The 121896-nt window shown below is 44.8% G+C and overlaps 3 protein-coding genes across 10 annotated transcripts in view; all 3 read left to right on the top strand.

Moving 5' to 3' along the window:
* Positions 1–542: 542 nt before the first annotated feature.
* si:zfos-588f8.1 lies at positions 543–83534 on the top strand. 8 transcript variants are annotated; one of them, XM_063013462.1, is made up of 42 exons: positions 543–599; positions 26047–26943; positions 37474–37568; positions 41347–41409; positions 41677–41776; positions 43206–43306; positions 43861–43990; positions 44093–44182; positions 44960–45076; positions 45298–45432; positions 46912–47033; positions 47539–47680; positions 48901–49096; positions 49402–49477; positions 50788–50880; positions 52316–52429; positions 54101–54140; positions 54346–54462; positions 55292–55372; positions 57007–57117; positions 58337–58456; positions 58600–58749; positions 58833–58990; positions 59431–60408; positions 63148–63211; positions 65575–65693; positions 67754–67857; positions 67954–68129; positions 68237–68344; positions 69523–69693; positions 70486–70527; positions 70619–70730; positions 70849–70922; positions 71700–71892; positions 72232–72360; positions 72530–72635; positions 74140–74271; positions 74373–74496; positions 75599–75646; positions 77650–77765; positions 77841–77968; positions 79884–83534. In XM_063013462.1, exons 2-42 carry the CDS (start codon positions 26107–26109, stop codon positions 80204–80206), a joined length of 6435 nt encoding a protein of 2144 aa, XP_062869532.1. In that variant the 5' UTR covers positions 543–599; positions 26047–26106; the 3' UTR covers positions 80207–83534. The 8 variants fall into 8 exon arrangements, with proteins under 8 accessions (XP_062869532.1, XP_062869525.1, XP_062869526.1 ...); XM_063013455.1 differs by lacking the exon at positions 52316–52429 and adding an exon at positions 78058–78119 and having other exon boundaries at positions 79884–79965; XM_063013456.1 differs by lacking the exon at positions 52316–52429 and adding an exon at positions 78058–78119 and having other exon boundaries at positions 79888–79944.
* Positions 83535–86209: 2675 nt separating this feature from the next.
* use1 (unconventional SNARE in the ER 1 homolog (S. cerevisiae)) lies at positions 86210–91752 on the top strand. Its single transcript, XM_063012979.1, has 8 exons — positions 86210–86311; positions 88233–88282; positions 88395–88473; positions 88573–88725; positions 89486–89501; positions 89628–89658; positions 89778–89946; positions 91291–91752. Exons 1-8 carry the CDS (start codon positions 86210–86212, stop codon positions 91471–91473), a joined length of 783 nt encoding a protein of 260 aa, XP_062869049.1. The 3' UTR covers positions 91474–91752.
* Positions 91753–98876: 7124 nt separating this feature from the next.
* Positions 98877–121896, top strand: part of insrb (insulin receptor b) — a 73782-nt gene continuing 50762 nt past the window's right edge. The window contains exons 1-2 of the mRNA XM_063012874.1: positions 98877–99903; positions 116344–116892. Of these exons, the coding sequence (XP_062868944.1) occupies positions 99825–99903; positions 116344–116892 (628 nt within the window). The 5' untranslated portion in view covers positions 98877–99824. The remainder of the gene's footprint in view (positions 99904–116343; positions 116893–121896) is intronic.

The following is a 121896-nucleotide window of genomic DNA, read 5'->3' as shown; positions in this document are numbered from 1 at the left end:
TCTCCCTCCTCGCGGGGTCGCGCGTCGTGCGTGTAAGCATACTGGTGCTCGTTCTCGTGCTCGTTCTCGTGCTCGCGCCCGCGCCCGCGCCCGCGCCCGCGCCCTGTTGGTTTCAGCCAACCCCGATCCTCGCTTGGAGCGCGAGACTGGAACGGTTCATCATCTGGGCTCGAGCAGCCCGAGGAAGTGCGCGCGACCCCGGGGACAGAGCGAGTATAAAAGCGGTGATTAACGGCTGATCGGTTCATTCTGAGGTAGATCGAGTTAAAGCAAAGTTCTCGTACTGTATACATTATTTCATAGTGAAGTAAAATCTTTGACGTGTTTCTGACGTTCGTGCAGGTTTTATTGTGGACTTTAGGATGAATGTTGAAGTGAGGGACGCTAGCCGACTTGGTTAGCCTCTCTGCTAATGTTAGTTTTATTGTTTTGGCTCGTTAGCATTAAAGCTAAACAAACTTCAGCTGGAAACTGAAGTGGATGTGAAACTAAAGTCGGTTTCGGACTAAAACTGTATTAATCGTCGATATTTGGAATATATCGTGTCTGTTTCTGCTCATGAGACGCTTATCGATTCGACAAGGAGCTTTAAAAACAAGGTAGGTAAACAAATTAATCCTGTTTATAACTTTCTATTCACTTGTTCGACTTTACCAGATTTGCTAGATTTGCAGAATTTAGTAAATTACTGAAATTTTTAATTGGTTTAGTTTAGTTTGTATTTGCAGCTTTTGTCTTGTGGGTTGTAACCTGCAGCCGAGCAGTTAGCTGTTGACTAGCCACTAGCTTCCATTTCTTGAATAAAAAAAGAATTCTAGTCACTAATAAACCGTCACTTTTTAGAAATTATTTTAAAACAGTGAATTGGAAACACAATAATGCACAGAATGTTTGGGTGATATGACAAAATATCGCGATGTGACACATTTTCACGATATATCATGATACATTTGGGCTTGGGTGCTGCCAAGAAGCAGGAGAGCAACGATATAAAACAATATCGTCCTTGAAATATCGCAATACTATTTTTTTGCAACCTACACGATATGTATCGCGTATAACATGCATACGACGAAGTTGTAATTGACTGGCATGTATTTATTTCCATTGCCTGTGTCTGTGCTCCGGTTGGGTCATTCTTTTGTGGATGTGGAGCTATGCTTTGGGTCACTATTGTGCTGAGAGTACAATTTCTCTAAAGTCTTGAGGTTTTGTGCCAACACTGACTGAGTTTTGGAACTGTTCGTAATTCCTTTCACCTTGATTAAAGTCCCAGTTCCAGCTGAAGAAAAGCAGATCCAATGCATAATGCTCCCACCACCACGCTTCACCATATTATAAAATAATATCGTCCTTGAAATATCGCAATACTTGATTTTTTGCAACCTACACGATATGTATCGCGTGTAACATGCATACGATGAGGTTTTAATTGACTGGCATGTATTTATTTCCATTGTTACTACTGTATAATAGTACACTAGGGACAGACAGTGATCACAAGGTTGCATGTTCAAGCCCTACCACTGCCAGGCTGTCACTGTTGTAACCCTCAATTGCTTGGACAATATACTGTCACAGTACTGTAAGACACTTTAAATAAAAGCGTCTGCTGAATGACAAAAATGTGTAATAAAAACAGACACAATACCCCCAAAAGTATTTGGACACCTGACCGTGAGCTTGTCGGATGTTCCGTTTCAAAAACAAATGCAGTTAAAACAGAATGACCATCTCACAAGACTTTAAAGTATGTCTGTGGTCATTTGTACCCAGCACTGATTTTGCTCAAAAAACGCCTCAGTTGAAGTTCCAGTTCATTCCAAAGCTGTTGAGTGAAGCTGAGGTCAGGGTGTTGTTTAAACCGAGCTTTTCTTCATGTCTTTAGACAGCTTGCCTTGTGTTGGAATAGGAAAGGGTCTTCCCTAAACTGTTGCCGTGAATTTGAAAGCATTCATGGTGTACTGATCTGATTTGTATTAAAGGTGTAATTGTGGTGCCTTTAAATTAGTTTGGTTCCTTTTGTTTAAGTGGATTATTAGTGTCATGTGAGTTAAAGCCTCAAACATTCACAACATAAAACATGTCGGTTGATTGGACCATATACCAGTAGGGCATTTTGTGTATCCAGTACCAGTATTTGGGATCTAATTCACAGTATATAATCACATTCACATTCAGTCTTTTATACTTTTGACAATTTATTAAGGTATTTTTTTATTATATCCAGTTTAACTAAACGATGCATCATAGGTACATGAGTCCTGAAGATCTGGGTTCAATTTGCACCCCCTCTCTCTGTCCCGTCAAGTCATTTTATTTATCATGTGCACAGAATGTCTGAGATGTTTGTACAAGGGTTACAAATTTTGCATCAGATTCTTTTAAACAATGACCGACCAGCGATAGTTCGTAATTCATCTACAAGCATATAGTTTCTCATCAAACTGTAAACACACTGGTTTCATATCAGCACAGCTAACAAAAAAAAGCAGGCTGCATAATCAAGGTGGCAATGATATAGAACAGCAAGATGAACATAAACACCATGAGCAGAACCAGTTCAGCGTCAGAATGTACTGTAGTTTGTTTTGTCTCCTGGACTTTCCCCTGTTCTCTCAAATTAGTCATTTTCAATTCTCAAATAATTGTGAATCCGACAATTGCACAACCCCCGATCTAATGAAGAATCACACTCCATCTGAAACGTGTTCAAACTGTGGCCGCTTGTTATCACCTGCTGGTGTTGAGTTCCCACACAGAGCTGTATCCCCCATGTGACTGTCCCACCCCTCCACTCGATGATCGCATATCACAGCGATAGTATGTAGAGACCCTATACAACCTTCCCTCCCTTAAACTTGGCCAACTGTGTCAGCAGGTTGGTGGCTCTGCTGAGATGTGAACTCGCGAGCTGGAACACTTCGCAGCGCTGTGCTAGTGTCTTCATCTGTACTCTAATGACAGCGAAGCGATCTTGTTACTTTGACTACGTTTGCACGAATGTGCGTGATCAGGCGAAACAGTCATTGTGAGATTGTCACGTTGGTGCTGTGCGACCACATTCACGTTGTTGGTGTGATGATAACAATATTAGCCACCTCTGTTCACCTTTGTTTGATGTAAATTCACCCAGTACTTCAGTGCTTCCAGCTTCATGGTTCTCTACTCTACAGAACCCTCGTTAATGTTCTTTCACCGGCGGTTTCAGCTTGAGGATTTGTTCATGAGAAGACACGATGGTTTCAGGAGTGTAAGAAGTTTATAAATAGGTGCTGTGCGTGAGAATAACGCTGCCGTAGAGACGACTTTCACCATCTGACTGTCGTGTGGCACTGAACTCTCCTGCGTTCTCGCTTTTCTCGCTTCTCGTAGTTCTGTTCCAGGGCCAACTGCCTTCCATCTTTGCTGTTCCATTTCTGAGTAGCGACTGAGCTACGGAAAAAGAGAATCACCAAAGAGGGAAAAAAGGAGAAGAAGGAAACGAGAGAAAATATGAAGGCACGTCAGATGTGGTTAACGTTTATTTATAACGTTTATATTCGCGCTTCAGTTCATGCATTTAAAATATGTGTGAAGTTAAATGCATTGACGAGATTTAATAGGAGAACTTGATGAAAAATGCTGATGTAAACAGTGTATTTAAATCGTATTTGGGTTTAATTAAATCTCCTGTATGTTCCTGCAACTAAGCATGTGTGGAAACAGAACCAGAAATGAAACTGCACCACAAACGGATTACTAAGTACTAAACTGAATTCATGCCTGGGAATGGAACGGTTCTAGCAATCTTACCGCATCAGATTTATTTCTAGATTTTCAACCAAGAAAGTCTGTAGGTAGCGAGCGGTCAGTGGCAAGATGGGACGAACTCAACACGTTAATCAAATACAGAAACACCTCGCCTTACGTCTTTAATTCCTTACAAGACTTCCTTACAATAAACCCTTTGGGCGGCACGGAGGCTCGGTGGGTAGCGCTGTCGCCTCACAGCAAGAAGGTCCAGGGTTCGATCCCCAGGTGGGGCGGTCCGGGTCCTTTCTGTGTGGAGTTTGCATGTTCTCCCCGTGTCCGCGTGGGTTTCCTCCGGGTGCTCCGGTTTCCTCCCACGGTCCAGAGACATGCAAGTGAGGTAAAATGGAGATACTAAATTGTCCATGACCGTGTTCGATTTAAAACTTGTGAACTGATGAACCTCGTGTAATGCGCTACCGTTCCTGTCATGAATGTAACCAGAGTGTGAAACATGACGTTAAAATCCTAATCACAATAATAATAAATAAAATACCCTTTAATAAATGAGCTAGACAATGTGTAAACCATTATAAGTAACCCCATAACAAAGCTTGTACAATAAGTTGTTAATTTTAATTTAATAAATTAATTTGTTAGTGTTAATGTTACTTTTTACCTGGTGGGTGACGTAGACAAACATTAGTCACAAATTCAACACAAACGAGACACTATGAATAACACCTACACAAACGCAAGACTGAATAAACCACAATGAACCAGTACGCTAGATACGCTAGCGCTGGTATATCTGTACTAGGATTTCAGTGGGTGTTTCAGAGCTCTTCCTAAGAACATTTAGGACAACATGGTCAACATGAACAGTTCAGCATCAGGCATTGTGTAATGAAGATGTGCAGTACAGTACACTGACAGACTTTAAGATTTAAAAAGAAAATAGAAAAGGTATATTATATATAAACAGAATAAAATAAACGATATAGCAGCGACATGAACAGTACTGCATCAGAGTGTGCAATGAATGTGTACAGTACGGTACACTGACAGACTTCAAGTAGAAAGATTGTGCAATAAAGATTGTATACAGTAGGTAAGGTGCATATGTGCATTAACTGTATAAGGGAAGAATGTGGGGAAACACGTGTGAAAGACCATGTGCATCTATTAAAACGGAGGGATGTGGGAGTAGTCCTTGTTTAGTAAGCTGATTGCCTGGGGAAAGAAGCTGTGGAGGTGGCGGTTGGTTCTTGGTCTCCGCTGAGATGAGAACCTCTGAAAAAATGCCCTTGCCTGCCCTCTTCCTCATCCTAGGCAAATGTACCTGATTTGGCACAGTTCTCCTTATTTTATCTGGGTTTGGGACGGACACAGCTGCAAGTTCGCCTTCCAGTGGGTGCCGACAGCATCACTGAGATTCGAACCCTGGATCTTTGCCATAGTGAGCCCGAACAGCGAAATAACGAATGTTTTGGTTCATTGTAGAAGCTGCTTTAAATGCTGTTCCTTCATCTGAGCAAAATTTGATCTGTATCTAAATCTAGATGGTAAAAATGTAGTAATTATGTAAGACATATTTAGTACCATACTACTAATATTATGGAATAAAGTGTTTTCCTCATGATGCAAGATGGCAATGAGACGAAGCAGTGAGAGGAAATGTGGCTAATTCACTGTGATGAATTTAGCTGTAACCAGTATAGAAATATGCTGTTGATGGAGTGGAATGTATGAGCGTATTTGGATTGTCGGACTTGTTATACGAGCCAAATTCCTTAAACAAACGAGGCATCATAGGACCGTCGCTGTTAAGCATTAATAAATAAAAGTAAAAGTATAATATATTACATTTTTAAATCACGTTCTCTGCTACCCAGGCTGTAGGATTCACTTCATGACTAAATAATAAAATTAAAGCAATGTTTCATGTGGGGCAAAAATCTGTGTCATGAGATAAAAATAAATAAATAAATAAATAAATATAAATATTAGTTCTTCTTCAGACTGTACTGAACAATAATGAACTCAAACTATTATTATTATTATTATTATTATTATTTTGCTAGTTATAACTTTCAGTTAAATTTGTGTGTTTGTATGATTTGAGTAAATCATTTTAAAGTATATTTAAAGTAGAGGATATTTAAAGTATCCTCCAGGCCACCCGAGAGGAGGACGGGGCTCCCTGCTGAGTCTGGTTCCTCTCAAGGTTCTTCCCGTAATTTTAAAAGAGTTTTTCCTTGCCACTGTCGCCCTCGGCTGGCTCAATACGGGTTTTTGGTCTGTTGGTCCTGGATTCTGTAAAGCTGCTTTGAGACAATGTGCATTGTAAAAAGCGCGACTTGACTCAAAACTGTTTTAACTTTGGGTTTAGTCCTAAAAATTACAACTTGTGGTTCTTGGGTGGTGCAGTGGTGTAAAGCACTGATTTCCACCAGTGCTGACTCTTGACCAGCCGGGCGCCCACACAGACAATAATTGGCTTCCCTGAGGGAGGGAGGGAGGGAGGGAGGGACGTAGGGATTCCTCATAACTGCTGCAATTCCGACCCCATATGTACCCACCCTGTGCAGGAGAAAAGAAGCGGTTGGCACTCTTCTGTCAGGAGTGAATGGAGGTCTGCAGCAGTAGATGTGAAATACGATCAGGGAATTGGATATGACTAGATTGGGATGAATTCTAAAAAGTCTCCAGATGTTGCCGAGCTTTTAAACTGTGCAAAACGTCATTTTAAACTCGAGGACCTTTGGTGGTGGTGAGCAGCCCGATGCAGCCCGACACCGTCGCTGCAGGGCGTGTCCCTTTATAGGGAGGAAAAGAAGCTTTCAATTCTGCATCTCACAAGCGACTCGGCTGTGTTGTGTGGCCTCGGGTGACGCACAGAAAGTGCAGCAGAAATGCACGGGAACTGAGTGGAAACACTAAGTCTGGGAAGTTCTCGTGCAGCATGGCATTACCCAGCTATGGTGGCATCTCTGTTCTGCCGAAGCCAAGTTTATAAAACCATGATTACAGCGTAGGGAAGAAAGTGGGACGGTTTGTTTCCAGACGCTGCGCCGGTGCTCGCTGCTCACTGCTTTTATTTCTTACCTTATTCTCAGCTCGTGGAATCTGTTAGTCATGGTGCACATATGAGGCCACAAGGATTAACATTTCTGTCAAAAGAAATACAGAGGAACCTCGATTTAACCGGCTAAAAGGGCGGAGCACTGGTCTGTAAAATGCGATTGTCCGAAACAGCCAGATATCCTTTATTTGTCATATATACATATACAGATGTACAGTACAATGAAATTCTTTCTTTGCATATCCCAGCTTGTTTGGAAGCTGGGGTGAGAGCGCAGGGTCAGCCATCGTACGGCGCCCCTGGAGCAGACAGGGTTAAGGGCCTCGCTCAAGGACCCAACAGTGGCTGCATAGCAGAGCCTGGATTTGAACCACCAATCTTCCGGTTGATAGGACAGAGCTGTACACACTAGGCTACCACTGTCCCTAGAGGGTCCGAAGATATACAAAAACGCAGCACTAAGGTCCACAAAAGTGTTAAACATGCACATATGATCAACAGTAAAATAAACGATGTAAACAGATAGGTAAAAATGTCATGTAAAACCTGTGCACTGCACTACTGGAGAGAAATGTTGTTTACCTTGTCCTGCAGTGATCGTATCAGGGGGGTTTAGAGTATCTATCACTCCTTCGAAGCCATAACTAAGCGCGAGAACAAAGCGAGCCTCCCTGCAAAACAAAGCCAATCACTCGTGTAAACAGAGACACGGACAATTACTGAACTACTGGTCTTTGTCCGTTAAATCGAGGTTCCTCCTTTATTTTGGTAAAGAATTTTTAAATGTTTCAGCTACGTTTGGTGTCCGATGTTTTTTCTTCTTCTCTTTTTAGCTGCACTAGAGATAAAACACAAATACTACTATTACTTTTACTACTAATAATAATAATAACAACTGTTTATTTATTAAGCATCTTTCATCCAGCAGCAGTTCAAAGTGCTTTTACAGGATTTTATAGATACAACAAAAATTAAGAGGCAAGAATTAAATAAAAAGAAAAGCTCTATTAAAAATAAATGTGTTAATAAATGAATGAATAAGAACATTGTAAATTTCTTTTCATTTCTTTCTTTCTATTTTATTTCTGCATTTTCTCCCAATTTAACGTAGTCAGTTTGTCTTCCGCTGCTGTTGGATTCCTGTTCAGGGTCGTTACACAGCGTTTGAAGACCCCACCCACATAGTCCGGTCATCCCGCCCTAGCAGAAACGTATCTTCTGCAGGCACTGCCAATTATGCTCACTAGATGGCACCAAGTTTCGAACCTAGGAGTTCAGAACCTCGGTGTTGGTGTGCTAGCGGAATATCCTGCTGTGCCACGTGGGTGCCTAATCATGCCCTCATCATAAAAAAAAGATCATTTTTATCTGGGCTTGGGACCAGCACTGAGAGCGCACTGACAAGTGCACCTCCCGGAACCTAGGCTGTTTCAACCACCTCCTCGGCCAATAATGCCTGACCGGACCGCGGCACCGCCGAGTGATAGCTCAGTGGTTAAGGTACCCTGACCCTCAGAAGGTTGTCGGTTCAAACCCCACCACTGCCAGGTTTCCACTGTTGGCACTGAGCAAGGCCCTTAACCTTCAACTGCACAAAATCTAAAAAGTCCAACGTCCAAACTGGTGCTGTTTAGACGTTTAACTTAGAACCTGTAACGTTGCTGGAACCACAGACGGGCTCAGAACGTCTCGCTCTGCCTGTTTTTGCTTATTTATGTCATGACGTGGCAGACTGGAAAGTCACTACGGACGTCTCCAGGCTCCGAGACCAAAAAACGCTCACTGGGTTTGGATCCAAGCAAGTGTGTTTGGCCTGCAGCAAAAGTTGAGTGGCAGAATTTCAAACACCAATAAGTTCCCCCACTTTCCTTACTGCCAAAAAGCCTCATCGGTCTGATACTTTATTATTTCATTTATTTGTGTCAGAGCGAAGTTCTTCTCAGATCGTCTCACCTTTACAGGGACCCGGCATGCTAACAACGTCCAGGCAGCAGGAAACAGCGTGAATATGAGCTCATGTGCAGTGCAGGCCAGCTCACCTTCCTGTCTTAATCACCGTAACGAATCATCTGAGACTTTATATACGGGCTGCGCTGCTGGATTGCTAATTCGGACCGTGATTCATGCCGAATATTCGGTTTCAGGCTGCAGAGCGGACCGTGCGCCGACCTTCGTAAACATTCTGTCACTCCTGGTTGTTTAATGATCCTGAGTCAGTGGGGAACTGATTCTGCCTCTGAGCTCATACAGGAAGTGGCCTGATCTGTGCGTGTAAACATGACTTGTTGAGGGAATGACTTAAGTGCTTTAGACCTTGTTTGACGGGCCCTTCATCTTCAACACTCAAATTACAGTCGTCCATGTGAGCATTTTTGGCAGCGGGATGCTTTTAATAAATAATAAAGCATCTAAATGAGCCGTTTTGATGTTGCACACTGTAGCATTTCAGCTTATAGACCCGTGACTGGACTGTAATTCCAGAGCTTTTTTAATTCTAATAATAATAATAATACATCACATTTATATAGCGCTTTTCAGCAACCCAAAGATGCTTACAAAGAACAATTAGTAATACAAGGAACAATAAACGACAAACAATCAGTAAAGCAATTATACAAAAAGTTAAAAGTGACAACAGATAAACAGACTTACAGAGTACAGTTGGTAATACAGGGAACAAGTAAACAATGGCAGACAGGAATACAATAATACGAAAAGTCAAAACAAAAAGGCAAAACAAGTCAACTAATAAGGTCAAGTCAACTTTATCTATATAGCGCTTTTTACAATAGACATTGTCTCAAAGCAACTTTACAGAATCCAGGACCAACAGATACAGCATCGTCGTCACGGCAGTCTCAACTTCATTCCTTAACCTCGGGTAAACAGGTTTCCATCAGAATGCCCTCGGGGTAAAACAACAGAGAATGTAGTTAATAATGTACAATGCTAGTTGAGTAAAACAGTTTTACAGAGAGTTTTAGACTCCGGCAGCCCTAAATATTACAGCATAACTAAAAGGGAGAGCGAGCAGGTAACAAGGTCATGAAGGCTTTCACAGGACATCAGCGCCCACCTCTCCTACCCAAACCGGAGTGATCAGACAAGAGAAGCAGAACGACAGCAACCCAACATCCCTGATCACCACAAGTTTCTATCACCAAGAACCCCCAAGCTCTGCGCCTTTGTCTATACTAATCAAAAGCCTGAGAAAATAAATATGTTTTCAGTCTAGACTTAAACATTGAGACGTGTCTGAATCCCGAACAGAGGCAGGAAGATTATTCCAGAGTTGTGGAGCTTTGTAAGAAAACGCTCTTCCACCAGCTGTAGTCTTTTTAATTCTAGGAACTATAAGTAACCCTGCATCTTGTGAGCGAAGTGGACGCGCTGGGCTGTAGTGATTAATAAGTTCACTCAGATACTGTGGTACAGACCATGTAGCGCTTTATAGGTTAGTAAAAGTATTCTGTAATCAATGCGGAATTTAACTGGCAGCCAGTGTAGAGATGATAGAACAGGACTGATATGATCAAATGTTCTAGTTCTAGTTAGCACTCGAGCTGCTGCACTTTGAACTAACTAGAGTTTGTGTATGGATCTACCAGATCAAATAAGGGAAAATGAAACCTGCAGCCCGACTTAAGTCACCCAGAATCCTGATTGTAGTAGTTTATTTTGAGGAAGGTCGGACTCTGTCAGGTTATCCGTGCGCTCGTGTGCGGTTCTGCACCGGTTGTGGTTTAGAGATGACGCGCAAGCTCAGTCGAAGTTCTTTCTCGTGCAAACATCGGGCCGATCCCTCCTTAAATAAAGTAAATATGCTCCTGGTCTCTGAGACTTTCTAAGACTCTGTTGTGTGCTCTTAATGGTGTGTTGTCACACACATTCTTCTTGTTGTAAATATTTATTACAAGTTGGTGTGATCGAATCATCTGTAAAGTACGCTAGCTCACTGCTGCTGAGATCAGGGGATCCAGGATTCAAATCTCGGTGGCTCTATTGACCGGTTGGGCATCTGAGCAACACGATGATCCAAAGCATTCCCCCTCCAGTCTAGTCAAATCCAATTACCTGATTGAATTTTACCAGTACTGCTTCAGACATCCACTCCTGACCTAACTCATGCCCCTCCGTGTGCAGTTACCGACCGCTTCTTTTCACCTGCACCAGGTGGGTTCAGTTGGAGATCCGTATCGCGCACCGATCTCCATTATCCCCCGTCTCTGTACAAGCCGTCTCTCCCTGTGGCTCTCCCTTCATTGGATGAGCCAATCATGTCTGTGTAGGAGCCCGGCTGGTTGTTAGTCCGTGTTTCCACTGACTAACAACCAGTCGCTCTGGATAATGCCGAAAATGTAAATGAAAATGTTTCCTTCATGCTGTCTGTTAAAATTGACACTTCCTACAGCCGTAGCTTGATTAAAGAGCGAGAACTGAGTAAAGCTTTGGACTGCTGTTTTGTGTACGTGCACAGGCTAGGTGTACAAATAGATCAGAAGGCTCCGAGTTTAAATCGGCAGCAGAACGTTCAGCTCTCAGGTTGTTGTGCTCCGTTTCTAGATGAAATTCTGCTTTAATTGTGATTTGGTTTGGATAAAAGTGGCTGCTTAGAAGAACGTAGAAGAAATGGAAAAGTCGTAACTCATCCCAGCTGCAGATCTTCATCTTGTCGATCTGCTTTCCAAACCCGGCTCAACGTTTTCAGCACGAGAGGCCGACAGAGTGAAAATGAGGAAGCGTGAAGCCACAGTCGCTGACGTGGGTATCGGAACTGTCAGCGTCGGTGCGCGGTCAGAGAAACGGCTTCGGTATGAAGAGAAGACGAGACCTGTAGTCTGGATACTCTCTGCCTTCGCGAGACCTGTTGAGACAGAGCGTTTCTCCCTCAGAGCCCCTTGTACAAACAAGTCGTGCGTGTTGCATCGACCAAGTAAAAAACCTGTAAAACGAGTTTTCCTGAGAATAAATGAATAGAAAAAAATCCCTCCTGAGGAACTGCATTTTCCACTTCTGTTTCTGAGTCTGCCATTTCGGTGCGCGCGTCCAGGCTGAGTTCATACTGGCAGATGTAAGTCAAAAAGGCGAGGCTCCGTACGTATGCTCCGGTTTATTTTTAAGGTCTTTTTAATGTCCATGTTTCTGGCTGGTAAGTGTACGTGTAATGTGCCGTAATGTTAAGTCGTCTGCACAGAACCAAGCTTGTTGTTCCTGCTGGAGTAGAGAAAGACAATTCTGAACGGTCTGTCTGAAAACCTAGTGAGCTGCCTTGCTACCCAAGCAGAGAGGATTTTAATAAGACATTGAACTCATATGGCAGATTATTTAGACGCTCTGTCTTCTCAGGTAGAGAAGTATGATGTAAAATGCACTTATGTAGAGAGATCGCGAGGTTTTCGGACAGACCCAGAGTTTCCATACAGCTGAAAGCAAATGATTTGTCATATGATTCATTTCATAAACACTGTTAGCAATGGGTGTGGCAGAAAACACTGATCTCAGTTGTTAGTATGGGTGTCCATGTACTTTTGGCCATGTAGTGTAAACCAGGGTTGTGAGTCTTGGGTGGGTCGCGAGCCAAAAAATGGATTGAAGAGAAAAATAATAATAATTAAGTAAACACGCCCCCATGTGGAGGCTTTACATTACATTTTGTAAACCACAGTGCGACCAGATTGTAACTATTTTCACTAATGAAGTATATTTTGTTCTGTGATTTGGTTTGATGCATCGTTTGTGCTGCCTGGGTCGCGGTAAAAATCATGAACAAATTGTGGGTCGCTTACTTAATTTCACAAAGGAAAACTGGTTCCTGCGTCCAGTCAGACGACCTGTTTACTTCATGCAATAGTGTTTGTGATGTGGAACCTCTTGTGTAGCCAAACACCAAACCAAAAACACATTTTTTTTTTTTTTATAATCGTACGTTGAATTTTCTCCAAAGCGTATTTTGTTGCGATCGGACGAGCTTATATTCAGCTGACCGTAATATTGTGTGTAATTCTAAACGTATGTGCAGCTTGTAGTGATTCGATGAAACCGAAACCGGCCGTGAGATCTGAGCGAGGTTTAATCAGTCGGATGTTCTTCTAGCACGGCCTGCTGAGGCCTGTTTCAGCGCTGGATGCTGGTGAGGAAACCTGAGAATATTAAATATTCTGTTTCCATGCATTGGATCTAAGAAGGCGAAACTGGGATGATGTTCTGTGCGTCTTGCTTGATTGATTGCACTGTGCGGCCAATAGCGAATACTCATTGCATGGTCTGTGATTGTCTACTTCTGCTCCATGCAGAACATCCACATGTGTGACACCCTTCCTGTGTGAAGCCTCTACATAGTCGTAACTCTGGAGGAACATACTACACTACCAAGTGCTCCTTGACCAGACTATTGGAGTCACTGTTACAGCGGTACTAAATTGTCTCCTCATCCACCTGACACTCCCATTCGTGTCTGCACATCTCCCAGTCCATGCTGGTCCATGCTGGTGACCGGTAACTGGGCTAGCATAAAAAAAACTGCTGCACCATGTGAGCTCTTACAGTTTCTTGATTAAAAGCTTTTGGTTGTGTATAAAGCTGGTTGCTGTGCTGGTATGAAGCTGGTCAATATCTGTGTATCTGTCCATAAAACAGTCCGGTATCGGGCAATGAAGTCTGACCATGTCGGACCATGAATCCAGACGATGAAGCCGACCGTGTTGGACCATGAATCCAGACCATGAAGCTGACCGGTGTTGGACCATGAATCTAGACCATTAAGCTGACTGTGTTGGACCATGAATCCAGACCATGAAGCTGACCGGTGTTGGACCATGAATCCAGACCATGAAGCTGACTGTGTTGGACCATGAATCCAGACCATGAAGCTGACCGGTGTTGGACCATGAATCCAGACCATGAAGCTGACTGTGTTGGACCATGAATCCAGACCATGAAGCTGAACGGTGTTGGACCATGAATCCAGACCATGAAGCTGACCGGTGTTGGACCATGAATCCAGATGATGAAGCCGACCATGTCGGACCAAGAATCCAGACCATGAAGCTGACTGTGTTGGACCATGAATCCAGACCATGAAGCTGACCGGTGTTGGACCATGAATCCAGACCATTAAGCTGACTGTGTTGGACCATGAAGCTGACCGGTGTTGGACCATGAATCCAGACCATGAAGCTGACCGGTGTTGGACCATGAATCTAGACCATTAACCGGTGTCAGATTCATGATGCCGACCGATGCCGATGCGGCATCGTATAAAAAGTTTTATGTTCAAACTGTGACATCACTTATAATAACCACGCTAATGCCATCATCTTTATTATTTATGATTAGCATGTTTAGTTAGCGCTTGTAATGACCTGTTTGCTACAGACTGTATAAAATCTTTATTCTGATGTTTGTTCATCTTTCTGATCTACATCACTGCTGCGTTCAGTATGGTTCTCTGTTTATTAATCAGTAAAACATTGAGATGAAACTGTGACGTTGTCGGCTTGTTGGTTATTGATGAATTCCAGATTCTGAATAGAAATCTGGTCCACGTTTAATCACAAGCGTCAGTGTCTGTGCTATAAAATATGGACGGGATTTACAAGCATTTACTGATTTATTGTTTCGTTGTCAGCAGACAATAAAACCGCAGAAGCGACTTTTTAGTTGATAGGAATAATAAACTTATTTTACATCCTTGTTATAAATCTTTGCTTTTAATGAAGCCTTCAGGCACTTGATTGACCGTTGGGGGTAGAGTTAGGGTGATGAGGGGTACTTGTCCTCTTTGACTCTCTGTGGGTTGAAAGTCTTTGAGTAGATAAACTGGACCACATGTTTCACAGCAGGAAGTCTCGGTACTGTTACTCTTCAGCCTGACGCCGAAATGACCAGAAGTGTTTTATTGAGCTCGGCCAAGACCGGTGTCGAATTCTCACCGGCTCGAGGGGCGGCCGGACACGCCGCTTATTCATCCAGACCTCTGTGCTCTGGTTCCCTTCACTTTCTCCGAGTTTAAAAAAGCACAGATGAATAAAATAGCAGGATTAAAAATGAGGTTTCAGGTTTTTATTGTAACCTTGTGCACAAATGATCAGGTTTTTTGTTCAGTCAAATCCGACGGGCTAGAGAAGAATCGTTCATGTGTTCACTTCGACTTGACTTGAAAGTGTGACAGCGAATTCAAACAAGATGAAAAAAATCTTGTTGCTTGTGTGCCCGTAATTATTAACACGTGTTTGTAGACCAGCCATGCTCATGCAGCGGCTCTGCAGACGTAGCCTGTTTAGATCTGGTCTTATTTCCCTCGGAAAGCTTTGCAGGCTGGAAATAAAAACTGGAGACTTCACTTTGCATTCCAAACAAGCTAAAATCTCTTATGCGTGCGTCTGTACTTAGTACATAGTACGGAAGACGTGCAGATCGTTATAGATTTTCACGCCGACTGGTTCTCTCCCCTTTTCTGACCCTCCCGTCTGCTAAAAGACTTAAATCTGGGGGATCTTTAAACAAAAGCTCTGGTTCTTTTCCACCCACACATTCCTACTCGGAGACTTTTTCATTCAGAACAGCTCCGGCTGCATCTGGCGTCCATAACGACTGGACGGCCCAGTTACCTCAGGACCGTTTTTTTCCCTCTTCTTTTGTTCCTCTGGGACGACGTGCCAGGAGCACAACAAACCACACACACACACACACACAAACATTTCTAGTCTCCGGGAGTGAGGTGCCCAGACCCTGTCTAGGGTTTTTAGTCCGTTTTCACCTCCTTCTGGATGTAGAAGGTACAAATTCTGATTTCTTTATTGATTTCTTGAATTATAAAGATGAACCACACTGGGTTTTCATTCGCCGTTTTGCAAACTCGTTTGTTTTTATGAAAAAGCTGCAAAAAAAAGGACTGAATCAGTGACCACAATATTTCAACACATGCAAGTTAGTCAGAATTTGCTAGACGCTCACATCACTTAATTTTTACACTGTCTATTTAGTCTTTTTTTTAAAAAATTTTTCACATTGTTGAACTTGAACATTATGTACATATACAATATCCAAACACTGTAATCAATTCTTAGTTTACGCCCATTTATACAGCCGTGAATAATAAATAAAAGAAAGTAAATACACGTATACGAACCCCCAACTAGGCCGCTCAGGTGGCTCAGCGGTAAAAACACACGCTGGAACCAGAGCTGGATCTCGAATACATCGTATTGAATCTTGGCTTTGCTTGCTGGCTAAGGATGAGCGGCCACACGAACAACGATTGGCCTGTTGTTCAAATAGGGGCGGGACTAAGCCGGATGGGGTCTCTCTCTCATATGACTAATGCAATTACGACCTCTGCTGGCTGATTGATGGCGCCTGCACAGAGATGAGAAAAGAGCGCTGTCAGGGTGTGTGTCTCCGTACATGACGCTGAGCTGCACTGCACTCGTCAAAGCGTAGGCGATAAGATGCATACGGCTGCTGCACACGTGTCGGAGCGGGCGTGGGTTAGCTTCGTTCTCCTCGATCAGAGCGGGGGTTGGGATTGGTGGAGAGGAAGCGTGATGCGATCGGGTAATTGGACGCGCTAAAAGGGAGAAAATGCATAAAGAAAATATTTAAAAAAACAAAAAAAACCCAACTTAAATCTTTGTAATACAAACTTCTCCAGTGTCTCAGTATAATAATTGGTGATCAGAGGATAAATAAAAAAATCCTAGCCACTCTTTATTATTTTTTAAAGAATATTTTTGAAATTCAATTACCAGTATAGTCCAGAAAACATTCCATATCTTTAGCCCAGTACGTTAAATATTCCATTGGCAAAAAATGCCTGTATGCCAGTTGGAGAGTGTTGGGCTGTCTATTTAGTCTTAATAGATCATCTTTTTTGTTTATTGATAAATTTAAACATCAAATATTTGGATTTTTTTTTTTAAATTATTTTTATTGATGCATTTTCTCCCTTTTTAGCGCGTCCGATTGCCCGATCGCATCACGCTTCGTCTCCACCAATGCCGATCCCCGCTCTGATCGAGGAGAACGAAGCTAACCCACGCCCCCTCCGACACGTGTGCAGCAGCCGTATGCATCCTATCACCTACACTTTGACGAGTGCGGTGCAGCTCAGCGTTGTGTACGGAGAGACGCACCCTGAGAGTACTCTTTTCTCATCTCTGTGCAGGCGCCACCAATCAGCCAGCAGAGGTCGTGATTGCACCAGTCATGAGAGAGAGACCCCATCCGGCTTAGTCCCGCCCATATCTGAACAACAGGCCAATCGTTGTTCATGTGGAGAGTCGATACGATGTATTCGAGATCCAGCTCTGGTGTGCTAGTGTGCGTCTTTACTGCTGCGCCACCAGAACGGCCATATGCAGATGTGTTTTTTACCCAATTTTGCACCCAATCCTGTCATTTCAAACTGAGTTTATCTCTCTCGTCACTAAATTGAAATACATTTCTGAGTTGTAGGGGTTCAGATACTGAGAGCTCCTGCAAACTGCAGCACAAGAACTGAATCACCAGTAGCTCTGCTTTCTTAATGAAACGGTTTTGGTGGCTCACTGCTCAGTCTGGTTTCTTTTGTCTGGACTTGACCGCAAATAATGAATCGTCCTTCACCGCTGACTTACCGTCATTACAAACAGCAACTTTAATCTTCACAAGGTGGTACATCAAGTTTTACTTGAGATCTTCTACATGTACATTTCTTCCAGTTCTTTTACGCCAGAGGTTCATGACGTTCGTGTCCTCTTATTTCAGCACGTCTTTCCTCTGATCGTGGTTCTGCTTGAATTTTGACCAGGACCAGGTCAGCTCGTGATGAAGCGAAATGACGACGGTGTTTTTCTGGTTCCAGCTTTTTACTTTAATTGTATTTTTGTGGTTTTGGTGTTTTGGTCATGACCTAAAAATGAGGACTTGATTTACTTTTACAGGACAAAGTTCACTTTTCTGTTTCTTTCAAATGGAAATGTAACCGTGAGTAGAAGAAGCATCGTCGAACATTTTAGGAGCCACAAGAACCAGAGTTGTGCATTGATATGATTTAAACTGAACCGTCCTGGATTAAAATGATCTTTCCTGAACCTTTCAGACCCCGACTTGGCCTGCTTTACCAATTTAGTCATCAGAAAGAAATGACCGTCTTCTCAGGGCTTTCCAGTGTAACCTAATTTGGGACTGTATGATGCTGCCAAGTATTTTGAGTTCACTGTTATTTCTTAATCTGGGAAAGTGCTTACATCCTCAAATCTGTAGCTGAAACCAAGTTACAGGGTGGGCCATTTATATGGATACACCTAAATAAAATGGGAATGGTTGGTGATATTAACTTCCTGTTTGTGGCACATTAGTATATGGGAGGGGGAGAACTTTTCAAGATGGGTGGTGTAAATAACCCATGAAAGAACAAAGTCACGTTAAAACCAAGCACACCATTGTTTTTCTTGTGAAATTCTCAATAAGTTTGATGTGTCACATGACCCTCTTCCCATTGAAAAAACTAAAGTTGGATCCAAAATGGCCGACTTCAAAATGGCCGCCATAGTCACCACCCATCTTGAAAAGTTTTCCCCTCCCATATACTAATGTGCCACAAACAGGGGAAGTTAATATCACCAACCATTCCCATTTTATTTAGGTGTATCCATATAAATTGCCCACCCTGTATAATGAACTGGAACATCAACTGAGGCTTTCGGTGCCCTGCTATACAAGTGCTGTCATCTTTTGACTGAATGTGCACAGATTTTAATAGTATGATCACATTAAGGTCACTAATGCCGTGATAGCTGTGCAGAGTAGCTTTAAAGCGCCAGTAGCTTCATCACATAATAAAAACAAAAACATAGCCTACAACTACATTTTATAGCTGGTGATCTGTGGTCACCCCTCCTAATTACAGGGTTCAGATGTATTACACACACCCAGTGCTAACTGGTATATAAAGTCACTTTTTACGGCAACTTCGTCCGTAGTTTTGGGACGGCTGAGTGTCTGCGTGCAAAGTAAGGTTCATAAAGGCGTGGTCTGCTGAGTGTAGTGTGGACAGAGCCCTGACCTCACCCATTACAGAACACCTTGGGGGGGATCGGGATGTCTTCTCGTCAAACAACAGCGCTGACCACAGAAACTCTCTTCTGACAGAACGGGCACAAATTTCCAAGGATGCATCTCAAAAACTAAAGCTAATGAGCTTTTGATCTGGTGCAGATTCTGGGCAGCTTCATATTCATGGTTTTGAAAGCTCATGGGGAACTGTACAGCCTGTCCCCAACTGGTCAGAGGTAGCTCGGTGGTTAAGCTCTAGTACTAGTAATCAGAAGGTCGCTGTTGCCACTGTTGGGCCCTTGAGCAAGGCCCTTAACCCTCAATTTGGATAAAAGCGTCTGCTGAATGCTAAAAATGTTTTTTCCAGTTTTCCGCCAAATCTAGTCGGATCCAATTCCCTGATTGTATTTCGATGCCTCTACTGATGTTGACCTCCACTCCTGACCAAGGAGGGTCGTGACTAACTTACGCCCCCTCGGACACGTTCAGTAGCCGACCACTTCTTTTCACCTGCACCAGGAGGGTTCATATAGAGATCCGTATCATGCACGGAGTGTCTCTCACTGATCTCTGTTATCCCCCGTCCACCATCCATTACATTTATCAGTTATTCATTTTATGTATAATAGAAGAACTACTCAGTTTTTCTGTTTGCTTTTGTTTTGTACTGTTAATTATTTGTTGTATTATGCTACTGGGGCTTTAATTAATTTCCTTCTGGATCAATGAAGTATCTATCCATCCATCCATCCATCCATCCATCCATCAGTCATAACTGCAGCACTCCTGTATTCGGATCAGCCAATCATTGTCTGTGTGGGCCACCCGAGCGCCCAGAATATAGAGTTTTCAACAAGACGTGGCACTCAAGCCCAACACGGACTTGATTTCTCTAACCGAACAAAAAAACAAACCTGAAAAACAGGAAATGAGGTGATCAGACAACAAACAAAACATTTCCATCTCCTAATTCTAACAGCTTATAAAAACCAGACGATTATAATTAGATTAAATTAATATTGAGCTGAATGAAATGAAGTTCAGCCTGTTGGTCCGACCCTCCACAACAGTCCCAGTTTCTCACGTGGCCCCTTAGGACAGAATAACTTCCCACCCTCGTCTGAGTCAGAACTACTAAAGGATGACCTGCGTTTGTTCATCTCGCTGTAGCAGCGGCGGTGATATTTTCATCGTTCACACCCACGTACAGAAACACAGAGCAGTTCCTTACAAACGGGTCACAATTACCTCACTGCCGCTGCAGTGAAAAGCTTTTTTAAGATTGTGGCTTTCATGTAGGACCTCGTGTGTGTGTGTGTGTGTTTTTTATGTGGCCTGAATTTAAACCTCGCAGAGGAGCGTTCAGATGAACTGGTTGTATTCCTTTCGTTTTAAGTTCGATTGTTTAAAAGAAATCTGCTTAGTCGTCTTGATTTTTAACCAAAAATAACAAAAATGATCAATTAATAATTCAGTATTGTAATAGCATTTGTTTTTGAAACGGGGCGTCCAACAAGCTCAACAGGCTTACGCTCAGGTGTCCAGATACCATGGCCATATAGTGTATTTATTGTTTGTCAACAAAACATGAAAGTTTATCAGGATGAAGATGACTGACGGGCTTTTTGTTCTGCTTATTTAATGCCGTGATAGCTGTGCAGTTCGTAACCTGCCTGTAGCTTCATCACATTATGGGGGAAAAAAGAAACGTGGTGCTAGCACACCAGCGCCGAGAGTCGGCTGGGCGCCATCTAGCAGGCATAATCGGCAGTGCCTGCAGCAGACACGGTTCTGCTAGGGCGGGATGGCCGGACTTTGTCGATTGGGTCTTTAAATGCTGTGTAAGGACCCTGACTGGCAGATAGAGGCGCCTGTGCAGGGTGCATGGGTGAAAAAGCGTTCTGCTAAGGGCTGCGCGCGGGTCGGAGGAGGCGTGAGCGGCAATATACCCTCCTCACCTGCAATCAGGGATCCACCAGCAGCGGAACACAAATATCTTGAGATCATTGACAAGCTCCTCCCGTGTAATTCTGGACTGACCTCACCTTTCTCAGAATCATTCTTACCCCACCAGGTGAGATCTTGCATGGAGCTCCAGAGTGAGGGTGATTGACTGTGATCTTGTATTTCTTCCATTTTCGAATGATCGCACCAACAGTGGTCTCTTTCTCACCAAGCTTCTTGCTGATGGTCTTGTAGCCCATTCCAGCCTTGTGCAGGTCTACAATCTTGTCCCTGACGTCCTTTGAAAGCTCTTTGGTCTTGCCCATGGTGGTGGAGAGATTTGAACGGAAGAAACTGATTCTGTGACAGGAGTCTTTTATACAGGGACAGGACTAATTTGTGCGCCTCATGGGCACATAACCGGTATGTGGGGGTCAGAATTCTTGCTGGTTGGTAGGGGATCAAATACTTATTTCCCTTAATTAAATACAAATTAATTTATAACTTTTATTTAATGTTTTTTTTCTGGATTTTTTGTTGATATTCTGTCTCTCTCTGTTAAAATAAACCTTCCATAAAATTTATACTGTTCAAGTCTTTGTAAGGGGATCAAATACTTATTTCCCCCACTGTATATATACTGTATATATATAGAGAAAACATAACGTTTTATTCCACGTTTTTTCAAGGTGATGGTTAGACGTTATTGATGTTTAAAAGAAATCTGTTTAGTCATATTCATCCCTAATAATTAATATCATGTAATAATTCAGTGTTCTATCGGTGTTGTGTTAAACGTCTGCTGTGATGCTGTAAAATCAGGACTCTGTACAACACCAGCTTTCTCTACATGCCGAGAGAGAGACGTGCAGTTCCTTTATCAATCTGAATATCCACAGTTAGCATTTCACCCGAATGCGTCGTGCACAACGGCTTTTCGTTGGTAATTGGTGAATCATTAACGTCCCCGGTGAAGTCGGTTCTTTCCTGATCTGCCTGTCAGATTAAAGCATGGTCAGAACTCACAGGATGAAAAATGAATTGAAAGCTGTGTGGTGTAAGTTAGAAGGGATCTGAGGCAGCCTCCTTATTTTATCTTTTTTTTCTATTTATTCATGCATTTTTTTTCCCATTTTCCTCCCTATTTATTTATTTATTTATTTATTTTAATAGTTTATTTAACAGGGACCAAACAAATAAACATAGTTACATAAAATGCACCAGATGTATTGTATAAAAGGCTTCTAGCATAAGCTAATTTGCAGCCCCAGTCCCTGGTTAGGCTTTTATAACTAAATAGTACAAAATGTAAATACATAAAATACATAAAACAACGTACTGATTTAAAAAAATAGTATTTTAATAGTAATTTAGCATAGTCAATCTAGTCTTCCGCTGCTGGGGGTCCCTGATTGCATTCAAGGATGGTATATTTGCTGCTCATCTCTGCTGATCTGCTAATCAGGGTCCTTACACAGCGGTCATCCGGTCATCCCGCCCTAGCAGAAACGTGTCTGCTGCAGGCACTGCCAATTATGCCCGCTAGATGCCACCCAGCCGACCGGTGGCAACGTCGAGTTTCGAACCGAGAGTTCAGAATCTCGGCACTGGTGTGCTAGCATTTTATCCTTATTTTATCTGGGCTTGGGACCTGCACTGAGAGTGCACTGACGCTCTGCAGGACTTTCCGAAAAGATGATCGTTTAGGATCAGCCTGCGGTAGCGATCGTTGATTTAGTACAACAATAAAATGAGTTTAGTCTGAAGGTTAGTAGTTCGGTTTGTTCCCGGTTTACAATGCAGAATAATCGGACCAAGGTTCTGTCATCACGTCCTGCTTTTTCCAGTGCTAACGCTAACGTCACCGCACGTTCAACCCTGCTGTTTTGACATCTGAGCTCTCGTCAGGCAGTGATGGATACGGTTGCTATGCTGTCGCGGCCCCGATGACTAAACAGCTTTCTGTTTTCATTTAGTGTATTTATAGAAATGCATCGGGCTGCTGGTGAGCGTAGGAGACCTGATTCACAGAAACATGTCGTCTGCAGCTGCATGACCGCTGCTTCGTGCATCGTCGTGCACCCACATGATCGTATATCGAATAATCGGACTGCATGTAGCTCGTTACAGCTCGATTCAGGGTCAGACTTTAACTTCGTTCAGTAAAGCGGTGGTTTCTGAACGCTCCGGCTCTGTGGAAGGGATCAGGACGGTAGTGAAGGTCCTGAGCTGCTCACTCAGCAGTACACAGAGGAAATAATGAGCAGTTGGGCTCTGGATGCTTTGTGGTGAAGCTAGAATGCCTGAAATCCCAGCTGAACATCTTTTGATCAGAACAGCAGCTGAATTAGAGGAGACGCTCAGTTCTCGTGTTGTCGATGGGATTTCTTTCATGTGGTTTCGTGGCACTTGGTTCAAAGGGTTTAAACAATGCTTTTAAGAGAAATCCTTGAATCTTTGGTTGTATAGTTGCTAAGCATTAGTGGTCTTTCCGTTCAAGTTAGATTCTGAGCAGAGAGAGTTCAGCCCTGATTTGCTGTTGGCCCATTTATTCATCAGTTGAGTTGTGATCATATTGTGTACAAAGTGTGTTTAGAATCTCAGACCTCTGCGATGCCTGTGTGCTCTAGTTTGAATGACAGATGTGCTATCGACCAGCTGGGAACCCACACAGACATAATTGGCTGTGTCTCAGGGAAGGAAATGTCAACCGTATTCCTCATTGCTGCTGGGTTCACAGAGAGATCAGTATGCATAAGGAGAGTCACACACTTCTCTCCATTGGTCACCATCGACCAGCCAGGAATGAGGAACCCGTTCAGCCTGCCCTCCCCCAAACGTATCTGATCATGTCTGTGTAGGTGCCCAGCCGGATGATAGCAGAGCTGTGATCCAAACTCGAGAGTTTGTTTCCGTTGTCTGGCATGATTAGATGGATGGACGGACAGACGGACGGACAGATAGACGGATGGACAGATAGATAGATAGATAGATAGACGGATGGACGGACGGACGGACGGATGTATAGATAGATGGACGGACGGATAGATAGATAGACAGACAGACAGACTGATAGATAGACGGACGGACAGACGGATAGATAGATAGGTAGATAGATAGATGGACGGACGGACGGACGGACAGACGGATAGACAGACGGACGGACAGCTGTATGGATGGACGGACGGACGGATAGATAGATGGATAGACAGATAGACAGATAGACAGACAGATGGATGGATGGATGTATAGATAGACAGACAGATAGACAGATAGATAGATAGACGGACGGATAGATAGATAGACAGATAGACAGACTGATAGATAGACGGACGGACAGACGGATAGATAGATAGATAGATAGATAGATGGATGGACGGACGGACGGACGGACGGACGGACTGAGATAGACGGACAGACAGATAGACAGATAGATAGATAGACAGACAGACTGATAGATAGATAGACGGACAGATACAGTGCCTTGCAAAAGTATTCAGCCCCCTTGAACTTTTCAACCTTTTGCCACATTTCAGGCTTCAAACATAACGATATGAAATTGTAATTTTTTGTGAAGAATCAACAACAAGTGGGACACAATCGTGAAGTGGAACGAAATTTATTGGATATTTTAAACTTTTTTTAGAAATAAAAAACTGAAAAGTGGGGCGTGCAATATTATTCAGCCCCCTTGCGTTAATACTTTGTAGCGCCACCTTTTGCTGCGATTACAGCTGCAAGTCGCTTGGGGTATGTCTCTATCAGTTTTGCACATCGAGAGACAGAAATTTTTGCCCATTCTTCCTTGCAAAACAGCTCGAGCTCAGTGAGGTTGGATGGAGAGCGTTTGTGAACAGCAGTTTTCAGCTCTTTCCACAGATTCTCGATGGGATTCAGGTCTGGACTTTGACTTGGCCATTCTAACACCTGGATAAGTTTATTTGTGAACCATTCCATTGTAGATTTTGCTTTATGTTTTGGATCATTGTCTTGTTGGAAGATAAATCTCCGTCCCAGTCTCAGGTCTTTTGCAGACTGCAACAGGTTTTCTTCCAGAATGGTCCTGTATTTGGCTCCATCCATCTTCCCATCAATTTTAACCATCTTCCCTGTCCCTGCTGAAGAAAAGCAGGCCCAAACCATGATGCTGCCACCACCATGTTTGACAGTGGGGATGGTGTGTTCAGGGTGATGAGCTGTGTTGCTTTTACGCCAAACATAACGTTTTGCATTGTGGCCAAAAAGTTCGATTTTGGTTTCATCTGACCAGAGCACCTTCTTCCACATGTTTGGTGTGTCTCCCAGGTGACTTTTTATAGATATCTTTGAGAAATGGCTTTCTTCTTGCCACTCTTCCATAAAGGCCAGATTTGTGCAGTGTACGACTGATTGTGTCCTATGGACAGATTCTCCCACCTCAGCTGTAGATCTCTGCAGTTCATTCAGAGTGATCATGGGCCTCTTGGCTGCATCTCTGATCAGTCTTCTCCTTGTTTGAGCTGAAAGTTTAGAGGGACGGCCGGGTCTTGGTAGATTTGCAGTGGTCTGATACTCCTTCCATTTCAATATGATCGCTTGCACAGTGCTCCTTGAGATGTTTAAAGCTTGGGAAATCTTTTTGTATCCAAATCCGGCTTTAAACTTCTCCACAACAGTATCTCGGACCTGCCTGGTGTGTTCCTTGGTCTTCATGATGCTCTCTGCGCTTTAAACAGAACTCTGAGACTGTCACAGAGCAGGTGCATTTATACGGAGACTTGATTACACACAGGTGGATTCTATTTATCACCATCAGTCATTTAGGTCAACATTGGATCATTCAGAGATCCTCACTGAACTTCTGGAGTGAGTTTGCTGCACTGAAAGTAAAGGGGCTGAATAATATTGCACGCCCCACTTTTTAGTTTTTTATTTCTAAAAAAAGTTTAAAATATCCAATAAATTTCGTTCTACTTCACGATTGTGTCCCACTTGTTGTTGATTCTTCACAAAAAATTACAATTTCATATCGTTATGTTTGAAGCCTGAAATGTGGCAAAAGGTTGAAAAGTTCAAGGGGGCTGAATACTTTTGCAAGGCACTGTAGATAGATAGACGGACGGACGGACTGATAGATAGACGGACAGACAGATACAGATAGATAGATAGACAGACAGACTGATAGATAGATAGACGGACAGATAGATAGATTATCATGTGTGTGTGACCTGATATAAACTCCACCTTCTTATTGTTTGTCTCCTGTTCAGGTGCTAGATGGTGAGCGTGGCGGCCGCGCGTAATGCTGAGACGACCGGCGCGGAGTCAGAATGAGTGTCACAGATGGCGAAGGCACAGCTAGCCAAGATGGTCGGGCCTACGTTCTCCAAATCTACCCTCGCCTGTCCCGCAAGACCGCTCCGTGTTGCACGCTCAGGGTCCGCAAGGAGGCCACGGCGGCCGCCGTCGTTCAGGACGCGGCCGCCACCCTGGGCCTCGGCGCCGCCGAGCGCTACGTGTTGGCCGAGGTGAAGGAGAGCGGCGGGGAGGAATGGGTCCTGGAGGCCACGGACCTGCCGGTGCACAGGGTTCTGCTGTGGCCCCGGAGAGCTCAGGAGGAGCACGCGCAGAGCGAGGGGTTCTACTTCCTCCTCCAGGAGCGCAACTGCGACGGAACCATACGGTACACGAACCTTCCCGCCGCCCGCAATGAGCGGGACGTTCAGCATCTGGTGGCCAGGGGTTTCCTCCCTCCTCGGCACGAGGACTTCGACGACCTGTGCAACCTCCCCTTCCTCGACGAGGACTCCATCCTGGCCAACCTGCGCTCCCGCTTCCAGAAGAAGAAGATCTACACGTACGCCGGCAGCATCCTCGTCGCCATCAACCCCTTCAAGTTCCTGCCCATCTACAACCCCAAGTACGTCAAGATGTACGAGAACCACCAGCTGGGCAAACTGGAGCCGCACATCTTCGCCATCGCGGACGTCTCGTACTACACCATGCTGCGCAAGAGGATCAACCAGTGCATCGTCATCTCTGGAGAGAGCGGCTCCGGCAAAACGCAGAGCACCAACTTCCTGATCCACTGCCTGACCGCTCTGAGTCAAAAAGGATACGCCAGTGGGGTGGAGAGGACCATACTGGGAGCGGGGCCTGTTCTGGAGGTAAGGCTATTTTTATTTTACTGAATGCACGTGGCACAGTGTCTAGGGTGGGTGACTTAGAATTGGTGTTAAAACATCTTGTATGGCCTGTTGGGTTCACCGTATTGCCAAAAGTATTTGGACGCCTGACCATGACCTTGTCTGACGCCCCATTTCGAAGGCTAACTGTGTAGAAACAGACTGACCTCTGTGTGATCTGTGTAGCTAGAACAACAGCCGCTCTAGTGAGAAGGCTTCTCACGATATTTTGGAGTATGTCTGTGGGAATTTGTGCCCATTCTGTCGAAAGATGACAGCCTTTGTATGGCTGGGTGGGCGCTGACCTTTCGAAGCTGTTGAGTGGTGCTGAGGTCAGGGCTCTATTGGTGTTTATATTTTGTGTTGCACCGAGCCTCACTGAGAGGCTCCCAGACAATCATCTCATGACATGGAAAATGCCACTTAATGTGCAGACACTGAGCGGCCAAAAGTATCTGGACACTCGACAGTTAGCTTGTCGGACGTCCAATATAAAAAACAAACGGAATGAAGAGCGTTGAAGAACTTGAGAGCTTGAGAGTTTGTTTTTGATGTTTGGTAAGATGGATGGATAGATAGATGGATAGACGGACGGACGGACGGACGGACGGACGGACGGACGGACAGACAGACAGATGGATGGATAGACGGATAGGTAGATAGATAGACGGATGGATGGATAGACAGACGGACGGATGGATGGATAGACAGACGGACGGATGGATGGATAGACAGACGGACGGATGGATGGATAGATAGACGGACGGATGGATAGATAGACGGACGGATGGATAGATAGATAGACAGACAGACAGACATGGATGGATGGATGGATGGATGGATGGATAGACTGATGATTGGATAGATAGACAGACGGATAGACGGATGGATGGATAGATAGACAGACAGATGGATGGACGGATGGATGGATGGACGGACGGACGGACGGATGGATGGATGGATAGATAGACAGATGGATGGATGGATAGACGGATGGATAGATAGATAGACAGACGGATAGACAGATGGATGGATGGATGGATAGATAGACAGACAGACAGATAGACGGACGGATAGATGGATTGATTGATAGGTTGACAGACAGACAGATACTTCTATGAACAACAGAAGCTTCTCACAAGACTTTGAAGTGCGTCTGTGGGAATCTGTGCCCATTCAGTGAAAAGAGCGCTGATACTGGTGCAGTTTCTTGGTTTTTAAACTGAGCTCGCTTTGTGCACAGGGGTGCAGTCATGCTGGAACAGGAAAGGTACCTCCCTAAACTGTTGCTGCAAAGTTGGAAGCGTATTATTTCCTTTATGTGATTGATTTAATACTCCAGTTAGCAACCGTTATTGCTGAAAAGCATCAACTCAAGAATCTGAAAGGGTGTCCCAATACTTTTGTCCGTATACTGTACAGTTCATGTGCACTATCAGTCGCTGTGACGGAATAAACGAAGCGCTTTTTTTTGTTGTTGTTTATTTCACAATAAACCGCGGAGCATGACTTCCTTTTTAGAACGTTCATGTGAAAGAGGAGGCCGGTCATGAGATCTCATCAGAATCTTCATCTCTCTGTAGCTCAGGCAGAACCAGAAGTGATCAACCCCCCCCCCGCGCCCCCCGTCAGCACGGCCGGCGTCTCTCAGCGTCTCGGCCCTGAGTTCGTTTTTACTTCCCTGTCGCTTGTGGTCAGAGGCTCATAAAACTGTTCAGATCTACAGAGAAGCTAAATAGCAGCCACAACAGCTGCTAACAGGTGTAATAATTCAGTTATACATATATATATATAGATCTGGCATAACATTATGACCACCTCCTTGTTTCTGCACTCACTGTCTATTTTATCAGCTCCACTTACCATATAGAAGCACTTTGTAGTTCTACAATTACTGACTGTAGTCCACTCACTGTCCACTCTATTAGACACTCCTACCTGGTCGGTCCACCTTGTAGATGTAAAGTCAGAGACGATCGCTCATCTATTGCTGCTGTTTGAGTCGCTCATCTTCTAGACCTTCATCGGCGGTCACAGGACGCTGCCCACGGGGCGCTGTCGGCTGGATGTTTTTGGTTGGTGGACTATTCTCAGTCCAGCGGTGACAGTGAGGGGTTTAAAAACTCCAGCAGCGCTGCTGTGTCTGATCCACTCATACCAGCACAACACACACTAACACACCACCACCATGTCAGTGTCACTGCAGTGCTGAGAATCATCCACCACCTAAATAATACCTGCTCTGTGGTGGTCCTGTGGGGGTCCTGACCATTGAAGAACAGCATGAAAGGGGGTAACAAAGCATGCAGAGAAACAGATGGACTACAGTCAGTAATTGTAGAACTACAAAGTGCTTCTATATGGTGAGTGGAGCTGATAAAATGGACAGTGAGTGTAGACACAAGAAGATGGTCATAATCTTATGCCTGATCGGTGTATGTATGTATATATATATATGAACAGTTCTGGAATGAACCAGAACATCAGCCAACATCAGTGACCAACCCTACAAATGCTCTTTTGACTTCTGTTGTTCTAGCTGAATACGTCTCACGGAGCACGCTCTATTTCAATACCTTTTGTTCTCGATATAGGACGCACGACAAGCTCATGGTCGAGTGTCCAGATACTTTTGACCACACAGTGTCTGCACATTAAGCGACGTTTTCCACGTCATCAGAAGATAAACGTCTGGTTTAGATACGTCTTGTATATTCAGGACGTGATGACAGAGTAAAAGCTCGGTTTGATTCCTGCTGAATTGCACCAGATGAGACGCTGACCGCTCGTGTATGGCGTGTAAACGCTTAAACCAGCGAGTGTTTGGACTCATGATAGGGTGGCGGAGCTGGATTTTGGAAAACGGAGCGGGTTAAAGATCTAATCTTCGGCAGACGATGGAAATATTTAGGAAGGTGAAGCCGCCGGTCCCTGTTTTCAGATTCCGAGTGAACGTACACATCATTAAAATCAAATCAGAGGAAAGATCGCTGTTTAGGGAAAACTCCTGAACGTGGAGACGACTGAGGGGCTAACATGGTAGCAGGACAGATCAGTGCTAGCTCAGCGGTCAGGGTGCTGGACTAGTGATCAGAAGGTTGCTTGTTTGATTCCCACTATCGTCAAAATGCCACCCTTAAAATGTACACCGACCAGGTATAACATTCTGAGCACTGAGAGGTGAAGTGAATAACACTGATTATCTCTTCATCATGGCAAATGTTAGTAGGTGGGATATATTAGGCATATTATATATTATATATTATATTAAATATATATGATTCTCAAAGTTGATGTTAGAAGCAGGAAAAATGATCAAGCGTGAGGACCTGAGCCAGTTTGACGAGGGCCAAACTGTGATGGCTAGACGACCGGGTCAGAGCGTCTCCAAAACTGCAGCTCTTGTGGGGTGTGTCCCGGTCTGCAGTGGTCAGTGTCTATCAAAAGCGCTCGGGAAACCGGCGACAGGGTCATGGGCGCCCAAGACTCGGTGATGCCCGTGTGGTCCGATCCAACGGACGAGCTATCAGAATGCTGGTTCTGATAGAAAGGTGTCAGAATACACGGCGCATCACAGTGCATCCAACACAATATTAGGAAGGTGGTCATAATGTTATGCCTGTTCAGTGTATGTTAGGGACTCTTTAGAGTAAACAAGGTCTTAAAAGCCAAATAAACAAACAAACAAACAAATGCTCGTCTTCTCTGTAGTGCTTTTGTTTAATAGTTTGCAGTATAATCGTTAGTGTGGCCGCACTTTATTTTACCTCATTTTATCGAACGCTTTATCCTGGTCAGGGACGCTGTGGGTCCGGTTTCACACGAGGCAGGAAAATCCTTCACGGGCTTCGGCCACCGTACCCCTCAGACACAGCCACAGCCAATCATGTCCGTGTAGATGCCTGAAAATGACTTAAGATCTCAGTTCTGATCAGTTTGGAACACACACACACACACACACACACACACACACACACACACACACACACTAATCTACTGATCCCAAAACTCGTTACACCACTTGGTAGTCACATGGTCGCATGAAAATGGAAATTCTTTAATACCGCACACTGAAGTCGTGTTCACTATGCAGGACGCCTCAGGGCTCGGTGATATTTTTAATTATCTGCAGATTTTCCCTTCAATTTCTCTCCCGATCTAGTCATATCCAATTCCCTGATCGTATTTTATACCTTATACACTCCTGACCGAGGAGAGCTCCCACCCACACATACGGATACATACGGAGATGTCACGCTCCAAGCTCTATTATCCCCCGTCTCCGTGCAGCACCATCGATCGGCCAGCAGAGGGCGTAATCGCAACAGTTATGGGGAATCCCCTCCGGCCCGAACTTGCACGGACTAGCCAGTCGTGTCTGTGTAGGCTCTCAGTATGGTATTTTAACCAGAGCCTGTGGGTGCTGTACCAAGTCTAGTCCTCAATGACCTTCTGTACTAATCGAGCCTTACGGATAAGAACCTTGTGGCGTCTGGCTGAGGTTCAAAGCAAACTTTTGGTAAAGGTCAAATCTCGGCAGGTTTTTTCCCCCTGGAGTGACGTCCCGGCTTAATCAGATCAGGTTTCGTGTGTTCACGTGTGCTCATGAGTGGAAAGGTGACGTATTTCGAATTGCTGAACGTTCTCATTAATAATACGTAGTCGCTTGCAGGTTCCCGTCTCTTATGCCAAGTTCACACTGCACGACTTCCCGAGTGGTCGGGTCACACTACACGACTGATCGGCGATACGGGGTCACACAACTACACCATCTATCACCGACTGGAATCGCAGGCGAGCTTCTCTGCTCTCCCAAACTACGTTCTGTCACGAAAACAAACGCGAGAAGTGACGAGGGGTTTAATGACACCGCGTCCAAAAATGCACGTCAGCAAGCAGCGAGCGATCAAAGTTTGTGCGCTGATGTGCAGCGTAAAATCAAGGAGAAAAAATAAATGAATCTGAGTGGATTTGGCAACACGACCAGCATGGATTGTTCTATAGTGAGTTGGAGGTTAATAAATATATTTAGCAATGCAGCGTGGGTGTTATGTTTTGTAGAGAACGATATTTTATATATATATACTGTATGAACCTGGTGTGTTTGCTGATGTATTCTGATATAAACTATATTACGCCCCTGTCCCGCCTGTTTACACTCCTCCCCTGCGTTTCCCTTCACCCCGTATCTTGCGTTCTCATTGGCTGTTCGACACCGCACTCACTGCCAGTCGGGCAACTCGGATCCAGATATCCGACAAGCCAGAAATCTCGCTTCGGTTGCCGAGCGCTCGGGTCGAGTTGTTGAGTAGTTCACACACGGCGATCGAGAGCCGAGATTCGATCGCCGAGCGAACGCCGAGTTGCTCCCGAGCCGGCAGATCTAGCGCCGACCAGTCGCCGAGCGAAAATGGTGGAGTGAACCAGGCATAAGCGAACTCGGTCACTGTACAGTTTACTACTGCAACTACCGGGACTTTCTCCAAGTCGAGGAAAAGTAAAATCAAATCCCAGTGAGGTGCACAGACTGGTCAGACAGGTTCTCGTTTATTCTGAGATCTCCTTCGCTCTGCTTTTATTCCGGTCTCTGTCTAACACAACCGTCTGGTCAGGAGAACAGAAGCAGAAGCAACAATGGCTTCCAAATCTCCTCAAAATATACATCTGGTTTCCTCATCCTGCCCCCACACAGAGGCCTGAGGAGAAACCATTCACACTGGCCTGAAAACCCCCATATATTAATAACTGTGATTGAACGTTGCTGAGTTTTGGGGTTTGCGGTGTTGGCCAGACTAACAGTTCAGGCTCTCATCAGGAAGCAGAACTTTTTTTTCTGTGGAGCAGGAAGTGGTCGCCGCTACATCACTCCCTATTGGACTAAAGGCATATTGTTCCTCAGGAAGTACCCACAATTAGGGGCTATTTTTCTCTGACCATTGTGATCTCAGTGCTGGGTTCTACTATATTTTGCCAGCGTGACCACGTGGGCCGATACGCAAACCGTACGCATCACAGGGGGTCCATTGTTTTTGTCACCCCGGGCAGTTTGGGACACGGGGGCGGCGTAGCTGTGGTTCGACTCGTGTTGGTGGTTTTCCATTTCCGGCAGTTCCAAATTCCACGATCCCTCTCTGTTCCCTTAAAATAAAATGACCTTTTTAATGAGCTGCATCATAAACACCTAAACATACAGTATATATTCAGCCATAACATTATAACCACCTCCTTGTTTCTACACTCACTGTCCATTTTATCGGCTCCACTTACCATATAGAAGCACTTTATAGTTTTACAATTACTGACTGTAGTCCATCTGTTTCTCTACATGCTTTCATGCTGTTCTTCAATGGTCAGGACCCGAACAGGACCACCACAGAGCCGGTATTATTTAGGTGGTGGATGATTCTCAGCACTGCAGTGACACTGACATGGTGGTGGTGTGTTAGTGTGTGTTGTGCTGGTATGAGTGGATCAGACACAGCAGTGCTGCTGGAGTTTTTAAACACCTCACCGTCACTGCTGGACTGAGAATCATCCACCAACCAAAAATATCCAGCCAACAGCACCCCGTGGGCACTGATGAAGGTCTAGAAGATGAGCGACTCAAACAGCAGCAATAGATGAGCGATCGTCTCTGACTTTACATCTACAAGGTGGACCGACTAGGTAGGAGTGTCTAATAGAGTGGACACAGTATTTAAAAACTCCAGCAGCGCTGCTGTGTCTGATCCAGTCATACCAGCACAACACACACTAACACCACCTAAATAATACCTTCAATAAGTCCAGTCAATCGTATATGATGAGCGGTCGCGTTGCCTCCTGTCGCCGAAAATCACCAGCGCTGATTGACAGTGAATGACATTCTGAGACGTCTCCACAAGAGCGCATCGCCGTTTTACTGCCATGGCATTTGCTTGCCATTGGTAAATCCATGTTGACCAAAGGTCAGCTCTAGTTCAGAAGTCGATTTTGGGGGATAAGAGTTGAACAGGCGCTGCCGGTGTGAACGTACCATTACGTTGCTTCACCGTCAGTGTTGATGACTGGCGACGCTGATCTGTAGCGTGGTTTATATGGCGATGACGTCCCACGGTCTGTTTAAGAGCAGCGGAGATGAGACGGTGATGTGTGGTTGGACCGGATCTGCTCTGAGACTGCAGATAAAAGAGCTGTAGATCAGATCATGTGGTTTCCTCATCATCTCTGTGAAGGAGTCGCTCACTCGTCTCTGTCTAGAACGAGAGCTTCGTTACTGCGTCACGCTGCTCTTATGCGGACCGTCCTCGTCTTCACTACAGCCAAAAGTATTTGGACACCCGACTTTGAGCTTGTCAATTGTCCTTAAAACGGAGCGACCTCCGTGTGATCTTTTCGGTTAGAACAGCCGCCGCACTTCTGAGAAAACTTCTCACACGTCTGTGGGAATTTGTGCTCATCCAGTCAAAAGACGGCAGCGCTTGTTTGGCTGGGAAATGTAGTGAGTGATTCGAATGCAGTGAAACTCTAGGCACGAGGCAGGAGTCCATCACGGTGCTTCAGCCACCCCCACCTCAGACACAGCCACCCGTGTCTGTGATATCACAGCTGAGATCCGAACCCAGATCGCAGAGGTTGTGGGTGGGTTAGTGTGTACACCACAGAGTACGTGGTAGAATTTTTGGGATGATTTGAGTCATATCAGTTTATGAAAAGCAGATCATTATGACTTTTGGACTGTAGTTTATTTAAAAGCCGTGAATTGAACGTTTGGGGTAGGAGGGGTAGGAGGGGGGGGGGGGGGGGCAAATCTACCGGAATTTGGGGTAAAAGGGGCATTTTAAAATGTTCCTGCCATGTTAAGAAGTGATTGGTACCCTGACTGATCCTAACATTACACAAATCTGTAATCACAGGGGCAGTTGTAGCCTAGCGGTCAAGGTACTGGACTAGTAATCAGAAGGACGCTGGTTTAAGCCCCACCCCATAGAGTCAGGTTGCTCCTGTTGGGCCCTTGAGCAAGGCCCTTAACCCTCAATTGCTGTCACTAATTGCTGTACTCTAAGTCGCTTTGGATAAAGGCGTCTGCTAAATGCTGAACATATAAATGTGAAATGGGGGGGCTTTTTGAGCATATCTGAATATTGGGTGTGACCCCCCCCACCCCCCTCCATTCCCCACCCCCCTTTCCAATATATATTGTGATTACGGCCTCGGGTTGTCGGTACGTGGAATCTCAATGAGCTGGGGGACCCCCACCCCCCGAATCGTCGGCTCACAGTGCCAGCGCCGGTCACAATACCGATCCTATTTGGGATGCGCCCAGTTTGCTTCGCCCTTTTCGGATTTTGTTGCCTGTGCTTGGGAAACAGTGGCCGCCATTCAGGCCTTTAATCTCCTTGGCAGAGGTTGGGATTCGCTTAGGGAGGTCAGAGTGCCAGAGGCTCATTAATCACGTACTGGCTCGGTGTGCACACACACACACACACACACACACACACAAGTGAGGCCTCCTGAGCCCCCCCCTTCCCCCCGGTGTACTCCCGGTCCTCCAATCAGCTGCAGTCTTGAATACTTTTGGAGAATGGGGCAGTTTGGTTCGACCCAACATGTGGCGATCAGCCTGATGCTGATCTCACTTCTGTTGTTCGTCTGATTGTGACGAGCTATTTTCAGGCATCTGCACGAACCTCAGATGAAACTTTGATATGCACCAGTTTAAAAACCACACAGCTTCTGCTTTAGTGATGCCAGTTCTAATGGGGAGCAGTTAAATGCAGATTCGCTTTATCGTACTTTGTAGGTTAACCATAAAATAATTGCCGTCTGCATGACCATTTTATCAGCTCCACTTACCATATAGAAGCACTTTGTAGTTCTACAATTACTGACTGTAGTCCATCTGTTTCTCTGCATGCTTTGTTACCCCCTTTCACCCTGTTCTTCAATGGTCAGGACCCCCACAGGACCCCCACAGAGCAGGTATTATTTAGGTGGTGGATCATTCTCAGCACTGCAGTGACACTGACATGGTGGTGGTGTGTTAGTGTGTGTTGTGCTGGTATGAGCGGAGTTTCCAAACACCTCACGGTCACTGCTGGACTGAGAATAGTCCTCCAGCCGACAGCGCCCCGTGGGCAGCGTCCTGTGACCGCTGATGAAGGTCTAGAAGATGAGCGACTCAAACTGCAGCAATAGATGAGCGATCGTCTCTGACTTTACATCTACAAGGTGGACCAACTAGGTAGGAGTGTCTAATAGAGTGGACAGTGAGTGGACACAATATTTAAAAACTCCAGCAGCGCTGCTGTGTCTGATCCACTCATACCAGCACCATGTCAGTGTCACTGCAGTGCTGAGAATGATCCACCACCTAAATAATACCTGCTCTGTGGTGGTCCTGTGGGGGTCCTGACCATTGAAGAACAGGGTGAGAGCAAGTTAAAAAAGTATGTAGGACTACAGTCAGTAATTGTAGAACTGCAAAGTGCTTCTATATGGTAAGTGGAGCTGATAAAATGAAACAAGGAGGTGGTTTTAATGTTATGGCTGATCAGTGTACATAAGCAGACAGAAAATGATGATGGATTACAGGTTTTTAGCTTTTGGTTATTTATACTGGATGTGGATTATCGAACACACACTGAACCGGTTGCTTAATAAACAAGCCATCGCTACACGCTAGGTACACACACTATAACTAGGGAGTATTTACTCATCTGTATTTGATGATTAAATAATATCTGTTGGTTTAGATCTCAGCCGCGTGCCTGGGGATGGATCGCTGCAATTGCGGCCTCTGCTGGCTGGTCGAGTCGCTGCGAGACGGTGAATAATAGAGAGCAGTGCGTGACTCTCCGTACACGATACTGACCCCTGTGTGAATCCACCTCGTTCAGGTGAAAGGAAGTGTCAGAGACGCGTGTTAGGAGTCGGGAGGAGATAAAGCCAGGGGAACTGGGTATGACTAGATTGGGAGAAAGGGGGGAAACGCAGATGTAGAATAATTAAAGTAGTTAACATGCAGTATATCTGATATAGTCTAATAATAGGGCAGGTGTAGCCTAGCGGTTAAGGTACTGGACTAGTAATCAGAAGGTCGCTGGTTCAAGCCCCATCACTGCCAGGTTGCCACTGTTGGGCCCTTGAGCAAGGCCCTTAACCCTGAGTATACTGTCACAGTACTGTACGTCGCTTTGGATAAAGGCGTCTGCTAAATGCCAAAAATGTAAATGTGACATGAAGCCTGATTTATTACACTAATCAAGGACACCAACCTGGCAGATGTGGGGCTTGAACCAGCAACCTTCTGATTATTAGTCCACTATTTAAACAGCTAAGCTACCTCTGCCCTAAGATTCAGTTGTCTATGAGGGGAAAACGAGGTTTATGCTTCTTCTACGTAATAAATATATATTTTTAGAAGCTTGTAGGTGCTTGACGGTGATCGTGAGTTGCTCAGCGTCTACACAGTTCAGTTTACAGTCAGTAATGGTAATCATGTCTTTCTAACACACATTTCTCTTCCTTCAGGCCTTCGGGAACGCGAAGACAGCCCACAACAACAATTCCAGTCGCTTCGGGAAGTTCATCCAGGTGAACTACCTGGAGAGCGGAGTGGTTCGAGGGTGAGTGTGTCCTCGCTAACAGCTCGTCCACTTAGAACTTATAATCAAACGGCATCCAGACCTTACTTAGCACTAACGCGTCCGTCCGAAAAGCGGCATTATGGGACAAAAAGTCCTCCGACGCGTCTGTGCGGTTGTTATTCTCGTCACATTAAAATCATGTGTCATTTCCTCCCTGAACCCTGAGAGATTGTGCATGACTAGAAATAAGGAACAAACGGAGACGTGCTCGGTGCTGATAGTTCCTCCTGATCTGCACCAGCTCTGCTCTTCTGGTGCTTTTGTTTACTTCATAACTCTTCAGTTCTAAACTGGCACCACACAAAGTGTCTTTGTCTAATGTGATGCTGGGCGCATAATATACCACTTAACGCAGCATTTAAGCCCTGATACGCGGCTTTTATGCTTTTAGTTTTGTATGAAATTTGTACTGGAATGATCTGCAGCGTCGTCACCTAGAGCAGTGGTCATCAATAGGGCTGCAACTAACGATTATTTTCTCGATTAGTCGACTAGTCAACGATTATTTGTCATACCCTCCATCTCTGCCTTAGCATAACAAAACTCTGTTATGTTATTTAAGTTCCAATATCAAATTAAAATAATGACCCATGAAACATGAATATGAAACTTAAGCTTGATTGTGTATTAATGTTTCAAATATATTTAATTAAACTATCACAATAAAAATCATTCAATGAAATAAGAAAGCTTTGGACGGCATTATAAGCTATTATGTTTCACTCTGGAAATCAAAAACATTTATAACATGTGGTTGAGAAACGTGTGAATGCTGTCTGTGAAGATCTCAGCCATCTGAGGGGAGCATGAACCTCTTCTCATCACATCCACACTCCATTGCTTAGTGCTATTAATAGAAAGAGCAAAAGAGAAAGCTGTATTAATTATCACAAACTGAAGGCTGTGCATCATAGTTTATTACAAATAGTGTACCGGCTATGCCAGCTAAACCATAACAGGTTAAATATCTTAACTGAATTATCTGCTGAGCTAACTAGCTATCATTAAGTGGATGAGGCTTTATTATTTAGAATGAATGCTCTCATTAACGAGAGCAAAAATATGGAAGACGAGACGGTAACGTTAGGCTATAATGTTAAGTTATATAACGTCACTCATATAAATGACTGATTAACTATTGCGTTAAATACCTGAAAAATAGCGAACTCTTAGATAGTTTTCCGACAAGTACTCTAGCATTAACAAACATTAACTACGTTGGTTAAAGCACAAAGCGGTGTAATAACTTACATGTCCGGAATAACGCCGGTCATCACGGCTGCAGGGTGTTGCTGGTGTGAAACCACGACTCTGCTCTGTAGCGTCGGCATCCAGCTCGTTTCTTTGGGTTATTTTGGCTGAAATACTTTAGAAAGTTTCGGTCTCTCTATCTTCGCCTCTCTGTCTTCATAAACTCCCCGCCGCGCCATGGAAGCGACGCTGCGCCACCTGCAGTGCCTTTAGTGCGTTGCAATAATAACGACGCGTCGACAATGAGATTCCACGTCGACGAATTTTTATAGTCGACGTTATCGATTATGTCGACTAATCGTTGCAGCCCTAGTCCCCAACCACCGGGGCTATTTATTACACATAAAGAATGAATAATTAGAGATCGCTAGAAAAGCAGTTTTCACTGCTTCTGTTTTGGGTGTTATTGATTGATTGATTGATTGATTACTTTATTAATCCCCGAAGGGAAATTGCGGCGTTGCAGCAGCAATTTACAATTATCACAAACATCACACAACAACATAACTATGTAGTACAGGAGAGAATAAAAACAGGTATTACAGTAATGTAATACAAGTAAGATATGAAAATCTACAAAATGTATAAAAAATATAAGACATCTAACAGGACAAAACCTAAAAGGGGGGGGGGGGGGGGGGGTTAGACTGAAAGGTGCAGTTGTAGACATTGTGTGCAGTTAAGACCATGTGCAAATTGCAAGTCGAGTAGTACCAAGGTTGTTGTCTTATGTGGGTACTATAGGTTCTGCGTCCTCCTCTTACACCAGTGAGAGTTGCCCCAGCTGTGGGCAGAAATGACTTCCTGTGGCGCTCCTTGTTGCAGCGAAGTTGGCGGAACCTTCCACTAAGAGCACTTTGCTGTTTAATCAGCAGGTCGTGCTTATTGTCTTATTGTCACCCCTAGGTTGGAGCAGTGTCTCGTTGCAGCTCATTTGACATCGTTTGTGAGCAATATTATTAAATCCTCCCTTCCTCGTCCGGTCTGTGAAATTATACCTTGTATGAAACCGGTCCGTGGTGCAAAAAAGGCTGGGAAACGCTGATCTAGAGACGTGAGACCCAGCAGAACAATAAATGAAGCAGAAGAACATGAAACTTTATTATTTTGTTAATCTAAGGGTGAATTAAATCATATTAAACGATTAAAGTGACCCCAGGATTAGGAAACGTAGGATTGCTCTGTGTGTTTCCTACAGTTTAGTGTTTTTGCGAAGCAGCGCTTCACTTCTGAGTAATGTGACAGTATCTTGTCTGAGGAATTGAGCTTTAAGGGCCCAACAGTGGAAATCTGGCTGTGGTGGGGCTTGAACCAGAGATTTTTCAATTACTAGTCCAGTACCTTAACCTCTAGGCTACAACTGCCCTCATATGAACAATCCATCTCATTGGCGGTGCTTTGACTTTTGATCTTGCCATGAGAATGACCAATGTGTAAACATGGCGTTAAACAACAAATAAACAAACATTGGCGGTGCTTTGAAAAGGTCAGCAGCAAACTAGGGTTGAGTGCAGCGGCGAGCTGTAAAAACTGAGCATTAAAGCAGCGAATCTGCTTTTTTGTTTTTTGGAAGTTAGGCTCACAAAGCCAAATTGATTTACAACCATCAAACCAGCGTTCCCAGTCCCGTTCATTCCAGTGGTTTCTGTTCTGCGTCTGTACGCCTGCTTTATTTTTCGATATCTGCACCAGAGTCAGACGGATATCGGATCCAGTTCAGACGCGCAGCAGGCCGCCTCCACCGAGAACCGATCGGGTCACGCGGGGTGCAGCTCGGCTTTTGTCCCGCTGCCGAGTCTTTGTCAGAAAGTCGCCCTCTGACAACAATGTGCGCAGCTGGCGCGGTGTGCGGTGCACGTGCGCAGTGCCGCGCGACACCGAGAGCGGCGAGCGGGGACGCACAATGAGCCCCCATAACAAAGCTGGCGGCTCGAGAGGACGCGCCGCTCCGAGAGGATGCTTTCACGCACTCCATTGTTCGCCGGCTGAATGCGGCCCCATGCAGTCACGCCCGCTCTATTGATGAGTGCTCAGTAAGTCCGTGTCTGCTGCCTTTGTTCCGTCTCGAGACTGTTTAGCTTTAGATACTCTGTGTGTTTTGTTTTGTGACGAGCCGCGCTGGTCACTTAGACACGCTCCGTTCCTCGGAGAATAGGACTCGAAGTTGCTTTAACGTCCCGTCACGTTTGTTTACTGCTCAGAGTAAACGTTTTTATTATTATTATTATTATTATTTGTGTTCTTGGAAATATACTCAGCTCATTTTTAGATCTAAGGGTTAAAATAGCGTAGCCACGTGCGCCTTGGTGGCATCACTTCACCTTGAGGGGCTTTGTTTGGGTCGCTGTATTGTTTGGACCATCTGCCTCAGCTGTGCCATTGACCAAAAGCCTTAAACTTTATATTCGACTACTGACATCCAGACAGCCTGTCCAGTAATGATCGATCATTAATTCATTCATTCTGTGTGTTTGTGTGTGTTTTTCTTTTCTGTTTGCGTTTGTAGGGCGGTTGTTGAGAAATACCTGCTGGAGAAATCCCGCCTGGTGTCCAGAGAGGAGAATGAAAGGTAAATAAATAAGAAAACGGTGATCTTTGTGTATTTATTTGATATATCTAGGATATATTGTATTCTAGCTGTTTTCCATCCGCTCCTACGGCAGGCTGTTGTGTTAGTGATAACAGCTAATTATAGAATATGAAGGCTTTTCCCGCCTGGGCGAGGCCTCGCCGCTTATCACTATTAGTGTGGAACAAATTCCTCCTAACGCTCGTGTGCGGTTTATGCAGAAATCATTTAGATCATGAAAGAGCTTTTATCTCCTCTCGTACACAGGAACTATCACGTGTTTTATTACCTGCTAGTCGGGGCATCCGAGGAGGAACGCAAGCAGTTCAAGCTCCTGCAGCCCGAAAACTACAACTACCTCAAGCAGGTGAGCACCGTCACTAAGGTTTATTGTAAAAATTTATTACATTAATTAAATGTATTCAGTCACAGAGAAATTGTTGTTACCATGGTGTAATGTTAAAGCACGTCCTGATTAAAATGTTAAATTCATCCCTTGATTTTGAACACGACACTTTCAGAACTTGCAGGGTTTTTTTAAGGAGCATCTACTTGAATGTCCCTGCTACAGACACGAAGCCGTTAATAAATAAGTACATTAAGAAAAATGGCAAATTGAGTGGGACACCCAGACAACAAACTACACAAGATACATCCAAATATTTTTATGCATTTTCTCCCCATTTTCCTCCCGATTTAGCGACTCAATTTCGTCCTCCGCTGCTGAGGGATACCCGATTGCATCCGAGGAGAGCACGTCGCTGTACACGCCTCTTCCGACACGTGTGCAGCCCTCCTCTTCTCGCATCTCTTCCGCCAATCAGGGTCCTTACACAGCGTATGAGGACCCACCCACCCAAACATAGTCTGATACGGTGGCCAGTTAATATCTGCTGCAGGCACCGCCAATTATGCCCGCTAGATGGCACCCAGCCGACCGGTGGCAACACCGAGTTTCGAACCGGGGAGTTCAGAACCTCGGTGCTGGCGTGCAAGCGGAATATCCCGTCGCGCCGCCTGGGCGCCGATGATGCATCCAGATATTAGGAATACGCCAAGAACGCTTCGAGGAAGATGAGTGGACCAAGTTATACACACGAGAAATCACACACCAGTACTTAATAAAAGGAGACAAACCCCCCCCCCCCAACATCACAGTTAAGCACATTCTGATCGAACGCCCCAAATACACCAGAGAGAAACAACAGCTACACATACCTGTACCTGTTAAAGAAACCCTCAACCGAGAAAACACAGGAGCGATCCTAAACTTCCTGGCAGGAACAAAACTAGAAACAAGAAAAATGCCGCTCAGGTGGCGCGGCGGTAAAAACACGCGCTGTACACCAGAGCTGAGATCTCGAATACATCGTATCGAATCTCGGCTCTGTCTGCCGGCTGAGGCTGAGCGGCCACATGAACAGCGATTGGCCTGTTGTTCAGATAGGGGCGGGATTAAGCCAGACGGGGATTCTCTCTCAGACTAGTGCGATTACGACCTCTGCCGGCTGGTTGGTGGCGCCTGCACGGAGATGGGAAAGGAGTGCGGTAGAGGGTGTGGCTCTCCGTACACAGCGCTGTACCGCACTGCACTGCACTCGTCAAGTGTAGGTGATAAGATGTTCGATTGCTGTGCACGTGTCGGAGGGGGCGTGGTGCGAAAAATGACTTCAACAGGACACAGATCGCGCCATAAATAACACTCGAATGAATAAATAACTCTACTTGAATGTATAGAGAATAGCTAAATGCGTATTATTAATGCACGTTTATATTTATTCCCTTTTCTCCTGTAGCAAAACTTTACCATAGAGGATGCGGAGGACCTCCGGCACGACTTCGAGCGGCTGCAGCAGGCCATGGAGATGGTCGGCTTCCTGTCGGCCACCAAAAAGCAGTGAGTCCAGCTCGTCACAATTCGTCCTTCTTATCGACTGCTTCATAGTTTTTCTGGTTTCCCCCCCCTTTTATCTTTTAGTCATAACCAATTCCCGGTTGTAAATCCATTGCTGGTTGCACCACACACTCCCTCCGACACATCTGCATTTACATTTTCAGCATTTAGCAGACGCTTTTATCCAAAGTGACTTACAGTACTGTGACAGTATACTGTCTAACCAATTATGGGTTAAGGGCCTCGCTCAAGGGCCCAACAACCTAGCCGAGGTGGGGCTTGAACAAGTGACCTTTTGAGTACTAGTCCAGTACCTTAATTAACCTCTAAGCTACAACTGCCCTATCTCGGTTTCCAGACTGAGCACTCCCCGATCCCTAGTGCCCAGCCCAGTCCCTGGAAATTGCATATCGCAGCAGGACCGTCCCTCCCTCAGACACGGCCGATTGTGTTTTTGTGGGCGTTCAGCCAGGTCTGTGGCTCCGAAGAGCGCCTCTGAGCTCGAGTGATGTTCATATTTAATAACCGGGTAATAAGGGGTTTCCTGGATCTTGCAGGATTTTCTCAGTGCTGTCAGCCATCCTGTACCTGGGCAACGTGACCTACAGCCCGAAAGCCACGGGCAGGGACGAGGGGCTGGACGTCGGTCCTCCCGAGGTCCTCGCTAACCTCTCGGAGCTGCTCAAGGTAACGGGCTTTTCATTTTGAATAAACAACGTGTAGTGAGTTAAAGCTAAGACCATCATTTACAGAATTCTGATTCACTGATGTGGTTTGATGCTTTCACAGGTCAAAGAGGAGCTTCTAGTCGAGGCGCTGACCAAGAGGAAAACGGTTACGGTCAATGACAAGCTGATCCTGCCCTACAGCCACAGCGAGGTACAGAAACACTATGTGGCCACCTGATCGTGAGCTTGTCAGACGTATATTAAAATAAGAGTGACCTCAGGTAGTGTGATCTTTAGGTAGACCAACAGCCGCTCTTCTGAGAAGCTTTTCACGAGACTTAAGTGTGCCCGTTCAGATGACCGTATGGTCAAGAAAGCCTCTGTCGATGGTCAGGAGTCTGTACAGGACACTGGAGTTCCATGTTTTTAAACCAAGCTTTTCTTCATGTCTTTAAATTATAGAGCTGTCTTTGTGCACAGGAGCACAGTCATGCTGGAGCATGACTGGCAAGGGCCTTCCCTAAACTGTTGCTGCGAAGTTGTGTCAATGAAGCATATCACTTCCTGTATATATATGTGGTTTATTACACCTGTTAGCGTTTTATCCATATAGTGTAGCTTATTTTGTGGGTAGCACTGTGAGGCACAGCAAGAAGGTCCCGGGTTCTCCCCGTGTCTGTGTGGGTTTCCTCCGGGTGCTCCGGTTTCCTCCCACAGTCTAAAAACATGCAGCCAGGCTAATCGGAGACACTGAATTGTCCTATAGGTACCCGGCCGCTAGGATGCGTAAACCAGTGCGTTGTGGTGCCGGTCCCAAGCCCGGATGAATAGGGAGGGTCGTGTCAGGAAGGGCGTCCGGCGTGAAAACTGTGCCGCTTATTTTGTGGTGCTAATAACCCAGAGCCGTTGGACGTTTTGGATCTGTCTGTTTCTAAACGTTTAAATAAGAATTAACACAGACTGACTGTTTTTTTTCCCTCTGCGACAGGCGATCACGGCGCGGGACTCCATGGCCAAGTCTCTGTATAGCGCCTTGTTTGACTGGATCGTCCTGCGCATTAACCACGCGCTGCTCAATAAGAAGGACATGGAGGAATCTGTTCCGGTAAGAAACCCATCCTAATTATAGTGAACTGGAAAAACCAAACTCTCTTGATGTTGCTCTTAAAGGTCAGACACAGCGGTCACACTGGCAGTCACACCAATATACAGTGAACACGAGTTGGCTTTCGTGTCCCAGCTGCCTTTGATACGCTGTGATACGTTAAAGCCACCAACCACAAACCGCAGATCTTCATTCCTTGTCTTGTTCCTTTTCCCTTCCAGTGTTTGTCTATAGGAGTTCTGGACATCTTTGGCTTTGAGGACTTCGAGACCAACAGCTTCGAGCAGTTCTGCATCAACTACGCTAACGAGCAGCTGCAGTATTACTTTAACCAGCACATCTTCAAACTGGAGCAGGTCAGTCCGCTCATCATCCCAGCTCCCATTACACTACACCAAACTACAGCGGGGTTCTTCATGCCCATGCCATCATCAACTTTGAGGATGAAATGTTCACTTGCTGCCTAATATATCCCACCCACTAGTGCTGGGCGATTTTCACGATTAATTCGGTTAATTCGCATGAACGTTTTCACCCGATGTTAGAAATGTGACAATCGCGATTGCGATTGTTTACATACTTTATCTTTTAATTAAAATACCAACAACGAGGCAGAAACTGAGCAGACGCTCGCGGAATATAAATCAGGGAAAGTTTAATATCAAAAGGGCAAAAACGGTGTACAAAATCAGGTAGAGTCCAAAACCAGAGGATAAACTAAAACAGTAAACAGAAAACAACTAGGATTAGATTCAGGAATAAGGAGCGCAAACACCATCGGCAAAATGAGACACATAAACAGAGTTCTAATAAGATTCACTGAATCAAACACAGCCGAACTGAATCAAAACTCCGGAGCCGATGAGCGCGATCAGGATTGACTGACCGGGGACACGTGCTAGTCACGTGACGGTCCGTGGGAGCATGGGAATTGTAGTCTATATTGTTAGAAGCAGAACTTAAGACCTCCATCCACCCCCCAGAGTGATTACTTGATGCCCCCGCCCCCCATCCGCTTAGATACTGATACAGACTCACTTCACTTCACAGGCTCGTGTTCCTTTTAAGAAACCTGTAAAGAACTTTTTGTAGTTTTGCACTTTTCCTAATGAAAGGCGGTTCTGCTGCACAATATTTAAAGTAAGGATTGTGTGTGAGCTATTCATATAAAGGATATAGCTAATTAAGATTTCTATTTTGTTTTAATTATTGTTATATCGTTATGGTTATAAAGTTTGAGTCTCTTGAAATGATAATTATAGGTGGTGCTGTTACTATTTTTCACTTCTGCAGTCTTTTAAATTAAAATGCAAATAAATAAAAAAAAGAAAGAAATTTGAGTCTTTCTTCAATTGCATTATACAAAACCAAAAAAATCGAAATCGCAATCGATAATCGGTAATAATATTAAAATAATCAAGTTTGTTGTTGTTTTTTTTTGGCAAAATCGCCCAGCCCTACCACCCACTAACAGGTGCTGTGATGATGGTTTAAGTTTATTATTATTGTCTGTTTTTTTTGTATTTGCACTTCAGGTAGATGCTAACTGCATTTCATTGCCTTGTACCTGAACTGCGCAATGACAATAAAGTTCTGTCTGTCTGTCTGTCTATCTATCTGTCTATCTATCTATCTAATCTGTCTGTCTGTCTATCTGTCTATCTATCTATCTATCTATCTATCTATCTATCTATCTATCTGTCTATCTATCTATCTATCTATCTATCTATCTGTCTATCTATCTATCTATCTATCTATCTGTCTATCTATCTATCTATCTATCTATCTATCTATCTCGGTGTCGTGATTGTGCCCGCTGTGCTCTGTGTGTGCAGGAGGAGTACCAGGCGGAGGGCATAACGTGGCACAACATCGACTACACTGATAACGTGGGCTGCATCCACCTCATCAGTAAGAAACCCACAGGACTCCTGTACTTACTGGACGAGGAAAGCAAGTAAGACCGCAGGAACCGAACACACTCATTACGGGCCGACACCTCTCTCGCTTTGCCCTCGCACGCTCGTGCACTAAATGGACAAAAGTGTTAGGACGGCTGTCCACATTCCAGAAGCACAGGCACTGTGGAGTGTGTGAGGTCAGGCAGAGAAGACCCAAAAGTGTTGAGTCCTTTAGACACTACTAATTAAAGCAGTCCTAATAAAGATCGTTTTGTGCTCAGGAGGGCTTCCCTGAACCGTTGACACAATAATAAAAGCATATCATTTCCCTTATATCATTTTATACACTTGTCAGCAACGGATGTGTCAGGAAAAACTAAATTCAATCATTAGGAACGGTGTCCACATACTTTTGACCATATAGTGTACTATTATCTCTTTAATACTGATCGTTTTCAGACCTCCTCTCGTCAGTCCACCCTGGTCTTTCCGTGCACCCTGTTTACCAGGAATGTCTGACGTTATTGTTTCATCGGTTTGTGTTTTGTGTCCTGTGTTTAGCTTCCCTCATGCTACAGATAGCACTTTGCTGGCCAAATTTAAACAGCAGCATGAGAGAAACCACTACTTTGTGCCCACGCCTGTGATGGAGCCGGCCTTCGTCATCCGCCACTTCGCTGGGAAGGTCAAGTACCAGGTTAAGGTAACCAAGTCTAACTTACTGACTACTGGGCAAAGAAACTAATGAGGTGATGATTGTAGCCAGGGTCTCGTGTCTATACTAAATGTAACCTGCGGTACAGTATAAAGTATAACGTCTGAGACCATACTGGTGCAGAATGTGTATCAGGTTAGTACCTGGGATTCATTTCTAAATGTCTTAAACACTTAGTGAGTCGTTCTGCGAGTGCTAGAGTAATTTATTTCCCTTGTCACCACTATTTTTCTTCCTCATTATTTAAAAAACTGTATATAATTTAAAAAAATAAACTCTCTTTTTATGGACACTGGTGCAAAAAGGTGCGATACAGCTCTTAGAATTCACTGCTCAAACTCGATCCTTATCACAATGTCGTGTCCAGCGAGCAAACCTCTGTGTATTAGCTGTTGATATGAATGCACTGTATAATAAAATAAACGTGTATTATTGTTTCCTTCATTTTATTATTGTAAGTCTGGGTACGTTTGGTAAAATTCCAAGCAAAAACAAACAAAAAAGGAAAACTAAATGATACATTTGGCTTAATTTTGCACATGGTGGTATTTTTCAGCCGTGTCTAAAGGAAATGATTTTCTTACATAATTGTAGAGGATGTGGTGTGTGTGTGTGAGATTGTTTTTATATAGAACATCATTGCTCTCCGTACTGATCCACGCACCTGACGCTGGTGTAAAAAAATTGGACAGAGCCTTTACACATGTCCAAAAACATGGGGAACTCGGGTGGCATAGTGGTAAAACATGCTAACCCACCAGTGCTGGGATGTCCAGCTAATGAATTGACTAACTGATGAACATTATCAGTGTGTACAAACTAACAAATGCCATCACTTTATCCTGGGATCTCAAGCTCTCAAGTTACAGTATTGGCTCTGCTATTAGCTTGCCGGGCACCTACACGGACAAGCTATTGGCTTGGTTGGGTGGGTTCCTCATCACTGGTCAAAAACAACCTCTACTGACCATTTAAGGTGGCCCTCGTCGATCTGGGGATCTGGACAGCTGGGATGAGAAAGATGAATGCATATATGTATATAACACAATCTTATGTGCATCCCTTATTTGCCCATGGGGTGGTTATATAGGCACAGAGGTCACCACTCTGCATGAGGGGATGAGGGGACAAAATGCTTAAAACCAGTTGAAAAATGTAATGGTGCTGTGATGTAACCGGTTAACCTCAGTACGTTTGACCCCTGACAGGACTTCCGGGAGAAGAACACGGACCACATGCGGCCGGACATCGTGGCCCTACTGCGCAGCAGCGATCGAGCCTACGTGCGCCAGCTGATCGGCATGGACCCGGTCGCCATGTTCCGCTGGGGCATCCTGCGAGCCGCCATCCGCGCCCTCGCCGCCTTCAACGAGGCCGGACGCCGCTGGGCCGCCAAGAGCGCCGGTAAGTCACGGGAGAGTTTAGCTCTGAAGATTAGCGCGGGAATTCTCTAGGTTTATTCTTAGACCCTCGGCACGTGAGAGCGCCGCGCCGTGACGCAGACGCTTTGTTTTTAAAGTCTGAATGTAAGGCGATTATGCAGGCCGAGCGGAGAACGGCGGAAAAGGGAACAGAAAGAGCTTTTTGTTTCAGTCTGCGAGGAATTCGGCAGGTCTGGTCTTGAGCCGATTCGATCCGAATCAACTGTGTTTGTGTCTCTGTGCATGTGGTATACATTTGTGTGTGTGTGTGTGTGTGTGTGTGCGCAGGTGTGGTTAGACCAGTCTCTAGAGTTCCACTCGGAGAGCTGCAGAGGTCCAACACGCCCATCGAGAGGATGTACCGGTAGGTTTTAAGCTCAAACCGCCTTTGGCTAGAGGGGAAGTGTTGTGAGGAACTTGAGCTCTTCCTGTACTTTGCTTTTTGTGTATGGTGGTCATGTGACCCAGCTCTTTTTTCCCAGAGGCGCACAACAGAGCTACATGTCTGCACATGTTTTTCCCGCTGTAGTTCACACTTTTTGGTTTTCCGCTTACTTTATACATGTACGGCTGCGAGAAGAAGTCTGTGAACCCTTTGGAATGACCTGTAGGTTCTTAGAATTACTGGACTGATTTTTATCCAAGTCCCAAAACTGCCAGTACTGTGGATCACAATTGTCAATAAAACATATCCTGACAGAGTGCCAAGCCATCGAAGATACTAGAGATACAAATATATATGAAAGACCTCTTCGAACGCAATAACCCACAAAAAATCCTGAATTTCTTGAATTACCTAAAGATTAAAAGCCAAATATAGTACTTTAACTTTTACTTAGCTTGAACTTGGTTTTGAACCACCTCTAATGCCATGTACATAGCCTAACTGAGCTGGAATGGCAATAAACACAAACAAACAAAATCCAAGTCCCAGTAAACATAAGCTGCAGTACTTAAAGCATCAGGTGTTCCTGTTTACCTGCTGAGGTTCAAGGCACCTAGCTGAGAAGGTTCCACATTCCTTCTGAAAGTGCTCGAGTACAAGGCCACCGAATGCGCCACCCCACCGGCATGTCCGGACACTTTTATAGTCTATTTCACGATGACGTCTTTCTTTGCTTAAGGGTCCGTTTTGCTCTGCGTTGATAAAAGTGAGTGAACTTGGGTCGGCTGCTGCAAAAACACAGACACAAAAAATGTACATTAATAAATTCTAAAAAGTGGTTCATAAAGTTATTTTTCTCCAGCTGTATATGATTAAAGTTCTATTGTGTTAAATGACTACAGTAGTGTTTTAATAGATCGTTTAAATGCCCCCCTGTGTGCCTGTTCTGATGGTGCCAGCAGCTGACCTGTTTGCTCATTGTGTTTAAATTTGGGAAGTATAATAGGTCACAGATCAGCTTGTTCTGGGCACCAGGGAAGAGTTTATTTCCTACTCGGGCAGAAGATTGTAACTGCAGCTCTAAAGAAAGTGAATCACTATATGGCCAAAAGTATTTGGACACAAGAAAGCACCTTCACTCTAAACTGATTGATTGATTGACTCAAATGTGTCCCAATACTTTTGTCCATACAGCGTATCAAGGCTGTTTTATTCCACGAGCAGGTTCTGCTTCTGCTTCAGTAGGCCAGTGTGAGTGATTCGCCTGTGTGCTGTTTCTCCCCCCACAGCCGTACCTCTATGCTCGATTTCTCCTTTGATCACTCAGAGGAGCGCCCCCTAGAGGCCTTTGAGGACATCTTTGCTAGTTATGAGAGTAAAAAGTAAGTGGAGCAGAACCGGAGGTCTGGCTGTGGTGGCAGGGCTGGAACCGGGGCTTTTTTTTTTAGGACGTACTGCAGGGCTGAACCCGCTCGTGTCAGTCGTGTCACTCTGTGAACGGGGTTCTAACCAGACTGAACGTTCACTAGGGGACGTGTCGAATATATTCACTATATTCGATATAATCTGAGCAGTAATTTGATGGAATTCGTAAGACGGCTTAATATTTTAGCCACGTCGTATTAATTATTACCAGTTCAGTGCCAAAGAAAATCTCTGCCCTGTAAGGAAGCGTAGTACAACAGAGCAGCTTTCTGAGCGTACGCAATTAATAACGTTTGGCTTATACTGTTTGATTTCAGCATCATGTAAGACATCCAATAGTCACCAGGTTTCTTGTGTGCTCAGTGTCGGATTATATGATCGTATTCTTTAAGGACAGACGTGCAAATATAGCGACTCAATAAAACACCAGATGTGAAGAAAACAAAGCCAATGGGCCTCTCCACTCCTGCCCAAGGAGGGCTGTAATCAACACGCCCCTTCCGACGCGTGCAGTAGCCGATCGTTTCTTTTAACCTCCTCGTGGCATATTCATATGGAGATCCGTATCGCGCACAGAGAGTCGTGCACTGATTATATGTCTGTCTAGGCACCAGGTCGGCCGCTAACAGATCTGAGCGTGCTTTACTGCTGCACTTTGTGAGCGGTGCTTTTTTTAATACTTTTATAATATCCTGCTCTGTAAACAGGCAGTAATTGATAAACGGATTGAATTTCCGTTTGTAAGGACGTTTATTCTGTCATGTAATAAGCGTTCGGCTAATTCTTAACTTCAATCAAGCGAAAACCAGACTAAAGGAGCATGTTAGTGGTTTATTAGTGCATACACACGTGCGTGTTTGTGTGTGTAAGGTCCCCCCAGTCTGCCCTGCCAGTACGTCCTGTTCGATCTCTGAGTTCTGAGTGGTGTGGTAGGTTTTATAAGTGCATGGAGCTTTTGGGGGGCACCAGTTAACACCAGTATCACCATTATAACACCTGCATGGACATCCTCACCGTCATCGTGTTCCCTGTACTCACCGAAGCACCGTTCAGTAGCGTCGGGATCGATGTTTGGGGTTAAGAGAGTCAGAGGAGAGCCGTGGACAGTGGCAGCATCACTGGCTGGGTTCATCTTTACGTAGAGAGCCATACTAGGCTCCATGTGTGCCAAAGTTTCATCTCGGAGCCCTTTTGTTACCTGCGTTTTTGTCAGTAAACGTGTTTCTGCTGCCACGGTCATTCAAGCCTCCTCTGACTCTCTGAGTGTAAAATGTTTTGGTGTCTTTGGTGACGGAAATGTTCCTACACAATTAACACTGTCGGGTTCCTTTCCTTTTACCACACCCTTCCTCACTCCTCCTCCTCTGCACCTCTGTCAACCGGCTCAATCAGCGACATGCACGCCCAAATTATCAGCTCTATCAAGGACTTGCGGTTGGACGGCCAGGACCCCCGTAAGCTGCTTCAGTCCTGGGGTCGCCTGCGCTCCCCACGCCACGTCCCTCAGTGAGTCGGTCCGATGAGACCCCCCCATCCTGCATCGTACCGTGTAGCGGCTGTCGCTTGCTAAGCTAAGCTTGTAGTTCCGAGACGCGCTTTTTTTCAAGAACGGCTCGTACAAAGAGAGCTCCGCGTCGCTCTAATAGACCCTCCTAGCATGTTGGTAGTAATTTGTGGTGAGGTAAAGGAATGTGGTGTTTACGAGACCTCGGAGGAGCTTCGTCAGGCTGCCGCTGCTGCACTCCCGAGCTTGTTTGTGTTCTGCCTGCTCTTAGAAAAAGCAAACTAACTCATTTCTGCAGTACTACTGTTAATATTGTATTTTTATTACGTTAGGCTTACGTGCTAACATGCTGCATGAGCTAGCTGAGTGACTTTAAACGGTTCCTTAGATCTCTGTGACGTATTTCCTGCTAATTCTTCACAAATTCCTAACGAATCACAGCCGCTTCGGGTTTAGTCTGCTCAAAACAGACTTCATAATGCTTCAGATCCCTGTTATTACAGACCAGCGTTTATAGTGAGACCACATCTGGGCTAAACAGAAACACAGCATTTTTTGTTTTGCTCTCTCTCATTGCTGCCACCTCCTACCCCTGATCGAGGAGGGCCAGGCCTGTCTGTCATACACATACCCCCTCTGACATGCGGGCAGCCCCCGATCGCTTCTTTTTACAGCCAGTTGTGTGTCTGTATGGACACAGCTGATAGCAAAGGATTATTAAAGAATTCTTTTTGCATCTTACATCTTTTTTTCCATTTATTTATGTATTTCTCCCGATTGACCTGTAGTCAATCCCCTGATTGCATTCGAGGGTGGTATATTGCTGCTCACGCCCCCTCCGACCCGTTCGAAGTCCTATCGGACGCCTTCTTTTCGGCCATGCTTTCTGCACAGGCGCCTCTATCTGCTAACCGGGGTCCTAACACAGCGTTTGAAGACCCTTCCCATATAGTCCGTTCATCCCTCCCTGGCAGACACGGTGGCCAATTAGAGTCTGCTGCAGGCACTGCCAATTATGGAGTTCAGAATCTCGGCGCTGGGCGGCATGCATCTTACATCTGTATCTATGCCCAGTGTGCCAACCTGTTAGCTCCTGAAACACTATACAGTCTTATTTCAGCGCCAAATCAACAACATCGACACCTGACCACGACCAGGGGTGTCCAACACGTCCTCGAACAAACTTAAAACTTGTCAGCATGTTTTAGTAACCAGTTTTATTGATTTGTGAGCTAAAAGTAAACAAGCAGCAGTATTTTTCACCTCTCGTTGTGCTAAAGTGGTGCTTTTGATTATATTTGCATAATTGTCGCACCAAACGGTTTCTGAACCTAAGAAAACACAGAGCACAGTTTTATCTGATTGTTTTATATTCATAAAAGTCATGCAACACCTACACTATATGATTAAATATAGTGCCTTCCCTCTGCTGGTGTAATTACCAGTTTATAGATCCGAGAGAATCAGACTGTAGCAGAATTTTAAAGACACCTCAGACTTGGTACACCCCGACATTCCTCCAGCATGTTTCCCAGACTCATATCTCACTCGCTCTGCTTCCGATGGCCCCGTCTCATTCGCCAATGCATGACCCGCATGTACTAACCCCTCTGTCCTCCATCCCAACCACAATTTCAATCTTCTTCTCCCTCCTGTTCCTCCCTCACGTGCAGGAAGAACAAGACCACCAAGAACAAGCAGCTCATTCCCAAGGTAAACGACCTTCCGTACTTTTCATCTCCTCATGATCACACACATACGTACGTGTGACTGATCTAAACATGCTATGCTTTTATTTATTCATCTAGATTCATCTCAAATGATTCAAGATCTTGTTCTTGTTGCTAATGTAGTAATTGTGACTGAGTCTCACAGTAAAGTGTGTGTGTGTGTGTGTGTGTGTGTGTGTGTTGTGCAGAACCTGCTGGACTCGAGGTCACTAAAATTCATCGTGGGTCTTCACGACCGCACCACCAAGTCTTTGCTGCATCTGCACAAGAAGAAAAAGCCTCCCAGCATCAGTGCTCAGTTTCAGGTAGAGCTCGGCTCACCTAACTCGCGCCTGTATACACCGACAAGGCATAACATTATGACCAACTCCCTAATGTTGTGTTGGTCCCCCTTTTGCTGACCCGTCAAGGCATGGACTCCACTAAACTCCTGTAAGTTGTGACGTGGGGCCTCCATGGATCTGACTTGTTTGCCCAGCACGTCTCACAGATGCTCGATCTGATTGAGATCTGGGGAATTTGGAGGCCAAGTCAACACCTCAAACTGGTTGTTGTGCTCCTCAAACCGTTCCAGCATCATCCTGCTGAAAGAGGCCACCGTTATCAGGGAATAGCGTCTCCATGTTAGGTAGGTAACATCCACATGGATGGCAGGACCCAAGGTTTCCCAGCAGAACGTTGCAGCATGAACAACTTCAGCAGTTTGAGCTACAGCAGCTCGACTGTTGGATCGGACGACACGGGCCAGCCTTCGCTCCCCACGTGCATCAATGAGCCTTGGCCGCCCATGACCCTGTCGCCGGTTTACCACTGTTCCTTGCTGACCATACTGACCACTGCAGACCGGGACACACCCCACAAGAGCTGCGCTCGCACATCTTCACTTGCTGCCTAATATATCCCACACACTAACAGGTGCCGTGATGAAGAGATAATCAGTGTTATTCACTTCACCTGTCAGCGGTCATAATGTTATGCTTGGTCGGTGTATATATACCACTCTTATTATGGTTTATTTTTACATTGTTTAACATTTTATATTATATATATTTTTAACAAATGATACTGGCTTTTGTGTGATGGGCATTTCCAGCTTCATGCGCTCATTTCGGCCTGTGTGTATCTTCTCTGTAGACCTCCCTGAGTAAGCTGCTGGAGACTCTGGGAAAGGCCGAGCCCTTCTTCATCCGATGTCTGCGCTCCAATGCTGAGAAGGTAAACTAACACAGCAGGGCAGGAGGGTTACAGTGAGGTTCATATCACTAACCTGGTGAACTGAGGTAATAAAAGTACCAGGCGTCGGTCAGTCGGAGGTGGTTTCGGGACGTCCGTACAGCTCGCACCTATGCACAGCTGTAAAAGCAGCTTTCATGGGATGTATAGGAGGGTGTTCATGTGTAGGAGTGCTAGGAAGCTACACCTACCATACAGATAAATTTTGTGGGTATACAATTACTGACTGTAGCCCATATAATTGCTCTGTACACATCATCACTCCCCTGTTCTTCATTTATCGATCAAAAACAACCCCACTGTCCTGATGATGTTTGGGTGTTGTACCGTTCTCAGCACCGCGATGACATAAACATGGTAAGGACATGGTGGTGTGTGTTGTTCTGGTACGAATGCAGCAGGTACAGCGGTGTTGTTGGGATTTTTAATCCTGATTAAATGTCCTGGCCTCTTTATTAACGCTGGTTGCAGGCGAGACCCAGTGTGTTCATCTTCCTCTAGTTTTTTTTATCAGTGAGGTTTTTTGACACAGCACTGGCATGAGTGTATAGCAGGTGCAGCAGTGTTGTTGGGATTTTTAAACACCTCGATATGCAGTGTAGTGCTGATCATGCTTCACCACCCAGACATCATGTTGTCAGTGAGGGTTCTATGTGGGTGCTTGTCTATTGATCAGTGGGGTATGTGTACAGAGCAACATATGTGCAACATTTAGTAGTTGTATACCCACAAGGGTCATTTGTATGGTAGGTTTAGTTTAGAAAAATGATAATATAATGTATGAAGAACGTTGCAGCATTAACTTCTTCAGCAATTTGAACTACAGCAGCTCGTCTGTTGGATCAGACCACACGGGCCAGCCTTCGCTCCCCACGTGCATCGATGAGTCTTGGCAGCCCATGACCCTGTCGCCGGTTTACCACTGTTCCTTACGTAGACCACTTTGATAGATACTGACCACTGTGGACCGGGACACACCCCACAAGAGCTGCGCTCGCACATCTTCACTTGGTGCCTAATATATCCCACACACTAACAGGTGCCGTGATGAAGAGATAATCAGTGTTATTCACTTCACCTGTCAGCGGTCATAATGTTATGCTTGGTCGGTGTATATATACCACTTTTACAGACTAAATAGGTGTTCGTAATAAAGTGCTTGCTGGTTTTTTTTAATGATATTCACTGTATGTTATTGAGATCACTGTATAAATAATATAGAAAGTATATATATGAAGGATAGATAGATACCTAGGCATACATAGTTTTTTTTATTTATTTTAAACACAGCCATTTACCACATATATAGTATCTTAAATTGTAATACATATGTGGTAAATGGCAGTCTTTAAAATAAATAAATAAAAGTGCAAACAGTGTACGCCCAGGTCATAATGAGATTGAGAAAAAAAACACGTTAACTAATATTTTAATGTTGTGATGATTGATCAGGTGTCGCCTTGCTCACGGAACATCTACTGTAGAAAGTGTTTGATTGTTCTGCATATTAGTCACATCCTGGTATCAGAAGTAACTCTGACTAAAACATGACACGTGTGTGTGTGTGTGTGTGTGTGTGTGTGTGTGTGTGTGTGCGTGTGTGTGTGTGTGAGCAGAAGGAGATGTGTTTTGACGAAGCGCTGATCCTGCAGCAGCTGCGTTACACGGGCATGCTGGAGACGGTGCGCATCAGGAGGTCGGGTTACGGCGCTAAATACACCTTCCAGGTAACCTGATCGATAATCTGGTTATTTTTAATATACCACTGTTCTGTTGTTTTGCCTTCATACACTGTATACACAAAAGTATTTGGACACCTGACCATGAGCTTGTCATACATCTTAATTTAAAAGCAAATGGTATTAAAATAGAGAGACCAGCCGCTCAGGTGGCGCGGCGGTAAAAACACGCGCTGTACACCAGAGCTGAGATCTCGAATACATCGTATCGAATCTCGGCTCTGCCTTGCCGGCTGAGGCTGAGCGGCCACATGAACAGCGATTGGCCTGTCGTTCAGATAAGGGGCGGGACTAAGCCGGATGGGGACTCTCTCTCAGACTAGTGCGATTACGACCTCTGCTGGCTGGTTGGTGGCGCCTGCACGGAGATGGGGAAGGAGTGCGGTAGAGGGTGTGGCCCTCCGTGCGCAGCGCTGTACCGCACTGCACTGCACTCGTCAAGTGTAGGTGATAAGATGTTCGATTGCTGTGCACGTGTCGGAGGGGGCGTGGTGCGGCCTCGTCCTCCCCAATCAGGAGCGGGGACCAGCATTAGTGAGAGGATGATTGACGGGTAGAAATTGGATGTGCTAAAGTGGAAGAAAAGTGGAAAACTAATAAAAAAATTTGAGAGACCACTGTGTGATTTATTTATTTATTTATTTATTTTTAAGCTAGAACAGCCACTCTTCTGCAAAGGCTTCTTACAAGGCTGTGGGAATTTGTGCCCAGTCAGTCAAAAAGAGAATTTGTATCGCTGGGCACTGATGTTGAAGTTCGTTCCAGAGCCTTCGGTTGAGATGAACGAACGCCTTTATTGTGTACAGTACAACGAAATTTACAACTTTTTTCGCATATCCCAGCTTGTCTGGAAGATGGGGTCAGAGCACAGAGTCAGCCATAGTACGGTGCCCCTGGAGCGGAGAGGGTTAAGGGCCTCGCTCAGGGGCCCAACAGTGGCTGCATGGCAGACCCGGGATTCAAACTCTCAACCTTTTTGATTGATAGTCCAAAGCTCTACCCACTAGCCTACCATCGTCCCTATTCTGAGTGCTGGAATAGAAAGGGAAGCAGAAGTTGGAAGCGTATCATTTCATTATATAACTGATTTATTACACCTGTTAGCAACTGCTGTGGCTGAAACACATGAGTTCTGTTATTAGAAGGGGTGTCCCAATACTTTCGCACATAACTAATATAAACACTGTTGTGCTTCTCTGTACTGCAGGATTTCATCGAGCAGTTTCGTGTGTTGCTGCCCAAAAACGCCTCGTCTCCTAAAGAAATATCCACCCTGCTGCAGAACCTCGGTCTGGACCCCAAGACGTACCAGATAGGCAAAACTAAGGTCAGCTCGCTGTTGGTCCTCAGACCGTTCATACATATTTTCTGCCTGCTTGAACGGTAGAAGATCCACAGACGGAAGAACTCTCAGCCTTCCGGGACACATTGTCCATGTTTAAAAATGTCCCCGCGTGTTCGATGTTGCAGGTTTATCTGAAGGAACTGGAGAGGCAGACGCTTCAGGACACCCTGCACAAGGACGTCATGCGTAAGATCATTTTCCTGCAGCGCTGGTCCCGAGCTAAGCTCCAGAGAAGGGAGTTCCTTCAGATGAGAGCGGCCGCTGTCGTTTTTCAGGTGCGTTTAGCTCGCGCTCGTCACGCCCTTCCTCTGTTCTAGTGTTTGTTTATCTGTGACTGACTGTGTGTGTTCATGTACAGCGCTCGTGGCGTGCGTGTCAGGAGAGGCGGCGCTATAGAGCAGCGACTGTGCTCCAGGCAGCGTGGCGCGGGTCCAGACAGAGAGATGAGTACCGCCACAGACGAGCCTCCATCACCAAGATCCAGGCTTTCGCCAGAGGACATTCAGCTCGGAGAAGGTGCTGCGTCATCGGTTGATGATGATATCACTGTGTTCGAGTCCTTTGAGTCCTTTCTGTGTATACTTGGCATGTTCTCCCAATGTCCTTATGGGTTTTATACGGGTGCTCCGGTTTCCTCCTGGTCCAAAGTCATGCAAAGTCATCCCTGCCTTACATTAGGCCCACTTAGACCCTAACCAGAAAAACACATTTCTATATATTTCTCACACTGAATGGTTCCTGATTCTTGTATACAATATGATACATGAGGAATATACACAGATTTTAAATGAAAATGTTGGGGAAAGGTTATGTAACACCTATATCACCCTTGTAAAACTTTGCGCTCAGCCTTTAGAAGGAGTATTATGAGGGAGTTGAAATTTTGGAACCAGTGAGTGTTTGGGTTCTCGTTAAATGTATATCTGAACCTAGACTGATTGTATAATGTGTTTCAGGTACCACTCTCTAAAAGAAGAAAAGAGGAAAACGGAAGAGGAAGAAGCTCGACTTAGGAAACAGAAGGAGGAAGAGGCTGCCAGACAGGCCGAAGAGGCAGCCGAGGCAGCCAGGAGAGCACAAGAAGCCGAAGAGGCAGCCAGGCGTGAGAAAGAAGCAGCCAGAGAGGCAGAAGAGGCGGCGAAAAAGCAAAGAGATGCTGAAGAGGCAGCTAGAAGAGAGAAGGAGGCAGCGCCGCAGAAACAGGAACCACGGCTAGACGTCCAGGTTCCTACAGATGAAGAGGCGCAGGATGATGAAATCGAGGGGAGGAGGGAGGAAAATAAGAGCCACCGGACTGAGGCTGGTCCTCAGCCTGACGCCAAGTCTGAGAAGAAGAACGAGGAACCTGTTCAGGAACTTCCAGACCACAGCAAAGCACCACCAGCAAAAACAAGCCCTGATGCTACAGACCCTGAAGCTGCACGTCCTTCAGACCCCAAAATCACCCCGATTTCTTCAGATCAGCCATCGAAAGACGAGCAAAGCCACGAAACCTGCAGCCCTGCGACTGTTGCCACTCGGACTCTCGATTCAAGACCGTCGGTAAAGCAGCCGCCCTCCAGGAGCCAGGAGAAGAGAGAGATGAGACGGAAGCGCGGTTTGGAACACAGCCAGAGGGAGAGCGTGCGCGCGGCCTCGTCCGGAAAAGACGAGAGCGCCAAAGAGCTCGACCACTACACCTTCATCCCCTGGAAAGAGGACAAGGCCAAGAAGGAGGCCGCCGCCCCCGCCGACGATATAGAGAAGGTGAAGAAAGAAGCCAAACGAGCCACAGCTGGACCGGTCCGACCCGCCACTTTACATCTGGATGTGCCGATCTCCAACGAGCCCAAACACACGCGTGCCAAGGAAGGTGCCAGCAAGGGGAATGCACAGCCAGATCAGTCATTACCCGAGTCCCAAAGCAAGGAGGACAAAAGAACTAAGATGCTACAGTACGGTTTATTATTCACACACATTGACACGTTTTGTTCCCTAAAGTGTTTGGTCGGCGAGTCTTTTTTAATATGGTTGAACACAGGTTTGGTGTCTGAATTGAGCTTCTTTATTTGTGCACTGGAAGTTTTATTATGCCGCACATCCAGACAGGCACTGTCTTTCAGTAGTGTCTGTTGCTTGTGATTTTGCTATTTAAGCAATAGAACACGAGAGGTCGTGTGTTATCGCGAATAACATCACGGCTGTGATTCGGTCGCAGTAGATCATCACAGCCGTGATGTTATTCGCAATGACACACGACCTCAAGTGTTCTATTGCTTAAATGCAACAGTTTTTTCAAAATAAAGAAAGAAAATAAATCAAAGCAGCCCTTAATTTCATATTAAATATGCTTTAATATTGACAATACCTTCCGCCAAAAAGTAGTTCCACACCGAATATATAGTTTAACACTACAAAGCAGACATCCCAAGTTGCAAAACTCATTTTATGGAGGTAAGAACAACAAGAAGAAGAAGGCAAGAACCTCCGAAGGGAAAAAAAGAAATAAAAAACCTCTTGCACACACCAAAGGATTATGGGTGATAACAGAACTCTTAGGAGCTGCTAACTGGGCTATTAAGCTAGCTGTTCGCGTTACAAACACATTAAAGTTCCCTACATAGTGCACTAGATTGTGTATCAGATTGTGGATTTATGTTCCCTACATAGTGCACTAGATTGTGTATCAGATTGTGGATTTATGTTCCCTACATAGTGCACTAGATTGTGTATCAGATCGTGGATTTATGTTCCCTACATAGTGCACTAGATTGTGTATCAGATCACAGATATATGTTCCCTACATAGTGCACTAGATTGTGTATCAGATCGTGGATTTATGTTCCCTACATAGTGCACTAGATTGTGTATCAGATCACGGATTTATGTTCCCTACATAGTGCACTAGATTGTGTATCAGATCGTGGATTTATGTTCCCTACATAGTGCACTAGATTGTGTATCAGATCACGGATATATGTTCCCTACATAGTGCACTAGATTGTGTATCAGATCGTGGATTTATGTTCCCTACATAGTGCACTAGATTGTGTATCAGATCACGGATTTATGTTCCCTACATAGTGCACTAGATTGTGTATCAGATCGTGGATTTATGTTCCCTACATAGTGCACTAGATTGTGTATCAGATCACGGATATATGTTCCCTACATAGTGCACTAGATTGTGTATCAGATCACGGATATATGTTCCCTACATAGTGCACTAGATTGTGTATCAGATCACGGATTTATGTTCCCTACATAGTGCACTAGATTGTGTATCAGATCGTGGATTTATGTTCCCTACATAGTGCACTAGATTGTGTATCAGATCGTGGATTTATGTTCCCTACATAGTGCACTAGATTGTGTATCAGATCGTGGATTTATGTTCCCTACATAGTGCACTAGATTGTGTATCAGATCGTGGATTTATGTTCCCTACATAGTGCACTAGATTGTGTATCAGATCGTGGATTTATGTTCCCTACATAGTGCACTAGATTGTGTATCAGATCGTGGATTTATGTTCCCTACATAGTGCACTAGATTGTGTATCAGATCGTGGATTTATGTTCCCTACATAGTGCACTAGATTGTGTGTCAGATCGTGGATTTATGTTCCCTACATAGTGCACTAGATTGTGTATCAGATCGTGGATTTATGTTCCCTACATAGTGCACTAGATTGTGTATCAGATCGTGGATTTATGTTCCCTACATAGTGCACTAGATTGTGTATCAGATCGTGGATTTATGTTCCCTACATAGTGCACTAGATTGTGTATCAGATCGTGGATTTATGTTCCCTACATAGTGCACTAGATTGTGTATCAGATCGTGGATTTATGTTCCCTACATAGTGCACTAGATTGTGTATCAGATCGTGGATTTATGTTCCCTACATAGTGCACTAGATTGTGTGTCAGATCGTGGATTTATGTTCCCTACATAGTGCACTAGATTGTGTGTGTATCAGATAACGGATTAAAACGCGTTCGGGAAAAAAAGTCGATGTCGCCGAGTGCGCGTTTGTGTGCATGAAGCTCGTCGTTACTGGCAACGCGTCAGCGGAGTAATACAGTTGTGGTGTGAAAAGGCTAGAGGTTAGAACGCTTCTCAACCAATCAGATTGTAAGGTCGGAACTAACTGTTGTATAAACTGTGGTATGAAATGGAGCTGTTCTGTAGACTGCGCAATAGACCAGCAAATGGGACATTTATTACCGGGCCGCACAGAAAGAATAAATAATTAGAGATCGCTGCAAGAGCAATTATATTTCCAACACACTTCGGGTGTTATTGTCTCCGATCACCACTAGGTGGGAGCAGCGTCTCATTGCATCGAAAAAAGCTCAGCCTGGGCAACCAATATCTGTACACAGCGTCAAAGATCCCGTCCCCTTAATAGTCTGGTCTTTTTCATACCCAGCAGATTAGAGGCCAATTTGGTCTGCTAGAGGGCGCACAGCCAACCAGAGCTCAGAATCTCAGCACTGGTGTGCTAGCAGATTATCCGGCTGTCCACATATTTATGACCGCATAGTGCAAACATAAAGAGGCTGAATTTAGACACTTAATGAAATCTGGACATTTCATTCTAGACTGACCTGAGACTGAATATGAAATGTGATGCGTGTTTATATTTATATATAAAACATATTTAAATTCTTTTGTGTGCCCCCCCACAGGGTTTCTCGATCATTTGATGATGTGTATGAGCTGAAGACGTCAGACTCCTGTGGAGTTTCAGAGGTAAAGTGAGCTACAGTTTCAGATCTCAGATTTCTCTCCTGTCCAGGGGTGATGAGTTTTAAACAGAGCTGATATAAATCCACGTTGGTTGGATGTCTAGTTCAGGTTCGGCGGTCATGTTCACATCCCTGTGCTTCTCTGGCTCACTCAGGACAGCACGCGTTATCGGAAGCTTCCCAGACGCAGACATCGGCTAGACTTTGTTCCTAACTGCTTGAGTGTTAAAAGCGCAGAAATGGAGGATGTGGATTTCTCCACGTGGTCCCACATGAGAGCCGTCCAGGTTACACACGTCTCTGTTACATGTCTGAATCATTGGGTGCCCCCCCCCCTCCCCCCCCCCATGCCAAGGGCTTTGAATTTGATCCCAAATAAACCAAACAGAATGAGCTTGAGTCTCATCTTGTTTCAGTAAACATGTGCTTTCTGTTTGAGCATTCTTCCACAGTTATTAGCCTCGGGAAAGTGGGAGCGTGCTGACCGGAGCTTTTGATTGGCTGATTTTTGGCATGGTTAGCCAATCCAGGCTAGTCTTAGGGTGAATTCTTGTTTCTCTTTTTTTTTTATATCCTCTGTATTACCAGAGATGCATTGAAAGGAATAAAATTCGGTACGTAGTTGTTAAAATTTGACTAATAATAATTTCACAAAATATTAGACGTAAAAGACGAATCTAAAATTCTACAAGTAATGTAAATATTTGACATCATTAAATATTGGGTAAAGTATGCTAGGCCTCTACTGCTGAGATCTGAGGGTCCAGGGTTTGAATCGCAGCAGTGCTATCGGCCGGTGAGCATCTGCATGGAGACGATTGGTTAATAGATCCAAAGCTGGGGGTGGGGGGTCCAAAACAGTGCGCTCTCAGTGCCGGTTCCAAGCCCAGATAGAAATAGGAGGGTTGCGTCAGGAGGAAGGGCATCCAGTGTTAAAACTGTGCCATGTCTGGTATGCAGGCCAGATCCACTGTGGCAACCCCTAGATATGAAAGCAGCCTTTTTATCATTCGGCTTCATTATTTACCTTCATTATTCACCCAGTAAAACAGTTTTAACTTACCTCAAAGCCATAAAATATAAATATACATATTAAACGGTCCTAAAATACAGTATAAAGACGAGATAAAATAAGCACATAGGGACATAACGCCTATCTTGCCTTAAAATGACACATATGTGTTAAACATGGCTTTAAAATCCAAATAAACAAATAAATAAAGAATACAGCGATACCTTGAAACTCGACGTCAGTTGGTACTGGGAGTGACGTTGAGTTTTAAGGTATTTTTCCCACAAGGATGTTTGTGAAACCTGTTAATGCATCCATGGTCCTGTGGAACTGCATATATTTTAGTCTCATGTAAAATAATCAGGTTTTTAACACTTAGACACTGAAAATAACACAAATAACCAATGAAATACAATTAAAAACAGTTTAAAAAAAACAATAAAATATACAATAAAAGCTGCATTTTAGCTTAACTTCTTTATTGTTTCCTTATGCTAATCAGAACTTATAAGCGTTTTAGACTCTGGGAGAAGCTGATTCTGATTCTCAGCGTTTCTCAGAAGCTGGAGCTGTAACACAAGTTTAAAAGTGAAACAGGGAGGAGAATCCAGATAAACACAGATACACGTGGAGCTGTAACCCTGGATCTGCACCTTATTCCACACTGATGCAGATTCAGCTCAGATTCACACGCTGATCAGGTTTTACTGCACGATCAAGCCGAGCGCAGAACAATACAAATTTATTGAGGACGGTTGTTGAGTTTCAAAGATTTTGAGTTAAGGTACCGCTGTATTCACCCAGTAATGGATTACAACTTTGCCTGGGAGAGACTCCAGCAGAAAGCACACAGCTTTAACAGGATGACACTTAAATGAACAATTTCAAAATAACAGCTTATTTCAATTAAATATTCTGTTCATTTTGCTACCTACAACACCCCCCCCCCTCGCCTTTATGTGCTTATTACAGCATGAACATGTCTGTGTTAAATAATTATAATAAATGATTCTGTAACTGCCTCTTATAATATGACAACCTGTTCATAATTTTACCCAGTAAGTTGTTGTGTGTCAGAAAGGTGGTGGGTGTTTTTTCAAGCCTGGTCTTGGTCTCAGTTCCACACCAATAAAGTATAAACCCTGCAAAACCATTTATCAATCAGACTGGACTTATTTTTGGTCATTTCGACCAATTGTTTCCAATGAACGATTGCGATCCCCGGTGCTTTATGGTGTGCAAGCTGGCATGTCTGCTGTCTGTAATGCAAGGTGATGGTGCAAACCGATCTGCCGCATGTACCACGCTATGTCGGCGCTTTAAGGGTTCCTAACCGGTAATAAACGGTCTTCCAGGCCCCGCTTCGTGTTGTGGAGGCTCCACATGGAGGGAGAGCAGGCACCGTGAGGAGGACGCCTCAGGACAGCTCCGGTCAGCAGGACGGCCCTCACGCGCACCCTCACACTCCAGAAAGGTAAAGAAAAAACACAAAACAAACACTTAGACCCAAATAAACTACAATGTCGAGTCGCATTATTATGAACAGCGGTTAATATCCAGAGTGAGCGGCGTGTGCAGTACGGACAGCAGCTAGACGGTAGGTCGTCGCAGGTATCTGGAGCCATGCCGACTGCAGTGCATCCCACAGCTGCTGTAGGGGGCGTGGGGGAGGATCCATAGAGCCAACACTACCATCAAGGTGGTCCCACAGATGCTCAATTGTGTTGAAGTCTGGGGAATTAGGGGGCCGGGGTAGTACTTGGTAAGTCTCGGTCATGCTCTTACTACCAGTGTGGGACATCTCTAGGCGTGTGACGTGTCGCATCGTCTTGCTGGAAGATCCCATCCGGCCCAGGGAAGAGACTCAGCATGTTTGGGTGTACGTGATCTGCAAGGCTCTTACCGGTCAGGGTCTGCAGCAAATTAGAATTCATGTATTTTATGTTTGTGGTTTTTAATCACATGATTTTATTAATGATTAATTAGTAATGATTAATGATCAGACTTTGGCATCATCTGTTTTTGGAGAGTAGAAATTCCTTGGTCTTATGTGTTAAAGGAATATAGGAATCAAACCCTGGCGAATCAAGACCCCACATGAGCCTGAAGAGAACAATGAGAACTTTTGTTTATAATAAATCTAAACCCTCCCATGGTAAAGCGGATTGCCGTGTTCCTGCGGTAATCTTGTCTCAGCTGCTGGGCATGGCTGGCATTTTCTGGGTATTTGTCGACCCTCATGAATCAACTTTTATCTGAAGTAAAAAGGAAGCCTGACTCATCGAGCTCATGGGAAAGCGCTCGTCCGAGCTCGGCTTATCGTCTGATACTTCACGTGGGTCTTTCACTCCCTTTTATAGTAGCTGCTGTGAGAACATGCCGATTCATTCAGTTTGTCATATCGTCGTGTACTTGGAATGGACTGGCTGGCATGGTTTAATGGTTTGATTCCTCAGCTGAAACACTGGCCTGGCACTGCCAGCCTCCACGTGTAGTCATATTTCATGCTGCGTGAGAACTGGATTGAATCCAGACCCCTTTCCAAAATCCTAGTTACACTTTTTTATGTTTAATATGGAAGAATTTTGTAGGGATCTTGGTGTGAATGTAACTGGTGGGTGTGTGACGCACTGCAGTGGATCAGTATCCTATACTGGAGCTGTTCCTGCGCCCCCTGTGCTATGGTCAGGAAATACTGGCTGTATTATGTCGTGTGGGTGAATAACGACGCATTCACATGAGAAGCGGAAAAAACGCTTTTGTGCTAGACCACAGTTCACCTGTATGAACTTTGACCCAGTTTGCTGCTGACCTTTTCAAAGCTCCAATGAGACAAACTGTTTGATATGATGCAGTAAAAGCGACTCGGGTCGTACGAACGAAGCTTAGCGTGACTTATTGTAGTAAAACAGCGAGTGAGGAATGTGATTAGTGGAGGAACTTATGAGCAGTAATAATGAAGAGAAGTTTAGTTCTCCTGTCTCCTTCTTTTACTACATTAAACCACGTTAAGCTTTATTCTGAACCAGAAGCGTTTTAGACTCTGGGAGAAGCTGATTCTGATTCTCAGCATTTCTCAGAAGCTGGAGCTGTAACACAAGTTTAAAAGTGAAACAGGGAGGAGAATCCAGATAAACACAGATACATGTGGAGCTTTTGGACTGGATCTGATCTGATGCTTATTCTTTGATGAGGTTTTACCGCAGTGCTCAAGCCAAGCGCTGAACCAAGCGGCGCTTTGCTCCAGGGCTCCCAGTGAGCAAAACAGGCGATGAACTGCTGCCCCGTCCACAGTCTATTCCTGCATTGTGCCCAGTACTGTGACCCTGACCCGGATAAAGCACATAAAACGAATAGATATAAAACAGAATCAAACATATTTAGGCATCAAGTGATAAAATACAGCATCGTTTATGGTTCTGGTGGTTAGAAATGATCACATTTGTTCAGATGCCAGTCTGGTCTGTTGGATATTTAATACAAGCAAATCAATCTAAGTCACTGGAGACCAGAGTTTAATATTTTATGTGACAGATCGACTGGCTTCCTGAGAAAAATCCTGAAGAAAAGACCTCAAAAAGAGGCTCAGACTCCAGAGGAGGACGACCTGACGATGGCTTCTCCTTTATCCCTAAACGGTATTTATTCTAGATTAAGTGCTTTCAAATCACCGTGCGTTTTATTCTATTTTATTTGTATTAACTGCACCGCGCTTGCACGTTCACCTGCCGCAGCCACGTCTCCTTCACGACCACATCACACGGAGTCTCTCGGCGGGCGCGTGAGTCGAAACCCTACCATCAAGATCAGTCGCGCCACGCGGGTCACGGAGCAGTGGAACGCCTCGCTGGATCGAGAGATCACCAACGCCAACGAGCTCCGGCACCTCGACGAGTTCCTGGGAAATCAGGTCTGGATCACCGACCCTGTTCCGAAATCACGGCTGGCGTGTGACGGGTCATGATGGATAAATAAACCCGTGTGCTGGTGACAGTGTTTTCTTTTCGTATCTTGCAGGTGAATGATTTACGCTCCAGAGGAAAGCAGCTCTCTGCAACCGAGAACATCTTCATCACCGCCACCATGCAGTTTCGAGAGACCATCAAAAGCATGTACTCCGTCCCAGTGAGTCCGTCCACACTGCAGCTTTGCCCCTCTTACATCTGTGCCTGACTTATTATGGGTGTTTTCCACTGCACATTCAAACAGACCTACTTATCATTAAGCTTTATAATTATCAGGCTACACAGCTAAAGTCCTCACCCTACCAATGGCTCCGAAATAACACAAGGATGCACAGTCCTGCCCACAAGCACTGGAAGCCCTCACATCTGACCACTCAATCAATAATACCACCCTGTAAAAATACACAACACTAACTGACACAAGACTTTGCTGGGTCCCAGGCCACTCTGGTATCATGGGCAGTGAGTATGACGACAGGGTTGCAGTCAGTAAACTCCAAGCCCCTGTCAGCCAACGTCAAGCCCTTAGTGACCTTCTATATAAAGAATAAATGGCAAACGGAATGGAACGTAGACTGGAAATGAACTACATGAAATCTGTCCAAATGTAGGTGTCCGACCAATCACATACCTAGGAAAACAAGAGGATTAGGAAGTAGTATACGCTAGATGTCAGATCGGGCACACCATGCTGACACATTCCTGATAAGGGGCGAAAAACAACCCTTCCCCGTCCCAGTCACCATCTAACACCGGCTCATTGAATGCCCTAGATACCTACAAGAAAGACAGCAGCCACTCCGGGATCACCTACTTAGACTTGCTTGCTGGAAGGTGTGGCAGACATGCCAGTCCGCTATGACCAACACATACTAATCTTATACTCAAAGTAGGCACGAACCAGACACCTGCTGAAAATGCCAGAGATTATGAGAGTATCCTTTAAACAAGTAACATGCCACAAATCTTCACATTAAACAATCTACACCATACGTGCATTAACTAACCTTGAAATCAGATGGATTACATTCCTGCCATGAACATTACTAGTGTGTAAACAGTGTTAAACCCACAAACAGTGTCTATAAGTCACTTTAAATCCTGCCATGATATAGCCAACGTGTGAACATGGCGTTAAACCAAAACCACTAAAAATTTTGAACCCCAGTCGACTAATCATGGCTGGTTATTGGTTAAAAGACTTAAGGTGAGATTTGCATCTCCATGCCCAACATAAGAAATGATTTATAAATAAGTAATATAGTATATATCTTTACCTCCGTACCTGTTCACAGACTTTTAAGAGTTTTTTTTGTTTTTGTTTTTGTTCTCCTGTAGAAACCGCTCATCGGTTACAAGGTTTTGATGATGGGCTACCAGAACAAGGTGATGAGTTTAGCAGGTCAGCAGCAGAAGGAGGAGGTGCAGCTCGTCGTCAATCTGTTCCAATCCGTGCTGGACGGCTTCATCAGAGGAGAAATCAAGCGAGAGGAGGCTGAACCCGTCAAGGTAACGCACCAAAGCCTTCGGTCCATATATAACTTAAGGGCACAACGGTGGTCACATGGCACTGGTGGGTCAGTGAGGATGTTTTTTGCTTCTTTAGTTTTTGTTAACAACCTTAGTGCTTACTGATTCTGTAAATGTAATTATTACTAAGCAAAAAGGAACCTGTAAAATATTCCAAGCCTGATTTCAATTACTTGCTCCTATTAAACGTCACCACAACAAATCATTCATCCACATATTTGATTAGGCACAGTTTTTGCGCCCATGCCCTTCCTGACACACCCCTCCTGTTTATCCGGGCTTGTGACCAGCACTAATGAAGCACTGATACACGTGTTCACCAGCTGGACTTTTAGCATTACGCCACACTGGCTCACAAACTGGATATTTGCAGGAAAAACATGTTAATACTTTATGTAGATTTGATAGAGAGGAACCAGAGAGGTGCATTTCCAGTGGTGGGCGTCCGAATACTTTTGCTCATGTGTGCAGAAGTTCAGTAGATCAACCTGCCTTTCAAAAAATGACAAGCCACAAGCCAATCGTATAGGCATTAATATTTTAAAAATTAAAAAAATTAAGTGACGTGAATAGGGCTAAAAAGGGGGTATAAAAACGGGCGTGGCCGGCGAACGGGTGCGTGTATCCAACAGCTGTATACAAGCCCTGAAGAAAGCTGGACCAAAACCAGGTGGAATAATAATAATAATCATACAATCACACTATTGTCATCAGTTGGTTATAATTATATATTAGCAGCACTGGTAGTCACATTTATTTTCATCTCCGCAGCCTCCAAAAGGTCACAAGAAGAGGCGGAAAAAAGAGAAGAGCGTAAGTAGGACTACAAGTACTCACAGATACTCCACACACTCACAGACACACCCGGCCGCCCTCATAACACTGTTTGTTCTCTTGTGTTTAGATGGAGAGTCCACTGGACCACAGGTTCAGCAACTTCCAGGTGAACATCATGCAGTACTGTGACCAGTGCTCCTCTTACATCTGGGTGATGGAGAAAGCCTACATGTGCAGTGGTGAGTGTGCGGCACGTGCAACCTGTACAACTTTTAAAGTATTTTCATATTATTTACATTTTTTGACAGTACAAACAGTGTTTGTAGTTTATCGTGTTGTGTTTGGTGTGTGTTTCAGATTGTAAACTGGTTTGCCACAAGAAATGCCTGTCCAAAATCGTCACAGACTGTAACACGTTCTGCTCCAAAAAGGTAAGTAGATCATCTCTGCACCACGATGATTGTGTTTAAGCTTCTTAACAGGCTTAGACTCCTTAGAAAACCGAGCGCTCTCTCTACGTAGACGCATTTTACGTCTTCCTACGCTCCCGAGAAGAGGGCGTGTCTAAATTCTTAGATCCCTTAAAATGCTCCTACTGAGGCGCCTTAATTCTGAGTGATGATCCGACTGAATAACGAGGGAGCGTCCGATGCGGAGCAATCAACGGAGTTCTTTTCCAATGTAAATAAATTCTCATTGATGTTTAATCTGTATGAAGGTGCACGAGAGTCGTTTATTGGTAAATTCGGGCTCGTCAGGGACAGTTTAACTGTTTTCGGTACACAGTCTCTACTTAGGCAGCTGCCCAGGTAGGCAGTAGGCAGCAGGGCAGCTCACTAGGTTTTTGAACACACCCTCTGTGGCTTAAAGTATGTGGACTTCAGATTCAGGTGTTTCAGTTGCATTAATCAGTCATTAGCCTCCAGCTTTAAGGCATCAAAGCAAAGTCCATACAGACGTGGTCCACACAGAGCCCTGACCTCAACACGCTTAAAAACAGGTTGTCGTCCATCTCATCTTTTGACTAGATGAACACTGACTCCAACAGACACACTCCAAAATCTCCAAAAGCTTCCCCAGAGCTGCAATCTCCATATCTATGCATATCGTTTTAAAATAGCATGTCTGACAAGCTTATCATCAGGTGTCCGTATACTTTTGCCTATGTAGAGTAACAGCTGAATTGATGGACCGTTTTTCGTGTCTAGAGCGACGAGGACTCGAGTTCCCAGCACTTCGGCGTGCGCGTGTGCCGGCTGGTCGGTGATAGGATCCCGGTCCCTGTGGTGTTGGAGTTGATGCTGGAGCACGTGGAGATGAACGGCCTGTACACGGAGGGCATCTACAGGAAGTCCGGCTCGGCTAACCGCATGAAAGAGCTCCGGCAGCTTCTGGAAGCCGGTAGGTCTCCCTGAAAACACGGTGGTGACCCTCGAGGGATCGGGGAAGCATTTCATTAGTAAATTGATGGGGGTTTCTCGTGAAGTCCAGGTCTCAGCGGATCAAAACTTCATATTAGGCGGGTGGTCCTAATGTTTTGGCTTAGTGTATATTATATAGAAATCTTTTCTATGCATATTAGTAATAAAGCAGTGGGACCTGTGATGGAAAAGATTGAGAATCCTTGCCACACAGACACATGTTGACACACCGGAATGTTTCAGTGTGTGACCTGTGTGGTTTAAATGGTCAGCTAAAGTCCCAGCTCTCTGTCAGCTCTAATACTTGTGTGTGTTTCAGACCCTAATACAGTGTGTTTGGAGGACTATCCCATCCATGCTGTGACCGGTCTGGTGAAGCAGTGGTTGAGAGAGCTGCCTGATCCACTCATGACGTTTAATCACTATAATGACTTCCTTCATGCAGTAGGTGAGGCCACGTTGTTGCTGCCTCACCCTGATTTTGTGATTTATTATTTAAATCAGGTTTAACCTTCATTTCACTGCATTTCATTTTATTGAGTTTTATCCGTGCGCTGCAGCTCGTCCTGTATTTAATTGTTCACTCCATCGCTAAATGATTTTGCCTGTTTGATCAGAATTACCTGAGAAGCAGGAGCAGCTAATGGCCATCTACAGTGTTATAGACGAACTCCCCACAGCCAACTACCAAACTCTGGAGAGACTCATCTTCCACCTGGTCAAGTACGTACTCCTGCCCAGATTTTTAAAAATGCCAATTTTTTTTAAACCTACGTGCGCTGCCGAGAAGGAGGCTGTTCGAAATCCTAGATGCCTTAATATGTTGTCCACTAAGGTATCTTAAAATGTCAACGTTATTTTGACTCGAGAACGAGTGAGCATCCGACGCTGCCCTTAGTGCTGAAGGCAATCCCAGCATTCACTGCGGTGCAACTTTTCTCACAGAAAAATAGTTATTTTCTTTTTTTTTTTTTTTTTTTTTTATTTATTAATTTTTTTTATTTAGCACGTCCAATTTCGTCCCATCTATCATCCTCTCATTAGTGCGGATTCCTGCTCCTGATTGGGGGCTGACGAGGCCGTTCCACGCCTCCTCCGAAACGTGCACAGCCAATCGACCGTCTTATCACCCACACCTGACGAGTGGAGCGCGTCAGAGTACTGTGCACGGAGGATCACACCCTCCGCCGCACCCCCTCCCGTCTCCATACAGGCGCCACCGACCAGCCAGCAGAGGGCGCCACCGCCCCGTTCCTGAGAGAGCATCCCCTACGGTCTCGAGTCCCGCCCCCCACCCGGACAACAGGCCAATCGTTGTCCATAGCCGCCCAGCCTCGACCGTGAAGGCAGAGCTGGATTCGAAACGACGCTCCTTCGAAATCCAGCCCTGGTTGCAGCGCGTGTCTTTTACCGCTGCGCCACCTGAGCGGCCAAATAAAGTTATTTTCAAATGTAAATACATTATTATTGATTTTTAATTTGTATAAACTTGTACAAGTGTATTTATTTGCAAGTTCTCGCTTGTCAGGGACAGTTTAACCGTTTTCGGTACACGGAGGGAGACGTTATTTGACATGCTAGCGTGTTGTGCCACCTCATCCCATTGGTTTGAATGGCATGATGCTAACTGTGTTGGCTTAGTAAGCGAAACCCGATGTTATCGCTGTCTACGTAGTGCGTTTGAATAACCTGCCTTATGAGTCGATCATTAAAATCCGCTCTACTTAGGCAGTTGGCTATGTAGACAGTAAGACAGCAAGGCAGCTCACTAGGTTTTCGAACACACCCTAAGGGTGACTCTAATAAGTCATTGACTTATAAGGCAGGTTATTCGAACGCGCTACTTAGACTGCGATTCCGTCAGTTTTCACTTACTAACACAGTTAGCCTCATGCCATTCAAACCAATCTCTCTCCGTGTACCGAAAACGGTTAAACTGTCACTGACGAACCCGAATTTGCAAATAAATGAAACTTGTGCAAGTTTATACAAATTAAAAATCAGTAATAATTTATTCACGTTTGGGATTGCCTTCAGCGCTAAGGCAGCATCAAAATAGCGTTCAGATTTAGGGTGCCTTAGTAGGCAGCATTTTAAGGCATCTAAGAATTCGAACAGCCTCATTCGAACACACCCAAAAATGTTGTTTTTATTTATCCTGACTGCATCGAAGGACGTGTATGAGCGTACAGTGTATGGCATGACGCGCTGTGCCCGTTTCCATTAGGGTGTCGAAGGAGGAGAAGAGTAACCGGATGACGCCCAACTCGCTGGCTATCGTTTTTGCCCCCTGCATCCTGCGCAGCCCCGACACCGCGGACCCGCTTCTCAGCATGAAGGACGTGGCCAAGACGACCGTGTATGCATTATACTATAAGACGTTATATATTTCTTAGTGGTCATCAACAAGGGCTTCCAAACCCTGACTAAGCTCGTCTTTTTTTACCGTGTGCGCTGCAGGTGTATAGAGATGCTGATTACCGAGCAGATCAGGAGTTATAACGAGAAAATGGAGGAGATCGAGCAGCTGGAGTTAGCTGAAAATCTAGCGAAGAACCAGCTCAAGCTGAAGAGACGCAACACGGTAGGCTTAGACGTGATGGGAATCTGTCTGTCTCTGGGTCGTCGCGTCTATCTGTTTCTCTGGGTCACTCCGTCTCTATGAGCTTCTGATTCTTTCTTTTACTGTGTTGGGTTTTTTTCTGTTGTCAGAAAGACCATGAAGGAACTATTTAACAATAAAAAGCTGAAAAACAGACACAACGTCATCAAATAAAACAGAATAGTAAATAAAAGACACATCACAACCTTACCTGCAATGAACACGGCCCAAGAGAAACTAAACCCTAAACGAAACTAAAATACCTTTGTCTGCACCCAGGTGGTACAGCAGTTTATTACACTAGTCCACCAATGCCAAGATCCAGGTTCAAATCTGCCAGCCGGGCATCTGCATAGACATGATCGGCTATTTACGTTTCTTTACGTTCACGGCATTTAGCGGACGCTTTTATCCAAACGACTTACAGCCGTGACAGTATACAATCTAAGCAATTGAGGGTTAAGGGCCTTGCTCAAGGGCCCAACAGTGGCAACCAGGCAGAGGTGTGGCTTGAACCCGGCAACCTTCTGATTACTAGTCCTGTACCTTAACCACTAGGCTACAGCTGTCTTATGTCTGAACAGTGGGGGATGAGGGGCGACACATTGTGATGGATTGGCACCCTGTCCAGGGTATTTCTACCACTGCCTGGACTGGTCCGGGCGGCGCCAGTGCGAGTGGGATGGGTGTGGGTAGACGGGGTCACGTGGGGTCTAGCGTGGCTCTTTGTATGCGATGCAGTTCTGTATGAGAAACCAACACCAGTTGGTAGTCGATAAGAAGGGAAAAGCAGAAGCGAATTTACATGGGAATTGGAAATGACTAAGTGGCAGATAAAGAACAAAAATCCAGCATTCCTTTTTATATTAAAATAGATGAATGAGGAAACCTGACAGCTTTAGATCTCGAGAGGTTTGCTCTGGGCGTCTCTGTCCTCTGGTACTTTTCAGACCCGTCTCACATCCGAACGTCTGTCTGATTTTCCTGTGGCCTGTCTGTCTGTCTGTCTGTCTGTCTGGTGTGTTTACAAGCAGTGTCTGATGGCTCTTCTCTACTTCTTGTGTGTGTTTATTGGTCTCTGTAGAGCTGCCATTTACCTCTCAGGTTTACCTCTTCTTACAGAGGAGTAGCGGTATGTATGTTCAGCTGAAGTGTTGTGTGTTTTTACCCTCTCCATCACATGAAAAATGTGTGTGTGTGTGTGTGTGCATGACGTGGAGACGTTCATACAATCCTACTAACCCTACAAGATTGCATGTGTGTGTGTTCTGGTGGTTTTGGGGTTTGCATCATTTCCATCGACCTTCCCCATCACATGCATCCACCACCCAGCATGATCATCTTTACCCCTGTAACCGTCTAGAACTAGTTTATGTGGCATCGTTTTTATTAAAATCTTGAATTAAAGTTGTACAATGCCAGAGCGTTTGGAATGAAACTGCATTATTTACCCTCAGCACTATTTACATGCAAAGCCGGAGGAAAGAGGACCGGTTGCACCACAGTGCCTGTTAACAGTACGACGTTTGAGTTCTAGGCAGCCTGATCAGTCATTTGGCACGAACGTTTGCTTATAAAAAGGTAGATTAACACTATATGATCAAAAGTATTGAGACACCCCTTCTAATTATTGAATTCAAGTGTTTCAGCCGAAACATTTGCCAGCAGGTGTAATAAATCAATTATATATAAAGGAAATAATATGTCCACCTTTGTAGAAACAGTTTAAGGAAGGCTCTTAGCTGTTTCAGCATGACTGTGCCCCTGTGCACAAAGCGAGCTCTATAAAGACATGAAGAAAAGCTCCAGTGTCCACTCGACAGCTCTGGGATGAACCGGAACGTCAACATTTTCTCCCGACCTTCTTTGCGTGCGTCCTCTCCACCAATGCCGATCCCCGCCCTGATTTGAGGAGAACGAAGCTAACCCACGCCCCCTCCGACAGCCGTATGCATCTGTTCACCTGCACCAGGCGAGTGCTGATGCGGAGAGACACACCCTGACGGCGCACTCCTTCCCCGCCCCTGTGCAGGCACCATCAATCAGCCAGCAGGCTTACTCCTACCCCACCCCTATATGAACAACAGGCAAATCGTTGTTCATGTGGCCGCTCAGCCCAGCCGGATGGCAGAGCTGAGATTCGATACCGTGTGTTTTACCGCTGCGCCACCTGAGCGGCCAACTGAGGCTTTCTTGACCAAAATCAGTGCCAGCCATACAAATGCTGTCATCTTTTGACTGAAAGGGCACAAATTCCCATAGACAGACATACAGGTCACTCTGTTCTCATTTTTTTTTTTTTTTTTTAAATAGGACGTCACGTCCATCGAGCTCATGGTCAGGTGTCCAAATACTTTTGCTACATATAGTGTAGGTTCACTGTAAGCCATGCAGGGTTAAGGATCTAACATTGCAACCTTAAACCACTGCCCTTCTTATACGAGGGATCTTCAAAAAGTTTCAGCACTTTTATATTTTGGTTCTAAGCGGTGAGGGTGGGGAGGAGGAATCGGTCGTGTCTAAAAAGCTTTAAGGGGAAGAAGATTGTCCTGCGATGATGATGATGTGAAAGCAGCGGCGCTGCTGATTTATATTATTTAGTGGGGTGGACATTTTATTACAAGACCACTCGGTCGCCTCACAGCAAGAAGGTCCTGGGTTCGATCCCCAGGTGGGGCGGTCCGGTCCGGGTCCTTTCTGTGTGCTAGTTCTCCCCGTGTCTGCGTGGGTTTCCTCCGGGTGCTCCGGTTTCCTCCTACAGTCCCAAAGACATGCACATGAGGTGAATTGGAGATACAAAATTGTCCATGACTGTGTTCGATATAAACTTGTGTAATGAGTAACTACCGATCCTGTCATGAATGTAAAATTCAAAGTGTAAAACATGACGTTAAAATCCTAATAAACAAACAAACAAGACAATTCTAACTCTTCCTCCAGGCTTTGCTCATAGTTCTGGCATTGTGCAAAACCTCACCAGCACGATTAGTACCATTGCATAGGCCTTAGCATCCATTTGCTAACTTAACTAACTGGAATGAAGTTGTTTTGGCTTCAGAATCACTGTAATTCTGAACTGATAGATGCCGAGTACGTTTGGAAATAATCTCATGTCGGTGTCTGTGTGGGGTTCAGGTGAGGGAGAAACCTGCTCTGGATCTGCGCGCCGTTCCTGAGAACGAACTGCTCGACTCGGACACGGAGGCCGAGAGGAGCCTGGTGGAGCGGATTAAATCCATCAAACAGGAGAAGTAAGACTACAGGCAGTGTGACCGTTTGATTTCGAGGGTTTATTATGGTTTGTGTAACCTGTGGGTGTGTTGCAGAGAGGACCTGGCCTGCAGGTTGCCGGATATGGAGCAGCCCGGTTCCGATCAGGAGAATCTGGACTCGGAGGCCTCGGCCAGCTCGGAGAGTCTGTTAGACGACCGCGTGCACTGTTCAGACACGGAAGGTCAGTATTAAGGTACAGATAGAGTTTTTTTTTTATTCCTGTATTGTTCGTACAGCGTATGGATTGACCGTGCTCCGTTTATGATGCAGGTGTGAACCGGCTGCTGCTGGTGCCGTTAAAGAAAGTGGCAGTACCGGCTGCTCTCTAGCAGGTTGTGACCTTACTTGACCGTGTGTGTACGGGGTGGGGATGGAGGGGGGTGTACGGGATTGGCTGTGGATGCATGCGGACTGGTGTGAGGCATGTTCTGAGCTTAGCTTGGGGTTTGTGTGTGTGTGTGTGTGTGTTACTAAATGGGTGTCAAACTCCAGATCTGCTACTCAGCGCTATCATATCTACACGTTATTGCATTTGTGCTGTCCTGTGTCTGACCACAGTTTAAGACCCACTGCATTGCCCCAAAGTCAACAAGGTGTTATAAAAACCAACCAAACAAACAAACTAACCCCAAAATCAACCTGATTGGGTGTGCCTGAGTGAGGGTGGAGAGGGACTGGTCAAGCAGCGACAGGCGTGGTGGGGGATTCGCATAGTGCACAGCAGAGTTTTCCTTATGCGATACATCTGTGTGTGAGAATCTGCTGCTGGCTGGTGAAAAGAAGCGGTTTGCTTTGCAAAAAGATGAAAAGCTGAGGCTGACTCTAAATCTGAGACGCCGGCTTTATCATCCAGTGGTACAGCATACTAGCCCACTACTGCTGAGATCTAGGGGGTCAAATTTAGATATGTTTTTCATCTATACCGAGGGAAAATATTGTCCTCCAGTAGTTGAAAAACCAAGAGAAGAACTAATACAAATAAAGTAAGTAAGGTGTAGCGAATGTACGTGCATATGTATAATATACGGTATGCAAGAAAGTGCATCTGGCATAATAATAAGAGCAGTAGTGTGTCTATTCTTATGAACAACATATACACATAAATAAGTATAAATCTAGAATAAGGATAAAGATCTTTATATGTAGAAATATATACAATATATTTTTGTATAAGCGGTAAAGTGCAGTTGCCCACTTCTACTGAGATCCGGGGGTTGAAATCTGAGCGGTGCTATCGGCCACTTGGGCATCTGCACTGACCTGATCGGCTATGACGGGGTGGCCTAGTCATTAGGACGTGCACTCTCGGTGCCCGACCCAAACCTGGGCAGATCCGTTCTGGTGACCCTTAAATACTGGAGCATTAGAGCAGTTAGATCACGCAGAGGTCACTCTGTTTTAATACCATTCGTTTTTGAAATGGGACGTCCAGCAGGCTCATGGTCAGGTGTCCAAATACTTTTGGTCATAAAGTGTAGGTTAAGTGTAAGCCATGCAGGGTTAAAGATCTAACTGTGGCAATAACTGAACCTTAAACGACTGCCCTTCTTATACGAGGGATCTTCCGAAAAGTTAGAGCAGTTAGCTGCCTTACAGTGAATGTCTATCGATGCCACATGATGCCAAAGATCATGCAGAAATAATCCCCAAATTCCTGAATAATACAAGGCTATTTTAATATTTTATTTATATATATAATAGGGTGGGTAGGGTGACCATATTTTGGTTTTTAAATAAGAGGAGACTTGGCAGGATGGCAGCATGGGCCAGACGGACCCCTGCACTGGGTTGAAAGTTTGGTTCGAGGTGGGTAAAAGGACGTACGGTCACCCTATAATACAAGACCAATGAAACTAGCATAAAACACCGAATCCTAACATGGGAACAAACAAAAAGCCACAGGGGCTGAACTGAAGTTTGACACCCTTGATTTTCTCATCCGATGCCCCTCGTTAGCCTGATCTAATGGTGTCGATCGTTTCTGAGGCTCCGTGGGGTCTGAGTAGGGCTGCATGACTGGTTGCTCGACCCTCAGCTCAAGTAGCTGCTTATTATGGGTGGTGTTCGATTTCTAACCTCGTTTCCCTTCCGTTCAGGCAGAATGACCTTCATACCGAGAGTCCAGAAACCTGCTCGTCCGCTCGAACCCGCCAGCTCGTCCTGGAACCCACCTTCTCCCGCCCTGTCCGCTTCCAGAACCCAGCTCCAGCGCCGCTATCCGGTCATCCCCTGCACGCTGCGCCTGCCCGCCGGCGTCTTCCCGCCGGTGCAGAGACGACAGCGGCCCGGACGTCGTAAAGACAGCGTACACTCGCTTTATATCAGCCGGGGGGCGGAACTGGAGTCGTCCGGTTCCTTCACGGGCGAGAACCCCGTTTCTCCCAGACGTTTCTCAGATCCCGATCTCGCTCACGTTTAGGATGATGCCTCATACGAAACTTGTACTGGTTGTAATGGTTCAGCCTGATCCATGTTTTACCAAGCACTTTTTTTACCTGAAATACTTATAATAATGCGTTTAGTTTTTTAGCCTTTTATTTTTAGCTGGATCAGTGGTGCTTCTCATAAACCTGTTTTATTCCTCGTTTCTTATTTTATACATGGACAAAATAGCAAGACGTTGCACCTTTCAGTTTGTTTTCTTTCTACATTTTAAACGGACCTACCCCGGGAAGAAAACATAACCCGGTCTCATCGTGCCTTCAGTTTCTCGTCGGCGTAGTGCAGGATTCTTCCTGTATGCAGTATACAGAGCGCACAGAGTACATATAATATAATGCAGTATGACGGCACGGACGCTCGAACTTTTAACACTTTTAATATGTTGGACCAGAGAACCAGTAGATATTTTTACAAACCAGTTCATTCTGATCAGTTTGAAAGCCAAGCAGATTAAATACTGCACATATAAATAAATGTGGTTCCTCAAAGCAGCACATGAAAGGAATCAAACCATCCAAACTCGATTCCCTCGGCGTGTAAACCAGCTCTGATTTATTAGTCGGGGTGGACGAATCATAAATTAAGCAAAGCTTTCCGTGGAAACATATTAAAATGTCTGAAATAAGGTACGTGGTGTAATTTAATTTCGTTTAAATATGTATGTTGGCGTGTGACGTGTTGGTCGGCCGGTGAAGCGCGTACGTTCACACGGGCCGACGTTAAGCAGCCTGGGTGGGTAAACAACAGACTTTAAAGGGAACGGAAGAATAGACTGGGGCTTAATCCTACAAAATACCTTTAATAATTATTGTTTATGGATTAAAACCCCTGTAAACATCACAACCGTAAGATATTTCACATTCTGCATTCTAATGATCTCATTTTTCAGATCATCGCTTACTAGTCTAGTATGTTAACCACTAGGTACTTGTAGCCTAATGGTCGCTGGTTTAAGCCCCACCACTGCCAGGTTGCCACTATTGGGGCCCTATCGAGCAAGGCCCTTAACCCTCAAGTGCTTAGACAGCACACTATCACTGTACTGTAAGTTGCTTTGGATGAAAGCATCCGCTAAATGCCATAAATGTAAATTCAGTCTCCCAACGGGGCCTTTTTTAAATTTTTCTCCCAATCTACTTCCTCTACCGCTGCACCAACCCCGCCCTGACCGAGGAAAGCCACAAATGGTCACACGCCCCCTTCGGCACCGCTTCTTTTCACCTGCCGGTGAATCAGCCGTCCTTTGTGCAGGTGTCTAGATCAGCCAGCAGGGGCCGCAATTGCTGCAGCGATGGAGCATTTACATTTACGCTTTAATCCGAAGCGACTCACAATATACAGTGTAAGCAACTGAGGGTTAAGGGCCTTGCTTAAGGGCCCAACAATGGCAACCTGGCAGTGGTTGGGTTTGAACCAGCCACCTTCTGCTTACTAGTCCAGTGCCTTGCCTATATATCAGTCATTCATCCATCATCAGTGTGTTTTTTAAATCGTAGTTTAATTAGAGCGGTCTGTTTTTCTATTCCAAAAGTTTTGGGACGCAAGGCAGGGGAACAAAATTTCACCAGTACTACCTAGGGTCAATTTAGAGCAGCCAGCCTGCAGTAAACCCATGTCTGTCTGCATTAAAGTTTTCCTTTTTGCCATGATACTCAATTGGGAGTGCTAGTGGGATCAGGACTAAATGTAGTATGTAGTTACAGCACTAAGTACTGATTGTTAGTTCTGATTGGTACAGTAGTGTGTGACCTAAGTTACTAAATGAGACCTGAATGAAGCATCTTTTTTAGAAGGTCCGGCATCATCAGCATCAATGACTGTACGAATGGGACCATAAAGCTGCACAAACTGGTATACTGGTGGTGCTTTACAGAAACTGCACAGCTAACGCTCACAGCTATTTCACAGTTAGAATCTGGAGCTTCGGGATTTGTACCGCAAACATGTAGTAGCTGATTACATTTAAAGCAAAATAGTCACTGTTGAAGGAAGACTGTTACACAATGGCTTTTGTAAACATTATTATACCTGTAGGCTCCTTGTGGATCAAAGGGTCGCAACCACACCCCTCCAGCGGACTCTGTTCTGTCCTCAGCTGGGTCCATGACAGGCCGGCGTCTCTTGCCTCGCCCTCGACTGATCTCCTCCACGTCTGTTTTAGCCTCCCCACTCTGCGTTTCCCCTGTGGGTTCCAGTCCAGGGCTTGTCTTGTGGCGTTACCGGCCGGTTTGCTTAGGGTACGGCCAATCCAACTCCGTCACGTCCTGGCTGATGGGTTTCTGGCTGGTTGGAGATCTTCTCAGGCCACTTGATGTTCAGGATGTGGCTTTTGTAAACACCCTACAGAGTCCACACGTGCCTCGTACAGCTACTGTGCCACCTAAAAGCACCTAAACACAGTCGGATGTTTAGTTTTAAAAATACAAATCAAATCCAGTATGGTGCAGGATTCCTTGTTTACGATCGACAGGGTAAAATTGCTGGTGATTGCTCGGTCTTGAACGCTGCACAAGGCACAGGGGTTAATGATCTGTCCATCGTTTGGCCATCGCTGCAGATACATAATTGCTTTTAACTATTTATTCTAAATGTGTAGATGCTAAACAAGCTTCGTTAAAATTAGTATTCGCAGTTAGTTGCTAGAACGTTCGTCCCTCAGAAGAGCTGCAATATTATTACATTTGCTATTTTTGGTTCATTTTTAAATAACCTGGAACTTTTCACAGCAATAAAACAATCCGAGACGTTTGTACGTTTGGAAAGCACAGAACGGTTCCATAATAAGCACAAGCATCAGCACCATGGACTCGACTCGTTCCACTTTAAAGCCCCCATTCCAATTTAATGGACTGATTTATTTCAGCATGGAGCGAATCGGACGCCACGTTGGAAAGAAAATCCGTAATGGACTGTAACTCTGCAGCTATCACTTTAGACCACGTCGGACTTTTGTTTTTTATTATTATGAATAAACAGGACGCTACTGTGTGGGTCAGTTGGACTGAGAAGAAGCTCGTAATGACTGGCATACGGTGGCAAAGCCACGTGTTTACTAACCATGTCGCATGCTGATGCTGGTGTGTGTAGTCTCGTGTTGTCTGGATGGTTGAGGATGAATGAATGATTGAATAAATGTTTATGTTACATTTTACAGGGAAAGGACCGCGCTTGCTTTGTGCTCCATATACATTCCTGAGACGTAAACGATTGTGTTCAGACTGATTTTTTTACAATACAGTTTGTACTTGCAGCAGATCTGTGTGGTTTTGCTTTTTTTTACCTGGATAAAAGCCGTTATGTCTTCATTTCTTAGTGGTTGATACGATTATTCATTTATTTTCTTGTCCGCTTATCCAATCAGGGTCGCGGGGGGTACTGGACCCTATGCCAGCATTTCAATGGGCACAGGGTACACAGTAACACCCTGGATGGGTGAGACACATATACACACACACACACATTCACCTATAGAACAATTCAGTGTCTCCAGTTAACCTGACTGCATGTTTTTGGACTGTGGGAGGAAACCCACACAGACACGGGGAGAACATGCAAACTCTGCACAGAAAGGACCCGGACCGCCCCGCCTGGGGATCGAACCCAGGACCTTCTTGCTGTGAGGCGACAGTGCTACCCACTTAGCCACCGTGCCGCCCGAATACGATTCGGTGCATAATGAAAGTTCTCAATGACACAAAGCAGCTTCAGGTCAAGTTAAATGTATTTGTATAGCACTTTTTACAATGAACATCGTCTCAAAGCAACTTTACAGAAGACCAAAAGGGTGACAGTGGCAGGAAAAAAAACCTTAAAATGACAGGAGGAAACCTCGAGAGGAACCAGACTCAACAGAGACCTCCATCCTCCTTGGGTGGCCTGGAGGATACTTTAAATGAATAGAATTTACACAATCATACAAACACTACATTATTATTTTTTGCTAGTTATAACATTTAGTTCCATTTACTGTAAACAATTTGAGTTCTTAATTATTCAGTCCAGTCTGTGATAAAGTCAGTAGTGAGTTCTTGACATTTTTGGTGCAAACACACCAGGTGACCATCACATCTAGCAGGAGCAGCGCTGTTGAAACAGCAGTCTCGACTCACAGGATTCAACCTTGGGTGGGTAAACAGGTTTCTGTCAGAACCACCTCGGGGTAAAACAACAAAAAATGTCATTAAAATGTAAAATCATTAAGAGTTTTGCAGAGAGTAGCATGAGACTCCACCCTAAACTGGAGAGCGAGCAGGTAACACAGTCGTGAGGGTTTTCACAGGACATCAGCGCCCACCTCCCCCACCGTCATCAAACCTGAGCGATCGGACAAGAGAGGCAGAACGACAGCAACCCGACATCCCTGATCACCACAACTTTTTATGACCTAGAACCCCCAAGCTCTGCGCATTTGCAGGTCCGGTCCTAGCGGTCAGAGATCAGGTCCCAACAATAGTCCAGAGGTACAAGGTATATGGAACAGTGGTCACTCAAGATTCCCGTGCAAGGAACAATGTGTTCAGAGACTGCAGTACAAGAAAGACGATCCTGCTCCAAAACTTGCCCCACCGTGACCCTGACCAGTGTAACGTGTTAAAAAAGAGTTATTTTATCTGTATGTACTTACTCCCATCTACTGGTCAAACCTTGAAATTGAAATGACAACTGTTTATGCTTATTATTTAGTTCTGACCAGGGTCACAGTGCATCCAGGATCACCCAGAAACACACGCTAAGGAAATGTAAAGCAGCCAGTAAATGGTTTACAGAGACTGAGGGCTAGGCTTGAACCCAGGTCCTTGGTGCTGTGCTGCATCAACACTACCTGCTACTCCACTATTCCGCCCCCTGTTGTTTACATTCCATATAATTTCTATAACCCACTCGTGTTCAGTTACCTCATTGTCTTATAAATAAACGATTCTCACAGGTACCTACTACCACAGCATCATACCAGTACAAAACCCAGTTTCAGTACCAATGTGGTTCAAACACGGTGGAGCTTCCTCTACTAATGAGAAGATCAATTAATCTGACGGGTGAAAAGATGTGGCTGGTGACTATACAAGCCTATCTGATAGCCTCAGCTGTTGTGGGCGACCACAGTCGGGAAAGAGCTCCAGAAAATCCTACAGTATGATGCAGAAGGTGTGTTGGTGGCTTAAAAATGCCTTAAATGTGAGTAGGGGTGAACATTTACTTTTACATTTTTGGCATTTAGCAGGTGCTTTTATCCAAAGTGACTTACAGTATTGTGACAGTATACAGTCTGAGCAATTGAGGGTTAAGGGCCTTGCTCAAGGGCCCAACAGCAGCAACCTGGCAGTGGTAGGGCTTGAACCAGCATCCTTCTGATTACTAGTCCAGTACCTTGGTGATCCATTGTTTACGGGCTGTAATGGACCCACAGAGATCTTGGCCAAGAAGAATCAGTGATTGATAAAGAATGAATGTTTAAATCACAATCATGTGAATGAGGGCAGTTGTAGTCCAGCGGTTAGGGTACTGGACTAGTAATCGAAAGGTCGCTGGTTCAAGCCCCACCACTGCAGGTTGTCACTGTTGGGCCCTTAACCCTCATTTGCTTAGACTGTATACTGTAACAGTACAGTAAGTCACTTTGGATCAAAGCATCTGCTAAATGCTGAAAATGTAAATGTATTGGCGGCTTAAAATGCCCCTAGGTGAGAGTAGGGGTGAACTGGTGTGTGTGTGGTGCCCTGTGTTGGTTTGGTGGTCTGTCCAGCTTGTGTTTATCCACAGCGCCCATTGTTTCTGTGCGGTAATGGACCCACAGAGATCCTGACCAAGAAGAATCGGTGATTTAAAAAGAATGAACGTTTGAATCTAAATCATGTGGATTTGACCTCACTGTAAGGCGCCTTATACTCACCCAACATGTCCGACTTTACAAGCCCATATCTGCACTTCCGCTTTCTCTCTCAGTGAAAGTCAGCGCGGCTTCCTGTTTGGTTTTAGCAACATGGCGGCATCCAGACTAGAAATTAATTTTATCCGGTTATTATCGCGCTGTGAAACTTTAGCTGCTGAGAAGCGATCAGAATCAGAATGGAGGCTGGAAAAGGTAAAATTAACCCGGATAAATCAGGTGGAAATAGTGACTGTGCGGGTGTTATTATTCTGTTTATTCGGCTGCTTATAGAGCCACGTCTCACACACACACACACACAGTCACATTTATATATTTATATTTATTATATTTACTTTATTCTTTACTTTATTATGTTTCATTCATTTAGCTTTTGTCTTGCAGGAGGTTTAAACAGTTCATTCTGTCATTGCTTTTATTTAAACTCAAAGTCTGACAGCTTATTGGACATTATTAGTGTATTAAGTTATAAATATTTATATTATTTTATTACGTATTTAGTCATGAACTAGTTTTTTTTTTAATGCATTTTCTCCCTTGTTGGCGCGTCCAATTGCCCGACGCTTCCTCTCCACCAATGCCGATCCCCGCTCTGATTGAGAAGAACGAAGCTAACCCGCAGCCGTATGCATCCTATCACCTACACTTTGACGAGTGCAGTGCAGCTCAGCATTGTGTACGGAGAGACACATCCTGAGAGAGAGCACTCTTTTCCATCTCTGTGTAGGCACCTCTAATCAGCCAGCAGAGGTCAAAATTGCACCATTCTGACAGAGAGAGACCCCATCCGGCTTAGTCCCGCCCTTATCTGAACAACAGGCCAATCGTTGTTCATGTGGCCGCTCAGCCTTAGCCGGCAGGCAGAGCTGAGACTCGATACGATGTATTCGAGATCCAGCTCTGGTTCCAGCGTGTGTTTTTTACCCTTGCGCCACCTGAGCGGCCTGTGAACTTGTTTTTAAACCTAATTAATAATTAAAATGTATATCCTTTTTATGCTATTTTTTTTTCCAATTAATATGTATATACGTAGGCAGTTGTAGCCTAGCGGTTAGAGTACTGGACTAGTAAGCAGAAGGTTGCTGGTTCAAACCCCACCAGTGCCAGGTTTCCACTGCTGGGCCCCTGAGCAAGGCCCTTAACCCTCAATTGCTTAGACTGTATACTGTAAGTCGCTTTGGATAAAAGCGTCTTGTAAATGATGAAAATGAAATATATATATATATATATTGAATGTGGTTTGAGCTACGTGGTGCATAAAAGTTGCAAAATAAACAAAAATAATTTGTAATACGACGTTTCCTTCAAAATAATGATGATGATAAACATTTGCATGCTACCTAAAAGCTGATTTTCTGTTTTTAACAATGTTTGTTTGTTTGTTTATTAGGATTTTAACGTCTTGTTTTACACTTTGGTTACATTCATGACAGGAACGGTAGTTACTCATCACACAAGACTCATCAGTTCACAAGTCATGGACAATTTAGTATCTAAAGTTCACCTCACTTGCACGTCTTTGGACTGTGGGAAGAAACCGGAGCTCACAGAGGAAACCCAAGCAGACACGGGGAGAACATGCAAACTCCACACAGAAAGAACCCGGACCGCTCCACCTGGGAATTGAACCAAGGACTTGCTGTGAGGCGACTGAGCCACCGTGCCGCCCAAAATGTAATTAATACATAAAAATTATAAACGACCTTTTTATGCGATTTCCCCCCCATAAATTAAATATAAATTGAATGCGGTTTGAGCTACATGGTGCATAAAAGTTGCCAAATAAACATCAATATATTTTATTTACATTCTTAATTTGGGGCGGCTCGGTGGCTAAGTGGGTAGCACTGCTGTCTCACAGCAAGAAGGTCTTGGGTTTGATTCCCAGATGAAGCAGTCTGGGTCCTTTCTGTGTGGAGTTTGCATGTTCTCCCCGTCCGTGTCTGTGTGGCTTTCCTCCTACAGTCCAAAGACGTGCAAGTGAGGTGAACTGGAGACACAAAATTGTCCATGACTGTTTGATAATAAACTTGTGAACTGATGAATCTTGTAACTACCTGTAACCAAAGTGTGTAAAACTTGACGTTAAAATAAATAAATCTTCTTGTTCTTTAAGTACGTCGGGGCTCTGGAGGAGATGTTGGTAGCGCTGAGGAAGAGTTTGAGGTACTACAGTTTAATGATTATAATAATTTTTTATATTTTCTGATGGTGTTTATGCGCCTCTGTAACCCCGTCCAGCGTGAACTGTTATGATTTGATGTGTTTCTCATGTTAGCAAACCCACAGCAGAGATTCTGACCGACTACACGCGTAAAGTGGACTTCCTCAAAGGACTCATCGAGGCCGAGAAACTGGTCAGATCCGTGTTTCAAATCTAATCCTCCACCACTTCTGAGTGGAACGCGCTGTGTAATTCACTTACCCCACACTCCGTCTCTTCTGTTCCCGTGCAGCCGTCCTCCACCGAGAAAGCTCTGGCTAATCAGTTCCTGGCGCCGGGTCGGACGCCGACCATCTCCAGCGAGAGGATGGTGGCCAGCAAGACGGTGCACATGCAGAGTAAAGCGCGGTGTACGGGGGAAATGCGCTCGGAGCTCTTCAACACTGTGAGCACCTTTTTTCTGCTGCTTTTAAATCAGGAAGATTTGCTGGTGTACATTCATATACTCTATATAGCCAAAAGTATTCGGACACCTGATCGTGAGCTTGCTGGACGTCTCATTTTAAAAACAGGCAGTATTAAAACAGAGCGACCTCTGTGTGATCTCTTCAGCTAGACTATTCTGAGAATAGTGGCAGTTGTAGCCTAGTGGTTAAGGTACTGGACTAGTAATCAGAAGGTCACTGGTTGAAGCCCCACCACTGCAATGTTGCTACTCTTGGGCCCTTGAGCAAGGCCCTTAACCCTCAATTGCTTAGACTGTATACTGTCACAATACTGTAAGTCGCTTTGGATAAACGTGTCCGCTAAATGCTGAAAATGTAAATGGTGCATTCACTATACATACACACTATATAGCCTATAAGTATTTGGACACGTGATCATGAGCTTGCTGGACGTCCCATAAAAAAAACAGACGTATTAAAACAAAGTGACCTCTGGAAAAATGCTGGAATTGGAAAAAGCCTTCCCTAAACTGTTTTCAACTGTTTTTAAACATAATTTTCTTTATATAATTGATTTATTACACCTGTTAGCAACTGTTGTGGTTGAAACATTAGAAAATAAAAAAAATTAGAAGGGGTGTACTTTTGACCATATTGTGTGTTTAATCTGGAATTGAAAGCTGCAGCCACAGGGATGATGAGAAGTAAATAAAAAGTGGATGAACCAGCGCTAACGACGTGTTTATTTCCCTTCCACAGGCTGCTGCAAGTGCAGGTATGTTTATATTCTGTTTTTATTCTGCTGGTGTTTCCAGATTCTGTGCTGATGTATATTTGTTGTATTTGGTGTATGTTGAGTGTATAAGATTTATTTTGTGTGTGTTGTGTTTTTTTTAATCAGGTTTGTCTGAAAGCGACGTGAGACACAGAAGGTAGCGGTCCTTTATATCTGGTGTTATTATATATTTTTTCTGTCCATCGGTTTTGTTCTCATGTTTTTTTTGTCTCCATATCGATGGGTTTTTCTCACCCCTCGTTCACCGTCGTCCAGTCGTGGTGGCACTTCAGCGGACGGGCGTGAGAGCGCGGCGGAGCTGGACGCCGTGCTGCAGCACCATCACAACGCGCAGGAGAAGTTGGCCGAGGAGATGCTCAGCCTGGCTCGCAACCTGAAGAACAACACGCTGGCTGCTCAGAACATCATCAAACAGGACAATCAGGTCGCGACCTTCAGTCTCACTTATACGACCCCTTCGGTTCTCGCTGCTTCACACTTGCTGGTGCTCAGAGTGTAATAGCACATTTTGAACACAAGAGGGCGGTCATGCATTCCTAATGACTCTTATTTTTAAAGCTCCTGTATATGAAGTTGATCCCTTTATGATGGGTTTACAATAACAGAAGCTTAGATCCAGCTTTGGATACATGGGTTCGAATCTTAGCAGAGCCACCGATCTGGCCGGGCGCCCACACAAAAACAGTCTGTCGTGTTTGAGGGAGGGAGGGAGGGAGGGAGGGTCTAACGGGGTCTCTTCATGCTGCCGATGTGATATGCGATCACCGTGACTTGTCTGGGTGTCCATGTGAGTGTTTGTGTGTGTTGGTGTGGAGTCACATGGAGCTAAGCTTGGCAGGTGATGGGAAGCGGCCACATGACACGTGTCGGGGTGGGTGTGTGGTGATCCGGCTCTCCTTAATCCTTAATGATCAGGGATTGTGCAAGTGGCAGTGGATTCACTATAGGGAATAAAGTCCAAAAGGTAAATAAATAAAATAAAGTAAAAGCAGGCCGCTCAGGTGGCGCAGCGGTAAAAACACACGCTGCAACCGGAGCTGGATCTCGAGTACATCGCATCGAATCCAGCTCTGCCTTACCGGTCAAAGGCTGGGCGGCTATATGAACAACGATTGGCCTGTTGTTCAAGAGGGGCGGGACTAGGGCCGGAAGTGGGTCTCTCTCTGTCAGAATGGTGCACTGGTGTGCCTACACAGAGATGAGGAAGGAGTGCTCTTAGGGTGTGTCTCTCCACACGCAATGCTAGGTGGCACAACACTCATCAATGTGTGGGTGATAAAATGCAGGCGGCTGCTGCTCACGTGTCAGAGGGGATGTGGGTTAGCTTCGATCTCCTCGGTCAGGGCATGGATCGGCAGAGGCAGAGAGGAAGCACGATGCATTTGGGCAGAGATTGGACGCCCTAAAGGGGGAGAAAATGCATTAAAAAAATATTAAATAAATAAAGTAAAAGCTATCTCGTACCTCTCGAGCCACCAGTCTGGCTCGTCTTGATCCAGCCCTGGGAACTCGGGGACGAGATTGGTGCGTGACTCTCCGTGCGCAGTACAGATCTCCACATGAACCCGACTGGTGCAGGTGAAGAGAAGCGGTCGATACTGCACACGTGTCAGAGGGGGCGTGTGTTAGTCACGGCTCGGTCAGAAGAGGTCTGCAGCTGTACAGGGGAAATCTGATCAGGGAATTGGATACGACTAGATTAGGTGGAGAAGTATAGTGGTGCGTTTGATTTATCTGACGAGTCCGTTTTCTCTCTGCTGGGTTCCAGACTCTCAGTCACTCCATGCGACAGGCCGATCAAAATTTCGAGAAGCTGAAGACCGAGTCGGAGCGACTGGAGCAGCACGCCAAGAAATCCGTCAACTGGCTCCTGTGGTTGATGCTCATACTGGTGTCGTTCATGTTCATCAGCATGATCCTGTTCATTCGCCTCTTCCCTCGTCTCAGGTGATGATGATGATGCCCGCTGGGTGGCACCGCTGGACTGGTGGAACTACGACTTTAAGAGCCTTAACGTCACACTGCTGGTGAATCGGCACAGCAGACGGGGCAGTGCTGGGCACCGGTGCCCGGGTTCAAGGGTCGTGTCTCAAACCTACTACACACTAACCAGTGTTTAAAAATACTAATGACTGTAATGGACTGCTTATTTGTCATATATGTGGATTGGGACACAGCCGGAGATGCTTGTAAGCTAACTGGTATTCTAATAAAGTTTCACAGTTAAGTACAGCAGTGTGCGGTTTGGGACGCTGCCTCTTTTACACTCTCTTGTCTCTACTATCCAGTCAGTGCATTCACCATATCCGGTTCCAGCGGGTCCACACAGGGATCAGTATTACATACACCGATCAGCCATAACATTAAAACCACCTCCTTGTTTCTACACTCACTGTCCATGTTATCAGCTCCACTTACCATATAGAAGCACTTTGTAGTTCTACAATTACTGACTGTAGTCCATCTGTTTCTCTGCATGCTTTGTTACCCCCTTTCCCCCTGTTCTACAATGGTCAGGACCCCCACAGGACCACCACAGAGCAGATATTATTTAGGTGCTGGATGATTCTCAGCACTGCAGTGACTGACATGGTGGTGGTGTGTTAGTGTGTGTTGTGCTGGTATGAGTGGAGTTTTTAAACACCTCACTGTCACTGCTGGACTGAGAATAGTCCACCAACCAAAAATATCCAGCCAACAGCGCCCCGTGTGCAGCGTCCTGTGACCACTGATGAAGGTCTAGAAGATGACCGATTCAAACAGCAGCAATAGATGAGCGATCGTCTCTGACTTTACATCTACAAGGTGGACCGACTAGGTAGGAGTGTCTAATAGAGTGGACAGTGAGTGGACTCGGTATTTAAAAACTCCAGCAGCGCTGCTGTGTCTGATCCACTCATACCAGCACAACACACACTAACACACCACCACCATGTCAGTGTCACTGCAGTGCTGAGAATCATCCACCACCTAAATAATACCTGCTCTGTGGTGGTCCTGTGGGGGTCCTGACCATTAAAGAACAGCATGAAAGTGGGTAACAAAGCATGCAGAGAAACAGATGGACTACAGTCAGTAATTGTAGAACTACAAAGTGCTTCTATATGGAAAGTATTACTGATATAATTACTGATTTGGACTACAGAGTCTGAAGACTGTTCCCTGGTTATAGGGTCCGGCTGTGATCCTGATGATCTGAGTTCTGACCAGGATAAACAGGATGTTTGATCTTGTTCAGGCTCGGCTGAGCAGGACGTGTTACTGTAAGTCCATCCTTAGATTCAGGGTCCAGCAGGCCTGTCTGAACCTGCCTGAGCTGCAGGGGAGCGACCTGAGACGCAGCAGGAACAAAGAAATAATGACAAATGAATGTTTATTAACTACGACGTGGGTGTGTGTGTGTGTGTGTGTGTGTGTGTGTGTACATCAAGCCACATTTAGGTCTTAAAATGACACCACACAGACTAGTAGTTTAGTAGTAGTACCAGTAGTGTGGGTGCTAGGAACCTGGATTCAAACCTCATCCTGGGTTCTAAAGAATTTAGCATGTTCTTCCTATGTGTGCATGTGTTTTTTTGGGTACTGAATCTTTTGGGTATGGTATTCCCAAGTTATATAGGGTGTTCTAAATTGACCTGAGGAGTGTGTGTGTGTGTGTGTGTGTGTGTGTGTGTGTGTGTGTGTGTGTGTGTGTGTGTGTGTGTGTGTGTGTGTGTGAAGGTGTGTGTGTGAAGGTGTGTGTGAAGGTGTGAGTGTGTTGCCAGGGTGGATCTGTGTACTCGGGTGGCACCTTAAATGAATTCATTAGTAAATATAAACGAAAGGATCACGCCAGTGATCATGTTTAACCACACAAGTCTGACGTTTGTGTTTGTAAGCAGTAAATATTTCTAGTCACTGTATGAGTGTTTTATTAACGTTCATTTATACACAGATCATCTCCTAAAAATGTGCATTTCAATAACTAGCTCATAAAAATGGTGAGGGTGAGGGATCTATTAGATGTGGATCTGATGGTGCGTGTGAGGGTGAGGGATCTATTAGATGTGGATCTGATGGTGCGTGTGAGGGTGAGGGATCTATTAGATGTGGATCTGATGGTGCGTGTGAGGGTGAGGGATCTATTAGATGTGGATCTGATGGTGCGTGTGAGGGTGATTGATCTATTAGATGTGGATCTGATGGTGTGTGTGAGGGTGAGGGATCTATTAGATGTGGATCTGATGGTGCATGTGAGGGTGAGGGATCTATTAGATGTGGATCTGATGGTGTGTGTGAGGGTGAGGGATCTATTAGATGTGGATCTGATGGTGCGTGTGAGGGTGAGGGATCTATTAGATGTGGATCTGATGGTGAGGGTGAGGGTGAGGGATCTATTAGATGTGGATCTGATGGTGCGTGTGAGGGTGAGGGATCTATTAGATGTGGATCTGATGGTGTGTGTGAGGGTGAGGGATCTATTAGATGTGGATCTGATGGTGCATGTGAGGGTGAGGGATCTATTAGATGTGGATCTGATGGTGTGTGTGAGGGTGAGGGATCTATTAGATGTGGATCTGATGGTGCATGTGAGGGTGAGGGATCTATTAGATGTGGATCTGATGGTGAGGGTGAGGGATCTATTAGATGTGGATCTGATGGTGCGTGTGAGGGTGAGGGATCTATTAGATGTGGATCTGATGGTGCGTGTGAGGGTGAGGGATCTATTAGATGTGGATCTGATGGTGCATGTGAGGGTGAGGGATCTATTAGATGTGGATCTGATGGTGCGTGTGAGGGTGAGGGATCTATTAGATGTGGATCTGATGGTGCGTGTGAGGGTGAGGGATCTATTAGATGTGGATCTGATGGTGCGTGTGAGGGTGAGGGATCTATTAGATGTGGATCTGATGGTGCGTGTGAGGGTGAGGGATCTATTAGATGTGGATCTGATGGTGCGCGTGAGGGTGAGGGATCTATTAGATGTGGATCTGATGGTGAGGGTGAGGGATCTATTAGATGTGGATCTGATGGTGCGTGTGAGGGTGAGGGATCTATTAGATGTGGATCTGATGGTGCGTGTGAGGGTGAGGGGTCTATTAGATGTGGATCTGATGGTGCGTGTGAGGGTGAGGGATCTATTAGATGTGGATCTGATGGTGCGTGTGAGGGTGAGGGATCTATTAGATGTGGATCTGATGGTGCGTGTGAGGGTGAGGGATCTATTAGATGTGGATCTGATGGTGCGTGTGAGGGTGAGGGATCTATTAGATGTGGATCTGATGGTGCGTGTGAGGGTGAGGGATCTATTAGATGTGGATCTGATGGTGCGCGTGAGGGTGAGGGATCTATTAGATGTGGATCTGATGGTGAGGGTGAGGGATCTATTAGATGTGGATCTGATGGTGCGTGTGAGGGTGAGGGATCTATTAGATGTGGATCTGATGGTGCGTGTGAGGGTGAGGGGTCTATTAGATGTGGATCTGATGGTGCGTGTGAGGGTGAGGGATCTATTAGATGTGGATCTGATGGTGCGTGTGAGGGTGAGGGATCTATTAGATGTGGATCTGATGGTGCGTGTGAGGGTGAGGGATCTATTAGATGTGGATCTGATGGTGCGTGTGAGGGTGAGGGATCTATTAGATGTGGATCTGATGGTGCGTGTGAGGGTGAGGCTGATGCCCGGTTCTCTGGTACAATGCCCTGTGCGGGTGGTAAAAATGCCCTCTAATTATTCCGGCTTCTTGTTGTTTGGTAATTTACCACCCCACAACACAACACACCAGCACCGCCGTAATTAATCAGTGCCCCGACACGAGTGTTCCTCGACCCCCTGCAGCTCTGTATTGTTGCGCGGCCTGATCGACTCTTCGGTGCCCACAGGTCAGATCAGGCTTTTCATTTCTCCCACACTGATCCTCTCACCTCTGAAAGGTCTTAGCTGGGCGTCGGAGAGCCAAACGCCAGCAGGAGCAGCGCTGTTCCAGGAAACGGCTCAGGAACACACTGATTAAGATAAACCAAGGCCGAGAACAAAACAGACGCCGAGCCAGGCCGCCGTGTATCGACCGCGGTGATAAACATGTGATTGTCTTAAAGTTCTAGCCTTTCAACAACAACAACAAAAAAATGTGTGTGGGTTTTTTTTCAGCTCTTTTGTTTTTGCTTCCGTTCATCTTCACATTCAGACTGTTAGGAAATGATAATGCGGTCCGGAGAAGAACGTGGCATTCGTGCCCTCCAAGGTCGGCGCTGACGTCACACCGTTTATCCCTGAGATTCCTTCATGGAACGCCAAGGCTGAAGAACATCTGCGGCTCTTTCGGACATACCGCAGCTTGTTTCCAGCTAAGCACGTTCTCATGATCAGATCTGCAACGTTATGATCTTTAACAGCAGAAATTATAGAAGGACCTTCCTTAAACTGTTGCTACAAAGTTTAAAGGGTATAACGTATCTATATAAATGATTTCTACATCTTATTTTATACATACTGAGCTAACCCAGTACTGCTGAGATCTGGGGATCCAGGGTTCAAATCTCAGCTGTGCTATCGGCCAGTCGGGCGTCTGCATGGACATGCTTGGGAGTGAGGGGTGAAACAGCCTAGCCATTGGGAAGTGCACTTATCAGTGCACTCTTAACCCCGGTCCCAAGCCCGGATAGAAATAGGAGGGTTGCACCAGGAAGGAAATGCAGGGTAAAAACTGTGCCAGATTTGGTATGAGGACCAGACCTGGTGTGTCACCTCATACCAAGAAGGGTCTGGGTTCGATTCCTTGCTGTGTGGATTTTGCATGTTCTCCCCGTTTCCTCCTACAATTCCAAAGACGTGCAGTCTTATATTATCTTATACTAAATATTAAATGTGTGTGCCCTGTGGTGTCTGGCGGCCTGTCCGATGTGTTTCCTGCCTTTTGCACAATGAATCAAACCCACCGTGACCCTGACCAGGGTAAACTGGTGGTAAATCAAACATTCATTCATTCATTTTCTTATCTGCTTATCCAATCAGGGTCGCAGGGGGGCTGGAGCCTATCCCAGCTTTTCAATGGGCGCAAGGCACACAGTAACACCCTGGACGCGCCAGTCCATCGCAGGGCAGACACACACACACACACACACATTCACCTATAGGGCAATTCAGTGTCTCCAATTAACCTGACTGCATGTTTTTGGACTGTGGGAGGAAACCCACGCAGACACGGGGAGAACATGCAAACTCCGCACAGAAAGGACACAGAGCGCCCCGCCTGGGGATCAAACCCAGGACCTTCTTGCTGTGTGGTGACAGAGCTACTCACCGAGCCACCCGTAAATCAAACAATGACTGAATGAACACTGGCTAAGATAAACTGGTGCCCGTACAGACTGTATTGCTGCCTTGTTCCCAGTGTTTCCCACTACAATCCTGATCAGGATGTGTTTAGTTCTTATCCCAGTCTGTCGATTATTTATTCTTACATAACAAAATGCACATAATGTCCGGACGCCAGTGTGTCCATCTAAATTTAGGTCCGAGCTCTTCTCCAGATGACCTGTCCTCCAATGTCTTGCTCCACATAATGGATTACATCATTTCACTGATCTCACCCCTCGTCCTGAACACACACCAGCTCACGACTAACAGTCCGAGGTTGTTTTTATCTGTCCTCGGGTCTCATGTCCACCCTGCAGCAGGTGACCGGGGCCGCCATACCGAGCTTCAGGTGAACGAGGGAGCTGATGAATTCCTCAGGATCACACTGCGGTGTGTGTTTAACAGCTCTGTGGTCTGAACGACCTTTCGTCTGTTTGCTTTCGTTCGGTCAGCATGTGTGGAGTATCGGACTGTTACTGAAGCACTGGGCGTGGTCATTACTCACCTGGGTGAACATCGGTCACCTGTGGTGTCGGAAACTTTCATCTATACGATATCACCAATCTAAAAACATTGAGGAACCAGTTTGAGTTCCTGCCTCATTTTTAGTTGACAAGAATTTGCTGCTTGGTTTTCTGGGACGGACCTGCTTTTCAGTACAGTCCACATATTCTACATACACCACGTGACCAAAAGTATTTGGACACCTGACCATGAGCTTGTTGGACATCCAGTTTTAAAAACAAATGCTATTAAAACAGAGTGACCTCTGTGTGAGCTTTTCAGCATCTCACAAGACTTTGAGGTATGTCTGTGTATGGGAATTTGTGCCCATTCAATCAAAAGATGACAGACTGGGCACTGGTGTTGGTTGATGTTCCGGTTTATTCCAGAGCTGTTAGGTGGGACTGAGGTCAGGGCTCTGTGCAGGACGTTCCTGGAGTTTCTTTTTTTATAGAGTTCACTCATGCTGAACCTACAGGGCGGCACGGTGGCTCAGTGAGTAGCACTGTCGCCTCACAGCAAGAAGGTCCTGGGTTCGATCCCCAAAAACGGGACAAAGGCTGAGGAACAAAAACAAGAAGAAGCTCATGCTGAACCTACAATCTTCTGACTGATTGCCCAAAGCGCTACCCACTGTCCCCATTATATTATATTATTTTATTTTATATTATTGTATATTATATAGGGCGGCACGGTGGCTCGGTGGGTAGCACTGTCGCCTCACAGTAAGAAGGTCCTGGGTTCGATCCCCAGGCGGATCCTTTCTGTGTGGAGTTTGCATGATCTCCCCGTGTCTGCGTGGGTTTCCTCCCACAGTCCAAAAACATGCAGTCAGGTTAATTGGAGACACTGAATTGCTCTATAGGTGAATGAGTGCGTGTGTGTGTGTGTGTGTGTGCCCTGCGATGGACTGGGTGTTACGGTCTGCCTTGCGCCCATTGAAAAGCTGGAATAGGCTCCAGCACCACAACCCTAACTGGATAAGCGGATAAGAAAATAAATGAATGTATATATTATAGCAACATGACTTTTTATTTTAGTTTTTATGAGGTGATAATTTGTTATTTTCTACTAATTTACATTCATTATATTTAAGTTAATTAAATGTTCTTATCTTACAAAGTCTTATATTCTTAAAGTATTAGTGATGTTTTTGTAATATAATGTTAGTAAGTGGAATAGAATTTGTAAATACACTGTTGTAATTATATGGATTATATACCAGAATTATATACATTAACATTAAAATGAGTTCAGTTACAGAGAATTCTGTGTAGGTGTGATTTTATGTCTGAACTTTATTAAAATGATGCTGTTCTGCTTAACCAGGCAGCTTAAAACACAAACGCACAACATTCGCACCCAGTACAGCTGCTGAAGTGTTTACTGGGAGGCGCTGATGCTGCTGATCCTGATCCTGCGCTCCTGATCCGGTGGATCCAGTCTCCGGGTTTTCTCTCGCACCGCGGATCGACCCGAGCTGACTTGTTTACTGCTGGAGGGACACGGAGAGAGACGCAACCCGCACCACTCACACCGACACGATTTACTCCGGGTTTCAACCCAAATACGAGGATTTTTCCACTCGGTTCCGCGCGTGTTTACAGACCTAAAGCGTGTCCGTGGGATTCGGGGCTTTTTGCGCTTTTGCGCGGATCTGTTGAGTTTCGAACCCGCGGCGTGGTGCTTACATTTCTAACAACGATTATTCAACACGAACCGCGTCGTTCTGGCTCGGACAGACTCAGCACACACGGTTAGAACCGGATTCACGGTGCTGTGCGTGGACTGGAGCTTCGCAGACGGCGCGTCGCAGTGAACTGGTGCGCATGTGAGCGCGTAAAAACGCGTCCGCGGCTCCGGGGGGCGAATTTATGAGCAAAACATGCACCAGACTGGACGAGTTGTGGATTAATTACTAGTTTATTCTGAAATCTGGAAGGTGGAAGTTTTGAAGACGATAATAAGGAGATCGAGGGGGGTTTAAATCCCTGCATATTTGAACCTAAAAGGAGCTGCTGGGTTTTTTTTGCGCAATATTGGATAAGTCGAATTTCTCAGAAGTGAACTGGTGAACCTGCAGGCCCGATAAACACATGTCAGTCTGGACTCAGCGCACATCTCACATGGAGTTTGTTTATTCCTGATTGTTGTCAGCCTGAATAGGAAAATATGAAGAAGATTTGCGTTAATTTATTTTATTTAACAGAAGAATATATTTTTTATTCCAGTCTGCTGCGAGAGAAACTGAATAAGAAATAAACAGAGAAAGAAAACAGAGTGAAGCTCCACGTTGGGCAACAGTCCGCCCTCAACTTTCCAGACCTTTCCTGCTTTTTTGGGGTTGTTGTTGCAACACAGGGTCGTTTATTAAAAAGAAGAAGTTTTGGACGTGACTTAAACCTAAACGGATTAATTTGTCTAAAATTAAAACACTGGAGATCAGAACGGGAGTCACAATGCGCCCGGATCCCTGCCTGGCTGTTTTGGTGACTTTTCTGGTGCTTGTGTTTCAGTGTGGATGTCTGCATGCTGAGAGTGAGTATTAAACCTGATCTCTTTGATGTGTCGGCGGCTCTCTTTCATCTCGCCGACATCGTTACATTGTAAGCGGCTTTGTTTTGCGCGTTTCTGCGCTGCTGCTGCTGGTTTGTGTTACTGGTGCGACTTTTCCTTCCTCTACATTATTTCTCATCCATCAGCAGCTCCAGGATCAGTTCATGCTTTCACAGAAGGTTTACTACTTCGCTTTGTTTAAGCGCGCCTTTATTTGGGGATGTTTTGGGTGCCACCCTGCTCCGCACCGTGTCCCTCAGGCCTGGATCAGCCTGGAGGCCACATTAGCTCTTCCTCCCAACTGGAGTCCCCTAGTGGAAACCGGAAGTGGTGGCAGGTTGCTTCCGATTCCAGATTTCAGGCGACACAACAAAGTCTGGATCCTCAGACTCCGTTTAACTCTGCAGGGATGAGTGCGTGTTTACCAGGGAGTCTCAGCCACAACACAACAGAGCTGAACTGTGTTCCAAACCACACCCCACCACACCCCACCCCACTACACCCTAGTGTAGCAGTAGACTAACCTGTATGTGTATAAATAATAAATGTAAACACGAGGTTCATCATCAGTGGAATTAAATCACCTTGATATTATCTTCTTATTTTGTTGTAGTCGGTGTGTGAGTTGAGCAGGTGGGTGAGATATCCCAAATCCATCATCACAATATATTCTGTTTAACTTTATTTCATGTATTTCATATATATAAGGGAAAATATAGTAGTTCTTACGTCAATATTTATGTCACAATGGTGATTAATGTGGATAAAAGTGCACATTTGAATTTAAATAAAACTCCTCGTGTTATTGCACAATAATCAATAATTTCCCCTGGGATAAATAAAGTGTCTGTCTGTCTAACTGTCCGTCTATCTATCTATCTGTCTGTCTGTCTGTCTGTCTGTCTAACTAACTGTCTGTCTGTATCTATTTATTTATCTGTCTAACTGTCTGTCTGTCTGTCTGTCTGTCTGTTTATCTATCTATAATCTGTCTGTCTGTCTGTCTGTCTGTCTGTTTGAGAGTGGGTGCCACACAGTAGCATGAGTGCCCTGGAAAACTGGGTTCTATCCTCACCTGTAGTCACTCTCCCTAAAAAGTGGGTTTTCTCCGTGTAGTCCGGTTGCTTTCCATTTATTATCGACAATCAGAGGGACCTAAATTGGTCCTAGTTGTGTGTGCACGTGTAAGTGTGTGTTATCCAGGGTCTGATATATGTATTGGCAGGTGTAGCCTAGCAGGTAAGTTACTGGACTAGTAATCGAAAGGTCGCTGGTTCAAGCCCCACCACTGCCAGGTTGCCACTGTTGGGCCCTTAACCCTCAATTGCTTAAAATGAATACTGTTACAGCACTGTAAGTCGCTTTGGATAGAAGCGTCTGCTAAATGCCGAAAATGTAAATGTATTTACCCCTGTCTGGCACCGGATCCACTGTGACACTGATCAGGATGAAATGGTTTATGTAACAGATTGTTAATAAATGATCGTAGCTTTTTATTTGTAAATATTGAGGGAGAGAGAATTGAAAGAATTTTAAACCACAAACATTTATAACTTTAGTACTTTGATGGAAAGCTGCAGTTTATGATGTTTGCAGTTAAAAATAATGATTTACTTTGGGTTTCAATCTAACGTACTCACAGTTATTTTACTCCAGATTTAGTTTATTGGAAATGAAATTTTCCTTTATTATGTCCCAGCACATTCACTGGATTCGTGTTTTCTATAATGTGTAAAGCTTTAGTGCAGTATGCAGACATGCAGCCCATCATCATGATGCTCCCACCACCATGTTTCACAGTGGGTTTGTTTGATTTTGGGGATCATAAATACCACCCTTCGTTCTCCAGACATGAGAAGCTGATTTATCCCCAGCATGTTTTACTTTCAGTTTGCTTTAGTGTTTAATCTTGCGCTGCTGTTAGTCTAAATGCGCCGGTGTTAGAGGAACGTTGTGTGGTGTGTTGACTGGAGATTGGAGTACGACTCCTTGCTTGTTGTTCCTGCTGCTCTCAGGTCATCGTGCGATGGTTTTAAAGTCACACTGGACTTCTCCTTTAGCTTACTTATCATCAGTCTAAGGGCGTGTTGTGAAAGCAGATCTTGAGAGCAGTCGTGCTGACAGGGATGTTGAAGATGTTTGTTGAGGCTCTGCAGCAAATGTTGAGAAAGTTACGAAGCTCCTTCACCTTCGTCGTGGTCGATACTTCTTATCTAACAAGACCATGTGAACAGTTTCGAAATGTGTGCACGTACACCGACGAGCCAAAACATTAGGACCACCAGTCAGGTACCAGGATGTTATCTGGACGTTGCAAAGTGGTTCATCCTACCGACCGTCCCGGTGATCTTCTACTGTTGCTTTGATGTCCAGTCCCAATGCTTACATGTCCATTGTTGGTGCCTTCGACGTCGAACAGGAGTTAGCTCGGCCGCTCTGGCTGACCTTTGACTATGTGAACTTTAGGGACTCTAGGGGCGGCACGTGGGCTCGGTGGGTAGCACTGTTGTCTCACAGCAAGAAGGTCCTGGGTTCCATTCCCAGGTAAAGCGTTCTGGGTCCTATCTTTGTGGAGTTTGCATGTTCTCCCCGTGTCTGTGTGGGTTTCCTCTGGGAGCTCCAGTGGTTCTAATGCTTTGGCATTTTCTCTAACCATTTCGTTCTGGTCATGATGCTGCCGGATGCTCGATTCCGTGCTTAGCAAACAGCCGAGCACGTTACGGGACTTTGGATCCATTTTTTGGATCACTGTCCCACCAGAAGATCCAGTGACCCAGTTTTAGGTTCTTGCCAGAGACAGCTGGGTTTTATTCTGAACCTGCTGGTACGTCCAAGTCTGTGAGGTCATGGTTCCTCTCAGGGTTCCCAGTGCAGCACGGATCCTTTATCGTGATCCACGTTATCCTGCAGAAAGTTCACACAGACGTGGCTTCTAGCTGTGGATTTGGAAACTTTGAAAAAGTGCTTACATGACCATGCAAATCTCCTGACTTCAATCCTGTTGAAAATTGATTTAAGATTTTCAAATTGTAAGTTCATTAGATTGAAACCCACAGGAAATGCCAGAAGAAATGGATGAAAATCAAAACAGCAGCTTTCCATCAAAGTACTAAAGTTATAAATGTATGTGATTTAAAATTCTTTCTTAATTTTGGGTTTTGAACATGTTTGTTTATCTGTTTCATCCTGATCAGTGTCACAGTGGATCCGGTGCCCGGTCAGTAGAGGGTAAATACAAATCAGACCCTGGACGACACACACTACAGCTTTTCTAAAAACGTATTTAAATCCTTGTCTTTGTGGTGGATTCTGGCGTCTTTAAATAACCTGATCATTTTAACTAATTTAAAGAGGATTTATGAAGTTCAGCACTGAGGGAGCTTCATTTGGCCTCTGTGTCATGAATATTTATACCCCAGGAAATAATAAGGTAATGGATGGCTGTTTGGGGGTGAATCTAGAAAACAGCGGTACATTATACCGGCCAAGTGCTTCTGGGATCCAGGGTTCGAATCCCTGATGGTGCTGTCAGCCGGTCGGGCGTCTGCACACAGACATGATTGAGTGTCTGATCAGGCCCCAGTATGGACTGGTATTCTGTCCCGGGTGTGTTAATGCATTGTGTCCAGTAATTCCGGGGACACCGGACTCACCGTGACCCTGACCCACATTTTGTTGTATTTTATTTTAATTCAAGCTTTAATTTCTCACGTGTTCTGAGTGGAATTGAGTTTATTACCCACAGAGGTTTTATTCAGGGTGGAAATAATTGTGGCACTGATTGTAGTTGCTGTAGTGCAGTAGGTGTGTTGGTTGAGCTCTAAGCCGTGTGAGTGTAAATTTATCGCCGCTGTTGTCTGAGAGCTCCACATGTTCAGGCCGTTCTGGCGCTTCGCTCTTTGGAAAGGTATTTCTCCCAGAGTGCTTTGCGTGTGGAATGTCTTTGAAGTGGCCCACCCTGTAGGTTCCCTCTCCGCCGGAGGGGTCTGGAATTCCAAATTCTGTCAGGCAGCGCTGCCTCGTTCTTCTGACCCTTCTTCCTCTTCCAGGTCGCTATTTGCCATCGTGTGTGTGTGTGTATGTGTGTCTGAGTGTGTGTATTTGAGTCTGTGTGTTTGTGTGTGTGTGAGTGTGTGTATTTGTGTGTCTGTGTGTTTGTGTCTGTGTGTCTCTGTATGAGTGTGTGTCTGTGTGCATATGTGTGTGTGCATATGTGTGTGTGCATATGTGTGTGTGTGTATGTGTGTGTCAGTGTGTGTATCTGTGTGCATATGTGTGTGTGTGTCTGTGTATGAGTGTGTCTGTGTGTGTGTAACCGTGTGCATATGTGTGTGTATCTGTGTGCATAAGTGTGTGTGTTTGTTTGTGTGCTGCTTCTGTTGGTGTTTTTTGAACATTTAGTGTGTGTACATGCACGAGCACTCGGATAGCGCAGTGGTAAATTCCACTAGCCCACTACCAATAAGATCAGTCGATCCAGGGATCTGTGGTAAGGTGCTGTGGACCAGTTTTGTGAAACAGTGAGAATCATTTTCTCTTCGCTGTGTCTGCAAGTTGCAGAGTATAAACAATTTGAAAAGTCCAGAGTTCTGTTAAACTGAACCTTAAGCTCAGCTGCGAGCTGTAAAAACAAAGCGTCAAAGCTGCAAATCTACTCGACGTGTGACACTCAAGGTGGCTGAATTCTACTAGTGTAAAAATGTGACATTTCTGTCACTGAACTGCTGCGCCAAAACAATTTAACCAAGGCAATCATTTATTTATACATAATTTATACAGTTTATACTTATACAAACTGTAATTTCAACTGTAAAGCTAAAACTGAATCTCCCTGCACGTCCATTCATTTACATATTTATACATTTGCACATTTGTTTATTTATTTATTCACTTATCCATTCATTCATCCTCACTTGTGGTGTCCACAGCTTTCAATATATGTAAAACACAGGTACCTTAAAGGTCTTTATTGTTGTGTTTGTGTATGTTCAGGTTCTGTATCTTTACTGTTATTTGTACACTGTTTATCTATCTATCCATCCATCCATCCATCCATCCACCTAGCTTTAGTTTTGATCCAGTGGTTTAAGGCGTGTAAATAAACGTAAACACCAGCCGCGCTTATATGAACTGAATCTTCACTTTCGTTTCCTGATCAGACGTAATCTGTCCTGTTATCGTTCCAACACGCAGAGCCCTCGGCGTGTGATCCGATCTGCTATATGATTTTATAATTCAGTTCGATCTCTTTTTTTCCTCCTCTGTTATTTTTACGATGTTTGTTAGTTTCACTCTCCGTGTTCTCGTCCTCACCTCCAAGGTTCAACAGCTCGGTGACCTTCCACTCCTGCAGGTTAAAATGATAAGCATTTATTTACTCCGTATTAAAATCATGAATCTGTGATCTACAGCCGGCTGAGATTATAAACACTTTGCTGTATGGACAAAAGTTCTAATGTTTTAAATCGTGTGTTCCGGACACCTGACCATGAACTTGTCGGACGTCCTATTCCAAACGGAGTGACGGCCGCTCTTCTGAGAAGGCTTCCCTCAAGACTGAAGTGTGTCTGTGGGAATTTGTGCCCACTTGGTCGAAATACGACAGCATTTGTATGGCTGGCTCTTTAGACCGTGTCTTTATAGAGTGCTTTGTGCACAGACGCGCAGTCATGCTGGAACAGGACAAGAAAGGACCTTCCCTAAACTGTTTCTGCAAAGCATATCTTTTAGAGCATATCATTTCCTTTAAATTGTTAATTGTTTTTACACCTGTTAGTAATTGTTGTAGCTAAAACACATAGATTCATTAGGAGTCATTAGAAGGGGGCATCCCAATGCTGGTACGGTCTTCCTCGGTCAGGTTTGGGGTCTGCAGCATTAGAGGACATACAGCTGGGGAACTGGATACGACTAAATTGGGAGAAAAAGGGAAGGAAAAAGAAATTCTACACTCGAGGAGTAGAACAGATGTTTGTGTATTAATAAGCGCTCATGAGTTTGGTGTTTGCTGTTTAATCGCTGAGTCAGTCCTCTCATTATAGAGCGAGCCGCGGTTCGGGGGGCGAGTGGCACAACTTCGTGCCCCCGGTGTTGAAAGCGCGTCATGGCGATCCGATCCGCTGTGATCCGATGATCTTGTTGCTGTTTGTAGCTTTACTTGGCGATGATCTCACGCCCCAACGCTCCCGCTCAGCCCGGCGTCGGGTTTCTGACCGCCTGGACGCGGCACCGAAAGGGTCAAAGGTATTTTAAGGAACGGGCGTATCGCTGATCTGTGGAGGGGGGGGTGTGGGGCGTCCGCCGGCCTTGTGCTCCGGTACTGTTTTTGACGCGCCCTTGTGGACTTTCCCCTCGGCGCTCAGAAATAGAAACGCGCTAATGATGGACTTCACAATCGGCTGCAGAATTCATTCAGCATGTGATGTTACCGTCAGCGCTTCATAACAGGTTCATAACATCACCATGACTCCTGTGTACTGTTTAATGGGGCGTCGCTCCTCTCCAGTACCCCCACCCCCCACCCCCCCATCACCCCATTTTGTTCCTGTACCGATTTGGTGCTCCGTACGGCGCTGTGCTCGGTAACGTGACAGTCTTTATTAGTCCAGTCGTGCAGACGTCTCTATATTGTTTTCTGTACAGTAGGTGTGTACATTGATCGATGTGTCGGGCGTGACGGGGTGATCAGCGTTCCTTCTTTAAAACCCCATTCCAAATAAAAGTTCAGACAGTAGGGAAACAAATTCCTGCTTAATTCCTTCTGCTGTTCTTTTCACCATCCGGCGACGCTTCCCACACAGAGCCACAGCTCATACTGAGAGTCACACCGCTTTTATATATATATTAGGGCTGTCACACGATTAAAAATTTTAATCGAGATTAATCGCGATTAAAGAACAAAATTAATCGAGATTAACCTCGATTAAAATTTTTTATCGTGTGACAGCCCTAAATATATATGTATTCATCTTAATTAATCGCAAACTAATAATTAAGCAAAATTTGAACAGTTATGCACATTGTTATTGCAAGAACGTGTTTACCAATAAAACATTCATAAAATATGATAGAATTATTAAATCTAAATTCATTGTAGAAAGCACATTATCTGACAAAAGTGAGGATCTTTTCCTGTTCATGACCCTGACACTGAAAACAGGTGCACCAACCATAATGTTTTGATCTAATATAAGGCATCAATAAAGCATCAAAACACAGATATGATTATTTCATAGATCTATTAAGAAAACCCTTTAATACTGTGTTTGTGCAGAAAGAATACTGGGAAATACTGTTCTACATTACCATTTAAACACCTATAAATACCTGAAACAGTCAAGTTAGCAAACATTATCTATAAGTAATTGACTGTAGCTATATAAAAAAAGTGTTAATTAAAACAGTCCATGTAAACGCTTAGTCCATATAAATATCAGATACGAATGTGTTTTTAGAAAACTACAAACTTCACAAATATAAATCATGTTTATAACCATGTGATAGAATAAGCTGAATAAACTGTAGAGATGAAACATCACACAGAGTTTCACTTTTTACCGGAGGGGAAGGAGGCGGAGCTACGCGGTTTTGATGGACAGCTCTAGCAGCCAATGGAAATACTCGTTACAGAGATCGCGTGATTTCATTCATCTTTTCATCAACACGTAAAAAAAGTGAAAACCGCTAAAAGTAGTTTATCATGCCAAATAAAAATAGTTAGATTAAAAATTTTAATCTTGATACATTTTTGTAATCGCGATTAAAATTTTAACGCGTAAATATACATACATATTTTCCTGGTCTTATTTTGTCCTTGCCGTATTTTCTGGATTGTGTATGAACAGTGATATTGTTGAACAGTGGTATTAATTAATTGGTTTTCCCCCTTTTTTCGCCCAATCCAGCAGCATGTAATTTGAGCTTATCTCTCTCTCCTTGCTGCCGCCGCTTCTTTTCACCAGGCAATGGCCGGGTCTCACTGAGCGCAGTATCGCGTGCAGAGAGCCACACGCTGACTTCGTGATCAGCTGTCATTGGTACAGGCATCTGGAGGGTCCAGCAGAGGTCATAACTGCTCAGTGATGAGGAACCCTGTTTATCTACTATCCCTCCCCACAGACATTCAGCCAATCGTTTGTCAATATAGGGAGATGTATACATACATACATACATACATACATATATATATGACAGGCGTCCTAGCTGCATTACCTGAATTTTCAGAAACAAGTCAAAATACCACAGAATGCGACGGTTCCTGCACCGCTCCGGGACACGAGCCTTCAGTGACGTTACAGGGTTTAATAACTACAGCAGAACCACAGAGGAACTATAGCAGAACTTCAGAGGAACTCCAGAGGAGCTATAGAGGAACTCCAGAGGAGCTATAGAGGAACTACAGAGGAACTATAGAGGAACTCCAGCAGAACTATAGCAAAACTCCAGAGGAACTACAGATGAACTACAGAGGAACTCCAGCAGAACTATAGCAAAACTCCAGAGGAACTCCAGAGGAACTATAGAGGGACTACAGAGGGACTACAGAGGAACTATAGAGGGACTCCAGAGGAACTCTAGAGGAACTATAGAGAAATTATAGAGGGACTACAGAGGAACTATAGAGGGACTACAGAGGAACTATAGAGGAACTACAGAGGAACTACAGAGGAACTACAGAGGAACTATAGAGGGACTACAGAGGAACTATAGTGGAACTCCAGAGGAACTATAGCGGAACTCCAGAGGAACTATAGAGGAGCTATAGAGGAACTCCAGAGGAACTACAGAGGAACTATAGAGGGACTACAGAGGAACTATAGAGGAGCTATAGAGGAACTCCAGAGGAACTACAGAGGAACTATAGAGGGACTACAGAGGAACTAAAGAGGGACTATAGAGGAACTATAGAGGAACTATGATGGAACGCAACCTTTTTTTTACACATTAATTCAGTAATTAGAAGGGGCGTCCTGATACTTTTGACCCTGTCATGTTGCCGATCTGATGATTGCGCAATATTTGCTCGGCTTGTTTTTGCTAACGCTGAAGCTCGAGACTTTAAATGAAGAACGTTTTTCCCACCGCGCTGTTGGTTTTTCCATCTCGGACGTTCTTATCAGAGCGAGGTCGGAGAACACGGAGGAGCGACGCTCACAAACAACAACATCTGTCAGAACAGCCACACAGTGGCCGAGTCGACGAAATTAAAATTAAGACAATTAATCTAGTCTCCGAGAGACGTTTGGTTCTGAACTCCGACATCGTGTTAGGCCATTACGAAAAACTTACCTTTTAAAAGAAATAAGCTGTGATAAATGTACAGTAATAATAGAATTACGGACAGGGCGGCCGAGGGCTTCTGCAGATATTTCGTAAGAAACCCGTAACCACGTCTTTCTGATCAACATCCAACTAAAATACTCTTTGCCATGTTGTGTGTCGTATGCAAATCACCGTATTCACTCGACAAACCAGTTTCCTGTCCTGCGCTCAGTTGTTTTTATGCAAACACACGAAATCGCATTAAAAACTGGTTCTGTTCAGAGTCACAGTTTCCTCGAAGTATCTTCTCAGGAATGTGACGGATATTTACTGTACTGGTGATGCGTCCTGTAGCGTGACGAGGGGAGACCTTGACCTCCGAATAAACCTCAGGCTTTTATACTGGAGCCTGTAGCGACTGGGAACCAGTTTGGTAGTGTTTTTTTACTCAGCAGGAGCTCAGAACCGTTTCTGATCGTGTCGTGTAGATTCTGATCGTTCGCTCTCTGTTCAATCTCTATTGATTTTGTTTTCGTTAGACGTCCAGTAGCTCTGTGTGACCAGTCTGATCTAAACCAGCGTCCTGCGTTCTTCACAACAATCGATCAATTTGTGAACCTTGAACTCGTCGTTCTTCTTTTCTTCCTCCGCAGCGACGAAGTCTGGATTTTGAAAATCTAGATTTAGACTCTGGATTTTCTCTCTTTTTCTTCCAATTTAGTCATAGCCAGTTCCTCTTCCTCTGCTGGAGACCCTGATGGCATACGGAGGGAATATTCTCCTGACACGCCCTCCCTCCGACGCCTGCACGCTCCACCGACCCCTTCTTATTCGCCCGTACTTTGGTGGATCGTGTGTGAGGTCGGTCTTGCGCATGGAGAGTCACGCGCTGATCCACACTTCTGTACAGGCGCCTCGGGCTACCAAACAGGGTCCTTACACAGCGTCGAAGACCCCGCCCATTTTTTAGTCCAGTCTTTTTTTAACTCGGCTGACGAGTGGACGATTTTGTGCCCGCTCGGGGTGCCCAGCCGACCGGTAGCAGAGCTGAGATTCAAACTCGGAGAGTCCAGAATCCCAATGCTTGGTGTGATAGCGGAATATCATTCAAGGTTCAAGTGGACCCTAAATATAAAGAAAATACACTTTAAATAGCCTGAAGTATGAAACCTGGCACAAATACACCCCAGCACTGACACTATCACCTGCCCCCCTCGGACTCTGATGCCACTTCTTTTCACCTGCCAGCATATCACAAGCCATGTGACAAACTCTGCGAATTCCCACCACTGGTGTAGGTTCTTCCTCCAGACAACATAGGTCACAATCACAGCTGAAATGAAACCCGTTCGACCTCCACCTCCCTCTGGCACAGCCGTTTGCACCAGTATGGGGCGCCTGGCCAGGTCGAAAGCATTGTGTGCGATTCGAGCTGGAGATCTCAGGTGGTGTTGGTGCTTTAGACCGCTGCCACCTCAAATTATTGAAAAATTCTATCATGTCATTTAATCTTAAGATACAACGTCGTAATTCCTCATTAGCGATCATGCTTGACTACAGCTAGTGGCTCCTCTGTGCTCATATAAACAAAGCTAGTTTGACTGGCCTTATTACAGACAAAAACATGGACCATGAGGCGTGGACGCTTTGCATGAGTGTGCAGTCGGCTGCATGCGACGCTGCATGTGCGGACTCTTTGTTTAGCTTAGCTACGTTTTAAATCGCTCTCTGATGTGCTTCCTGTTCTGTATTCCTGCCATATTTGATACGTCAGGCCTCGCTGACACGGGCGTCGCCGACGGCTTTTTCTCGCCTAAATGAATCCGGCAAAATTTGCATCCCTGATTTGAATCGCGAGCTGGAAAAATGCCATGATGCTCTTCATAAAATAAACAGGGTGTGAACAGGACGTGATCCATCACGGTATTTACATGTTTTAGGCATTTTTCTCACAATTTAGTCATAGCCAATTCCCCAGTTGTATCTTTTCAGTGCTGCAGACCCTGACCCTCACCGAGTATCGCCGTACCTAACGCACGCCCCCTCCAACACGCATGCAGTAGCATGCACCAGCCAGCAGAGGCCGCAACTGCAGCAATAATGAAGAATCCTGTCGTCCTCCCACCCTCAGACTCTTACATGCCAATCATGTCTGTGTAGGCACCCAGCCGGTCGATAGCAGAGCTAAAATTCGAACCCGAGAGCTCGAGATCTCGGCAGTGGTGTATCGTCTGAACTAGTTAAAAATCTATTTTTATGACAGAATCTGCTGGGTCAAAAATATATAGACGCTACTTTGCGGTATAGCTTTGCTGGTGGTAAAAATTCTATCATGTCATTTAACCTTGAGGTACAGCCTTGTATTCCCTCATAAGTGATCATGCTTGACTACAGCTAGTGACTTCTCTGTGCCCTTATTACTTTTTCTCGCTTAAATGAATCCGGCAAAATTTGCATCCCTGGTTTGAATCGCGAGCTGGAAAAATGCCATGATGCTCTTCATAAAATAAACAGGGTGTGAACAGGACGTGATCCATCACGGTACATGTTTTATGCAATTTTCTCACACACAATTTAGTCATAGCCAGTTTCCAAAGTGTATCTGCAGACCAAGACACGCGCCCTCCAATACGTGTACAGTAGCCAACCAAGTTTACAGTATCTCATACGGAGAGTCAGACACGCTGTGCAGCGCTTTAACCAGCCAGCAGAGGCCGCAACTCCACCCTCAGACTCCTACACATCAATCATGTCTGTGTAGATGCACGGCTGGTCGATAGTGGTGCGCTGTTTAGAATAAACGTTCTCAGAAACGGCCGACTTGGAATTTTAGTTATGACAGAATCTGTTGGGTCAAAAATATATAGACGGTACTTTACAGTATGGATTTGCTGGTGGGAAAAAATATAATTAAATCTCGAGGTACGACCTCATAATTCCTCATCATGCTCGACTACAGCTAGTGGCTTCTCTGTGCCCTTATTACAAACGAAAACATGGACCATGGACTCTTAGCCCAGGTCGGGAGGAGCTTTACATCCTCAGGATGTTTAAAACTGGCTCTGCAAGAAAGAAAGAAGTGTTTTTCAGTGGTAGTAAAAGAAGTGAGTGAACTCCTCAGCCGGGCGGTCGTCCCACGCTCCTCTCCCTCAGCCGTGGGTGTGAGGCGCACCACGAGTTTCTGAATGAATTTCCTGCAGGGTTTGATCGCGCCGTACGATAACACCGACGCCTCGGCGTGTTCGCTCAGCGGCAGAGCGTACGCCGGAGGAAGCGTGTGTACGCCGGAGGAAACGGTGCCTACGCGGTGCCTACGGTTCAGTCGACTGAGACGGGTTCTAAGCTGAAGCGACGCGGCAGCGTTTCCTGTTTTTCCCCCGATTCGTGTGTGGGTGTGTCAGTAAAAACCACGACGAGGAAGGAATCCGGCAAAATTTGCATCCCTGATTTGAATCGCGAATTGGAAAAATGCCATAATGCTCTTCATAAAATAAACACGGTGTGAACAGGACGTGATCCATCACAGTATTTACATGTTTTAGGCATTTTTGTCACAATTTAGTCGTAGCCAATTCCCCAGTTGTATCTTCTCAGTGCTACAGACCCTGACCCCTCACCGAGGAGGGGTAGTAGCTGACCGCTTCTTTTCACCTGCACCAGGTCGGTCTCGTCATCACATGCAGGACTCTGAGGAACACAAGTGCTCAAAATGTCAAAAACTCTGGACACCAGGTCAAATTCTCTGCTTTAATTTGGTTTATTTGCTCATTTAAATCAATCAATGAAGAGAAGAACGTCATGTTTAAAATCTGTGGTCAGTTTTTTTTCCCAGTTTGTTAAAATTAGCACATAAATCAGTTTTTGTCAGATGGTTGCACTGCTGCAACTGCTGCTGCTGAGGAGCTTTGTAGACGGGTGTTGGGTGGCACACACACATGTTTGAGTGTGTACGAGTGTTTACCAGCGATGGTGAAAGATCTTTGGCCTATAAAGGTGTGAAAATCTAACACACACACACACACACACACACACACACACACACACACTTGTTTCTGCTTCCTCTTCAGTGCTGCGTTTCTGTTGTTGCATGCAGAGCAAAAAAACTGCAAAATAAGAACCGATCTGAAGACGCGTGTGAGATTTTATTAGTTATTTAATCACAGTTCAGAATAGAACGGCGTCCTGATATCCAAAACCATGGAGACTCACCGGGTCAGAACGTCATGGAGGTTCTTCAGTGACGTCAGCAGTTTGTACTTTAACTAAAACTTCCAATGTGTTTCCAATGATCAGTAAAAACATCAGAGATCTTTTATTTCTACTTTCATTTGAATCCTCCATGACGTTCTGACCCGCTGAGTCTCGATGTTTTTGGATATCAGTTCACTGTTCAATTGTGATACAATAAAATGTAAAATCTCAGTCGCATGCTCAGTATGCCAAGTTCACACTATCTATCACCAACTGGAATCTCAGGCGAGCTTCTCTGCTCTCCCAAACTACATTTTGTGACGAGGGGTTTAATGATACCACGTCCAAAAATTCACGTCATCAAGTAGCGAGTGATCAAAGTTTGTGCGCTGATGTGCAGCGTAAAATCAAATAGGAAAAATAGGAGCAGAATGGATTGTTTTATAGTGAGCTGGAGGTTAATAAATATTGTTTGCAATGCAGCGTGGGTGTTTTGTAGAGAACAAAAAGGTCAGAAATACTGTAAAACTGGTGTGTGTGCTGATGTATTCTAATATGAACTATATTACGCCCCTGTCCCACCTGTTTACACTCCTCCCCTGCGCTTCCCCTCACACCATATCTTGCGTTCTTATTGGCTGTTTGACACCGCACTCACTGCCAGTCGGGCAACTCAGATCCAGATATCTGACAAGCTGAATATCTCTCTGCGGTCGCCATGCGAACGCCGAGTTGCTCCCGAGCCGGCAAATCTAGCGCCGATCAATATTTAGAATTTATTCTGGCCTCCTTGGTCAGGAGTGGAGGTCTGCAGTAGCAGAGGTGAATTGTATATGACTAGATTAAGATGAAAAATGCATTAAAATGCATTAAAAAAAATATAAATACTTGAGTATTCTATAAGCTTTACACTTTTATTTTGCTTTTGTCCTAATTTTTTATGTGTTGAAGGTGGAGCAGCAGGATATTCCACGGGATTCTAAAATCCTCGGTTCAAAACTTGGCGTTGCCACCGGTCGGCTGGGCGCCATCTGTTGGGCATAATTGGCAGTGCCTGCAACAGATACTAACTAGGGTGGGATGACCGGACTGTATGTGGGTGGGTCTTTATACGCTGTGTAAGGACCCTGATTGGCGGAAGAGACGCCTGTGCAGAAAGCAGGGGCGAGAAGAGGAGGGCTGTACACGTGTCGGAAGAGGCGTGTACAGCGACGTGCTCTCCTCGGATGCAATCTGATATCTCTCAGCAGCGGAAGACAAAAATTGAGTCTCTAAATCGGGAGGAAAATGGGGAGAAAATGATTTAAAAAAATGTGTTGAAGTCAGGCGCTCAGGTGGCGCAGCGGTAAAATACTCAGCATAGGTCAGATCGAATCTCAGCTCTGCCACCCGGTGAACAGTGATTGGTTGTTGTTCATAGCGTTGGATGAGCCGGATAGGGACTCTTTCATAACTGAGCGAATCACGACCTCTGCTGGCTGGTTGATGGCATATGTGCAGAGTCGAGGAATAATGCTGATCAGGGTGTGACTCTACATACACAAAGCTGATCCACATATGAACTCGCCTCGTGCAGGTGAAAAGATGCAGTCGGTACAGCACATGTGTAGGAGGGGGCGTGTGACAGTCTCGCTCTCCTCAATCGGGGCGGGGGTCAGCACCAGTAAAATGTGTTGAAGTCCAAGTTCTTTATATTTACTAAATACAGTCGTTTCCACGTTTGAATATTCTCAGTCTGTGTGTAGGTACATTTGTCAGCTTTGACTTAAATTTGTATTAAAGCCTTTCAAGAAATAGAGTTGTTCTATTAGTAATGGCAATTTAATTAAGGGGGCGTATTAAAATGAAATACAATTAGATAATCTTTTTTCTCCATTTACATAATCAACATGTATTTTTTAATTATTGGGTTTTAAGTTTAAGTTCGAAAACATGCATTTTTATTTCTTTACCTCATACATCACTTTAAGCCAGTATCAATATAGCTTGGCTGTCATCATTCATGCACAAATCAAGCCTTGAATATATTTCTGGCTTCAAAAACATGACTATCAACATGCCCCCTCATTAGGTTTTACTGCCCCCCCAAGCAAAGCAGTCCAGAACCGGGGCTGGTCGACATACATACATTTCTCTGTTTTTTTCTTTGTACTTTTAAATAAAAGATCAAGAGGATCAACAACTTACAGATTCTTGTTTTTATTGCATTTCTCGACGTGTCCACACTTTTAATTATAATGTGGTTTAAAGAACAGTTACATCATGATATAAAGCCTGAGCAGAGCTAGTTAATAATAATAATAATGAATAAATAATAATAATCAATAATCATTATTTTTTTAACCTGATGGTGGTTCGTCACTCAGATTTCTTTTATAATAACACAAGTAAACAAACGATCATGTGAACGAGTGTGTGTGTGGGGGGGGGGGGGGGGTGATTTTATTTTCCGTACCTTCTGACCAACACGACCAATTTATGAGAGTAAAAAAGCTCTTAAAAGCCTGCGGTGGATAATAAATAGGCAGTGATGCATTCTGGGTAGGAATTGTACTCAATGTTCTTCATTAGCTGAAGTGCACCGTGTTACCGTGTCTCGTTCGGTTCGGTGTTTTTTTTTTTTTTTACTTTAGTAACAAGTGTTTGACCCGCGCGTCAGTAAAGAGCTCCAGCAGAACCGCGGCAGGATCGGTTTCATGATTATAATCCAGGCCGGATGGAACGTCTGTGTTTGTCATGTAGACGTCTACAACCGTACAGAACAATCAAATGCTTTATTATGCAGGGATTAGTATGGCGACTTTGGAGCTGGGAGAGTTAAGGGCCTTACTCAGGGGCCCAACAATTCTACTGTTGCACTCTTGCCCTGAGCGGGACTCGAACTCATTTCTGCATGACGTATGTTTATAGCAACAATGTAAAAAATAATCACTACAGACCAGCTAACGTCGTTTCCTCTTCCCTTTTCAGTCTGCCCCAGTAAGGACATCCGGAACAACGTGAGTAACCTGCGCTCCCTGGAGAACTGCACGGTGATCGAAGGCCACCTGAAGATCCTCCTCATGTTCAAGACGCGAGCCGAGGACTTCCGGGGCCTGAGCTTCCCCAAGCTGGTCATGATCACCGACTACATGCTGCTGTTCCGCGTCTACGGCCTGGACAGCCTCACCTCGCTCTTCCCCAACCTGGCCGTGATCCGCGGCAACAACCTGTTCTTCAACTACGCGCTGGTGATCTTCGAGATGCTGCAGCTGAAGGAGGTGGGTCTGCACAGCCTGGTGAACATCACGCGCGGCGCCGTGCGCATGGAGAAGAACCCCGACCTGTGCTACCTCTCCACCCTGGACTGGTCCAAGATCCTCGACTCGGCCGAGGACAACTACATCGTGGCCAACAAGAACGAGAGCGAGTGCAGCGACGTCTGTCCCGGCACCGTGTCCGGAGACTTCACCTGCACCCAGACCGCCTGGAACTCCAATTTTGGGGTGCGCTGCTGGAACCAGGATCACTGCCAAAAGAGTGAGTGTTTGCTTTAACTTCATTATTACTGCACGCTTTGTCTGGTGAAAGGTACAGCTGTACCGTGAAACTGGACGTCAGACGGTTCTGGGAGTGGTGTTGGGTTTTAAAAACGTTGAGTTTCAAGTTATTTTTTCCCATAAGGATGTTTGGGAAACCTGTTAATGCGTCCTTGATCCCGTAGAGCTGCAGATATTTTAGTCTCATGTAAAATAATGAGGTTGTTTTTGACACTTATACACTGAAAATAACACAAATATAATATAGCTTTACTTCTTTATTGTTTCATTGTTCTTCTTAATGATGGAGATGCTTGATCTTCCGTTCAGTACCGGCGCATTCACACGAGGCGGCAAAACAGCTTTTGCGCTTTTTTATGGCACAAATCCAGGTTTGATTGGAGTTGAATGGACTTTGACGTTTGATCTGGAGCTTGGTCAGCCTTTGGGATGAACTGGAAGGCCAGAAGTGCCTGACCAACGAATGCTTTTAACACAAAAGGGGCCCAAATTCCCACAGACACCAAAATATTGTGTTTTAATCACAAATTACAGTGTTAATTGAGCTCTATGGAATGCCAGCCAAGCTCATGATCAGGCGTCCATATACTATTGGCTACGTAGCGTATGACGGCTGATGTTTTTTAGACTCTGGGTGCAAAGCACAAGTACTGATGCGCCACTCGCTATCATGAACGCAGGATTTAAAGATGACTTGCACGTTGCTTGGCGTTTTGAGGCGCGTTTTGGTGTCCGTTCCTCGTTTTGCGAGTCGCTCGCTGACCTGCCCGTAAACATTGATTTACAATGCAAAGCTGCTGTGATGCTGAGCGCAGGAACGACGTCCACCACACAAACATCAGCGTCCTTCCTGCTTCCCTGGGCTGAGAGACGGACGTGCACTGTAATTAATGATGCAGAGGAACGCCTGTGTGTGTGTGTGTGTGTGTGTGTGTGTGTGTGTGTGTGTGTGTGTGTGTGTGAGATATCAACGTACCCACATGTAATATCTAAAATCACATCTTAATGAGGTTCCTCACTGTGCTTGATAAACATGAACCACATGTCGTGTTGATGTAAGCAGTTTCTGAGCTTCTGTTCTAATGTTCTCATCAGCGCCAGTTCACCACAGAGACTCGGGTTCGAAATCTGCAAAACAAGAGCGATCACCTCGATTACCAGATTCATTGAAGATCTGAGAAAATCAGGGTTCGTCATGGTGGTGATGATGAGTTCTCATCTCTGTGCTTCTTGATGTAGTAATCCATGTGGATGTGGTGGTCAGTATACGTGTGATATTTCTAGGTGTGCTGGTCACTGTACATGTGGAGGTTCTTGTTTGGTAGTCTATGTACCTTTGGTGGTTGTGGATCAGGTGGTCGTGGATCAGGTGGTCAGTGTAAATGTGGTGGTTCTTGGTTTGGTGGTCAGTGTGGATGTGGTGGTCAGTGTAAATGTAGCGTTTCTTGGTGTGGTGATCAGTGTTTATGTGGTGGTCTGTATGGTTGTGTTGGTTCTGGATGTAGTGGTCAGTGTAAATGTGATCGTTTTGGATGTGGTGGTCAATGTGAATTAGGGCTGCGGCGATTGGTCGACCTAGTCGATGCCGTTGACGCATTTCAATATTTTAAGTCGATGCATCGTTTTTAAAACCATGTTTATAAATGATCATTTTTAATTTCTGCAATGTCTCCGTTCATATAAGCGTTCATAGGATTCCCTCAGCACTACTCGCTGTGTGCAGGACCTCAGTGGTATCTGGTCCGGTCACTGGTTGGCGGCATTAAGCATAGTCCTCTGCAGTTTTCCACGACCCAAATCATCAAAAGATGGTGATACTTAAACCTGGCACAAAACTAAAAGCTGGTTTGTTCACTGTGTAAAGCTTTGATGGTACCACAGCAGCACCAGCGCCATGTTGCACGTCTGTATTGTTTCATTGAAGTTCTTAATTGCGGAGATCCTAGAATACCGTATTTCTTAGCGAGTTTAGTTAGGGCGCATTCACACGTGCCGCGCACTTGCTGCGTTGGGCTTGCGATTTTTGCGGTGGCCGATTTTTGCGGCGATCAAGGCGATCATTCTCATATGAATGAGCCCTAACGCCAACCACTTTGTTTACATCGCTTAGAATGTGAAGTGCATTTTGAGTGAATGTGGAGGTTAGAATCTGGGCTCATTCTGTCGTTACTGTACGTTGGACTTAATGAGACGTGGCTACATCTAACTATTTTATTTCTGCTATACGTTGAAGCACTTTGCTTTGTGTATGGAACACCATAAACACGTGCTGCACTCTGTTTAATATGGAGCACTTGAGAATTTAGTTAATATGGACATAAACCCTGTTTACATTTAGTTCTGTGTCGTATTATTATGCCGTACAGTTTGTTGTTAAAATAAAAGAGGCTTAAATGAGATTCTGAATTAAATTTTTGAAGAATTTTTTTAATCGTTTAGATTAATCGACTAATCGATAAAATAGTCTATAGATTAATCGATAGAAAAATAGTCGTTAGTGGCAGCCCTTGGTGTGGTGGTCAGTGTGGATGTGGTTATTGATTTGGTAGTCGGTGTAGATGTGGTTGGTGTAACTGTGGTGGTTCTTGGTGTGGTGGTCAGTGTGGATGTGGTGGTTCTGGATCCTATGGTAGATTTAACGGTGATGTTGGCGGTTAGTTGAGGTGTTTATTCTTCACCCCTGCACACGGTGTTCTCTCTCTCGCTCTCTCTCTGTGCCGCTTACACAACCGGCTGTTTTCAGGGTTGAAGTTCAGCGCTGAGCTTCAGTTGTTTAGCCGTTTGCCCCGTGATGTGAGCGCATTCTTTGTGCTGGACTCTGATCCATCACCGCTAACTCAAAAACAACAATCGCTTTCTTTATTCCTGTTTGTGCCCCATTATGCCAGGCTGGGTTTTAGTTTTACTGTTTTCTAATGTTTCTAAAATGCTAATTCATTAGCATTAGCATTTCCTGCTATAACTTTTACACATTTATTTCACTGGAAATAAAAAGTGGTGTTTGTGTTTAACGGTATTCTGTGATTATCAGATCTGACAGGTCAGTGTTTTCTCAGTAACAGAATCTACATGCTGACCCCCGTCAACCCTCAGTTCTTAGGAAGAACCCTGAGGAGGGTAGATAAGCACCCGGCGTGCCGTGCACTCTTCTCACTCCATGCTAACCCGTTAGCTTTGCTGCTACATTAAAGGGTGTCAGGGTGTCGTTCTGTTTGTGGGTTGAGGATATTAATCGAGGTCACTGCCGTGTGTGTGTGTGTGTGTGTGTGTGTGTGTGTGTGTGTGTGTGTGTGTGTGTAAAGGGTGAACGTGTTGGGACGGTATGTTGTAATGGCCCGGTGCTTGGAGTGTTTGAGAAACTTGGATGAAGTTCAGAACATCATGAGTCGATGGCAGCTGAAGCTAAAATCACGCCTGTCCTTCACTCCTGACACCTCACGTACACACACACACACACACATACACACACACACACACACACACACACACAAACGTCAGTGTGTTCAGTCACCTGTTAACACTGTTATTGTGTTTAGTAGTTCATAATATTTATATATATATATATATATATATAGATGTGTGTGTGAATAAATAATCTAATAATCTCCCACTCCCTTTGATAACATTGTGCTATGCTAATGCTAATAAATGCTAACTTTCTGCCTGGTGATTGCTACCTACATTCTTTATCAAAATTACTTCCTACAGTGAAATCCGAGACATTTAAGTCTGATTTAATGAATTATTAAGACAGTAAAGAAGTAAATAAAGAATCAGAACAATATTTTCAGTCTCTACCGAGCTATGCTAAGCTAACTGAAGATAGCTTACAGCCTCCTAGCTTTACTCGCTTTTAAATGATTGTTATGCTTTATTTTGAAACCTTTGTGTATTTGTAAGTGCATCTCATGGGCTGTGCTCTAATTTAACTTACTCTATAGTACGGTAGAGTGTGGTTTGAAACACAGCCGTGCTAATAAAAGATAAAAACGTTTCAGTTTGCTGCTTTCAGGTGGCAGGAGGACACGTTTGGTTTCTCATAGATTGTGATAATAATAAAGGTAAAAATATAAATAGAGATTAAAAAATACATTAATTAATTAAGCAAATTTCCATCTCTACAGAAAACAGAATAAACATTTATATCGTAAATAATCGTAAAATGACTGAAAATCTTAAACAGCTCAGTATTAATAAACTCAGCAGATGATTCAGTCTTTATTCCAGTGAAAACTCATTTCTGTCTGTTTCCTGTAATCAGCTGTTTAAATGAAACACACAGAATGATTAAATATAGAGGAAATGAAATGATTATAATTTCGTGTGTGTGTGTGTGTGTGTGTGTGTGTGTGTGTGTGTGTGTGTGTGGGTGTATGTGGGTGTATGTGGGTGCTTTAATTTTGTGGGTCTTTAATATGACTGTGCCGCTCAGTTTCTAAAGTAGCACTTTTGTTTTTATTATTATTATTTGCTGGTTTTTATTAAGTATGTAAATGATTAAACAATTATCAACAAATACGCCGATTTTTATACCATTTTTATGTTTCTCACAGATAAACTTGAATGTTTTAATTTATTATTTAAAAAAAACATGCAGAGTAAGAGGCTGCGAACAACATGCAAACAAAAAACTAAACAAAAACTGAATATTAAAATGAGAAAATCTATAAAAAAAACGAAGTAATTGATTAAAAAATAAAATGAATAAAAACTGTAATAATCAATTAAAATTATAAAACACTAGAATTGAAAAAAACGCTAAGAATTTATTTAAAAATTAAAATAAAACTATGAAAACAATAATGATCAATTAAAATAGCAAAACACTAAAATAAAAAAATCTAAATGAAACTAGTAAAACAATAATAATCAGTTAAAATAATAAAACCCTAAAATAAAAAACACCAAGAATTTATTTAAAAATGAAATAAAACTAATAAAACAATAATAATCAATAAAAATAATGAAACACTAAAATAAGTAA

The sequence above is a fragment of the Trichomycterus rosablanca genome, chromosome 17, assembly GCF_030014385.1.
Source record: "Trichomycterus rosablanca isolate fTriRos1 chromosome 17, fTriRos1.hap1, whole genome shotgun sequence".
NCBI lineage: Eukaryota > Metazoa > Chordata > Actinopteri > Siluriformes > Trichomycteridae > Trichomycterus > Trichomycterus rosablanca.
This window is presented reverse-complemented; position numbering and strand designations above follow the sequence as displayed.

Coding starts and splice junctions, on each gene's coding strand:
- si:zfos-588f8.1 (XM_063013462.1), top strand. CDS start 26,107: ATGAGTGTCACAGATGGCGAAGGCACAGCTAGCCAAGATGGTCGGGCC. Junction 49,478..50,787: donor CCCATCGAGAGGATGTACCG/GTAGGTTTTAAG, acceptor CTCCCCCCACAG/CCGTACCTCTATGCTCGATT. Junction 72,361..72,529: donor TGACTTCCTTCATGCAGTAG/GTGAGGCCACGT, acceptor CTGTTTGATCAG/AATTACCTGAGAAGCAGGAG.
- use1 (XM_063012979.1), top strand. CDS start 86,210: ATGGCGGCATCCAGACTAGAAATTAATTTTATCCGGTTATTATCGCGC. Junction 86,312..88,232: donor CAGAATGGAGGCTGGAAAAG/GTAAAATTAACC, acceptor TTGTTCTTTAAG/TACGTCGGGGCTCTGGAGGA. Junction 89,947..91,290: donor TCATCAAACAGGACAATCAG/GTCGCGACCTTC, acceptor GCTGGGTTCCAG/ACTCTCAGTCACTCCATGCG.